The 121,896-nt window shown below is 38.5% G+C and overlaps 5 protein-coding genes and 1 long non-coding RNA gene across 7 annotated transcripts; 3 read left to right on the top strand and 3 right to left on the bottom strand.

Moving 5' to 3' along the window:
- Positions 1-21,523: 21,523 nt before the first annotated feature.
- On the bottom strand, positions 21,524-23,204 carry LOC5572448 (hsp70-binding protein 1). 2 transcript variants are annotated; one of them, XM_001660342.2, is made up of 4 exons: positions 22,973-23,204; positions 22,655-22,901; positions 21,800-22,383; positions 21,524-21,631 (listed from the first exon to the last, which is right to left on the bottom strand). In XM_001660342.2, the coding sequence occupies exons 1-4, from the start codon at positions 23,024-23,026 to the stop codon at positions 21,566-21,568; spliced, it is 951 nt and encodes a 316-aa protein (XP_001660392.2). In that variant the 5' UTR covers positions 23,027-23,204; the 3' UTR covers positions 21,524-21,565. The 2 variants fall into 2 exon arrangements, with proteins under 2 accessions (XP_001660392.2, XP_001660393.2); XM_001660343.2 differs by having other exon boundaries at positions 21,524-21,637; positions 22,973-23,203.
- Positions 23,205-30,689: 7,485 nt separating this feature from the next.
- LOC110676922 lies at positions 30,690-31,083 on the bottom strand. Its single transcript, XR_002500828.1, has 2 exons — positions 30,980-31,083; positions 30,690-30,726 (listed from the first exon to the last, which is right to left on the bottom strand). It is a non-coding gene; the product is annotated as an uncharacterized LOC110676922 (long non-coding RNA).
- A 2,311-nt stretch (positions 31,084-33,394) lies between these two features.
- Positions 33,395-34,169, top strand: LOC5572447 (DNA-directed RNA polymerase II subunit RPB9). The gene is made up of 3 exons (XM_001660341.2): positions 33,395-33,571; positions 33,637-33,765; positions 33,841-34,169. The coding sequence occupies exons 1-3, from the start codon at positions 33,504-33,506 to the stop codon at positions 34,028-34,030; spliced, it is 387 nt and encodes a 128-aa protein (XP_001660391.1). The 5' UTR covers positions 33,395-33,503; the 3' UTR covers positions 34,031-34,169.
- An 11,740-nt stretch (positions 34,170-45,909) lies between these two features.
- LOC5572446 (INO80 complex subunit C) lies at positions 45,910-46,702 on the bottom strand. The gene is made up of 2 exons (XM_001660340.2): positions 46,445-46,702; positions 45,910-46,384 (listed from the first exon to the last, which is right to left on the bottom strand). Exons 1-2 carry the CDS (start codon positions 46,590-46,592, stop codon positions 46,188-46,190), a joined length of 345 nt encoding a protein of 114 aa, XP_001660390.1. The 5' UTR covers positions 46,593-46,702; the 3' UTR covers positions 45,910-46,187.
- A 556-nt stretch (positions 46,703-47,258) lies between these two features.
- LOC5572444 (thioredoxin domain-containing protein 11) lies at positions 47,259-66,145 on the top strand. Its single transcript, XM_021846758.1, has 8 exons — positions 47,259-48,187; positions 58,289-58,730; positions 58,786-58,980; positions 63,033-63,962; positions 64,022-64,402; positions 64,468-64,661; positions 64,720-64,849; positions 65,099-66,145. Exons 1-8 carry the CDS (start codon positions 47,706-47,708, stop codon positions 65,348-65,350), a joined length of 3,006 nt encoding a protein of 1,001 aa, XP_021702450.1. The 5' UTR covers positions 47,259-47,705; the 3' UTR covers positions 65,351-66,145.
- Positions 66,146-92,801: 26,656 nt separating this feature from the next.
- LOC5572443 (DNA polymerase alpha subunit B) lies at positions 92,802-94,778 on the top strand. Its single transcript, XM_021839638.1, is given in 4 exon segments — positions 92,802-93,328; positions 93,552-94,001; positions 94,057-94,416; positions 94,419-94,778. Coding segments are annotated over 4 exon segments (1,554 nt in total). The 5' UTR covers positions 92,802-92,884; the 3' UTR covers positions 94,719-94,778.
- The last annotated feature ends 27,118 nt before the right edge of the window (positions 94,779-121,896 follow it).

Raw genomic sequence — 121,896 nt, 5'->3', positions numbered from 1 at the left:
CTTCAACTGTATGTTTAAAACTACAAATTGAACTTTAACACTTCATTTTTGCAAAAAAAAAAAAAAATAAAATACTAAAATCACTTTTGAGGCGAGCAAATACCTTTAATCTCTAATATGTGTTGCTTATCTTGACAGATAGGCCTATTTCGTCTGCGACTTACAGACTTCTTCAGTGTCGAGTGCTCGAAATGTTTCAAATTGGCATATTTTCCTAACAAATGGAAAAATGCTAAGGTTGTACCAATTTTGAAACCAGACAAAAATCCTGCAGAAGCTTTCTAACACAGAACACCTAAATATAAGAAATGAATGTAATGTTTGGAAAGATACTAATGAAGAATGTTAAAAAAAATAAGTTTGTTTGCATGTTCAGTGTTACAAGAAAAAAAAACTGATAGAATCGGTTTCAATACCATTCCCCAAGAACTTCGCTACCAAGCAGTGTAAGATCGCATCATCGAAATTCACGGCGGACAATAAACAACAAAAAGAAACGTTTTGATTCCCATCCGCGGGCGTGATTGCGTTTTCCACCATTATCTAGGCTTTTGCGCCGGAAGATGGTTCGTGTTTTCAGTTCGGGGTCCCTCTACGCCGCCGAGATCACGATCGATTGAGACCAGACTTCGACCCCATTTGGCCTGTGTTTATACCGTGTTTCTGTGTGTACCATCTATCGGGTATTTTCACACCTTCGTCGTGGCACTATTTTGTCTTGAACCGTGATTTTTTTTTCCCATTTCGCCATGCACATGTGTATTACACGGCCCAGATAGCCGTAGCGGTAAACGCGCAGCTATTCAGCAAGACCAAGCTGAGGGTCGTGGGTTCGAATCCCACCGGTCGAGGATCTTTTCGGGTTGGAAATTTTCTCGACTTCCCAGGGCATAGAGTATCTTCGTACCTGCCACACGATATACGCATGCAAAAAGGTCATTGGCACAGTAAGCTCTCAGTTAATAACTGTGGAAGTGCTCATAAGAACACTAAGCTGAGATGCAGGCTCTGTCCCAGTGGGGACGTAATGCCAGAAAGAAGAAGAAGACGTGTATTACACTCTCGTGCAGAAGTTTGGGGTCGCCCCCTAAAACATAAAGCTTTTTGTCCATATCTCAGGTAATACACGTCTAATTGAAACTCTGTATCGCTCATTCGACACCCATCGTGCACAATTTTGGGGTCACGTGGGATGCATGCAAATCATTTGTGTCAATATTTCAGTAATTTTTTGCGGTTGTAATGCCGTATTACTTTTCGAATAAGCTATAGAGAATTTGTGACTACAAAGATATCGACAAAACACTTTTGTATGTTTCTAGAGGGTGACCCCAAACTTTTGCTCGGGAGTGCATGTGTGCGGATCAACATCAGTCAGGGCAGCGCAACAGCTGACGACGACGCCGAATCAACATTTCGGAGCAAAATATTACTTCCGCTTTGTTGCTCGTCTACCCGCGTGTTGGATTGGGAGTCGATCGCGCAACCTCTTTGTGGGATGGAAAAGTTTGCTTTCGTCTCGATCATGCGGAAGTTCAAGGCCGTTTGAGGGGATCCAGATTTTTTTTATCTGGGAAACACGTTATCCCCACAGCTCATCAGATAAAGAATATTTGGTCTTGGATAGGTTCAGGGCATTGTTCGACAATAATGATGACCCCGCGTTTGGTGGAGAATACAATAGGCCACTATTGTATATTTCACTACAAAGAATGCCCACGAAGGCGCGTCATCTTACCCATTTTATGACCAGAAGTCTTCTGTTACGATATACCTAGGTAATAGAGACGCTTGATCATCTGATCGGTTCAATAGAACGATTAAATTCATGGATGCAATTGTAGCTTGTTTTCAAGTGTGTAAGTCTTTCTGACATTTTTTTTCTTGCTATACTTTTAACAAATCCAGCAATATTTTATAACAGCTACAGTAAATTTCCTATAGAATTTTATGAGTAGAGAGCTTTAATTCTACTATAATTGGGAGTGATTCCCAACTAACATTCACTCATTTAACAAACACCATTATGGCAGTTTTATCCAGCATCATGTTTTATAACATTTTAATAATTTCCATGGCCAACCTTTGTTAAAGCATTGTTCACACAAATTTGGAGAAACTTTAAAGCATGTCATTGAATACCACCTTTATTTTTCAGCTTTAAAAACGTTTTACAAGCATTTAGTTCAGCTTTTATACGGCTGGTCTAAAAATAATTAAAGACTAATAAAAACAAAAAAATATTTTTCTAGGCACTCTATAACCCCAGCAACACACATGTTATAATTGTGTATTATCAACTGATATATGACCAAAACTAGTCATATATCAGTTGATAATACACAATTATAACATGTGTGTTACTCGGGAAATGTAGTGTACACTATTATTATGATAGTACAACAATCTTATTTGAAAATCGCCTGTATACTGGATTCGAACTCAAGACCTTCCAATCGTCAGCGGTATGCCTTGCCATCTGCGCCATCCTAGAATTGATCGTTATACCGTCCAGTGCAAAATATAAACTTCGCATAGCTGAATATTGACCATGTTCGAGCTTCTATTCGACAACGTCTAACCAACACATGGTACGCTAATCTACAACTGAACAAGCATATTATTCAGCTGCTGTTTAGTGCTGATCCAAGCTGAGTTCAGTCGGCTATTTTTAGCGCACAGTGAGAAAATTTATGTCGATGTTGGTCAAAATAATGTTTACTTACACAAAGTAAAAACAGTCTGAAATGATTAATCTAATTTCATAATAAGTTTTAGTTTGTTCAAAAATGATTAATTAACTTAAAGAATTTTATCAATTATAATTTGATTATTTTTTTATGTATTTGTATTTTTCATAAGCCTATTTCATTGAAGTAAAAGTTCTCTGTATGAATATATTTGAATCATTTGAAGGGTTAGTCCTCAGAACCCACCTGAATAGAAAAATATTCGAATATATATGCGATTTTTATTTTCGGAAATGGCCAAGTAAATCATTTTTCTTAGAGCGCAGTATTTATTCAGTTGTGAAGAAAAGTCATTTCAAATGTAGCTGGCTATAGAAATTTATTTAATGAATTCTGTCAAAGAAATTTCCATTTTTCTTGTACGGAAAAACATCCCGAGCAGGCGAAAAAAGCTTAGCAATAGAAAATATAATGTGGATAGCTTAAAGTGATATTAACTTGATAGATATATGATATAAAATATCTTGAAATGATATCTAAAATAAACTACTAGAACAAAATTGGCATGTCATATTTAGATTCTGCAAGATTTTACCAATAACTGCGAGCTATTTATTAGATCTGCGTACATCAAATTTTTCATAGGTTTAGAAGTTCCAGGAACAACATTTTGATATTGTCTTCAGATATTTTATCTCTTATGTCAATCAAGTCAATATCACGCTTTGTTTGCAAGTACTTTGCTCCTTCTCGGAATACGTAGCTTAAATGTTTATTTTTGTTTTTCACAATAATTCTGCATTTCTGGAGACTGACTATGTTTATTTTCTGAACAGCTATTTCAAAAGTTTTAAGAAAGCATAATTTATGAGCTTTGAAATGCATTCGGAACTCAACATGAATTTCGGATATTTTGTCCATTCAATGAAATTTAGCCATAGTGTGATCGCTTTTACAAGGCTTATTTATTGCTGAACAATGTGTTTGTTAATCGTCATTTTGGCCTCTATTGGATCAACTGTTCTTATAATATACTGAAGCTGAATTGGGATTTTATAAGATACTTATTTAGCTCTTATTCATGCTTATGTTAAACATGTGGGAATAGCTGAAGTGCGACGCAAGTAAAACGTTAGTTCGTCTTCTGAATATCCTTTTATACATATACATTTGTTTAGTGGAATATTGGCTTTTTAATTGGGGGAAACATGTCTTGTTCAGCTCATTTGTAGAACAATCTTGACTAGTCGAATGAGAATCTTTGGAAACGTTTAAAAAGTGGCGATTCAACTTTTGTTCATTCTAATGCATAACGTTGAACATTGATCTAAGTTTGTGTTAAAAAAGCACCTTCTCAGCTCTTTATAGAGCAAATTTATTATTCAGCTGCCATTACCATTATTGAACAATAATTAAACATGCATGCTTGTTTGTGGCTCTGAATTGTTAGTTGGGTTATTCTGTTGGCAGAGCGCCATTTTTCTCTCTATCTTTATCAACGAGATTTTTGCCCTAGGTGCGTGAATCTCAGGGGCCTTCCTTAGCCTAGTGGTTAGCGTCCGCGGCTACAAAGCAAAGCCATGCTGAAGGTGTCTTGGTTCGATTTCTGGTCGGTCCAGGATCTTTTCGTAATAAGAATTACCTTAACTTCCCTGGACGTATCATCGTACCTGCCACACGATATACGAATGCGAAAATGGCAACTTGGGCAAAGAAAGCTCTCAGTTAATAACTGTGGAAGTGCTCATAAGAACACTAAGCTGAGAAGCAGGCTCTGTCCCAGTGAAGACGTAATGCCAAGTAGAGGAAGAAGAAGATCATGAGACAGCAATTGTATTTCTATCGCTCGTTATTTATGTTTAAGAAAGTCGGATATAATGCAGGATAAATCCTCGGAGGAATCATTTCTCGGAACGGAATACTTCATTGAAGTATTTAGAACTTTTCATATGTGGGTAGCCCGCACCCGCATTGTTTCTATTTAAAATTAACTTTACATTGACATTTCAAGGGATCTCCGTGCAGTTTCTTAAATTGAAAATTTTCAATCCACGTCTTCTTTTTACTCGTCTGTTCGAAGTAGGCACCGTTTAAATCTTCAGCAAGATCTGCTTTTTTATGATAATTGCGAACCTTACTACACAACCAATTTAGATAATCGAAGTCGGTACAATTTTACAGGGTTTTTAGACTACGGATTTCTACTGAGTTTTTAAGTTTTACGAACGGTATTCCGGACTGCGATAGCTGGTCATCTTCCCGTTACATGTGAACTGTATTTTAGTTTCAGATCCGCTTTGAGGCAGCTCTAGAGACAATCCACACTGGTTTTACATCACTTACCTTGAATAGTCATGGCCAAAAGTTATTTTAACAGAGATGCGAATTTCTTAGATAATGTTGCTTCATGTTCATGAAGCAATCATCTGCTGACTGTCGATAAGGAATCGGTTGAATGCGCTGTATCCAGCGTTTCCACGCATCCTGATTTGTCTGGAAAATTCCAGATTTTTTGAGTCTCTATTTTACAAAAATCTGGAAAACCCAGATAAAAATTTGCAGTGAATTTGTAAGGTTCACAATATATGATATGGGAGATCCAAATTTTCGGTAAACCTAAGGTATTACCGAAGTTCAATGTGGACAACTACCGTAAAGCAGTAAAAACAAAAAAAAATACTGAGCATCAGTAATTACAAACGAAAAAAAACGAATTCTCAGTACTTTTCGCGCTTTACAATTCGAGCCCAGTTAAAAAGTACCGAACTCTTTAATCCAAGTTGAATGTGTAACATATGGCTATTTAAAGAGTGACCACAAATTCAACCTCTAATAAGAAACTTTTTACTTATCCCACGTGATTAGAAAATGGATGGTGTTTCAATTTAGACTTTTTGATATCCACTTCGAAATAATTTTAAAAACGTTTAATTTTCGGAATTACCAAACGACGTACCTACGTAAGATTTCCATCTTTCGCAAAAAGTGACAACCACGAACACTACTCGAGTCAATCTAAAACTGGTACAAATACGTGGTGAGTGAGCAAAACGGTTTATCATTTTGCCATTTGTCATCAAGTTTTGTGGGAATATGATAGAAAATCAGAACTTTTGTGAGTGTGCTGGTTATATGTAAAGTTTTGAGGATACACGTGGAGAAAAAATGTCCAAATGTAGATTGATATGAAATTTGATTTGAACTAAGGTTGTATCTCTTCTCTTTTTTTTTCAAACCTTGTGAAAATTTCTTACGTCGATTCGAAAAAGTTAACGAGATTTTTTTTGTTATTTCTAGAACAAACAAAATTACCGTAAAATGGGGTGTTAAGGACTCGTGGGGTTTTAAGGGATTGAACTTCTCAATCAAGTTCGACAAATCACAGAAACCTAGAAAGTCGATATATAAGTCATCTGAAATGCTCGATTTGTTCAGAGGATTGTGAACCGCATTATGTAATAGAAGCCGTCTATTAATATTAAGTATTGTGGTTTCTAGAAATTGAAAACCTGTCAAAACATTTTTGTTTGAATTTTATGGTCTAAATACATTTATCTTCAAAACCATGGAATATATTTGAGAAAAATTCGCGAGTAAGGTAGAAGATAAGGAAATTTAATTGAGATCATAGTACAGACAAAAACTTCTTAAAATTATGTCTGGGTTTCGATTTTTAGAAACTTTTATGAAAAAAGTCCCGTTTTGAAAATAAGTGGGGTGTTAAGGAATTATCTATTCTAACTTTTCTAAGTAACTAAACTCATTAAATTTATGCCGTAATATATTTCAATATAGTTTTGAGTTCTTCCGTGAAGTTGAACTGCAATGTAAAGTTAAGGGATCTACTAAAAAAGTCAATAAAGTCAATGATTATCTTATTTGAGATGGTTTTGGAGCTATTAATTCTTTTAAGTATTTCCTAAGTCCTAGATAAACAATTATAATATAAGGTTATTTCCGAGCTCTTTTTGGAAAATATATAGTGTGCGGTATAGTGTGAGTGATTTCAACTCTATATTGGAAACTTTTCGTTAGGATTTTTCCCGATCATGCCACTGGGTGTTACATGCAAATCCGTTATTTGGTGCAGAGTTGCTCGCTGTCACTATCAACGCTCAACATTTTCTGATCTGTACAGGCCGACTGCGATACAATTCGGATCATTCCATATCACATCAACATCATGCTGTTTACTCCATCACCAGTGCATTGATGGCGATAGGATATCACTATGGATATCACTGATGGGCTAAGTTTGGCCTTAAATTAGTCAAATAAAATAGCAATTTATCAGTATGATTTTTTTTACACCACTCTGATTTGGTGTGGTGCTTTATTTCAAAGGCAAATTGTACACTTACCCTCAGGGTTGGGAAAAAATCTGAAATTCACTAGCCAAACAAAGCCAATCACAGTCAGCGCAGTCAGTGAAACACACGCCCATCGCTGCTGTAGACAATAGCTTTGAAAATTACAAAATACCCGTTGCTAAGGGCAACCTAAAATTACTGTAGAAATTTGTTCTATTTCCCGCTGCATTTCCCGCATTTAGAGCCTTCAATGATTAGATTAGAAGATTCATTCACCCAACATAGGCTACTTGATGAGATTCGCATTTTTGAACTACTGTACTGGGAAGAGCCACGTGATTTTCGCGAAATTCAAGCCTACTACTATTACCATTCCCAGCACTGCTTACCCTATTCACATTTAAAGCTTGTTGAAATTTTCCTTCTTTTGACAAGTCATGACAAGATTGCGCTGCACTGTTCTAGGTAACGAATACTGCATATAAGTATACAAATCTTTTCAAGACAATTGTGCGATGCACTGATAGCTTGCTTGAAAATAGAATCAATAGGTATGAGAGATTTAGCAGTTGAAATAAAACGGTTAGCATTTCAGGAGTTCCAACTTAAATTATATTGAAGTAATATCATTTTCAAATTGAATAAGACTTTTAGAGTTGAAGAGACACATCAACGATGTTGACCAAAATAATATTTTTTTTGCTGTTGGCAAAATATAGTTTTATATACAAAGCTCAAATTCCTTAACACCCCATTTTGCATTTTCGTCAAAAATCACACGTTTTTATGATTATCTCATATCTGGCTTTTGATATACACGCCGGGAGAATGGTAGGACTGTATTTTGTTCAATTATTGGCATACTAGAAGTTGCTCGAATTTTAAGTGGAATTTTTTTTCATCCCTCAACACCCCATTTTACGGTACCTATTTTTTGGTAATTTTTACCCAAAGTTTCTTTAGAAAACTTATCTTCAGTTATATCATTTTCATTTTAGCACCAAATGAAACAAATTTTGAATTCAAACATTTATCAAGAAGTAACTATTGGATCGATTTATACTGTTTTTATGTTACAATGTAGCCCAAAATGTATGGAACCAGCGGCAAATTAACCGCTCAACCGGCAGCTTCAATTTTTCACTACAATAAAATATTCAAATCGCAATAGCTTTTCTGTTTCTGGGAAGTGTCGGTCCCCCAAGGAATACCGGAAAATCTTCAAAACTAGATGACCACAAATACCTATACAGATTCCAAAAAGTAGAGGAGTTATTTTTTTTGAAAACTTGTGAAATAACGATGCAAAAATATTTTTATGTGGTGAAAAAATGAAGCTGCCGGTAGAGGGGTTAATGTGAATTTGAAAACTTCCAGAAAAAAAAAAATATTTTATTGCATTTATTCGTGCATCTAAGTGTTCCTATTGCCTTACCGTGAGTGGCAAAAACGATGGATTTTATGACGAAAAAGCTAAAAAATGCATTAATTTGACTAAAATAATACTGAACTCGAACAGTTTTTCAAATGTTGAACATATTTTGTATGAGCGGTACAGGTCGGACTCGATTATCCGGGGACTCGATTATCCGGGATTCGATTATCCGGAATTTTAGACTCGATTATCCGGAATTTGGTTTTTATGTTCTTGTTTTTATTTTTATTTTTTTTGCATAAATCTGAGATAACTTGGTATTGCAATATACAATATGAATGGTTTTGCAGTTTAGAACGTATTTAAGAAAAGGAGGGTTTGAAAAAGTGGGATTTATGTGTACGCTGGTCAAGCGTAAGGTATATGTTCAGGGAAGTCAAGGAAATTACCATTCCGAAAAGATCCTGGACCGATCGAGAATCGAACCCAGACAACTAAAGCATGGCTTTGCTTTATAGCCACGGTCCTTACCATTAGGCTGTAAAGCAAAGCCATGCTGATGGTGACCAATCGATTAAATATTTAGCTTGAACCTCTATCTGGTTTTCTAGATTTCTGCTCTTGAAAATTTGAGATTTGACTGCGATTTACCTTCACCTTATTGAAATTTGTCAAAACAATCCTGACCTTGAGCATATGCATGTTTGACCGCCCGCAGTTGCGACTCCATTATTGCAAGAACAACTATACTTGCACAAGGAACCAACGGAAGCTACTTGGGAATAATAGCACCCTCAGTATGCAAGTCTCAATATTAATGTAATCATGTATATAAAATCCTAGAGTTGTCTGTCTGTCAGTAACGCTCTGAAATGTTTCATCGAAAAGTTTCGTTGAGCATTACAACAGCAATTTAAGAGCACTACAACGGTACATTTCCAGATTAGAACATTACAATTGCAAATTGTGGAGTACTACAATAGCTCTTTGGCAGAATATACTGGAGTTTTCTGGAACTTAGTACATCCCATTCATATATTTAAAATCCCAGAGTTGTCTGTCTGTCAGTAAAGCTTTGAAATGTTTCATCGAAAAGTTTCGTTGAACACTACAACAGCAATTTGAGAGCACTACAACTGTCAATTTCAATATGAGAACATTACAATTGCTAATTGTGGAGCACTACAATAGCTCTTTGACAGAATATTTTGGAGTTCTGTGGAACATTGTTCATTCCAATTAATGTAATGTTCTCGAACCCTTCATCATTGTCGTCTGTTTAGAAATTTGGTGTCTGACAAAAACGTGAACAAATCAACTTTAAGCAAATTGTAATTCGGTCGAACTTGAATCGGATTGGAGTTGAAAATGTGAAGCGAGTTTCTCCAGCTCCAACTCAGGTTCAAAAACGAGTTCGACATATTTAAAAGCATTTAAACATGAATGAGATGAATGTGCGGCAAATATTCGAGTTTTATTAATTTACAGCGAAATCTCCATGATGTTTAATGACCCGATATCGACTCATAGATTCATACTGAAAACAGAATTGTATTGTTACTATGATGATCTCTTAAAACAGCTTTCCAAAACATTCCTGTTCCATGACTCGATATTTCCCTTGGTCGATGGTATTTTCACCACCACCCTCATTCTGGTTTACGGCGGATCCAACTTTCGATCGAATCCTATTCGTTCGAATCCATGGCCCATTTGATTTTGCTGGCGTAAACGAGAATGCAAAATGGTTTTCGATCGAAAGAGCATTCGAACGTAAACAAGAATAGGGGTGCTCAACTGTGATTTTGAATTATGACAATGAATCATACTACTTTGCAGCAGCTATTCGGGAGAATATGCTAGAAGATTCTACTCTCTAATTCATAGAATCTTCTGGAACTTTTGAAATATTTCACAACAGAAGACACTAAAACAGCATACAAAGCTATAATTATTTCAGATTAGAACACTACAACAGTATTAAGACCACGTGCTTGATGGAGCATGGCCGGAGCATAAATTTAGGCGATTTTGCGATCATCAATATCATGTGATTTGAAAGATTATACGTAGCTTTTTGCTTTAAAGTTTCGTTGGAACGTGGCTAGCCACGTCGGGTAAGCTAGTAAGAAAATAATGCAATAAATATTGCCGAATGCTTTCGTAAACATCTCCTGTTATTACTATTTTGCGTTACTCGTTAATTTTGATAATTATAAAAATGTAAAAAAATTGGGTCCTAAAATTTTCAATGAAATCTTGTTTTTATTCAATAACACGAAAGAGCACCTTACTGCAACTACTTTAGCAAATTTTTCCCGCCCAAATAACGGCTATATCATGTTAAAAACATTAATTTAAAAATTGGGTCCATAAATGAACCTTGACACTTAAGATCATGTTTGACGTTCGCTTAGTCGACAAAAAAAATCACAGGGGTTTTAGTTTTAACACTGGGGTTGTTTCTATATGACATTTCGGAAGGGACACGGAAAACAAAATACACCCAACATTTGAGTTAAAGCCAAGAGGTGTGACAAAATCTAAAATAAACATAGAAAATGTTTTTGTGTACTTAAACTACCGGAAAACATTAAAAAATTGAATAAACATGGGTTCTTGGCCTAAACTTAAGCGTTTGGCACTAAAATTGGGACAGGGCTTTAGGACCCTATTTTTGACAGTTGAACCCCGCTCAGGTTGGATCGCAAAAAATCGGCAGAGCGAACCTCGTTGTGTTAGGTTGAACCTGGGGCGGATCCGGGTTCGACCCGACCCAATAAAAAAAACGTTTTGGCAGCTGTTAGAGCGGATCCAGGGTGAAACTACGTTCGCCCCAGCAATAAACGAAAACGCCATAATAATGTTGTTAGATTCAATACTCAGAAATAAAAATAATCACAGAAGTTTATGCATTAATGACTATTTTCTATCTGCCTCTCTTTCATTCTGCTGTTAATTTCTACACTAAATGTCATTTCGCCTGGGTTGAAGCTTAGGGATGCTTCAACACAGGTGAATTGACAAATAGGAATAAAATTCCCTGCAGAATGAAAGAGAGGTAAATAGAAAATAGTCATATATTACTAAAATTTAGTAATTATGTGACTATTTGTGTTTCTGAGTGTACTTGTCGAAATATGAAAAACTCCAAAGCCTTTCGTGTGATGGACCAGTAGTGTAGCCAGGAGGAGCTCTGAAAGGGGCAATTTTGTACGTATATAATATTATTGAACTAATTGAAAATTTAATAAACAGTTTTTTCTCAGTATTTATTGTGATAGATTAGAACAGAGTTAACATTAATATAATTTTATGACATATGCGTAACTAGAATGAGTTCTTCCTTGCCATGCTATTCCAATAAAACCAAGTTTTATTTTGATGTCTGTATTCCATTCACTTCATAGTTTTCTAATATCTATCATAGAACCCGAGATAAACTTATTGTTTTATTTCAATAATGTAGTAAGAAAGGGCTTGAAGGGCTAGTTGAATAATGTATAAGATATGGAGATACAAATAGTATTGACATTAAATTTTACCAAGGAAAACATCCGAGTTTATAAATGGGCTGTTTTCCAGATTTCAAATACCTATATGTTGAATTGCAAAGCTTGTTGGAATACGAACCAGTAGTGTAGCCAGTAAGGGCATAAATATAAACAAATTTTAAAATACTTATTTAAGATTATTTGTATTGTTGTATATAGTATGTAAGCTTGAGTTATTTATAATTCTAATAAAATAATTATATTTCATCAATTTCATCACTTCTGTTATACTTTTTTGTATGTATTTTTTTTTTGCATCGTTACACTGACCTATGTCTCTCTATCCAGCATTCTTTACATTTTTCCAATCAGAATAAAATCATATATATAAAATCCCAGAGTTGTCTGTCTGTCAGTAACGCTTTGAAATGTTTCATCGAAAAGTTTCGTTGAGCACTACAATAGCAATTTAAGAGAACTACAACAGCAAATTTTAATATTGGAACATTACAATTGCAAATTGTGGAGCACTACAATAGCTCTTGAACAGAATATTCTGGAGTTTTCTGGAACTTTCCAATCCGTAGAATATTCTTGAACCCTTCATCATTGTCGTCTGTTTCGGAATTAGGTTGGTGACTATAACGTAAACAAATCAACTTCAAGCAAATTGTAATACGGTCGAACGTGAATCGAGTTGGATTTGAAAATGTGAAACGCGTTTCACAAGTTTCAACTCAGGCTCAAAAACGAGTTCGACATACCGTAAAACGGGGTAACTTTGATAGTTTTTTCGAAGGAAATTTGAATATTTTTGCATGCTGTTTCAAAGATTTACTATTTATATTTTCAAAACAAGTACAGGCATCCTGGCTATCGATTGCAGTCGATAAATTGGCAAAAGATTTAATTGAATGGATACCTAATTTTTCATATAATCGAAAGTTGGTTTTCTGTTTTGGGGTAACTTTGATAATGGAGTATGATTCGAACAAAATTTGAGACCGTATTCAAGTTCTATGATAACTAGGTTGTAAAAGATAAGTGGCCAACTATTCAAAACTACATCAAATAGTGATCGTAGAACAGATTGTAAGCGTTTCGGAAATGCTAAAATTGTGTATTTTTTTTAAATTCGTATAAAAAGCCTAAAATGTTCTTGATTCAAATGAAAACCGCTCTTACATGAAGTGTCATACCAATATTCTTTAGTTTTGCATTCGTTTTGCTTAACTGATTAACAGAAATTATGATATTTCGATTAGTATTGTGGTGGGTTACGCACTATCGAAGCTACCCGCATTATCAAAGTTTCCCCGTTTTACGGTATGTTAAAGTAGGATAAACATAAATGAGATGAATGTGCGCCAAATATTCGAGTTTTATTAATTTGCATTGAAACCTCCAAGAGTCGATGCTCAATGACTCGATATCGACTCATGGATGCCAACTTAATACAAATTTTAATGCTTACTATGATGATTACCTACTTAAACATTCCTGTGCCATGACATGGTATTTCTCTGAGTCGATGGTCTTTTCACAACTGTATTTTTGTAAAATGACAATGAATCATACTACACTGCAGCAGCTATTTGGGAGAATATGCTAGATTTTTTGGTACGATTCTACTCTCCAATTCATAGAATCTTCTGGAACTTTTGAAACATTTCACAACATTAGAAACACTACAACAGCATATAAGGCTATAATTATTTCAGATTAGAACACTACAACAGTATTGAGGCCACGTGCTCGATGGAGTATTGCCTGAGCATAAATTTAGGCGATTTTGAGGTCATCAGTATCATGCGATTTGAAAGATTATACACGGAGAAATATTTTTACCTAATTTTTGAGTTTATTATACCCAAAATTAAGTATATCGATTATAGTTTCAACCCAAAATCTCTCGGTTTTCTCTTTCTCCCACACGAATGTTGTCAAAAATAGAGAGAGCTGCATCTACCCATTGGGGGTACTTTGGCCCAATAAGCCAAATTTGGGTAAATGCAACTTTTCTTATGTTTGAGTGGAAAGAACTCAACTTTGCGTTAAATCAACCCAATATTGAGTATATTTTTCTAATGGAATTAAAGCCAAACTACCTAGTGGGGACCTTGGAAATTTAGCCAAAATTGAGTTATTGGGCTCAACTACGGAATTGCGTTGAAACAACCCAAAATTGAGTTGAATTCCGTCTCCGTGTAGGTAGCTTTTCGCTTAAGGCTGTGAACCGTTTCACCAATTCGTTTAACTAATTGTCAAAATTTGACATTTCGATAGTTATTTTCCCCTCAAATGGTTAAATTGAACTTCGCGGTCAACCCATTTGAGCTTTGAAGTCGAGTAGTTATTTCTGAACAAAGTTGACAGAGGATCAGTTATTCTCAAATTCTCGGGTTTAATCATGCTTCAGAGCAGGGTTACTTTCAACCGAGGAGGAAATAACTATCGAGCAGTCAAATTCAAAATAAAACTTAAACGAATCGGTGGAACGGCTCACACCCTTAAAATTTCGTTGGAACGTGGCTAGCCACGTCGGGTAAGCTAGTATCCTCATAATTTCGTCCTGAATCGCCTTAAATATATTCTTTCTCTTGATACATTTTTTCTGAGTAGGAAAGGTCACGAAGGTGTAATTTGTCTGTTTGTCAGAGTCGTATAATCAGAAAGGGCTTGTTTTCAGTCACTAGAAAATATTGCTAAACCAAATGTATAAAAACTTAACCCCAAAATGTTTCTACATTGGTGCCCTTACTGTCACTATTGCTCCATATTCCAGCAGTTTTGTCAATTCTCCATATATTTCCAATTGCAATCTTCAAAAACAGTCCCATAATTAACCTCGGAAGTTTTCTATGTAGCATGTCAGTACGATTAATATCTCCATATCTTCAACAGTTTTCAACTAGCCCCTTTACAATATCTTCCTGACTGAACTATTGACAAATTTGCTCGTCTTCTATGAATGAAATAAGAAAACCATAAGTGCACGGAATAATGACAACAAAACAAATTTGGTTTTATTGAAATAGTATGCCAAGAAGAACCCATCCTGGTTGCGCCTATAGCATGATAGAATACATTGTAAACATACATAAATGTCAATTGTGTTCTCTGCCATCGCTGAAAAAATATTGTTGTCAAATTTTAAATTAGCTCAAAAATATTATATACGTACAAAATTGCCCCTTTCAAAGCCCCTCCTGACTACACCACTGGTCCATCACCCGAAAGGCTGTAGGTTTTTCATAAAACCTGAAAATGAAAATACTGGTAGTTTGAAAAATGGGCAAGGATTAAATTACAGAATTCGTCTTGATAAACGATTTGCTTAGTTAGAAAGGTCCTAGTTACACATGAGATGCTTCGACACGAAATTGACCTCCTTACTGCCGTTCTACGCATATTTGTCCCGCGGTTCATAAGGTTTACATAGAATATGGGACAAGTAGGCGTAGAAAGGTAGAAAAACTATTATCGTGCCTTTTACCAGAAGGAAAAAGGTAAAGCTTAGACAGGCTTGTTTTGAATGGAGTTAAAATTCAATTTTCGGAAGAATTTAAACACCTTGGGGTTACTTTGGATAAGAAATTGACATGGAACTTTCATCTAAGCAAGCTCATAAGTAAGGGTACTAATGCCCTATGGGTCTTCAAAAAAGCCCTAGGAAAAACTTGAGGAGTGCGACTTAATATGGTAAACTGGATTTATTCAGCAATAGTCCGACCAAAAATTAGTTATGCTTCACTGGTATGGTGGCCCAAGACAAATGAGGTAACCGCTCAGAAGAAGCTGGCTAAGTTGCAAAGACTTGTTTGTATAGGGTAGAAGTACCAATTATGGCTATAGTACCAATTATGGCAATAGTGGGAACAAAAAGAGATTTTTCTTATTGTTTCACTAGACTATAATGACTTATATTCACAGGAATGATTAAACTATTTGTTTTTGATGGTAACTAAACCTTGAAAAGAACATTCGTGCAATAAGCTTCGAAAAATGAACATTTGAAAATTTTGCCTCACATATATGTCACCTTCTTAGCAGTTGGCTAAGGGACCTCCGTTACGAAATGTATGTTTTCATCCGGATGAACTGTTTCAACCGATGAATGTATGTTACCTAGTGAGCACAATTGAATAAATTTAGCTGGTATGCAATCAATTCTACTGTTTTAAGTTGGAAATCGTGTTATTTCCACTATGTCGATAACTGGTACAAAGAGTGTATGAGAGCCCAATTATGGCAATACTCTGGAGGCGGTTTGTTTACATTTTTTGATCAGTAAAATAAAAGAAGTAAAGCTATTTTACTGGTGACTTCCACGACGGGACGGTTCGGTAAGGCATTATCTTCATGTTTTGTACTCAATTACTAAGATTTTTCAATCACACGTTCGAAAACGTTCGCGAGCGGAAGATGCTAATTTCATGATAGAGAGGAGTTTTCAGCGACACTCGATTTTTGAATTTTCCCTCTTTTTTCGTTAAAAATTGGCACTGGAAAGGTAATGTGAGATCATTAATGCTGTTTTGTATCATAATTTGCATTTACACTACATTTTGACTTCTTTTTCGAAAATTAATTTTCTCCCATGAAACCAATTGCAAAAAATTGATTTAACATATATTTATATGGAAAATTTTATGAGCGATATCTTCATTACATATAAGCGTTGCATTATCATTCGCTCTTCATGGCGTTTGAGTTCATTTCGTGCAAATATTCGATAGTCCATAATTGGTACACTTTTATGTCGAATGCTAGGAACGCTTTTGCCATAATTGGTACAAAGACAACGCTTTTTAAAATCCATTTTTAAACGCTTAAAGTCAATTTAGTACTAAAACTGTTTAAATCAACAGATTCGCAAGGCTTTAAACTAGTAATTGACACCAACAAGTCATGCTTGCGTTTTAGAAACGCGGTTATAACTTGATTTTTATTACTACTGTTGACATATTGCATCCATAATTGGTACACCTACCCTATCAATGACAGGGGCAATGAAAAGTACACCAACGGTTGCTTTGAATGCCCCTCTTAATATACTACCTTTGCATCAATTCATTAAACTGCAAGCTGCAAAAAATGCCTTGCAGTTTATTCGTTATAATAAAATACTAGATGGTGATTTGATTGGTCACATGAAGATCACCAAGGAATTCAATTTGAATTCAGATATGGAAACAATAGAAGATTGGATGACAACGAAGACCAACTATGATGTTCCTTTTAAAATGTTTAAACCAAGCCGTCATACTTGGGATTCTTGTGGGCCAAGTTTACGTCCAGGTTCTATTGTATTTTATACCGACGGGTCAAAGATGGGAGACAATACTGGAGCTGGAGTTTTCGGCCCTGGTATCAGCAAGGTAATCGCTATGGGGCGCAGCCCCACTGTGTTCCAAGCTGAAATACAAGCCATTATTGACTGTACAAATGTTTGTCTCAAAAGAAACTATAGGTTTGCAAAGATCTGTGTTTTCTCGGACAGTCAAGCAGCTTTGAATGCTCTAAAAACATTCACGTGTAGATCAAAGTTAGTGTGGGAATGCATTCTTTCTCTGAAGCAATTGGCCACCAGGAACGAAGTTACATTGTACGGGGTGCCCGGCCATTGTGGAATTGAGGGGAATGAAATCGCCGACAATTTAGCAAGACAGGGTGCAGCTTCGAACTTTGTCGGCCCTCAACCGTTCTGTGGTGTTCCTGAGTACACTCTCAGGATGAAACTGAAAAATTGGGAAATGTCCATTGGATCGCCACGGATACATCCAAGCAAGCGAAAAGATTAATAAAACCCAGTCTGGCTAAAGCCCGGGTTATACTGAATCTTAATAAAGGAAATCTTAGGCTAATAACTGGTCTGATGACCGGTCACTGCCCAAGTAGGTATCATCTTAAAGAGATAGGAAAAATACAATCCTCTGAGTGTCGTTTTTGTCAAGCTGAAAACGACACTGCTGAGCATTTACTCTGCAACTGCGGAGCATTGCTTGATCAAAGAATGTTAGCATTTGAAAAAGGGTTATTAGAGCCCTTGGAAATTCGGCAAGGTAGTCCTAATAGGGTAATAGAATTTATAAAACGAGTTTTGTAAAAAATAATAAACAGGCGTAGAAGGGCAGCTTAGCCTAGTACAAAAAAAAAATGCCAAAATTTGACATCTTCTGCTTTCTAACGTCTTCAGGGACTTCGAATTTACGATGAGCAGTAACAAACTGGAGCCCCGGAAGCTGCCGGAAGTCTGCTTTTACATACGTTGCATCATCCATAACGATTAGGCGCTTAGGCGTCTTTTGGACTTCGCACGTCTGTAGTCCTTCACGTTTTTTCGCATCTTGTACGAAAGTTTTCGATAGTTTCAGTTATTCTTCACCACATCTCGAACTAAACTGTTGGGATTCCTCTTGATAGCTTGAACTACCCGTTTCTGATCATTAACACTACACGGAGCTCAATTTTTGCCACATTTTTCTTTCCAATCGATGGTCTAACGTTCGTGGTGCCGATTTAAAACACGAGACAACGTATAATGTACCATTTCCAGCTTTCTGCTGATGGCACGATGAGATAGATCCGGATTTAAGAGGTACATGCGCAAAATTTCTTTGCGCCGCTGCTGTTCTTCCGACTCCATCTTTACAAAGATTGCGAATCTGCTAGTGAAACTTACACAGCGTAAACAAATACACATTGAGCAAATTACACCCAAAACTTCAATAGAAGATACCCAACGGGTAAAAAGTTACAGACATTTAAAAGTGGTGCAATTTGATTCCGTACACCCTTTATGAGGGTATCACTTCCTCTCCATTTGTACGCAAAAGTACCGTTGCGTTGAGTGGATGGGCGGGTGTTCCACTATCCGTAAATGTGAAACAAAATGCAAACAATGAAACAAAACTTCCACTTTCGCGATGCGAAAACCGAGTGGGATTCTCGGAGCGCAATCACTGTGAAAAAGTGAATTCATGACCGATTTACCAAACAATCTGAAGTCTCGCAATATTTATCGACTCTCGCTTAAAAATCTCTGTATTAGATTGCCCTGTGTTACCCAAATCCTTACATTTGCCCATGGTGTGCGATTACGCACTTGTTGACCATCTTGGAAACCACTTGGCGAACTGGTAGTGCAGCGTGCGCAAGTTGTTCATGACTCTGCAGAGAACCCTTATGGCTAAACGCTCTCGGACATTGAGAACAGTAAACAATTTTACATGATTTTACATGATTTTACTTCATCCATGTTAGCAAACTGTGATTACATTTTGAACAGTTCTTCGAAAGCATTGAATTGAAATGTATCGAAACGTTCACTTTAGTCAAACTATTGTCCGACATTTCGGGGTAATCCATTCCGCGGTTCCCAACTAACAATTTTAGCGCTATAAGCCAATATTATTTGCTTTGTGCTGTATAACAGTTGAATTAAAGCAGCGAACGCAGCAAAAATTGAAAGCTGTCAAAAATAGAACTATTAGCGTTAATACAGCTGTATCGCAAACGATTTGCAGCTACAAATATTAGCTGAATAGACTTCATCAGTTATCGCTTTTGCTGCTTTCACTAAGCTATAACTCAACACCATAAAAAGTAGCAACCAAATGGTGTGAAATAAATGTTCCCATTATTATTCCGGCTGCTTCTATACAATATGATTTGTTATGCTACTCAATATATAATTAAGAAGCGCTTTATCGTTAGTTATACAGCGAATATACAGCTGTAAGCTGTAAAACAACAACTTGTGACGCATCTATTGCAATTCCATTAACCTCATACTTAATTTTCGAAGAATCAACACAGGAGGAGTGACCATCATTTAACAGAAAAACGAAATTTGCGCTATATTTTCACGTTTTATTTTTCGCAAATTATGTAATTTACTCTCCTATCAAGCAGATTTTCACTATATGCCAGCATCCGTCTGTCAATACATGCCGAATTGCTATCTTCCACAAGCCGGAACCACCCTCCAGATCCTGCCAAAATTATTCTCCGCGGATCGCACTTTCATACGCTTCTCGCTGCCCTGCTTCCAGGGGCCTTCGTATAGTGGTACTTGTAGTTCCTGCGCTGCTTCATTTTGGCATAGAATAACACCATTCCGCCGACGTTGACCTGGAAAAACGGGGCAATTCCCATCCGTTTGGGTTTTCAGTACTTGTGTTGCCATCTCCAAAAGACACGGCTCACGACTCCAGCAGCAGCCTTGGGTTCTTGTCACGGTGGCCAAACCAAGCACCCAATTCGATCAACTTCACCTGGCGTATCCGGCTTGCCTTAGTAACGGACAGGATCGTAAGGTCCGTGGATCTTCGGGTTGTACTCCGCCGGATAATCACCGAAAATCATCGCGCACTCTTATTTCAGAAGCAGTTTCACTCTATCACAAATGTACACAGCCTGTTGGATGTAAACATTGCGTTTGACATTTCACACCTTTTTACAGCCTGATGAAGTGGTGTAAGCGTGGCTATAACATCCTTTACCGTCATTATAGAATATTATATGAACCGTTTTCGATGTAGAACAAAACAGTGTGTTTTCTTTGCCTTCGATATATACTGTGGTGGCAGCAAGGACAACGTCGAGACTTGTGGATGCAGAGATCGTGAGTTCGATTCCAGGCGGTGGCAGATACTTTAATTGTGTAACGTTCAGATACTTATGATATAAATTCAGGAAGCTGTGAAACAGCTTGGAAATAATATTTAGTCGATAATACAGCGAAGCTGTATAAAAATTATTCAACAGTTGCGAAATAATTGAGAAAGCGCCTTCCGAAGATGTTTACACAGCTACATGTCGTAAAACTGTCGAGTTAGAGCAATGATCGGTATGAATAAGAGCTGCCTACACAGCTTTAAAATAGCTGAGTAGATTCGCCAGATTTGTTGGTAAAAGGATCGCATAGAAGCTTTCGTTCGTATGTACAGCGCCTTTACTCAGCATGAAGCCGTATAAAGAGGGCTTAGAGAATGTTTACATTTGCACTAAATGTTAGTTGGGTTAACCATTTCGCGGTTTATATCATTTTGCGGTTTACCTTTTGCGATTAGTACCATTTCGCGGTGTTTTTTCCTACGAGTTGCATTGAGAATTGTTAGCATTATTACAAATAACATTTTCATCGGTGGTTTACCATTCTTTTGAACACAGCCAGTTCTTCAAATTGCACTGATAGGATACATGAAACATCTCAGTACAAACTGAGAAACGGTACACCGCGAAGTAGATTACCTCAAAATGTTATACAATCATCACTCAAATCCGTCAAACCGATATTGCTTTCGAACTCTGGATTGGAAAAATTACTTAAAAAATATATGTTGAAACTCAAGTTATGTCTGAAGAACTGTTAAAATTTCAGTCAAATCGGTCCACAAATGACCAGAATCTTACCCTTCAAAGTTGACAATTTGGTGTGAAAAATTAAAAAATGTTACAAATGTATTGTCCAATTGTTATCACCTATATAATACCGTAAATATCATTTGGGTTAATTCTACAAGTGGCGTGAGTCGAGAATTGTCACCTCGCTATACGACACCGACAATTGTCACCTCACGCCACTCGTAGAATTAACCCAATTATGAGCCAATGCGTGTCATCAGCAATAGATTGTTTGCCAGTTGATTGAACTAGTATTAGGAACGAGAGAACACTCTATATTTTAATTTATCGATCAGTGCCACAATTATCATCGGAAAAACATCGTTTCAGTAAAGTATTTGCATATTCAATCTGTTCCTGGAAAACACGAAAATTATATTAAAATTATATCGAAAAATGAATATATTTCAGTTTAAGTATCATAAGGTTGAGCGATTAGTCTTCATTCATCGCTACAAATATGAAGGAAAACTAATCGTTTTCATGATATTCAATACAACATATATCCTAGAAACCTACCAAGCATTCTTCCTTCCCATTGTTCAAGTTGAGAATCAGCTCCAGCTTCTCCTTCAACTGCAGGCCAGGCTCCTGGCACCGGCGAATACCTTCGTCGCACTCCGTTAGCACATTCAACGTGGACAGCGCCGTCTCCAGCTTGGGTTCGAACTGTTTGGAAGGTCGAACCGCGGCCACCACTCGTTCGACGGCATTCAGTTTGATGAACTCGTCCCGCACCGCGGAAAACTCCGTACAAAGGTTGGACATGAGGAACGACGATTTGATGCGCAGTTTTTCGTTATCAGTTTGAATGCATCCCAGGATGCACTCGAGGCCTCCCATATCGATGAATGCCGCCAAGCATGGCTCGTGGTGCCGAACCATACAGGAGATGGCGTGCATGGCTTGGGTGGCCACCGGTGGTACATCCGACAGCAGTTCGATTATCTGGGGAAGAGTGTTGGCTTGAAGCAGGTGCTGCTGGCAGAATGGGTTGTTCTGAGATAGTTCCGCGATCAGACGAAGCGTTCCACTGCGAACATCTGTGTTTGGCGATGTGAGCCCGGGCTGGATGATGACGAATCCACCCACTTTGTAGAAGTCTAGAATTGAGAACAGGCAGGGCGTTAATTATTTAAGGCTTTCAACGATTGAATGAGTGATTCAAAGTAGCATTATTAAGGATTGTTTTTGAAGCCATGAATTATGATTATGATTAAGCTATTAAGGGTACGACGCGGTAAGTTGATACAGAAAAATCAATAGATGACTTTTATCTTGCTGTACTGCCAATGTGAATAATGTAAAGTGAACTTTTTCCAATGGTCCCTAAGCGTGAGAATTTTGAATGGTAAATTCTGAGAGTATCCCTACCATTGGCAGCATCAATATCCTGGACGAAATCGATGATTATCTCAATCGCATCCGCCTTGTCCTCCTCGGCCTTGTCCGGATCCATCAGGGTTTTCATTGCCTTCTCAATCTCTTCGACCACGTCCAATGTTAGCGATTTGAGGGCTTCCTCCAGGAACCGACGACGTTCCTCATCCATTGGCTCGAAGTGTGAATCGTGGGGAGCATCCTCCGACTTGGTTGCTTCCATGGCGAATTTCAGCAGGCCCTTTTTTGGGGAACATGAAGGTCATGTACTTGAATCACCTTGTAATGAAATCACATTCCGGTTCAGCTTACCTGTAAATTACGGGGCTGCCTTGGCTGATCGGGATGATCTCCTCCGCTGGCCATTGTCTCCTCGGTGGACGAAATGCGTTTTCAAGGTTTTCTCCAAATTTGGGCAGTCTGTAAGCGCTTATTTCGGTGAATCAACTCCACTTATATATTGAACCTCGTGTATCTTTCACTGCTGAGCGACGATTTGCGACTCAAAAATTTGTAAACACTGGCATAGCTATAGCTATATATGCGAAGTTGACGATGAGCATAAAAAGAACCCTCTCGAACCATCTAGATGCAAAGCATACACTGTAAACTCGTCATTACCCTTTAAAGTGTAAAAAATACCCATTATTTGGTGATATATGGAAACGTCAAAATAACGAGTAATTTATTGTTTCACATAATGGGTGTTTAGTACCCTATCACATGTTCGATTCATTTACTCTATAATGGGTGAAAAAATCCTTACAGTTTATAATATATAAATTCTCTGCCAGACTAGTGATTGGTTTAATTAAGTGTTTTGTCCAAAATGATCAGGGAAGTTTCTAGAAATGCATGTAGCTCTAAGGTAGGCTCATTGAATTACTTTTCCCGCCGTCTTCTGATTAGGTACATAAACAAATTTTACAGGATACTTTTGCTGCTGAGCTGTCCCTCCAGTTGCTTCATCCTTATTTTCCAGACCGGCAAATCAGCGTTTATATAATGGTTCTTCCGCATCTCACCAACGTTAAAATATTGTTGAATAAAATGTGTTTATAATAATAAGAGTCTAGTGTTCATTATTCTACGAAAATAAATATAAAAATAACTTAAATTTTCAAATATGAAAGAGAGTAAATTTTACTCTGTTTCTCGATTAATGAGTTTGTCATAGTGGGTAAAATTTACTCGTTGATCTGACGTACAAGCCGTTTACTCTTTAAAGAGTAAAGGCCCTTTACTCTTTTTATGAGTTAAACTAGTTTCTCTCAAAAAGGGTACTTTTTTACCCTTTAAAGGGTACTTTGGTCTTACAGTGTAAATCTGATTGGAAATTAAATACTGCCAGTGTAACTGTGCCTGAACAGAACCGTTTCGAGAAATTTGGCTCAACACACCCCAGTTTCGCGCTTAATAATTCAAAAGAGCCAATCAGTAAGGTCGTTCTGCTCAAACAAAATTTGTATCAAAATTATTGTATAATTATACAAAAGCCTTAAGGGCCTGTTCACAATTTTTTATAACGGTAAAGGGGGTGGGTGGATGTCATCGAAATGTTCCATCTCATACAAAAATCGTAGAATATTCTTAAGGCCCAAACGCAATGATAGCGGAACGGCAACGGAATGCGGAACCGGTTCGCCAGCATGAACTACAATCAGCTTGTCGACTCAGTGTTGATCCAATTTCATTCGTTGTTAGTTCAGTCAAGATGTTGTGATTCATGCTGGCGAATCGGTTCCGCACTCCGTTGCCGTTCCGCTATCATTGCGTTTGGGCCTTTACAAAGAGTGTTACATGGAGGTGGGTGGGTGTCAAAATTGGTCATATTCGGCGTTATGAAATTTGTGAATGAACCCGTTATCAGGAGGTGGGTGGGTGTCAAAAATTCACGCAGTGAACTGGACTATCGAAATTCATACATTTTGCCTTAGGGTTCATACACAAATTTCATAACGCCGAATATGACCATTTTTGACACCCACCCACCTCCATGTAACACTTTTTGTACGAATATTCTACGATTTTTGTATGAGATGTAACATTTCGATGACATCCACCCCCTTTACCGTTATAAAATTTATGAACAGGCCCTTAGCAATTTTTGCCGCTCAAATAACGGCTGTATCATATTTAAACTTTAGTTTAAAAATTTGGTCCATAAATAAACCTTGACACTTTTGATCATGTTTGACGTTCGCTTAGTCGACAAGGATGTGGGAGTATAAACGACTATTATGATTGATAAAAAAAAATATACTTGGCATCCATATATGACAATATTAAATAACCTCATATTGGCCTATTAGGAATAACAGTGTTATCGATTGACGAACTTCCGAGATGACCGGAAACTGGAATGAATCGAGAATGGAAAAACTTCCAAGACTAGCGTTGACAGTAGACATCATACGAAACCCGAATGTTTGAGAGAAGCCGATGTGAACGCGAGCATTATATGAAAAGAGCGAAGAGACACCTAAAATAAGAGAAAATTGAGCGCACGAACCTAAAGAAAATTTAGGGATAGAACGAAATTGAGAACAAGATTTGTAAAATAACTCCAGGTAGCGTAATCTCAGAATTGAAGGAGAGAGAGAAGTTGGCCTAGAGAGAGCGAGAAAGAGAAAATCCGAGATTGAGCTTGATGCCGAACGAAGTGAGATTCGTAGGTCATTCAGTGTTCTATTTCCGAAGCGAGCAGTTGGTTTAATCGGCAGCTCATAAAAAAAAAAAAACAAACAAGATGGCTAAGCGGTACGACAATGGCGTGGTTTCCGCTCCCAACAAGTAAGTTTAACTCGACCAGCAGATATTCATAAAGTTAATGTAAATTAATTGCGATGGCAACGGAAAAAATGTATATACTTAACGGAGCAAAAAAAAAAATGGCAAAAAAAGATGATAAGCCAAACTCAAAGGAACGGAAAATGGCAAAAAATGAATGGTAAGCCAATTTTAAATTTCGGGCTCGAAAATAAATAAGCCAGATATTTCGTTTGTGACAAATGTCATGAGAAAAGATCAAAGGCAAAAAAAGTAAGATGAGCCTCTGACGCAAAATGGCAAAAAAAAGAAGGTAAGCCATCAAGAATATCATGAAGAAAACGTGTGCCATCGCTGAAAAAAAATATATCATTAGTCCTAGAGTAACAAGCACGACCGAGCATATTACAAGTAGTTCACTATTACAGGAAAAAAAACTCGAAATTGGATACGGCGATTAGAGACTTATCGGCAGCTAATTCTAGCAATGCTCATCTAGCAGCAGAGCTGCTAAGAGCGCAGGAGACAATTCGTTCACTGCAGGCAAGCTTATCATCGGCTCGAAGTGAGTGTGGAGAAACAGCAAGAAGCGAAAGCGGCGATGCGAACAGTATCGAGTTTGAAGCCGATCTTGGTCCTTCCAGTACAAGACAACGATCACGACGCCAGAACGAATCCACTGTCGAAATGTCCCGATTCGTTTCCTCCATGAATCAAATGTCAGTTTCGTCGATCAGTGTGCCAGAGTGCAAACCGGGTACAGATGGCGAAGATATATCCAAGGTTGATTTTGAAGCGTGGCAAGACCTGATGTCCAACTCTCTAGCGTTGGCAGGCATAACTGAAGAAGCTACTAAGTTTGTAGTATTCAAAGTCAAGGCAGGTCAAAAGCTTCTAGAGATCTATCGAGCAACAGAAACCTCCGATGAGGCGCCCGATGAGAAGCTACTTCCTTTTTCTAATGCTATGTTCCGCCTAAGAATGTATTTCGCTTCCACTTCCGACATTATGCTTCAACGAAGAAAACTATCCCTTATGACACAACAAGCCAATGAATCGGATTTGGCATTTATCCGAAGAGTGGGACTTGCAGCAAGACAATGTGAGTATCCAGAGGGGAAACAGTTTGAGGAGATCTTGAGCACTGTCGCTGAACAGGCGAGGCATAAGGAAGTGAGAATCGCCGCTCTCAAGATGATGAGCCGCAGGGGGTCACTCGCTGACTTGATCAACAAGGTCCGTGAAATTGAAACAATACGTTTAAACGAGGAGTATGTCTCCAAAAGGCAAGGCGTCTCGGAACCATCAGTGGCATCCGTAAATGCGGTCCAGAGCATCGCCGGCCCCTCTCGTTATATTGCGAATCGCTCAACTCCAGCGTATGGTAGGACTCCGTTTCAAAGGTCGAATTTTCGCGGTGGACGAGGTCAACGGTCAACTCGAGGAGGGTTAGTCTGGCGAGGTTCGAGCTCGGTAGTTCCTGACCGATGTACTCGTTGCAACAGCGTGTATCATTCCGAGGAAAGATGTTTTGCCACCAAGATGACGTGCCATAACTGTGGTGGAATAGGGCATCTGCTGAGAGCTTGCACCCGACCGGTAGCAGCTCAAAACAGACGATATATCGACAACCGAACACCAGCTGAAGAGCCATTGAAAGTGGCAGTAATCGGAGCTAAACCGGAGGCAAACCGAGATGAGGAAGAAGCCAAACAGCCTGTAAGTGAAGTTTGAATTAACTCAAAATGAATATCATTTCCGGGCAAATTTGATGAAATAGATTCTGTACCTCTCATAACATTTTAAATTGAAATAAATCAAATGAATTCGTAACACAAAGTTTGCATTGATTTCAATGTGATTCGACTGACTACATATAGGGGAAGAGCACCAATTTTGACCAAGCATTCATTTTCGACAGATTCATACGATTTTAATTACTTGATTTGAAAGTCCGAATACTGGCATAGCATTCTTGCTCGAAAATTAGTGCTTTTACCCTATTACGCCCGTTCAAGTACTAGTATGCTCGTAGTTCAACATGTATTTTTTGCTTCGTTAGGTACTCGGAGCGAAAAATTCAAGCGAGACTGCAATATCCGTAGTATACGCGCCAACTGACAGTGGAGTAATTCATGCTACCGTTGCCGGTATGCCGTGTGAATTTCTAATCGACTCAGGAGCGCAAGTGAACACACTGACGGAATCGACGTTTGAGCTAATGGTCGGAAATGAGAAGTATAGCTCAGAGCTACATAACATACAGCCTGGTACAGATCGGCCTTTGAAAGCATACGCGACGTCGGATGGAATACAGGTCCTATGTACTTTTGAAGCCTTCCTGTACATATCGGACGACCGCCCGACGTTGCTCGAAAAGTTTTACGTAGTCAGAGAGTCTCGTTCACTGCTTAGTCGATCTACAGCGACCAGGTACAGTATTCTTCTCCTTGGATTAACAGTGCCGGTTGAACGTAGCAGAACGGATAACAGCAGCAATATTGCAGCCGTTAGCTCCGTAGAACCATTCCCGAAATTCAACATACCCGCTATAAAAATAAACTATGACGATGCAAAACCACCATGTAGGAACATTTACATGAATGTTCCAATTGCCATGAAACACATGGTAGGTCAAAGACTCGAAGAATTGATATCGGCAGATATAATCGAGCGGGTCACGGAAACCATGGATGCATCGTTTTGCTCGTCAATGCTCGTGGTCCCAAAAGGAGCAAAAGATTTCCGTCTCGTCGTCGACTTACGAGGCCCAAACCGGTACATCCTACGTAGTCCATATGCCATGCCTACATTGGATCAAATTCTTGCGAAATTGGATGGCGCGAAATGGTTCTCCACCATTGATTTGTGCAGTGCATTCTACCATATCGAGCTCGATGAAACATCCCGTCATTTAACTAATTTCATGACAGAGTTCGGTATGTTCCGCTATAGAAGACTTCCGTTTGGATTATGCAATTCTCCTGACATATTCCAGGAAGTAATGGAACGTAAGATTCTAGTCGGATGCAAGGGCGTGTGTAACTACCTTGATGATGTCCTCATATTCGGTGAGACAAAGGAGGAGCACGACAAGAATCTTGCCGATGTTCAGGAACGGTTGAAGGATCACAACGTAAAAATCAATTATGCGAAATGTGTCTTCGGCAGACAAAAAGTGTCGTTCGTTGGATTCGAGCTAACAGCTGAAGGATGGCGAATCGACCAAGAGAAGATGAATGCGATTAGAAACTTCAGACGTCCAACATCATGTGCTGAAGTTAAAAGCTTTCTCGGCTTGATCACATTTGTCGATAAGTTTCTCGTTCATCGTGCGACAAAAACTGAGCGCCTCAGGTCATTGGCAAATGCAACAGGTTTCTATTGGACAGATGCTGAAGAAGCAGAATTCAAGTCCCTACAAACTGAAGCAGTAGAAGCGATTAGAACACTTGGATACTACAGCAATACAGACAAAACGGAACTCTTCGTCGACGCGTCCGCTGTGGGATTAGGTGCTGTCCTGGTCCAATATGATGCGAAAGGTGCGCCAAGAATAATCGCTTGTGCTTCAAAAGCGCTAGCCGCCTCGGAGCAAAACTACCCACAGGCGCACAGAGAAGCATTAGCGGTAGTGTGGGGCGTCGAGCGTTTCACATTCTATCTTGTCGGTCGACCTTTCATTATACGTACGGATGCTTCAGCGAATGAGTTTATTTACCATTCCAACTATCGCATCGGCAAAAGGGCGTTCTCAAGAGCAGAAGGATACGCTTTGCGATTACAACCGTATGATTTTATAATGGAAAGAGTTAGAGGAGAAGACAACGTTGCGGACGCACTATCGCGGTTGATTCGAGATTCACAGGAACAGAAACCATTCGACGATGATAGTGACTACCACGTGTTGTACAGTCTAGATACAGGTAGCATGGACATCACGTTGAACGAAATCGAAACAAAATCCGAAAAAGATGAAGAAATGGAGAACCTAAGATTTGCTTTGAAGCATGACATATGGCCCAAAGACTTGCGCAAATTCGAAGCACACAAGAAAAACCTCCATGTTCTTGGAGCACTAATCAGCAAAGGAGACAGAATAGTATTACCTAAGGACCTTAGGACTAGAGCGTTGAAATCGGCTCACAGTGGCCACATTGGAGAGGTGGCTATGAAACGCATCATGCGAGATTTCTTTTGGTGGCCAAGGATGAGCACAGAAACTGAAGAATTCGTAAAAAACTGTGAGACGTGTGCGCTGCTGTCGCGAAAAAATCCACCAGTACCACTATCCACTCGTGAATTGCCAGAGAGGCCATGGGAGATTGTCCAAATCGATTTCCTGCAAGTGCCGGGGTACGGAACTGGTGAATTTCTTATGGTAGTCGACACGTACTCCAGGTTCCTGTTTGTAGTCGAAATGCATCGCACCAATGCTGAGGCTACCAACGCGGCTCTGCAAGAGATTTTTAAATTGTGGGGATTACCCCTCTTAATCCAAAGCGACAATGGACCTCCGTTCCAGAGCTCCGCATTTTGCAATTTCTGGACAGAAAGAGGAGTAAAGGTCCGTAAATCAATCCCACTTTGCCCACAGACAAATGGCCTGGTCGAACGGCAAAACCAGGCAGTAATTAAAACATTGTCTGCTGCAAAAATAGAAAATAAGAACTGGAGGAGAGAATTGAACGTTTTTGTGCACAACCACAACACGTTGATCCCACATTCCAGATTAAACGTAACACCCTTCGAGTTGCTCGCTGGGTGGAAATTCAGAGGAACATTTCCAAGCCTCTGGAATGATGGAAATATCGAAGAATTGGACCGGGAAAATGTTAGGGAGAGAGATGCGGAAGAAAAGCTGAAGAGTGCAAAACAGGCAGATCGCGCAAGACAAGCCAAACCATCAGATATTCGTATCGGAGATGTAGTATTCGTGAAGCACCAAAAGAAGTCCAAGACAGATTCAACATTCTCTTCAGAACACTTTACAGTGGTGGCACAGGAGGGCCCGAAGATGGTGATTGTAAGCGGCAATGGGGTGCAGTATGCAAGGAGTGTCAATGATTTGAAAAAGGTTCCATGTTCTGCTAAATCAGCTGTCTCAAGTGTCCTGAATTCTGACGAAGATTGCGAATCCGACGTCCAGCCGGGGGAAACAGAAGCTGACCAAGAAGAGGACTGCAGTCAAACTCGATCAGGACTACGTCGAAGAGAGATCAGAAAACCCGCGAGATTTAATGATGATTTCATTTACCGAATTTTCCAGTGAAGTTTCATTTTCAGTTGGCGAAAATCTATGGAAAATAAAGAAAATACGGATTTAATAATAATTAGAGAATAACAATTACCAGAATGTGTTTTCTTTGGGGCAGTTGATCTAATGGGACAGCATAACGCATACAAACTCCTCTGTACTGAACTAGATCGGAACATTTGGTCGTCATGATAACCGGATCAATAGAGGCTAATTATTCTTCATTAAAACCACAATCAGATACAATCATCGAGAGTTGATTCGATGGTCGACGTTTTCCAACTAGTACTTACTCAATAAGGAAACAATTATTGATAAAACTTTCCAACTAATTGGCAGTAATAATTTTCATCCTCCGCTAAATCTTATTTGTAAATAATTTTGACAGTTATCTACCGTGAACTGGTGACGCTATGTGTGACGTTTACCATTTTATGGGGCTATCAAAAATTGCGTCCATGACGTTGAGGAATACATTGTAAGAAGTGTTGCCAGAATTTAATATGTCATCATGTAAATTTTATTAGGTTAATTTTGAAATTGTAAAATATTAAAAAAAGGAAGGATTTTGAAAGAATTTTAAATTTAAAGAAAGTGATAAAATATCCTGGAAGAGTAGAGAAGGAGAATATTGTGGGAGTATAAACGACTATTATGATTGATAAAAAAAATATACTTGGCATCCATATATGACAATATTAAATAACCTCATATTGGCCTATTAGGAATAACAGTGTTATCGATTGACGAACTTCCGAGATGACCGGAAACTGGAATGAATCGAGAATGGAAAAACTTCCAAGACTAGCGTTGACAGTAGACATCATACGAAACCCGAATGTTTGAGAGAAGCCGATGTGAACGCGAGCATTATATGAAAAGAGCGAAGAGACACCTAAAATAAGAGAAAATTGAGCGCACGAACCTAAAGAAAATTTAGGGATAGAACGAAATTGAGAACAAGATTTGTAAAATAACTCCAGGTAGCGTAATCTCAGAATTAAAGGAGAGAGAGAAGTTGGCCTAGAGAGAGCGAGAAAGAGAAAATCCGAGATTGAGCTTGATGCCGAACGAAGTGAGATTCGTAGGATTCAGTGTTCTATTTCCGAAGCGAGCAGTTGGTTTAATCGGCAGCTCATAAAAAAAAAAACCAAACAAGATGGCTAAGCGGTACGACAAAGGACACCAGAGGGGTTTTAGTGTCAACACTGGGTTGTTCCTATCTGACATTCCGGAAGGCACACGGAAAACAAAATACCCGCAAAATTTGAGTTTAAGCCAAGATGTGTGACAAAATCTAAAAAAATGCTTTTTGAACTCAAACCAACGGAAAACATTAGAAAATTGAGTAAACATGTGTTATTGGCCTAAACATAAGCGTTTGGCACTAAAATTAGGACAGGGCTTTAGGACCCTATTGGCACAGACAAACAGACGTCACACTCTCATCATTGTCCATCGACCACCTTTTTAACGGTCGATTCAAAAATATGGTAAGTGGCCAATCCGCCACCCGCAGCGCTCGCATCGTTTTTGTTCGCGTTTGACGTTTACACACTACCGCCATCTGTTGGCCCGTCGGCCAAATACACTAATTTTAACATTGGGCGTACATGTCCTCGTGACTATGATTTGGATCGAGATTTGATCTAAGTGTTACGTCTGTTTGTCTGTGCTATTGGTGATCCAACGCAAAGCTAAAATGCGTAGCTGGCGCTTTTCTAGAATAGGGATAAATGCATCTTAATCAAAATGTTTAGTGATAACTTTGGAAGAAAAATCACCACAATCAATAAACTGACAAGATTTTTGCAATTTATGGCACAGAAAACCGTAAACATTCATTTCAATATGAAAAACTTTCGCGATCTAACCTCACTTTTGATCGCCAAAGCACGAGTTTACTAGTTGACGTTTTATTTATATGGCCTTGGCAACGAGTGAATGAATGTTTGTTTTCCTATGGACCAGTGCACAAGTTCACTAATTTGACGTTTTGGCGGTGCCGAATTCACTCGTTTCCATGGTCACCTAAATAACACCGCACCGCTCAAATGTCAACGAATGAACTCGTGCATTGGTCCATTCACTCGTTGCCATGGTCACGTAAATAACAGGACACCACTCAAACGTCAAATATGTTGTAATTTTGGACCAGTCTGTTTTATGTTGACGATGTTTTTCATCATTGCCTTGCGCCGACCTTGTGATCCGTATGTATGTTGTTTGTTGTTTATATGTTTGATTGTAATAAACCGACCGCCGCGACGAGCAAACGCAAATTTGTGCCTTTCGTGTTCTTTCCCGTATCGCGACCGAAATTCCCCCGGTGGTTTTATCGGTACCACTGTGTACCTGGTGGGTCTCCGTGTTCAAGCCTTCCCACAAAATAGTGAACTCGTGCATCGGTCCATTTAGTAGTTCGCTGTTGTAAATAGACGTCTTGTAAATATAGCCCGTGCATTTCACTTCTTCAATATCACAAGAAACCCGGGACGGGTTTATTGTCCGGTCACTGCGCTGGGATTCCATCAGTATTTTGTATGGAGTCTTATGTCTATGAACTTCAGGTTTTTCTAAGAATTTTGTAAAAAAATATTCGGTAATTATTTCAGCGTTACGTAGCTTGTGGACGGCATCTAATATTGGAAATGATATGCTACTAGTGTAGCTGTGCCTGAACAAAACCGTTTCGGGGACAGCATAATCTAGACGTCAAAAAGTGTAAACAGTACGCTTCGATTTCGATTGTATTCAAGTCGGTTCCGCAGAAAACAGCGAAATTTCCCATCAAATCCTTTCAATTCCACCTGAAAAATGACCTTTGATGCAGCCACTCACGATGACGGACCCGGATTTGTGGGCATCCGCTTCTGTCAGGAATGGTAAGTATCATTATTCAGTAGAAATTCGTGCTCATTTTCTATACTTTGCACTTCCCCCTCAAAAGCAACAACATGTTATACCCGAAAGAAGACAAAGAAAACAAGGTTCTGCTTTACGCCTGCCGGAACTGCGACTACAAACAGGAAGCCGACTCCAATTGCATTTACGTGAACAAAATTATGCACGAAATTGAGTAAGTTCCCTTGGTCATAGCGTAGTCCCGCCCGCGAAAACATAACCTCGAACAAATCCTTTCCCCTTTTTTTAGCGAATTGACCCACATCGTACCGGACGTGATATCGGACCCGACGCTGCCCCGGACGGAAGAACATGCCTGCCCCAAGTGCACCCACCGGGAAGCGGTATTTTTCCAGGCACAGACCCGACGAGCTGAAGAAGAAATGAGACTGTACTATGTGTGTACCAATCCCGGATGTTGCCACCGTTGGACTGAGTAAGGGAAGTGACTAAAGGCTAACGGGATGAATAGGCAGTTGATGACGATGGTGGTTAAAATGGTCCATCATTTCGATGTGACGGGTCCAGATGGAGAGCTACCAATAACAAGACCAAGGTGAGCTGATGGGAAATTCAAAAGCGCGTTCTTTGTAAATTTGAGAAAGCCCTAGGTAAGAAATTCGATTCATTCGCCTGACACTTTTTATTGGGGACTAATATGTCGGAGAATTCCGGTCGAATAACTTAGATTAGAGGGACCAACGTAGTAGTTGTTTTTCTCTTATAATTCTTCATAAAATCTTAAAAACAGAAAACCCCTGGGCTTAGAATTATGTTTTCCAGGGAGCGATGGTTTTAGATATTTGATCGCTGTATTTTGTAGTGCTGATTAGAGGCTGCATGATATTCGAAACAATGGCAAAGTTGTTGTTGCTATCAGATTTTTTTGTATTCTGATTTAGTGATCCTATTCAAACTACTTCATAATACGGTTATCATTCATCGAAACCATTTATACTCCAGGAAAATATAATCACAGACAAACAGACGTCACAATCTCACCATAGTCCATCGATCACCTTTTTAACGGTCGATTTAAAAATATGGTAGGTGGCCAATCAACCACCCGCAGCGCTCGCTTCGTTTTAGTTCGTGTTTGACGTTTACACACTACCGCCACCTGTAGGCCTGTCGGCCAAACACACCAATTTTAGCATTGGGCGTACATGATATTGATCGGGATGTGTTCTAAGTGTTACGTCTGTTGGTCTGTGATATAATTTCAAGCTGGTGAGAAGATAACAAACTGAGGGTGGGTTAGGAGCACAATCAGACCCTTGAATGTGCAATGTGGGTTAGTATGTGAAAAAGGCCAATGACGGATTGTAATCTTCTACGAGGTTCTCGCAACCCAACAGGGCGCGTGCACCAGGTTGCGGATAGGAGCAAAGGGCGATCAGTAGCATCCACTCAAATAATAAGACAAAATGCCGTTCTTTGACTAGGTGATGTTATGTGTTCTCCTATGGTGTTGTAGTACTATGAAGTATTTCACTCTCTGGGAATTCTGGCCTTGATATTAATTTTTCACTTGATAAACAGAATAAAATAATCATGCTCAATAAACACAAAGCACCTTCACTGCAGTAATGAATCTGATACCATAAATTTTCTATATTTGACAAGGAAAATCAATGAGTGAAAGAACTACTTTTTTAATGAGCCACATCAGCTAAGTCTATACATATACAAAAGTTACGTCATAGGGTCATGGCGAGCGTTTGGTATGTATGGTAATAGTTGATTCTTTTCTAATGGAGTTATTACAAGACCACGCGGACAATTTCGAAACAAATTATTTCTACACATAGGAGGGCCTGTAGCCTTGACAGGGTGTCTACTACCTAGAAAAACCTGGAAAACCTGGAATTCTCAGGGAATTTTATTCAACCTGGAAAAAACCTGGAATTCTCAGGGAATTTTGGCCAAACTCAGGGAAATAATTTTGAAACAGTAATTCATGGTTGAATATGTCCACGATTAACTATTTCGAAACTATTTTTGCACATTTTATTTAATATAAAAAATTTCGGCCGCGCCGCTTCAAATTCTACTTGTACGAGTCAGTTCATTAATAAACTTGAAAGTTTCCCGTGAAATGCTTTCAAATAATTCAGCATATAGGTATTTATCAGAAAGTACTAAAATCATCGATTATTCGTAGTTCCGGAAAAAATGTCTGTTTGTTGCAGGTTATGAATCTGCATTATTAAAATTTTCAAAGGTAACAGTAATATTACACAGCTTAACAAAGATAACATTTTTGCGTGTCTCAAAGATCAAATCATGTGCCTAGTCAATTTGGTCAATTTGAGGCTGATTTCAAAAATGTTCCAGAACATTACAATTTTGAGCTACGGGTCCTCAAAGTTGTATAAAATGCTGGTTTTTTAATGTTGAAAGTTACACTATGATTGGTATATAGTGATCTAATCCACCAACAATCATCAGAATAGGATTATGTAGGATTCAATTAGGTTTGAATGCACGAATAAATCGATAAATATGCCGCCTTCGTCACACAAAATTTCTCGTTCCTATTATAAGGCAGGATACCATACTTTTCTAAAACATCAACAAATAACTTTTGAGCTTTGAAAGTATTATGATTTTTTTTAATTGTATTCTCTAATACATTAAATTTAAATTCTGTAGTAAACTAAGCAAATAAATCTTCATATAAGCTGGTTCTTGCATGTAAGATGACTGTAGTCGTTCTACAATGCATTTCAACACCCAATATCTCAAAAAACTAGAAAATATTGGTTTCATTAACTCTATTTTAAGTGAATAGCAGTATTTTGATGCTTGAAACAAAGAAAATAATTCGCAGTGTAATTGATTAATGTAAAAGATTGAGGAAAAGCTTCAAGAAATATCCCAGTAATTCCAAGAGATTTGGAATACTTTCAAAGATGTTCTCTTATAGAGTTCTCTCTACCAATTATCCCAGAAATTCATCCAGCGACTTTTCGAAGGATGCTTAGAGGAATTTCTCCTGATTGTGCTCCCGTAATTTCTTCATTTATTTCTTTGATTTATTTTTTCGAAAACTATCCCAAGCTATGCATTAATTCTTCAATCGATTCCTCTAGTTTGTTGCTCTAAAAAATTTTCCAAAGATTCATACACAGAAATTTCATCAAGAAAACCCACAAAGATTTATTCCATAGTTTTGAAGAAATTTTACCAAGAAACCCCACAAGAATTCCTACGCTATTTCATGTGAATTCCTTAAGATTTCATCCATGGTTACTTCCAGGAATTGCACCTACAGTTTCTCGAGAGGTTATTCGATTCATATAGATTCATCATAATGCTCCTATAGATTTTTCTATGAGTTTCTTCAGCATTTCATCCAAACGTTTCCTAATGAATTTTTCGAATAGAATACCTTGGAATCTTCTTAAGTTTATTTAAGGTTCCACTCCACTCAACACCACTGCAAATTTTCCAGTGATTACTCCAATCGTTTTTACACAAACTTCTTTGGAAATTCCTTCCGATGTTATTCAAGGAATTAGAATTCAAAAAAACTATTCGATTGATTTTTGTTTTTGATTTTTGATTTCTGTTTTCTTCTTGTAAACCTTACACAAGCTTCATCAAAGTTTACTTTAGGTCTTCTTCTTAAATATTACTCGTCCAGATTTTTATCAAAGATTTATATAAAATTTCTGAAAAAATTTCATGAAAAAACAGTACTACACACAAATTAAACACACTAAGTGTAAATTATTCAATGGAATGTGTAGGATATTCGGACAGCACGTTTAAGGACACTATTTTAAATAATAATTTCAATTTGTTTTGGAGATATTTTTTTTTAAATGCCTGAAAAAATATTTGAAGACTTACTTGGGAAAAAAAAAATACTGGAGTAATTCCTTAAAAAATCTCTAGGGTACATCCAGAAAGTATCCATAGAGAAATTTCAAGTTTTTTTTGTCAGTAGCGATAGGGGTAGTACTGGGACTTTTAATCTGCCCTAAGCTCCTGCCCAACATTTGCTTTTATAAGCCTCTATTACATTCATCACACAGACGTTCCTAAGCAATGTTGTTCAAATGGTCACTGTGTACTCTAGCAGCAATCAACCCTTGCCGTAGTTTTGTAGTCTAGTATTCCAGAATAGTATAAAACTATGATAAGACTTGAAATGCTACTAAAGTGGTTGAAATGAAGAACGAAATAGTTTAACTGAAAGGTCCTCATTCCCCATTCCATTTCATCAGTCACTGTCACATAATTACCACACTTTTGCTGTCGTCGCTTTTGTTTATAACACTATCACTATTATCACTCATTAACTTTCGTAATACACATCCTATATGTATACTTTCCATTATATCACTTCACTTTCACAGCTACAATTTTTATCAAAATCACATCACACTACTTGCATTATAATTCATTTTTGTTACCATTTACCTTCTGTTATCATAACTAAATAATTAAAAAATTATCAAACTACGATTTAGCACTACGATCAAGAAAGTTACAGTAGAAAAATAAAATCACTTCGAAAAATTTTACTGCACTCGCTGTCATTATGAACTCTTTTATTATGAATGGCAATAGTTTATATATTCAGAGAAATGATTGCAGAATGTATTATAACCATCATTAAACTAGTAGCATAGATAAACGGACGTACCACTGAGGGTTCATATTAGTGTTATTATATATGAGTTTTTAACAAAACTATTTTAAAACCACGAGTGCAACGCACAATCCTACCAAACATCCATTTTTATGTTGCATTATAACACAATTGATCATACGTTAGCTTTGAAACTTAACCACCATTACTGATTAGTACAAAGGATGCTAAAGCTTGTGTAAACGAACTGAAACATCAAAAACCAGCACTGGTTTATAAGTAACTACTGAGCCCTGGCGGTCCCTCCGTTCGAAGAGGACCTGATAATATGCCGAAACATATTAACAGATCCTCCACCTGAATGCAGCCGTTCCATGAAAATCATGAACCGTTAGAGGTGTGCCAAAGTATTGGGAAGGTGATATGTCTCACAGACGGGTATTATTATGGTGCACCTTCTACTTTGGCACCGTCAAACCCTGGAGAAAATATCCATAGAGAAATTTCAAGTTGAAATGTAAAAGATATCCCGAAAAACAATATTGTAGGGAATTTTAAGAAAGACCCAGTGGTGCTTTCCGGAGAAAATACCTTTTTTTTTGTTCTAAACGGGTATTAAATAAAAGTCTGGAGGACTTAAGACTTCGTTGGGAAATTTTTGGAGGAATTTCTAATGAAATCTCTGAGGTGTTTTCTGTGGTTCTCCTTCGAAAAATGCACATTGTATTCTTGAGGTTTCTAAAATGAAATTCCTTGGGAAATAATCACTAAAGAACTAAAGAAATCTTTTTTTATTCAAGTGTTTTCAAGCCATTTAAGACCTTAGAAATGAATTCCAATTCATTCAAAATTCATAATTCAATAATCATTAGTATTTAAGAGTTTTTCTTGAGCCTGGAGTTATTTCTTATGACCTGGAAAAAACCTGGAAATATCAGGGAATTTCATTTCAGTAAACGAGTAGACACCCTGCTTGAGGTTACGCTTTCGCTTCATAAGCGGAAGGTCATGGGTTCGATTCCCAGCCCCTCCACAAAAAAACCCGTCCAGCCACCAGAAGACGCCTCACGGAGGACCGTGCTTTGGGGAGCACATCTATCCTCCGTCAGTATCAGATGGTGACTGAGACAAACTGACCCTCTTCACAGGCAGCTAGCCTCACTAACAACAGAGCTCTCTCCTACCTGCTCGGTGTGAGAGTAACAGAGTAGGGAGTGAAGAGAGTAGAGTAGAGTAGAGAGTAGAGAGTGAAAATAAGATGTAAATATAGATAAGTTGAAAATAGATCTGTATCGGTAAAGAAGAAGCTACAGATCAACTGATTCCGGCACAGTAGTGGCCACGAGCACAGAGTGTCTTAAAAAAAAATTCTACGCATTGGTTTTATTAACCGAAAGGCTCAGCTATGCTGTAAAACCATTCCTAAGCAAAATATGTTACGCAAGGGTGGGTGTGGTTGGGCTCTGCGTTACACTAATAATTATAACAATAATTATTATTGTTTGCTTTTGACAATGGGGGTATTAAGGAGGAGATGGATTGATGCCGGGCTTCAGTTCTGTGGTAGCACATATCTGGAGAGCTGGACAGCCGCTCAGGCTGAGGGCTTGATCGATTTGTCACTCGCTGATGACCAATCCGTCAGGGTTCCGGCGTTAGTGGTTGATTGGTTCTTTGGGTTTGTGTTTATGAAGGGTTGAGATTTGGCTTCGGTTCATCTTCTTCTTAAATTGACTTCAAAGACCTTAGGAGACAAAAAAAAAACATTTCTGGAGTTCAACAATTAGTTACACAGGTAGTTTACTTGATATTTTTGTAGGCAATTGGACGACAGGGTGGATTTTGATTTCTTTAGCGACAAATAACAATTAAGATATAAGCTGACAAGTAAAATTTTGTTTTACATAGTTAGAATTCAACAACTGCTTTACTACTTGTTTCGCTACATGGGTAGATGTTTTTAATTTAACATTTCTCATGTCGCCATTCTAAGTTTATTTCTCAAATTTCTTAGATTTTATCAGCGGATTTCATATTTTTTTTAAATATTGGTTTATCCTCACACTCCAAATACTATTTCAATAATAAATTACTTTGATCGTAGGCTTTAAAATAGTCAATAGGATTTTTTTGACCTACGGATTCATTGCATTTTGCAGCATTTTTAGCATTATTGTGTCAAGTCCATCCCACTTACCTAACACCCAAGCCAATCCAATTTTCCTTCTCCCATGGCGTTTGCGTGGTCAGTATAGACCCCTCCTATCATCGGCTTTAGATTGACTTGCGCTCTTATTGCCCCACCAAACGCTGCAAAATGAAAATGTAAAGTTTCCAAACTCGTTATCCATAGGAATATTCAAAAAATTCCAGAGGATTGGAAAATGTCTAATTTCGATGGAACTTTCACAATTTGTTTTTCACTAGGATATCTTTCAGAGTAAAATAAATATAAAGATAATCAAAACACGGTTAATTTTTGTGTTACACGGTGCGGAAATTTGTAGTGAGACTGATATGGGGTTACTTATCATTATGGGACAATTACACTTGCTGTTTTTCCTCATTTTTTCGATCAAATCATATTATCTCATTAGTGCAGCTGAAAAAGTATTGGAAGATATTTTGAAAACTGCACTCAATTTAATTTTGAAGAAAATGCAGATGGATCTGACTTGCGATTCACGGCAGTGTAGTGGTTAGAACACACGCATCTTACTTCGAGTATCTGCGATCGAATTCCATCCCCGAGAATAGCCACTTTGACTTAAAAGTTAAAAATGATATTTAATTACCAGAGATAAATCTTTGGCAATTTTCTGCAGGATACCACCTGAAAGGACTGCTGCAGTCATCTTTTGAAGAATAACTCGAGGAATTCCTTGTGTAATCTTTGGAATCTTTATGAAATCCCTGGAGGAACCCCTTGGCAAATTCCTTGTAAAGTTCTGGATGACTACTTGGAAGTTTACCTTGAGGCATTCCTACAATATCGACAGAAAAAAATGGTCGAAAAAAAACTGAAAATATCAAAAAACATATGTAAGAAAGGCTGAAAATGCCTGATAAGTCAATTACATCAATTTTAGATCCATTTTCTCATCAAACAATACATGTTGAACGAAATTCAGAAAAAACATTTTGCTTCGATACAACGTAACGAAAATAAATATCGAGTTACGGTATATCGAGGTGTTACTGTACCAACGCTAATTATTTCAACTTTTGATTTAATCTCATGCTAATATTTCAACTTGATTATTCTTTACTTTATCTTTTTAGGGACGATTCAAATATGACGTCCATCGTTTTTCGGAATTTCTCGAATTTCTAAACCCCCTTTTTCCTATTTTTGTCACGGTTTTCCCAATACCTAATGCATGATCTGTCACATTTTCATCCCTCTCCCAAATGATGGATGTCATTTTTGTATGACCCCTTATTTGAAGTTTAGACATCCGTTAGAACAATAGAAAGTAGTAGAACCAGTAGAACGCTAATGGCGCTGTTGTCACAAAAATGAATTATTTTATTAGTATTTTTAATTGATGTTTTTGATAGTTTATTTAGTGTCATGTTGTAGAGAATGTTTTATTTTGGTTAGAAACATTGATTTGACACTTATAGACCCGGTACTCAAGCTGTCAGCGATATTAACATTCTAAGGCTAATGCTTCTACTGTTAGAACTGTGTCTAACTTGCAACGACCCTTTCGAGGTTAAAAGACTAGCATATTTACATGATAAGCTTAGTTTTATTAGACTAACAAGAACTATTTCTCTTCTATGTTATTCATAAAACACAGTCTTACTGAATAATATATTGGATTTTCACTGAATTCTAGGCAAGCATTTTACATAATCTCGTTAGGAATTTGACCAGAATCTATCACAAAGTCTTGACAAGGATTCTCATAGGCAATATTTCACGTAATACTTGGGCTTGGACATGTTCGTAAGATCTTTAGCATGATTCCAACGAATCTTGGGTTAGACAATGAAATTATCGTAAAATCTGGGACAACATTTTCACTAGTTCCTTGACAAGGTTTTCGCATAATCTTGGCTGGGTTTCTAACAGAATTGCTGGGAGGATTCTTATAAAATCATGAACAGCATTCTTATAGAATCCGTTACAATCTTCTAAAACGAGTCATGTTAGATTCGGTTGAAAATCTAAGCAAAATTTGCACTTGTACTTAATTAAGACGATTCTTAGAAAATTCTGGACATCATGATCATTTTTTTTTTGGTTAGATTGTAACGTAAACCAGAAAATAATTGTCAAAGAATCCTCCCGAAGCATCGAGCGAGAGTAACCGAGAAACAGATCAGAGACTGGTTTGATTAAAAATTTCATAAGAGCAGATAAACATGAACAAATCCTCAAAGATCCGTCTAGGGTATTTAATATGGATGAGATAGCGGTGCGCACTGTACCCACCAAAGAAGTGATGTTGTCTGGATACGCGGGTTGGAAACTCGGACAAAGAGTCATATACAGCTCTCTTCGCAGCGAACGCATCTGGTGCACTAGCACCCACTATGATGCTGTTCCCATACAAGCAACGTATTCCAGGAGAAATCTATAGATAACCGCCGACAAATTGGGCTGCTGATAGAACTGATACCGGATGGATGAACCAAGATACATTTTACTTGTATCTTCGCGATTTTTGTAGATGGACATAAAAGCCATGTGTCACATCTATCAACCGAATTCTGCAAGAAATCGCTTATAATATTGATATGCTTGTCACCCAATACCAACTAAACCTAAATAACACAACCTCTAGATATCTCATTTTTTCGACCATTGAAGCTATTTCGGAATCAGCCGTTGACTGAATGGAGGATCGATAATGCCGGTGAAGTTCCGCCAAGGTATAAAATCGCACTGCTATTACAAAAGGCCATCGATTTAATGAGCAATATGTCACCGACTCTAACAAATAGTTTCCGGCGAGCTGGACTATACCCTTTCGATGTGGTTGCAGTACATTATATGTCGTTAGTATTGGTAAATAACGATGCTCAAACCACACATGAAGGGACAGTATGGCCCAGAATTTGATTCACGACTTGGAGCATGCAGAATGCAACCTACAACAATTTCCGGAGAAATTGGAATCGTACTCAACACACGGACAATTGGAGACATTTCGAGCAAATTTTATTGAAGAAAGATGGACAGGTCCTATTGAAGATCACAATTTATTTTTGGTTCGGAAGAAAGCTGCTAGTATGAATCAAGGCGGGTCCAGCTCCTCCAAAGGTGATACATTATGCTCTCTTCGTGGAGAAAACCAGGAAGGGTAGGTGAGCAAGGGCTGGCAGTTTTGTTTACAAACATCTGAGACATGTAGTCAGACAATTAACTTCTGATTGGTTGGAGAAACAGTGTTATCAAGATACTAATACGGTCACACCCGCACGGTCCATGTGTGCTCTATACTTCTTTCTCTCTTTTCTACAACTTCGTCCACACTTATGGCAGCACTGTTAGTTTTAGTTTCAGCATCTTGCGGGCCAGGCATCAGCACCAGAAAAAATGATGTCAGAAATTATTCTAATGCAGCCGCATCTGCGCGTAGCGTACTCTACTTTTATCTCTCTTTTTAACTATTTCGTTCGCACTATTGGCAGCACGGTTAGTTTCAGTTTGAGCGTTATCCAGGCCAGGCAGTAATGTTTGTAAACAAAACGGCCAGCAAAGTAAAGATGGCCTCCTAGCCTCTTTTGCCAAGTCAGATAACCTTACTCTGGCTACAGAGTACAATGAACCAGCCTTGGTAGGAATGGAGCCGAGGATGAAACAGCGGCAATTAACCCTCTAATACCTAAATTTTTATTTTCGATCTAAATATCATTTTTAGTTATCTAAAATCGTTCTAAACACGTTTTGGGCAATGCTTTATTTTTATTCGCAAATCTATGAATTTTGGTTTTTGATTTTTATATCTTTTAATTTTGAAAATCCCTATCCTTTTTCATATTTTTTGAAGCCTCTTCTAGTTACTGATTTTTGGCAATGATAAAAATTCAAGTTTTACAGTACTTTTAAAAATAAATTTTAAATATTTTTCTGAAAATATTTTTATTTTCCGTGTAATTAACGGAAAACAGGTTTGAAATTATTTTAATACCTCCAAGCTCTTCTTCTGTTATAGGTTAATAGTAGAAAAATATAAATGGTACGATTTTTTTTATACTACACGTAAAATAAACCCCAGGCATTTGTAAATTCTATAGGAATACAATTTTTCAAACAATTTTCAAAAATACAAAAAAATTTCAAAAGTCTTTAAAAACTTTTCTCATATGCGTGTTCTGAGACCAAGTTTAAGCCAAAAATAAAATCATTTTGATTTACGAACTACGAAAAAATACACAAAATTCCAAAGTGTACCCCGTCTAAAGGCAAGGTTGGGTATTAGAGGGTTAATCCTCAGGAGTTTAATGACAGCCTTGAAAGTGAACCTGCACGGAATAACCATTTTACCTAATATTTGAGTTGACTATACCCAAAATTAAGTATATCGATTATTCTCTCAACCCAAAATCTCTCGGTATTCTCTCTCTTCCCCACCAATGTTGTCAAAAATAGAGAGAGCTGCACCTACCCAATGGGGGTAGTTTGGCCCAATAAGCCAAATTTGGGTAAAATGCATTATTCTCAAGCTTGGGTTGAATGAACTCAATTTTGCGTTGAATCAAACCAAATTTAAGTAAATTTTGCTTATGGCTTTAAAGGCAAAAAACCTAATGGAGGCCTTGGAAATTTAGCCAAATTTGGGTTATTGGGCTCAACTACGGTTTTGCGTTGAAACAACTCAAATTTGAGTAGATCTGCGTTGCCGTGTGAGTTCAAAGGGTTTGAAAACGAAAGCGTAGGGTTTAGTTGTCCGTCTCAAGGCGTTCCAAATGCTTTAATAGGCCTTTTCATGTGACAGATCCGTCTATGCATTTGTTTACATCGGTGGAGGACCAGTGCTAACACGGGCCTGTCATTTTCATAGAAGAACTGTCAAAGTGCTTTCCGATCAGCTGATTTGAGACGTCATGTGAATAGGCCTATAGTAGTTGATACTTATTCGAAAGGTAAAATGAATGTATTTATGTTTCAATTAAAAATTATCACAATAATTTACTTTTTTCAGATGATATTCTGAACAGTTCTTCCCAAAGCGTTAACTACGTTTCGAAAGAAGTTGACGAGGTTCTCGAATCATCTTTCAAAAGGCCAACTCTCAAACGCTCCATACTCCACTGCACTGTGACGTCACGCATCAATTTTTACAGGTACTGGTCCTGTTGTTTACAGTTTGGACTTAGTACTTTTTTCGAATCATTCTTAATTTCGTGAAAGTTTGCTGCGAGGAGAGGTCAAATCCACTACAGATACCCACGGATCGTATTATTCTATCTTCCTACCGTGGAAAATCGTCACCATCTGCATGCTGGTGATAGAAATGCGAAGATGAAAAAATGATGGAAAAAACGACTAAGTCCGAACCGTAAACAACAGGACCAGTAGCTGTCAAATAAGTGAGGTTAGGCTCGTCATATGCAGCGCTCTATTCAAAACAGTGGCAAAGTTCACCCACCATCAATAATGCAACAAACAACAAACCGTTAAGAACAACGATGAAAATGAGCGACAAAAGAAAAAGTACGAAAGGACCTGTAAGAGAAAATTGGAGAAAATTGAAGGAATCAGAGGCACTATTTATATTGGATTGTATTATGGAAGGTGTGAGTTTTTAAACTTATGCTGGAGATGTGGTCCCTGACCCCCTTGTACATCAATAAAATAAAATTATAGGAATTGTAGGTACCTACAAAGTAATTTGTATGTTGTCCTTTTTGCTCGGCCACGCATGGCAGTCATCGATTTAGCAGAATCGAACATTTTCAAAAAAAAAAAAGAGATAATGCTTACATTAAATTCAAGTTCCTATGTAAAATACAACGCATCGAAAAAGTTGTCCGCCTCATACGATACTGCTGGCGCCTCGCAGCGCCAGATAGCCCGCCGTCAGATCCATCGGCAAACTCCGCACCGTTTGGAACTCCTCCGCGTTGTGGTAGTGCAGTTTGGTTTGCGGATCGGTATACGGCGCTATCAGCCCGGAAATGTCGGAATACTTCTTGGCCGGCACAAACGATGGCGGGGCATTGATGGAGGAATCTGAAATCGATTAGAAGGTTGATTGAATTGGGGAGGGGAACATTTTCCTTAGAAGCTTACATGTAACATCCGTTTCCTTCCAAGGCAGTGTGCGCTCGTAGGCTGTGATCTGCTTCAGGGATTTCCACGTTCGTTTCTTATTGCCCGCAATGGGATTCGTTTGGGCCAGATTCATTCGTTTGAAAACAGGCATCTGGGTTTCACTCATTTCTCCGATTGTTTTTCTGTTAAAAGTTGGTAACTGTTAGTTACTATCAGGCTGTGGTCTCCGGTGGTGAAATTTTATGATTTTATTTACAAACAGCAGGGTTGCTGCTGAGCATAAGCAGAAAAATCCAACTGGATTTGAACCGGTTCAATCAGCTGATTGTCATGTTGTCCACTAACACAACCTACACGAAGAAATCAGACTATCCAAAAAATACTGTGCATTGCGCGATTATTTATCACGACGGCGATCTTGAAAGCTTTTTAAAATGCTTGTAGATCACCGCAGCTACTTCAAATCGTTTTGGTTTCTTCTACACGATTATTTCTGGTTGTCCAAGAAATGAACGCGCAGAAGACACCAAAACGATTTGAAGTGCATGCGGCGATCTACAAACGTTTTTTGAGATCGTCGGCGCGAGAACTTTTCGCGCCACGCATAATGAGTTCTCAAATTTGGGTAAATTGCATTTAGTTTTTACCCACGGTAGGGTTGTTTCGCACCGACCCAACGTCGAAGCTCATTAGAATTTACCTAACTTTAAACTGTTTTAACACACCACGGAGACTTCGAAAGCTAACGCTGGGTAATTTTATTGTTTTTTGCGTTGAGTTTTTTTTTTGTCAATCGAAAACTACCTAATGATAATTCGTGACGGGAGATTTCGTTCAGTGTACGCCGTGAACTGTCTCTGCGAGAGAAACGTCAAAATTTTTATTTCCAAATCGCAATCCGTTCTTCGTTTTCAACACCGTGCAGAGATTAATAATTGAATTATAGCCGTGATTAGGTGGAAATTGTGTGCTTGTGCAGCGAATGCTACGAAATTCGGATGGACCGAAAGTGATAAGCGGTGATAAGAAAACCCAGTGTTTCGCAGAGCGACCGTAAAAGAATGCTGTTTTGATTGGCTTCCTCGCCCCCTTTCTCTGTCTGGGCCTTTGCTTTGGGTGGCCGTGTTTTGAAACGACGACCAAGACATCGAAACGAAACGAAGACGACGTCTAGAAGGGGCTCTGATGGTAATGACGTGTTGTTTCTCGGTTGTGGACTATCGAAAGCAGCAACAGCAAAAGCAGAGCCGAAGACGACGAATGAAAATAGCGGTTCCTTATGAATACACTAATACCAGCCTGGGAGCAGCAAACAGCAGAAGATTGCAGAAGCAGCTCTACAAAGAATCTGTCCAAAGCAGACGAAGTACTTCGCAGCTCAAGTCGTCGTCGGATCAGTTCCAGCCTTGCACCGTGGGAGAAACAGGTGGTGACCTCGGAGCAAACAGAGTTCCCGAGCAATGCAGGTGGAGCTGAAGAGCTGCCAAGTGGAACGTCGCTGTTGACCAGCACTAGACTTGCCGCCAGCACTGATGACGACAGCAAGATACAAAACCATGCGAAAGACGACGTGGAACACGAGCTAGAATCTACGGGGGATCTTGCGCTAAAGTATCACTACACGGGTAACGAAACCGGTGACGATCCTCAAAATAACCACGGCAGGAGGTATAGCCGTATAAGCATGATAATCATCTACGGACGGGAAGCGTTGTGCATCCTGGCATTGATATTGACCACCTATGCGTCCATTCAGAACAGGTAAGCTCATCTGTTTGCTATTGTTCAGGGAATTCTCAGCGTGGCCACACAAGCGCAGGGCCGGTAGCAGGTCTCTTTTTAGTGACTTAATCACTACTTTCCCTTCTCCTTGCAATGAATTCCAATACATTCGAAATACATAGCCAGGTATTTTAACAGGAATTACCCAGAAATTTTCCCAAAATGCTATCCGAGGGTATCTTAAAAAAAATCCATGCTGACCGATTTTTGCAGTAGTTACTCTAGCAGATCTTTCAAAGATTTCTACAGTAGTTCTTCCAAGAAAAATCCCAAGTATTGATTCCAGAGTTTTTGAAGAAATCCATTAAGGATTTTCTCAAGAAACTCCACAAAGCGATTCGCAAAGAGTTCCTGTGCCGTTTTTCAGTTATTTCTTCAGCTATTTTAGCTAATGCATTACTTCCTGAATTCATTTACGGTTTATCTCAGGAATTGCTCAAAGATTCTTCCAGGAATTATTCCAGAAAATCTATTGAGAACTCTTCCAGAAGTTCCACAATAAAATCGACCACGGTTTCATTATTAGATTCATCCAGAAATTTCATGAATATTACATTCACAAATTACTCATGCAGATTTTTCAAGAAAAAACTGTGGATTTTTAAAATTTAATTTGAAGTTTCACTTCAGCTAATACTACAGTATTTGTTTCGACCATTTCTACTCAAGTTTCTTCAGGAATTCTGTTCAATGTATTTCAAAAAATGCCTCCAGAAAATCCTGCAGAATTTTATCCAGGGATTCAATTTTTTTTTTTGTATGGTATTCAGTTGGAGCTGCCTGACAGCTTAACTTGTCAAGGCTGAACCCTCGGTCTGGCTTTTGCCAAGTTTCCCCTCTACCAGGACCAATACTCAGACGGACTAGGCAATGGCGCCCACATGAACACTGTTTTTTCATTAGTATTGTGACGTGGTAGTTTTTGAAAAGTACCCATATTCCCTTGCTTCTGAGAAAAGGAAGCATTATGAAAATCAGCAGCTCCATTAGAATTTGTTTGAAATAGTAGTGCATTACTAATACTGTCTAGTCGACATGTTGTTATAAGTATTTATTGGTCATTACGTTCATATATCCTTAAAGAAAAAAGTCGCTTTCCTTGTTTGTTCAACAATTTTTCGAAACTAGCAAGTGTACCCTAATGATCGATCTCAGCGTCTTACTTTCCATAGTCATTTTTATAGTGAATATTGAAGAGTAAAGTTACCTTGGCTTCTATTACAGTCTCCTACAAGATTCACTTTTCGGTGGCAAATGCAATGCTTCACAACGCCTACTTTCTACTTGTAAATTTTGCGAAAATGAAGCTGGAATTAGATTATTTATACCGCTGTTACAAAAGAGGTATTTCTTATTATGGCAATGTAAAAACCATATTAAAATAAGATTGTCGCCACTCATTTCTACTCAGTGAATCTACTAGTCATTTTCCTAAGAGTTCCTAAGTATTCCCTACGTCGTATATCATAACGATGTATCTAGCTAGCTAATAGTAAGAGTGGCTACGGATCATTCTGGTTAGCAAAAGGCAAACTGAACGTCACCAATAGTATTAATGTCCACTTCGAATAGATTAATTATTTGAAATGGGCATCAATTCTATCAATGACGCAGAATGTCCGTTGGATCACATCCGAGATATTATTGCGTCTATGCCATATGAATTATGACGCGGCTTTAAGCAAAAAATGCCAAAATGTGATACCACCACTACAGGTTACGCCTTTGGTTTCCATCATATGGGCTAATGGATTATGCCCTCCCATCGCGGCAAGGTCGCATAACCAAGGGGAGGGAATTTTATCCAGGGATTCAATTTATTATCAAAATGATATATCTAAGCAATTCACCTTAAGCACTTTCAAGACTTCCTCATAGGAAACTTCCACGTAAGAGTTTATCAGGAATTTCTAGAGAAGTTTCATCAGACAAGTACTATAGGATTTGCTTTACCTATACTTTCCGGATTTTTCCAGGGATTTCTTCAAATATTTCTTTAAATTTCCTGTATAATTCCCAAGAAACATCCCAGGATAGATTCTCAAAGAATTTTCATAGGATGAATCTCTAGAGTAATTTCTAAAGGTATTATTAGAGAAATTCTTAGTAGAAATCTTGGAAAACTGAACGACAATTTTGGTGGAAATTATAAGAAATCAGTAAAGGCACAGAAGAATCACTAGATAAACTCCAGGATTTTCTAAAAATTCGGTGAACGAATGTTTTTAAGATTTCTCGCGTAACTTTTCAAAACGTCCTAAGTAACAAATGTAAACAAATCGAGATTATCATTGTAAATCATTTGCGTTGCACCACTAAGCAGCACACTAGAACACTCGTTCTGATATATTAACAATAAATTAATCTATTAAAAGCTTAACAAAATGACCAATGTTCAAAACTGCATCGCTTTTAATCAATTGTTACATTGGACCTTTGATCAGAGAACCAACCACATGTCCTATGTAACATTTATGAATAAACACGATTCTAATGTTACATTGGACATTCCTGAATAAAGCTTTGGAATGGAGTTTAAAAGGTAGAATGATTTGTAGAAGCGTGTCTGAGACACTACTTAGATGTATAGAATGCCACAATAACTGCTTCTCAATCATTTCAGTCGATATTTTCAGAGTCGAACTGCCTCGCAAAATTGAAAACGCTCAAGTGACAAAAACAGAATGAGTTACACAAAACTGTATTTTGGTCTTCTTGCCAAACCATGTTTTACCGTTTCGCTGGATTGGATCAGCTGCAACTTCTCTTTTCATATTATTAGCGCATTGCGTGCATATAGGGGAATGATATTGAGCACAAGATTGAGCATCATGATGTCATTGTATCTATCTGATTCAGATGCATGATCGATCAAGCATATGAATATGCTTCCCGGCAGCAACACGAGCAACGTACATGCGCGACTTGCTCACACATATTTTCAGAGCGATCAATCCCCGACGGGAGGAGAAGCTGTATGTATTTGTTAGGCGTGGGCTCCTTTCTCAAGTTCCTACAACAAGATGGACGGCGTCGTCATCGTCATCATTCCCCACCGCAATTTCTTGTTTCAACCGACGGCTGGTGCTGATTGCAACACAGCCGTCACCACCACCACGTCATGCAGTGGGAAACTCACACATGATCATGTGGGCGAAACCGTCATAAAAACGGGGGGAAAATTGAGGGAGAATCAGTGAGAGAGCAAAATGTCCTACATACAGCTCAACGTTTCCCCTCCTTCTGTTGTTACATAGGACACATAGACGGAGGGAAGAAGTGATGTCGTGGGATTGAATGAATCAAAACAAAGCACAGCTGGTGTCTCCGATTAGCACACCGCAACAAAATGTCGATATTTTCAGAGTCGCTCTGCCTCGCAATATTGAATACGTTCAAATAAATAACAAAAAGAGAACGAGGTACACAAAACTGTATTTTGGCACGGCAGCAACACGAGCAACGTACATGCGCGACTTGCGCACATATATTTGCAGAGCAATCATTCACCGAAGAGCGGAGAAGCTATCATTGTATTTGTTAGGCGTGGGCTCCTTTCTCAAGTTCCTACAACAAGATGGACGGCGCCGTCATCATCATCATTTCCCACCGCTATTTCTTGTTTGCGCCGACGGCTGGTGCAGAATACAACACAGTCGTCACCACCCGTCGTGCAGTGGGTAACTCACACACGAACAAGTGTGGGCGAAACCAGCATTGAAACGGGGGGAAGATTGTGAGAGAAACAGCGAGAAAGCAAAAAGTCCCATGTACAGCTCAACGTTTCCCCTCCTTCTGTTGTTACATAGGACACATAGACGGAGGCGAAAAAGTGACGGCGTGGCATTGAATGAATCAAATTGTTGTTGTTTGTGAGGGACTTTAACCCGAAGGTCATTCGTCCCTTCTTCAAATGAATCAAAACAAAGCACAGCTGGTGCCTACGATTATTACACTGCAACAAAATGAACAGTTCAACTTGAATGTTGAAGCAGTTCAACGCACGTGGATACAAAATGAAATAAAACATGCTTGCTGTGTGCTCAAATCAAAATGTCCGATGTTACTATAACTGAAACAAAATGACCGAAGTGCATGTCCAATGTAACAATTGTTGAAACAGAACGACCTATGTGATTTATCCTATGTACATATTTTTGGTCAAAACGTCCTATCTGATGTTTTTTTAGATTTCAGTGTAATTTCCAAATAAATTGACAAAATTTCATTTCTTACGTTGAACTCTATTACACTGCTTCCCTCTACAAGCAACACAGTGGGGAAAAATTGTTTCATTTTGATACAGTTTCAAAATATATTTTCACAACCTTCAAGCTCGATTTACTCGAAATGTGTGAATTGTTAGATAGGCCGTTTTGAAAAGTTACGCGAGATTTCTTGAAGAATTGAATTGAATTCATGGGGGAATAGATGCGATTATTGTTAGATACATCCAGGTTGAATTCCTGAAGGTACTGTTTTTATTATTGCACGTATTTAGTTATGATAAAAATGTAGCGGCAAACCAAATCAATATCCAGTTGAAATTTACAATTATTCAAGTCATGCGCATTGATTTTTTTAACATTTAGAATATGGTGCCAGCGAAAAGCCGTAAAAAACACAAAGAATGAATTCTTAGTCGCTGCCAGCCATGCCGTCGGGAATTTAGAGGAAACCTGGAAAAACCTCGGAATTTGAAACCACCGTTGAAAACTCGGGAAAACTTCGAAAATGCCTACCTCAAATTTCTGCAACGAATTGTCAGCAATACCTCATGCTATTTATTGAAATCCTTCCAGAAAAGTTAAAATAAATGAAATAGTATCAATATTATTTTTTCTAGAGTTCTATTAAAGAACTTATTGAGAAGTTTATAGGGATCACTCCAAGTGTTTGCTTCTGATGGCTTTCTAGAAATTTATTAATAATTCTATAAACTCTTTCAAGGAAACATCAGAAAACCTTTTTCCTGACATTTTCTTTGAAAATCCTATATTAAATGCGACCTTAGTCTTAGTTAGGTAAAGCAAATCCTATAAGAACTCCTCCGAGAACTCTTTCACAAATTTTTACATACATTAATCCAATTTTTCTTTTGTATTTTTGAAAGAATCTACACCAAACTTTATTATCATTTTGAGAAAATTCATCATAAAATGCTGACATTATCAAAGGATTCCTCTTGGAATTGTTGTAGAAACTTTTAAAGGACGGGATCAAGAATTTTACTTAAAACTAGGTAGCATTACCTTAGGCAGGGATTCCCCAAGAAATTGCTCCAGAGATTTTTCAAAGTAATTTGCTTCAAAGAGGGTATGGATACTACAGATATGTTCCGTTTTTGTCACGTTCCGATTTTGTAACGCTCCGAATTTGTCACGTTCCGATTTCCTCAACAAACTATTCCGTTTTAACAACACACAAAATTTGAAATTTTGATTTTTTTTAAATGCATACATTTTGAACCAAGGACTTATTTTGAAGCAATCTACCTAAATGTTTTTCAATAGCCTCAGAGTTGACCTCTCGACATTATGTTAATGATGAGCACATGGTTCGTAGGTGTCAAGTCTTATAGGCCTTTTCACATGATGTTTCAAATCAGCTGATCCGGAAGCTCTTTGACAGTTTTTCTATGAAAATGACAGGCCCGTGTTAGCACCGGTCCTCCACCGATGTAAACAAATGCATAGACGGATCTGTCTGATAAAAATTTTTAAGGCCTATACCATTCAAAAAGGTTTGACTTCTTCATGCCTGCTAAACAATTACAGGTTTGAAACTTAGCATGGACTGTTGGACAAGATCGACACATCCTTCAACATTCGATTGTTCCTCGGGCCACGTCCTAGCAACACCTGAAAATTGTGAATAACTACGTACTTAAGAGAGACGCAGAGTCCTCCTTTTTTTCTAATATAACTTGCATAGTAGAATTTTCGATGTGAATGTAAAATATATGTCTATCGTTCAGTCAATGTTCTGTTATAAGGGATGGATCTGGGAATGAACTCATGACTTCTGTTACGTAAGTAGAAGCGGTAACCTTGAGCCAAAAATAAAATAAAAATGTGTAGTGTTTTTTTTTTTTTTTTATTATACTGCCCATAAATGCATAACAGTCCCACGTGAATTTTCGAAAAATTTTAGTTAATTACAGGAAACTTCATTAAATTGCATGCACTTTCATAATATTATGAGAAAATAATACGTTTGTTCTAGAAATGTTAAAAACAACATCGAACTTGGTCTGTCCCACGTTACTAATAAACGCATGTCAGTCTCGCGACTCAAGATATATATTTAATACAAGGAAAAAAAAGAATTGCTACTAGATTAATGTCGCAGTTCACATGCAAATAAATTTAATGGAAGTTTTATTGATTTACAACGATTTCATTATATAAAGGTTCGAAGAATTTCTAGATTGTATCAGATTTGTTCATTATCATCATCATCAGAGTCATTCAAAATCGCCTTCTCTGCTAAGGTGCACCAAAATTCCTTCTTTTCGTCGTCAATTACTGGGAGAATTACTTTCAGAAGAGCTGTTTTCCGTTCTGGCTCAATTCCTCGGGGTTCTTGCTTAAATTTTAGACCAGCAACCAGATCGAAATTGGGCAATGTTACCATTTTAAGCTGTTTTTTCGAGAACAGCATTGCACTTTGCAATACTGCATCCGAGTCCAACGATTCAGCGTAGTTCAACACGAAGCTTCCTTTGCGAATCACAACCTGTTTAATATTTTCCATGTATGGCCGGGGATTCAGGTTGTTGAGTGTATATTGCGAGATTTGCAGTTGTGACTCAAAAAAATCCTGCGGTTGCATTTCAAGTACCTCTACCTTCTTCTCGGCAGAAAGCAACACATCCTTGAAGTCGTGGAAAGTTACCGGTGGCTTACTTTTCATTTTTTTCTCAACAGCTGCATGGTAGCTATCCGCCGCCATGAATGTATGTCCCGACTCAAAAAACTTTAGGGTAAGCTCCTGCACTTGAGTATATTTGGAGTTGACCAAAAGTATCAGATGTAGGAACAAACTCCAATTTTTATTTTGGGAGGCACAATTGTCAAGCCAAAGGATGATCTGCTTTTTGTAGCATCGCAGGATTACTTTATGAAAAGTGCTTGCTATATCGTTCGCCGACCGTCCAGCCGTAGACTCGTCCCATGTACACGCCATAACTGGAAACGATTTTGCATATTTCGCTACGGGAGCGAATGTTTGATTAAATGCCAGTAGCCGTTGAGAAAACATAATGGATTTGAGACCATCGAGTCTGGGCAGCTGAATGACCTAGGAGATGAAATTTTTTTAAAAATAGATTTATTTAATACTACTGGCTTATGTTTTTATTTAACGTTACCTTTTGGAGATCCACTGCCAAGACCAAGGTATCCTCAATTACTGCTTCGCCGTCCGATCGGTAGGCATCACGGGAGATTTTAGCAATTTGCAAATGTTTGTCGTAGCGTGTACATGTGGAACAAGGGTCTGTGCTGATCGTTTCAGGGTGGGATGAGGTTTTGCGATGCTGAAGTGCAGAAACACAAACTTCACATTCTTCCTTTCCCAGTTTTACTAACGAGATTTTCATTTCTCGCATTTTTCTGCAGTAAAGAGCGTACGTTGCTGTAATGTTGTAAGTGTCCAGGAAGTTTTGATGCATACTTTTTTCGGATAGATCAGATGGCAGGTACAATCGGTTGGGCGCGTGCGCTCTGCGGTAATGGGAAACCGTTGGACCGTACGACATTATGTGCTTTTGGATTGCATCACGCTTCTCCGTGCTTCGCTTATACTTTCCGCGCTGTGATGTTTTTGGGGGATCTTGTTCAACACACCGATAAATTATGTTGCTAAACAAGAAAAAAAAACTTAAATTGTGTTTTTAAGCCAAGTAAGGGAAATATACTTACCCACAATTGTTGCCGTAACCCAGAGTGTTCAGAAAAAATCTCCGACACACTTTGACCGAAGAACCGTTCGATTCAGCCAGATGAAACACAAAGCTATTGAATTTCTTTGGATCGTCTTCCTCGTACTTGTAGCGACGCCGTCTTTGAACATCCACTCGTTGCACGCTCTGGCGAATATAGCTGGTTTGCTCTCGTGAATCCAATGCCCAGAACATCGTGTTATGACGAATACAGTCTTCCTTCGAGATTTTAAGCCCGCAGTTCAATTTACACCTACAATCGACCAGCTTTACTTGGTGCAATAAACGGCGCTTCTTGGCGTTGTATCCAGGCTTCTTCCTTGCTCTTGACTTTTCCTCTTTCTCCCCCTTTTAATGATCAACTACAAAAGAGAAGCGATTTTACCCACACACAAAGTGAGCGTACGAGCTCTGCGGGATGAAGAGTTCACACGTTTGTGTTTTGTTATTTTCATTCCCACAGTGGGGAAGAGCTTGTTTTGACAACCTCAGTGCTTAAAAGAGAAGGAGATTATTTTTTCCCTTTCTCAGTTAGGGGGAGAGCATGTTTTCCCATTTCTCAGTTCGGGGAAGAGCATTTCCAGACAGCTCTTCGTTGTCTCTTTGTAGCTCTTTGCCCAAAAGGGCAAAGAGGACAGCGAAATCATGCTCTTGTGTTGACGGAGAAACCAACCTCAGTTCATCCCAAAAGCAATGATGATGTGTTTGCAGAGCCTCGCAGTAAGCTAGAGCTGTCAAATGGAAGATGTGCGTTTGGATAGAGCCAACGTTTCTCTCCACTCTCTCAGCCACAGATTATTCAACCAACAGCGAATGCTGGTTCATAATTGTTGTGAGCGTACGAGATCGCTTCATCTATCAGATCAAGATGAGCAGAATAAAGCCTGGTTGTATCTCGCTTTCATTTCTTTTTTCGTTCTATTGCGTTTTTTGGCGAATTCATCCGCGGCAGTATAATTTCCGTCTGAGTCCATTTCTTCAGTCCCCGTCGCATATTCAGTGTCCTCCAGCGATTTCAAATAACTTACCCAATGCTCAGGGTACGTCTTCGGTGGAAACAGAAAGCTGCCGTCGCCGCCATCATTGCCGTCACAGCCGTCCTTATCATCGAAGCCAGCGAAGTTGTCTTCAGATGCCGTGTCATTGTCCAACGGCTCGCCATCGGCCAAATTCCTGCACTCATCCTCGGAACTATCAGAAGTACCATAACTCTTCAAATAATCGAGAGCAGACATTTTCGCGACTTTGCATGCGGACACCAAACTTTCAAAACAACAATAATTCACATGTGAAGACCGATGCATCATAGTAGGCACGGATACTGTTATGCGTTTATTCTCGTACATTCAAGAGCAAATAAACGCATATCAGTCACGCGTACATTTTCCGTATAATAACTAATAATTTGAGAAAATTAATAAACAAAATGTATGTAATACTGTAATTAATAGTTTATTGCACCATTGGAGTGCAAATTCGGGTGCGAAAACATCGCATTTTCAATTTAATTGGAGTGAATAAAGCATGAAAGTGTTCACGACTTCCATCGCGTTTTTCTTAGGTGCGCTGTTTTGCTAGTGAGACTATTATGCATTTATGGGCAGTATAGTGGTGTATCAAAAAAGTTTCAAAAACCTGGCCTGTTAATTATTGGCATCCCCCCGAATTCCACTAGATGCGACTTCGTCGGGGGGGGTATTGACGTTTTCCCGCTCTGTGCTCTTGCACTCTGCGCAGTCTGCCGGCGGCTATCGCAGGGGAGATCTTCGTCTTCTTTCTTCGTCAGACTGACTCGATTGCCGAGGTCGGTCAAACGATTCCGGTTGGGGGTTGACTTCCGGTTCATTAGCGCCTCGACGACCTGATGCCAGGCACTGCTCTTTGCCTCTCGCTTCGATCATAGTTTAACGTTTCGTGCAAAAGTTTGTAGAGGTTATGTATAACGATCGTTTTGCTTGAAACTCGTTAATGAACTTTTTAGGTCCCGATGCCAATATTTATAAGGTTTTTCCGACTTTTTCCCGGTATCATCAAAATCTAGGCTTTTCCCAATATTCCTGACTGAGTGGCCACCCTAATCATGCAATTCTTGATGAAGTTATTACAAATTCCTCACGTAAAACCCTCGATTTCAGTCCACCTAGAATATCGAAAGCACCTCCACCGGCGCCATTCTTCTCGAAAGGTTCCTTAGTAAACGATTGGCCTTCGGGAGCTTTAGGACCCACTCAGACTCGAGTCTCGCAATCGGAGCTGTCGTTTGTGTTCTACTACGCACCGTGGTGCGCGGAAAGTCAGCATGCCCGGTCCGTTTACGAGCACGTGGCCAGGTTGTACTATCGGGAGGCCCACTTTGCGGCCATCAACTGTTGGCAACCGGGCGGAGAGTGCCGACTGCAGTACTCCAAGGTGCAATCGTGGCCGGTGCTCATGGCCTATCAACCGAACGGGATGGCCGTGCAATTCCATCAGGTTTGGACCAATGCGGCGCTGTCCAGGTTCGTGCAATCGCTGATCAATCCCATCCAGAGGATGGTCGGACCTGGGGATCTGATGAGCTTTATGACCGGAAAAGATGTAAGAATTCATCTCATTATCATTTGCTTATTCTAATCGATTCGTATTTTTTCAGGCTGTAGTCGTTGCGTTTCTCGACGTGAACGTCAATCGAAAGCAATATAATCGGTTTTATCAAACGTCCCTCAAGTGGCTGGAGAAGGACCCATTCCAGGAGGTGGCATTCGGCGTTGTCACGGGCGAGTCTTCCAGTGCTTTCGGGGTGGAAGAGATTCCAGCCATTCGGCTTTATCTGTGGAACGAAACCATCGTAAGTTGAATTTTATTATTATTATTTATTTAGTTAACATCTACACAGATAACACTGAATCAACAATTTCACGCCACAATACTCGGTTCGTGGCCGCATCTCTCCATCCTCGGTTCTGCCCCACGCTCGCCAAATCGATACGCACTTGATCCGCCCACCTAGCTCGCTGCGCTCCACGCCTTCTTGTACCAACCGGATCCGAAGCGAACACCATCTTTGCAGGGTTGCTGTCCGGCATTCTTGCAACATGCCCTGCCCATCGTATCCTTCCAGCTTTGGCCACCTTATAGATACTGGGTTCGCCGTAGAGTTGGGCGAGCTCGTGGTTCATCCTTCACCGCCACACACCGTTTTCCTGCACACCGCCGAAGATCGTCATAAGCACCCGACGTTCGAAGACTCCAAGTGCTTGCAGGTCCTCCTCGAGCATCGTCCACGTTTCATGCCCGTAGAGGACTACCGGCCTTATGAGCGTTTTGTACATGGTACATTTGGTGCGGGCGTGAATATTTTTTGACGATCTCGTCGACCACCTCGAAAGTATCCCCGTCTATCGTAACACTGCTACCTAGGCGAGCACTGTCGCGCTCGGCCCCACCAGCTAGCATGTACTTTGTCTTGGCCGCATTCACCACCAGTCCAACTTTTGCTGCCTCGCGTTTCAGGCGGGTGTACAGTTCTGCCACCTTTTCAAATGTTCGGCCGACGATGTCCATATCATCCGCGAAGCAAACAAATTGACTTGATCTCGTAAAAATCGTACCTCGGCTGTTAAGCCCGGCCCTCCGCATAACGTCTTCTAGCGCAATATTGAACAAAAGGCACGAAAGTCCATCACCTTGTCGTAGTCCCCGGTGGGATCCAAACGAACTGGAGTGTTCGCCTGAAACCTTCACACAATTTTGCACACCTTCCATCGTCGCTCTTATCAGTCTCGTGAGCTTCCCGGGAAAGCTGTTCTCGTCCATGATTTCCATAGCTCTACGTGGTCGATACTGTCGTATGCCGCCTTAAAATCGATGAAGAGGTGATGCGTTGGGACCTGGTATTCACGGCATTTTTGGAGGATTTGCCGTACAGTAAAGATCTGGTCCGTTGTCGATCGGCCGTCATCTGGGATAATACTTTGTAGGCCGCATTTAGAATGGTGATCGCTCGCAATCTAATTTGTCGCCTTTCTTGTAGATGGGGCATATTACCCCTTGCTTCCACTCCTCCGGTAGCTGTTCTGTTTCCCAGATTGTGCCTATCAGCCGGTGCAGACAAATGGCCAGCCTCTCCGGACCCATCTTTATGAGTTCAGCTCCGATACCATCCTTACCAGCAGCTTTATTGTTCTTGAGCTGGTGAATGGCATCCTCAACCTCCCTCAAAGTGGGGGCTGGTTGGTTTCCATCTTCCGCAGTACTGACGAAGGCATTTCCTCCGTTGTCCCGTCCTTCATTGCCTATGCTCTCAGCGCCATTCAGGTGCTCGTCGAATTGCTGCTTCCACCTTTCGATCACCTCACGCTCGTCCATCAGAATGCGGACGAAGCCGTTGCGGGATGCGTTGAGCTTCTGATAGAACTTACGCTTTTCTTGAGACCGGCACAGCTGTTCCATCTCCTCGCACTCCGTCACTGCTGTTGCCGTTTCCGTTTATAGCGTTCCACGTTCTGCCGGGTCCCTTGCTGCAGCATGACCGCCCGCGCTGCATTCTTCTCCTCCAAAACCTCCTGGCACTCCTCGTCGAACCAATCGTTCCGTCGACTCCGTCCCACGTACCCGACGTTGCTTTCAGCTGCATCGTTGATGGCTGCTTTTACTGTTCTCCAGCAGTCCTCAAGAGGGGCTTCGTCCAGCTCACCCTCTAACGACGGAGAGTTTTGGGCACAGTTTGACCATCACCAGATAGTGGTCAGAGTCGATGTTAGCGCCACGATAGGTCCTGACGTCGATAATGTCGGAGAAGTGCCGACCATCAATCAGAACGTGGTCGATTTGCGATTCTGTCTGCTGTGGTGATCTCCAGGTGTATCGGTATAGAAGGCTGTGCTGGAAGTAGGTGCTACGAATGGCCATATTCTTGGAGGCGGCGAAATCGATTAGTCGTAGGCCGTTTTCCTTTGTCAGCCGGTGGGCGCTGAACTTTCCAATCGTCGGTCTGAATTCCTCCTCCTGGCCAAACTGAGTGTTTAGATCTCCTATGATGATTTTGACGTCGTGGCTTAGGCAGCGGTCGTACTCGCGTTCGAGCTGCGCGTAAAAAGCGTCTTAATCATCATCAGTGCTTCCGGAGTGAGGGCTGTGCACGTTTATTATGTTGATTATGTTTAGTTGAATTTTAAAAAGTTCGTAAAAGACGCGGGACATTTGGCATGAAGCAAATACACTTATATAATAAGCTTTTTTCAGTTCAATTGGAGTTGTCATCTAGAAAGTTGTTATCAATGCTTGGAATAAGTCTTGGATAAATCTCCATTAGAACAAAATTTGAGTTTACCTTTATTTTTTCTGCAGGATTAACTGAGTAGTTTTTGATCCGTTGAATCTGTTGCATGCTCCTTTGAGGGCGAGCGACGGAATTCGTATCGTGTTCGGTTCGCTTAGTAACCGCACAATCGGTATCGATCATCCGTGTGTATGTTCACGTATTCATTTAAAATTATATCTTTATCGTTTACCAAAACGAATCCTTTCCCATATCCAAACTCCCAGTGTTTTCTTGTGGAAATGCAGGGGACTCCTCGGCTTCCATAAAGCAAGTAACACGTCAACATTTCCCTCCCGTTCCCAAATTGACCTGCAATCGGCGCCGGTATTGTTTGTTATAATAATGAGAGCACCAATACTTACACATTGAAGATGCTATTGATCCTGATTAGCGAAAAAAATAATAATAATAAGACGCATAGAATATTTTTTTGTGAATTCAAAGCAATATCTTTGATGGACCAATTTCTGAAATGTATGGAAGAAAATCTAGAAGAGTCCCTAGGAACCAACGCCTGAAAAAAAATCTGGTCTTCATAGAAATGTTCTATGGATTCTTGGAATTTTTCAATAATCTACTTATCTGTTTGGCAGAACGGCAATAATTCTGTAAAACCATTGAAATCGATCAAATTCCTTCCAGTAAGCAACTTATGAAATAATGAACTGCTCGCGACTGTACAGTACATCCCATTTTCAGTTATGGATAGGGCATTAAAGTCGTTCAAGATACCTACACCGCTCAATCGATTTTAGATCAAATTCCTAGTGTACTTCAAAAATTGGATTAAACTGAGACACAAGCCCCTCAAAGTTTGCATAGGAATTACTATGAGACTAGCAAAAAAATCATTTATTCGGACGTAGTGTTTGTCCATGTGTTCATGAGAGCTAGAACACAACTGCTACTGTTACATACATTCGTCAGTTACATTGATTTCCTTAGCAATTCCCATACAAACGTTGAAGGGCTTGTACGGTCTCAGTTTTCAACCATATGGGATTTAACTTTAGGAGGACACTCAGAATTTGATCTAGATAGAATCGAATGAGCAATGTGGAGCAAATACGATAATTCTAACCAACCTATTAGGGCATATGTACTACTAAACTTAATTAATCAATAAAACAATATTAAATAAAGGTCTATTCTGTATGGAACTGCATCATGTATAACTGCCGGGGCCATGATCTTCAGAATATCTTATTTTTCACAAACTTGTTTCCAACAGCTAAGAATTTCGTGACCTCTAAAAAAGCACATGTGATTTTATGACGCACCTTATGGTCTTGGACACACTTCAGTAGCTTCATTTTCAAATTACGACCATTATGCCAATATACTATGATGCCGAACGGGGTAGACCCGATGTGATGTGTTTTTTTGTGTTTTGAAACTATGCCAAATGTACGTTATGTCAAATGACGCTTACTTTTATTAAAACATATTCTATCAAATGTCCGGTATGCCAAATGGCTCTTGTTTTCGACATAGCTCCAAATTATGCCAAATGGCATTATGTGAAGTTACTAAGACCCATATAAAACGCTATTGAAATGACTGTCTTTCTTTCGCAGGAATTCCACGGTAACGATTCGTGGACGATGCCGGAGCTGAGCACCTGGATCAACAAGCAAATCCAGGTTGTTTCGATGTGGATCGCACCGCCAGGTGCTACAAAGTCCGCTTCGCTTGCGCCGTACTTCAACCAGGGTCCTGTGTTGTTCTTCTTCACACCCCGATCGCTGTACGGATCGTCTTCCGATGCGTACATGATGCTACGCCAGCTCGGGATGCAGTACTACAACTGCAGGAACGACATCTGGGTACAGGAAATGGCCAAGAAGTACATTGCAGAGCAGAGACGAGTGAGCGCCGATTCTTACGGTCAGCTGAGACGTGAATGTGAATTGCTGCTGAAGCGACATCCTTCGCAGGAGCAGGATGATTCGGAGGATGATAGTTGCAGTAGGGCTTCCAGCAAATCCGCTGTGGCCGTATCGTTTGTTAATGTGTTGAATTCGTCGAAGTTTGGCGAAGCACGAAAAGTGGGGGATGGCTTTTGTGACATTGATCAGGTCAAGTGTGATGAGAGATTCTACGAATGTGTAGACGTTGAGATGGGTGAGCCAAGCTGTGGCAAAAGAAAACGAAGCCAGCTTTATGGTTCGATGAAACACGATGGCCGGGAAGGGAAACCGGTGACCTCCATGTTGAATTCGGATCAGGACTATCGGGGACCCAAGCTACTGAAGAGGCTTAGCATGAGAAGGCAGTGTGAGCTGCTTCGGTTGAGTGAATCCGACGGCAGTGAAGTGTTCTTTCAAGAAATGGCTGGCCCTGAAAATGTTTATGTAGATTTGATAAAAGGAATGTCCTGTAAATATAACAAGACGCTTACATTCCTTGGCATGGACAGCGACTTGTATCACGCATTTGCTGAACGATTGGGAGTGGATGTGTTGCATACGACCAACAAAACTATTGCTGTAATAGTAGATCCTGAGGTAGACTTCTACGATCTTTCTTTTTCCAAATAAATCATTCGATTTTATCTTTCTTTCAGGATGAATCCACGTTTCTACTTAGGAAAGAAGTGAACCTTTCAAGCCTAGCAAAGCTTGTACATGACTTCTACAATAGAACGTATCCGCGGTTCCTAAGATCGAATAACGTTTCGTTCAAAAATACTCATTCGTTCAACATGAGTGAATTCCGTAAGGAACACCGTCGAATGATTGAGGTTAAACGATCAGAAATGGCAGCCAAACTTCAACAGCAGAAAGAAACTGGCAGAAGCCAGAACACTTCCGGGAATGAGAACAAGCTGAATCAGAGGAACACGGAGGACGCATCCACGGATCATCTGGTAGTGCACCACAAGCACCACTTTGTGAGGGAGATTAATTCTCATAACTTCAATCACGTGGTGATTAATTCCAATAAGGTAGGGTATACTAACCGTCATTTGTATTAACAATGATAATCTTCCTAATTTACTGAATCTTTCAGACTGTCGTCGTTCACTTCTACTCAGCGCAATGTGCCTTCTGCAGTTTGCTTTCGCAGCATCTGCTCACAATCTCGAGAATGTTGCGGCACCAACCGCTGCTCGAATTCGTCCGCATCGACGGTGACAAGAACGATCTACCCTGGGAGTACACCATGGATGCATTTCCAACGCTGATCATATTTCCTAATCAAAGGTAAATTCTACCTTCAAACTTTAATTTTCAATGTATTTACCTTCCCTAATATCTTTAGGAAAGTGGAGAGTCGAGTTTTCTCGCGCAACCTGCCGATGACCGTCCCCAACGTGCTCGGGTTCATCCTTTCCAATTTGAACCTACCCGAGAGGCTATACGCCACCGTTCTCATTTGCAATGACATCAAAGTAAGTAATCCGTTGGCATGATGCTTCCCAGACCATTATTATCGAAAAAAAAATTCCATCAAATCTGAGGTCATCAGTCATACACTGCAATACATGCAGTTTAGCCATTGAAATCAACTAGTGAGCACATATTTGATATATTATTTTTTCTGTCAACAACGGTCTTGGAACAATCTGGGGAGCATTGTATCGACAAACGATCTCCGTTTGAAATGTTATGATCTAACACTCCAACCCTCAAATCTACAGCCAAACTCAGCATCGCGAGACGATTGCCTGGGGGCGATGAAGCGCGAACTAAGCGACAGTATCTCGCTCAACCTGCGCCTCTACCGGCTGTCCACGAAGCGTCCCACGCGGGCAGCCCGAATCCTACACCGGCTGCAGGCCCTGCAGGAACTCTACATGGCGACGCTTCGATGTCTAAGTCATTTCTGTGATTTTACCCAGCTGAAGAGCAGTGCTAAAGCAATCCTCACCATGTGGCAAATCGCGACGTGAAAATGAGATAGATGTGCATTTAGTAGGCATTTCTGTTTTTCCACTTTGTTCAACCAACCACTCATATTACCTGCTTTTCACGTGGATATTAGTTGTTTCCTTCTTTTTTAATTACCTTTAAGCCCAAGGCATTGAATTCGTTTTACACCTTAGAATTGTGTTGATCTGCTATTTGACGTTTTCTTGTTAATGTATATTTTGGGATAGACTCCCCTTTCCTTGTTTTAGAGAGAATATTCTGAAAACTATCAATCGAACTGCTTTGAAATTCTCAGCTCAGAGAGAAAGCATTACACTGCAAGTACATGTATTAGCCAAATCAAAAAAATCAACACGTAATACAATTATCAACGGTATCGAGATCTCGTTGTAGATATTTTTAACTCGCCTGTGAGCTAATGATTGCTAACAACAAAAAAGAAAACCGATATAGATTTTAGTACGCAAATACTATAATTAAAGTGAAAGTTAAAAACTCTTAGATAAAATATGAACTAATTATTCCTTAAAGCTTAGGGAAATAGAAGAGTGAAAATCAAGAAAGCCAGGAAGCTATCGACATTTTTTTTAGAATCAAGCACTACAAAAACAAGTTGTAAATAGTACTACCCGTAGATGCGGATTGAGGGCACCCTATCCAAGTTGTGATGAGACGATGCCGAAAAGATTGAATTGACCTGTTGCAGCGTAGAGAATTCCGTTTATTTAAGAATAACTAAATTATTGAAGTTTTGTAATTCGCAAAGTGAATGAATCGATGAAATATCACACTAATATATTTTGTTCATAATCAGTGATGGTTTAGTATTTCTTACGAAAGAAATTTAAAAATAGGGAAAAAGCACTAATTGTTGACCTGTTTACGACCTAATTACAGAAATCTATGCCAAATTTTGGATTTTCATACAAAGTAGGCCAAAATAATATTGGGGGTGACTCCCCATTTCGCATAAAGACGTTTGGCATAATGAACGTTTTGCATAAAGCAGTTTCACATAAGAACAGGTAGCATTTTATAGAAGGCATATAATTCTCTTTGTGCCAAATGTCCATAATGCGAAACGTCCACCCATAAAATTATGCGAAACGTCCTTATGCGAATCGTCTTTATGAGCAACGACTATAAATTTGAATTAAGTTTTTTGACGTGAATTACCATAGACCTCTTTGGTATATTGTTCGTAATACACTCAACTCTCCATAACTCGACATTTAAGGGACCTTCTAGTTAAAGAACACAAAAGCATGCAAATGTGATCTAAGAAAGCATCGAGTTAATTTTTTTTTATTTAATTTCTTTATTAGTATCATTCCAAACATTACATTCATTATTTCTTATATCTAGGTGTTCTGTGTTATTAGACAACACTATCATCCTAATTTGGTAAAACAAATCTAAGATTTTATTAACATTTTGTTAACAACATATTACATTTCATTTGCCGTAGCAGTTCAGATTTTTTACAGGTGAGTTGGTTTCACCTGCTTATAAGAGAAAAAAAAAGTTTTTAATATACTTAACCTAACTTAACCTAAACATATAACGCATTAATCGTGGCAATAGAAGATTGTAACGATTTTTGCCTGAAATTATTGATTATTTTATTTGACATTTGTTCCAATGTTTCAACATTGGACATCCTATGTAATTCATTGGTACTATACCAGGGAGGAAGCCTCAAAATCATTTTCAAAATTTTATTTTGAATTCTCTGCAGAGCTTTCTTCCTGGTATTACAACAGCTAGTCCATATTGGTACAGCATACAACATGGCTGGCCTGAAAATTTGTTTGAATATCAAAAGCTTGTTCTTAAGACAAAGTTTTGATTTTCTATTAATAAGGGGATAGAGACATTTTACATATTTGTTACATTTGGCTTGAATGCCCTCAATGTGATTTTTGAAAGTTAAATTCTTATCTAGCATGAGTCCTAGATACTTAACTTCATCTGACCAATTTATTGGAACCCCTCTCATCGTGACAACATGTCTACTTGAAGGTTTCAAATAAAGAGCTTTTGGTTTATGTGGGAATATTATTAGTTGAGTTTTGGAAGCATTAGGAGAAATCTTCCATTTTTGCAAGTATGAAGAAAAAATATCCAAACTTTTTTGCAATCGACTACAGATGACACGCAGGCTTCGTCCTTTGGCGGAGAGGCCTGTGTCATCCGCAAACAAAGATTTTTGACATCCCTGAGGTAACTCAGGTAAGTCAGATGTGAAAATATTGTATAATATTGGTCCCAAAATGCTGCCTTGGGGAACACCAGCTCTTACAGGAAGTCTTTCAGATCTGGAGTTCTGATAATTAACCTGAAGTGTACGATTTGACAGATAACTTTGAATTATTCTAACAATGTATGTTGGAAAATTAAAATTTTTCAATTTTACAATCAAACCTTCATGCCAAACACTGTCGAATGCTTTTTCTATGTCTAGAAGAGCAAGACCAGTAGAGTAGCCTTCAGATTTGTTGGAACGAATCAAATTTGTTACACGTAAAAGTTGATGAGTGGTCGAATGTCCATGGCGGAATCCGAACTGTTCATTGGCAAAAATTGAATTTTCGTTGATGTGGGCCATCATTCTGTTCAAAATAACCTTTTCAAAAAGTTTACTGATGGAGGAAAGCAAACTGATTGGACGATAGCTAGAAGCTTCTGCAGGATTTTTGTCTGGTTTTAAAATTGGAACAACCTTAGCATTTTTCCATTTGTCAGGAAAATATGCTAATTGAAAACATTTGTTAAATATATCAACTAAAAATGATAAGCTACTTTCTGGAAGTTTCTTGATGAGGATGTAGAAAATTCCATCATCGCCAGGAGCTTTCATATTTTTGAATTTTTTAATAATAGTTCTCACTTCTTCCAAATCAGTCTCCCAGGCATTTTCGAAAACGTTCTCTTGATTGAGAATATTTTCGAACTCCTGAGTAACTTCATTTTCAATTGGACTAGTAAGTCCTAAATTAAAATTGTGCGCACTTTCAAACTGCATAGCAAGTTTTTGAGCTTTTTCGCAATTAGTTAGTAATAATTTGTTTTCCTCTTTCAATGCCGGTATTGGCTTCTGAGGTTTTTTCAAGATTTTCGATAATTTCCAAAAGGGCTTGGAGCCAGGGTCCAATTGAGAAATTTTATTTTCAAAATTTTTGTTTCTTAATTGAGCAAAACGTTTCTTGATTTCTTTCTGCAAATCCTGCCATATAATTTTCATAGCAGGATCGCGAGTGCGTTGAAATTGCCTTCTCCTCACGTTTTTAAGACGGATCAAGAGTTTAAGATCATCGTCTATAATCACGGATTCAAATTTTACTTCACATTTTGGAATTGCAATGTTCCTGGCTTCAACAATGGAATTTGTTAAAGTTTCAAGAGCATTGTCAATATCAATTTTAGTTTCTAAAGAAATGTTAACATCAAGATTAGAGTCAACATACGTTTCATATATATTCCAGTCGGCTCGTAAATAATTGAAAGTGGAGCTGATAGGATTGAGAATCGCTTCATGCGATATTTGAAATGTAACAGGGACATGATCAGAATCAAAATCAGCATGAGTAACTAATTGGCTACAAAGATGACTAGAGTCGGTTAAGACCAAGTCAATCGTAGATGGATTTCTAGAAGAGGAAAAACATGTAGGGCTATCAGGGTATTGAATTGAGAAATATCCTGAAGAGCACTCATCAAATAAAATTCTGCCGTTGGAATTACTTTGAGAATTATTCCATGACCGATGTTTGGCATTAAAGTCACCAATGACAAAAAATTTTGACTTATTGCGAGTCAATTTTCGCAAGTCAGTTTGAAGCCAATTAACTTGCTGTCCAGAGCATTGAAAAGGCAAATAGGCAGCTATGAAAGTATATTTACCAAACTGTGTTTCAACAGAAACACCTAAAGTTTCAAAAACTTTAGTTTCAAATGACGAAAACAGTTGATGTTTTATACGCCTATGAATGATGATTGCAACTCCCCCACATGCCCCATCAAGTCGATCATTACGATAAACAAAAAAGTTAGGATCTTTTTTAAGTTTGGATCCAGGTTTTAAATAAGTTTCGGTAATAACTGCTATATGCACGTTATTAGCTGTAAGAAAATTAAACAGCTCGTCCTCTTTACCATTCAGAGAACGAGCATTCCAATTTAAAATATTTAAATTATTATTTGGATCCATTAGAAAAACGTAATCCAATAACAATTTGATTTGTAAATTTTACACCTACTTGGACTGCTTCAGTCATAGTGGTGGCTTTGAACATTGCATCAATCATTAGATTCAATTGTTCAGTTAGAAAGTTAAAATCAGAGGCAGACATATCATCTGATGATTTCCCATTGGAATTTTCGGTAAACGAAGAAGCGGGGTAGGAGTTACCTGTGGCGGTAGGGTTTTTTCCATTTGATTTGAAACAAGTAGAACGGGTACTCATGGAACGAACAGGGGAAGAGTTCAAATTACCTGCTACGATATCGGCAAAGGATTTACCGTGGGTAGATACATTCGAAATTGAAAGATTCGAACGGCTACCCGACGGATTAAAATTTGTTTGTGAATGAGCATGATTATGATCTTCCTGATGGGTATGATTCCTAATCAAGCGATCATTAACTGAAAAATGAGCATTGTTCGATGCTCTACCAGGCAAATTCCGGAAACGACCGTTATCGTAACGGATATTATCCTTCATCTGCTTGGCACGAGCCTCAACGACTCTTTTGCGTGAAATGCATTCCCAAAAGTTAGCTTTGTGAGGGCCCTTGCAATTGGCGCATTGAAACTTTCTGGTATCTTCTTCACAGGACAGTCGTCCTTAGCGTGAGAAGAACCTCCGCAAATCATGCATTTAGCATCCATGCGACAATTTTTTGTACCATGACCCCACTTTTGGCACCGACGGCACTGAGTGGGGTTCTGGTAATTTCCTCCAGGTTTCTGGAAATGTTCCCACGTCACACGGACATCGAACATAAGTTTAGCTTTTTCTAAAGCTTTAATATTATTTAGTTCTTTTTTGTTAAAGTGAACTAAATAATATTCTTGAGAAAGCCCTTTCCGAACAATGCCAGATTGGGTTCTCTTTTTCATAATGATTACTTGGACTGGGGAAAATCCAAGTAAATCATTTATTCCATTTTTGATCTCTTCAGGTGACTTATAGTCACTTGAGAGACCTTTCAAGACGACTTTGAACAAACGTTCAGTTTTGTCGTCATAAGTAAAAAATTTGTGCTTCTTCTCTTCAAGATATCTGAGAAGAAGTTCGCGATCTTTAAGAGTTTCCGGCAAAACGCGACAGTCTCCTTTCTTTGCGATTTGGAAGGAAACCTTGATTCCCCTAATGGAGTTCAAGATCTCCTGCCTAAATCCCCCAAATTCGGAACAACTGACCACGATAGGCGGCACTCTTTGCTTCCTCATTTGAATCAAAGAGCCTGGGCTAGAGGCTGCTTCGATTTGGTGTTCGGAAAATTTGTCTAGAGCATCGAACTGATTGCTCATTTCAATACAATTATTCATTTCACCCTTGGAAGAAACTTCGCATTCCGGGGAAGCGTCCTTTCTTCCATTCTTGCCACGTGTAGTGACAGTTTTAAAACCCACTTTTTTGGAAGGAAGTAGTGAATTCAGAGATTCACCCTTCCTTTTGTTAGTTGTTGATACCATGTTTAGTTAATAAATGAGAAAGACGTGACCTTCGAAAGGTTTTTTCCCTAGACGGTGTCCAAGAAGGATTACCACCGCTAGCTTTCGCCAACGGGTCCAACGAAAAATCGAAGGCACGGGTCCAAACAAGGATCGTAAAGGGATCAATAGTAGAGAAAATAGTACTGAAAAGTACTGTTTAAGTAGCACTGAAAAGTACCGTTTTTAATTTTAGCACTGAAAAGTACTGTTTGTGTAGCACTGAAAAGTACTGTTTTATTGCTTTAGGTAGTTTTTAAGAAAACTTCCAAGAGCAGAGAGAATTCGTGTACGCACAGCACGAAGGTACGATGCGCACTGCATCGAGTTAATTATGAACACCAACTTTTACTATTGTTTCTCTAACTCGATATCGAGAAACAAAATACCGAGTAAGAGAGAGTTGACTTTACTTCATCACCCTGTCGGCGAATATTAGGTTGGTTTTCGTGAGGACCACTCTACAACAAACCTTGCGTAAGATCTTAGATAAATTCCGAAAGTATAACTTGCAGGGGGCCCAGATAGCCGTAGCGGTAAACGCGCAGCTATTCAGCAAGATCAAGCTGAGGGTCGTGGGTTCGAATCCCACCGGTCGAGGATCTTTTCGGGTTGGAAATTTTCTCGACTTCCCAGGGCATAGAGTATCTTCGTACCTGACACACGATATACGCATGCAAAAATGGTCATTGGCACAGTAAGCTCTCAGTTAAAAACTGTGGAAGTGCTCATAAGAACACTAAGCTGAGAAGCAGGCTCTGTCCCAGTAGAGACGTAATGCCAGAAAGAAGAATAACTTGCAAACTCATACTCTGTTTGTTGATTTCAAGGCAGCGTACGATTTAGTGAAAAGAAATGAGCCGTGGCAGTTGTCTGAACATAGTTTTTCGGGTAAAACAAATTAGGCTGATATGTTCATCTCTGGATGGCTCTAAATTAAGTGTTCGTATTGCAGACGAGGTGTCAAGCTCGTTTATGACGTTAGATGGATTGAATCAACGAGATGCACTTCCGAATTTACACCGAATTGATCAACATTGCTTTCGAGGGTACTATTAGAATATCTGTCGTGCTGAGAAGAAGCACTATCATGGGCTTTGGCCTTGCGGACGATATCGACCGCATTGGAATCGATCCCAGGTCAATAGAGGAGGTCTTCGTGCCTCTGCAGAGGGAGACTTTAAAGACAGGCTTGACTATCAATTCTACCAACACCGAGGTACATGGTTGTAGATAGAGATAGAGGTAGGCCTAGCGATGTTGTTGCTGTGGAAGTGTTTGATAGAGATGTGGAACACTTAGGACATGTGCTAATAACGTTTCTCGTGAAATTAAAAGACGTATTACGGCAGCGAATAGGTGCTATTACTGATATAACTAGCTAAGGTTCCACAACTTGCAAATCTAAACAAAAATATAACATTTGATTTGGTTAGAAGCAAACGACTGTAAGTGACAAAACCTAGTTTCGAGAAAATCCACTTTGGGATGGTACACAAATTATGTCACGCAAAATATCAACATTAAGACCCCCCCCTTGTCACACTTTTTGTATGAGTCCTCTGATTTTTTTTTTTCTGTTGGATGAAACAATCATAACATTGTTTGATTTATGTAAGTTGAAACAGACCAAAACGTCACTTACACCACTCTGCGTTTAGACAAATGCAGAGATTTGTCGAGAAAGCATCGGTAGTCGTGGACGTTGAAAGAGGCAGACCTGAAAGCCTTCGGTGTCGTGTCTTTTTGCGTAAAGGCCTGCGGAAAATAAATGCACAGACAAACAGGCGTTACCCTTAGAACTCATTTATTTAAACAGCGAGACCTGCAGATGGCGATAGTGTAAAACGTCAAATACGAAGAAAACCGATGCGCGCGCCTCTGGTTGTGAGATTTGTAACACAGCGAATTTGAAATGATCTTTATATGAGTGGTCTAAGGAAATTTCACCAGTGTTACGTATGTTTTGTTTATACTTTTATAGAGAACAACTAGTGCAAGTTGAATCGAAGTCAATAGTGTATCAGAATAACGCCCTAACTGACAAATGTAACACACTGAGTTTTATTCATCTAATGCGCAGCTGTTTCCTTATAATAACGTTTTTCACGAAATAAGTGAGAAAAACATAAAGGCACTTTGATATTCTCGTTCGATACGAACTCTAATGTCAATTTCGCCCATCTTCCCTCCTACGGTAACCGGGCGCATTTGAGATTGAGTGTGACTGCAGGGCGCATTTGAAACTAAGTGTTCAGAAGGGCAATAGTGGCAAAGGTTCGTGTGAAAGAGTGTAGCAAAGCGACGAAGCTGATGATAGTCAAACCAGAAGGACGAGGTTAGAAGGCGCAATCGCTGCTGTCAAACTGAAGGAGACGAAAAAATGAGGGGCGCAACAGTTCTAAATTTTTATGACTGTTCATAATATGAAAATAAATTAAATGTTTTGCTACTAAAGTAATATTGTAATGGATCGTATAAAAATGCATCATGTGATTAAATCAATCGCAAACATAATATAACATTGAAATTATATCCGCTAAACTTCACTCCGATTTTACTGGGTTTTCACATTCGCCCTAATTCTGACTCTGTATTGAAGTTTTCGATCGCGTTCAGAAAAAAACGTCAAATGGAACTCGAAAGAATAAAAAAATAAGCATTAACACAATGAAAATCCTATTCTAAGCTGGCTAAAGTAAGATACAAAAAATCAGTGGGGGTTGTGTACAAGACACGACCACATGACGTTAACTACCATGACCCCACAGTTATGGATCAAATAGTGTGGAGTCCAACCTATAAAATTCAATAAAACGACATGGAAAACGTAAAATTGTAATATAAAAGCACGAATCGAATCGTTTCAAATTGGAACTTCGGTTAGTAAACTGTTTTGAGTGTAATATTTACATAGGATTGCATAAAAATTAAAAATTGTATCGGTTCCTGAAAACCATATTATGGATCAATTTTCATATTATGGATCAAAATGTGACATATTACGGATCAGTGCGCAAAATCTAGAGATTTTCAACTCAATGCATCTGTATTGCATGGTATAGCAACAATGTGTCATATATTACTGCAAAAAAATAGCAGTGTTAGAGCTGGAAACAAGGGTAAAATGACCTTTTTTGTGATACTGCATTGTAGTAACTGAGACATGAACTGTTTTCGCTATACCACCGTTTACCACCCATTTTTGTCTGAAAAAAAATGAAATTTACAAACCTTGATGTTTTATTAGTTTTATCCTTAGTGCTATTGTCTGAAAATGTCGAATCCAATGCACAAAATAGCAGAAATCTACATTTTTTGGAAGTGATCCATAACCGTGGTAAACGATCATTTCCTGGTCCATATTATGGATCACTAGTTAGAAGTGCTAATATTCGATATTTAGAATCAACAATCAAGAAAAATGTTTTCCAAAGATGAATTCATACTAAATCGAAGCGAACGAGCATAAAATATGTTATAACATTTGAATTTTACCACCTGTGGGAGCTTATGAATGCTGACGGCACTTCTTACAGAAAACGACCATATAATGATAGCTGTGTGGTACCAACTAAACATTTGTCAAATATACACCGTTATTTAGCGGTCGAATGTTGTGCTTAACATTACAAATGGTAGAAGACAAATAGTATAACATGGGAAAAATATGTTTTACGTCAACGTTTATGTTTTGAGCGAGTTATCCGATGTTGAACGCCAAAGTGATCCGTCACTGTGGGTGATCCGTAACTGTGTGGGTATGGTACGCCATGTGATTTGCTGCATTTGAATTTAAGTCAAATGTCATATTAGCAACCTTCCAGAATGTAACGGTTTGTGAATTTAAGAACAGTGAGAAGCTCTTCGTTCGGAAAAGTGCTCCAGTCATCGATATCGTCATCGCCAACGTAAATTTCAATTTGTCGTATTGTCAATTATTCTTCTTCTTGGCATAACGTCCCCACTGTGACAGAGCCTACATCTCAGCTTAGTGTTCAATGAGCACTTATACCCTTAGAATAGCAGGTGATGCTCCTCCTATCAAATTCTTCGTTTTCTTATCTGGGAAATAGGCTATATGAAACTGATGTCTGGGTAAGAGATGTACAAGATTAGCATTATGCTGTTATTGCATCCCGACGGCACTGCAGCAGCGTCCTCGGAAACATCCTCAAATTGCCGTATTGTCAATTATTCGTAATAAATCAATTATTGTATGCTGCTATGAGATGAATTAAGAAATTATAGCAAGTATGTGGTAAACACATTAGGGAATATTACACAATTAACTCTTTAAAACACATTTGTTGGCTCTGGAAAGGGCCGATTGAATTGTTGAATTTGCGTAACACGGACACATTTTGACGGCGCACTGGGTGCAATCCTACTCGCCCGATGAGATTTGCGGTGCGGATGACGATGTGCGCTTCAACAAGCGGCTTTGGTCGATTTTCTTCAGCCGCCTCGTACAAACTTACCTTTGCGCCCCGATTCCTGCAGCGCCAATTCTGGAAGCGCGAGTCCATTGAGAAATCTTGAGCGATATCACAATCCGGACGCTGGTGTTTTGCCGCCGCTTGATGATCAAGAGCTTGCCTCTGGTAGCGAGGTGCTGACGGCGCACTGGTAGAAATCCTCCTCGCCCGATGAGGTTTGCGGTGGCGATGACGATGGGCGCTTTAACAAGCGGCTTCAGTCGCTGCGGCGTGTTGTTGTTCCATTCGCGTTCCATTGAAAACTGAGCTGAGAATGCGAAAGGCACTCGAGACTTGCTCGCCGTCCATGTTCACAGTCTGACAACAAAAAGAAGAATGAGCGAAGAAGCAGGAATCGGTCTGCTTGTATAGTGCGAAGCGGAACGCAAAAGAAGCGTGGAAAACCGCTTGCACGTGATTGGTTGCGTAAGAAAGGGGTCGACATTTTCCCAATTTTCAATAGTTTATTGTCGATATTCAACAGTTTTCTCCATTCGAGGAAATTGTTGTATACATTTCCGACCGATTGGTGGGAAAATATTGAAAATCTATCGGTAAATGATTGAGTTACTAGCGTTCAAAATCTTACATAATTTCGTGACGGTCGTATAATTTTAGATTTTCAATTGACACCCAGTATATTGCCGTAAGACGTAGTTAACGTCAAAACAACAATTTACCGAGTGCTGAAAACCTAGCAAGGCGTTAAGCGACTTCGACGAAACAATTGTATATATATATATATATATATATATATATATATATATATATATATATATATATATATATATATATATATATCAAAATGAGACTAGACTGTGTGATAGAATCGTGGGACTAGCAGGCCAAAGTGCGTTAATGCGAGATTGTCAAAAAATTTGGGAACACGAATTCGTGATCAGTCTAGTGCAGTGGTTACCAAAATGCGGCCCGCGGGCCGCAAGCGGCCCTCAAAGAGTTTTTGTGCGGCCCGCGAACTGATTTTAAAAGTTAGTGCAATGTGGCCCGCAGAATGTGATTTTATGATAACATAGTGCTTTGAGTAGTATGTCACTAGAATCATGGCATAATATTATTAAAAACTAGTGGTCCTGGCAAACTTCGTCTTGCCATCGAGTAGACTGTTGTAAAACGTCATGTAATTCTTCATACAAAATGACACATTAGTCTTCTCCTGTTTTTCCAATTATTTCGGAGACTTTCCCAAACTTTTGCCTCACACGATCACGTCGCATCCCTTGTCGAGCGCATCTGTGAAAAACTTACGTCAATCTGTTCATCCGTTCTCAAGCCATTTATATAGATAGAAGATTCTACATGTCAAACAATTGAACCATTATCAGGACTCTATATAAAACCTTCTGAATTTTTTACACTATCAAGTTTATCTGAATAACGATTCCCTTAGTCTCAGAGCTCAAAAGAATAGAAATCATTATATAGGAATGTTCATAGGTTTCTAAAAATCCTAATGTTTGAAAAGTCTGGACCGGCAATGAAAACCCCTTTTTGATGATTTAGGTCCGTTGTTTCACAGTTATTTCTTTAGATGTAAATATGTTGGTTGATTGACAGCAAGGAAGTTATATTGAAAATAGCATTTTTGATATTAGGTTGATTTTAATTATTAGGTCTTCTTTGAATTTTTTGCTTGAACAAACGTTTTTAATACGGCCCACATCAAGCTCATTCGAGAAAACTGGGGTTCGGAATTTTAGAAAAACATTCAAATCACACCGTCTTAATAACTCTGAGATCACTCTGAATTTTGTGTCGTCGATTTTCCTAACATTTAAATTTTTATACTGCAATTTAAGATATAACTTTCCGTTCTACGGTTGAACAGAATAACATTATTTATTTATTTATTTAACGAAAAATTTTGAAAGAGGTAAAAGCCCCTTTGAGTGATATCATTTCGAAATCGTTCTCAAAAGGGCACAAAACCTCTTTATCTTTTCTAATATCGTTACAAAAAGAATCTTAAAACTATAGGCTTAACCGGAAATGATCCATATCAGAGCCGATTTCTTGAAAAGGAAATTCCAATAATCAAAAATGAGGAATAGTTGAAGTGAACAAGAGTAGGTTATTTCTTGATTTCTGAAACGAGAGAAAAAAAAGCAAAACAGTATCAAATATTATAACAAATATCTTTGAAAAAATTATATAAAATTTGTATCATTGAAAGTGATCTGGAATAGAATAACATTACTGATTTGTGCAAAGCATTATCGATCGGCTGCGATGATACCTTGGAAATCACAGAACATGAGCCTTCAAAATGCATCTCTGCAGTCAAGGAAATCCATATAATAAGCGGGCTAAATGCAAGAAATGTGCTGAATCTGTTTCAATTCATCAAAAGGAAGGTTCCAAATTTCGTTCGAACAGGAGAAATGTAATCATCTTATGCTGTAACTATGAAGTTTTAATGAAAGTACTGGCTGTGGATCTTGATTATTGTAAAATTGTAATTTATCTGATTAGTTAACCAATCACGCGCTGCTGCATATTGCTCATCATCATGAAACTGTGAAAAGCTCTCATGTAGGGCAGAAGCTCCGGTTTTGGCCATACGGCACATTATTGGACGTTGCACGAACAAATTCTAATGAAATTGTTCAAAAGTAAGATACAATTTGCACACCCACTAACATCAGCAGGCGTATGCTTTGCTGTTTATGACGTTTCAAAATAATTTAAAGCAGTCAAACAGATTGCATCCAAACTTATTTATTGTTATGTTTATTTGAAAACGACCAGCATTTGAGTAATAAATTATCCACCGTATTGCCAGCTACTACCCGCTAAGACTTCTTTTCCTGACGAATGCTCCTTGAAATCGTGAATGGCAACCAATAGCCAGCAGCCGTTAAGCTCATCGAGAAGTTTTTCCTTTGAGAAGCTATTGTTTGTTGGATCCAGAATGTTCATCATCAAAATCGTCTTCAAAGTCAGATCCGTTTCCCGGCAGATTCAGGGCGTAATCGATTAGCGATTTGGTATTCCTCCTAACGGAAGATCTTTGGGCCGATTCATAAATTTCATAACGCTGAAGGGGGTGCGCAAGTGTCCCAAAATGATGCAGTTATTATGAGAAATACAAAAAGTGGAGGTGGGTGGGTGTCAAAAATGGCCAATATTGGCGTTATGAAAATTGAGAATTAACCCTTACATCAACTTGACCTTAGTCACTGTCTATTGGTTCACCCAAGTACTCCACGTTGAGGGACGAACTGAAACCTTCATCGTTATGTATAATTTATGTACTGGGCACGGGAGCATTCTTCCGATGGCGTTTCTGGCAATGTGCGAATTGCATCCCTTGACCGAGTGAATTTAGTTAATCGGTGGATAAGTCAATTCTAGAAAGATTCGCGAATCAGGCGAAACTGACAAAATGTACACAATTTAAGAAAATATAGCGTTGAAATTGTAGCTCGATTGTCTATTCACTGCACTTGAATTGTTCCCCTATCGATATTTAACTATTCAAAAAACGCAAATTTGTAGAAGACGAAACTTCACCTCATGCCAAACAACACACTTTATTGATTACGCCTGTGTTTTTGTTTATCAAAGTGATGGGCGCATCTGAAATCGAAATCAAAACACAGCGAGAGTAAACGGCGACACTGCAAACAAAAAATAAACAAAGCGTACATGGCGGGCTTAATTGAAACCAGAATGTAAACACGGCGCAAAAGTAATAGGCGACACTGAAAATAATATCGATTACAGGCTCATAACATTGGGCGATACTGGCATCCTTGAGTGCGTTTAAGGTGAAACCTTAATTTTTTTTTAAGTACGAAATAGCTACGGAAATTGTAGGAGATGTGTGTGGTATTGATGAGGATTTTAAAACTAGGTTTATGAAATGTGTATTAAAGTGGAAAGGTTAAAGTTTGAGTATATTTTCTCCAAATGGTATTAAAAATTGCACTTGAGAATTTCATTGGTTATTTTCTCATTGTTATTGATTTGTCAGATAGGCCCTTATCGCGAATCCCTCTCGAATTATGATATTGTCGCGCGCCCACCAAATCGGAACGCGCGTGTGGGACACGCGACGTGTGACTCGTTCCCGACATAACTGTCATAATGACATGTGTGGCGCTGCATTCTTACGATGTTTATGAACACAGCGTACTATTCGAATACTAGTCGCGACGCTTGGAGATTGAGAAAAAATATATTAAAAAAAAAGTTTGTCATTATTTCTGTCGGATCCATAATATGCTAACCATTTGCGCAAAATCAAAACAAAGATAGAAAAGTTATTATCCAAGCACGTTGCCAAACGGTAATGTGAGTGTACACGGTAAAAAATCAGCACGTTCGATTGAATAGATTGATCACTTGACTCAATTCAAAACACTAATCACCATGATTTAAAGAGTTTCAACTTTGGATTTGCTCTACTGTCTCTAGAACTAGACTCTGAAGTGAAAAGTTGTTGATTTTGATCATCATGTCTTTTGTATGGAAGCAATCATTGACAGCTCGTTGTAGAAAGTAATTGAGATCAATTCGATCCCTTTCAACAGATACGAGTTGGTGTCGAGGTAAGACACTAGACCTGCACTCCGAAGGTTGGTGGTTCAAATCTGGGTCAGGCGGAAATGTTTATTTTAACTTTTTTTTATTTCAAATCAAAACATGCAACGTTGAATTCAAGTGCTGTTACCTTGATTTTATCAAGATTCAACAGTAGTGCAAATCCAAGTGCAGAACTATTGATAGCATGGTGCTTATTTTTTACCGTGTATGTGTGAGGTGTGCAAATGTACACTGTGCAAAAATTTTCTGCACAGTAGTGTAATAAGGTGCAAAATGCTCAATATAGGGATGCATTCATTTGGTCGGGGTTCTGCTAAACCGCACCAAGTGCCATTTTTCCCATTTTTTGAGTTTTTTACACCAGAGGATTCAAATCATTATAACCTTCCTACCACACAAATATCGAGTAATTTCAACAGTCCCTTGTAATCTTAGATCACAAATTTTCTCTGGAAGGACATGTAAAAGTGTTATTTTGTTCATCCAGAGTGAACCATAAACCAACGCACGTCGTCAGAGGGAATTCGTTTTTCTGATATAAAGCATTTTTTTTCTAATTTCCTTCTATATCTGTACAATTTATCCATGCCAAGCATCTCATAGAAACAAAGGTCAGTGAAATTGGGCAGCAATTGACTTATTAAAATTAAATTTAAAATCAATCAATGTTAAACATCAGCAGGTGTAAGTACAGCTGAAATGATGGTCATTCCTGGTGCACACTGCAGGCATTGAACTGTGAACTTGTTCGACAATGGACCAATGCACGAGTTCACTAATTTGACGTATAAGCGGTGCCGAATCCACTCGTTGCCATGGTCACGTAAATAACACGGCACCACTCAAAAGTCAAATAATGCCCAAGCAACCAAAAGTTCAGATATTACTTAATAATCGAACTCAGAAGTTCACATTTAGTTTAGATTTGGTTCCGTGGAACTTTATCGCTGATCAACAAGTACGTGTGTACGTCAAGGGTACTTAATTCTCCAAGAAGTACCAATTATAATTAATGGAACCAGAAAGTTCAAATAGATTTAAACAGAACTTCAATCGAACCTCTAACACAAAGTTCGTTTAAAGAACAAACCGAACTTGTCGTGAACTTCTTTCAAAAGTGATAACTTGTTTATAACTCTACCTAAAACATTCGCTAGTCTTCCATACTTTTGTTATGGATTTAATTGAAGTTTGTCAGAAAAATCTCATCATTTTCTGACTTCTTGTCCGTAACCGTAAAAAAACATTGTGTGAGTAGCAACAACCGTACCTTTTCTGCTTTGAAGTGCCAGAAATAGTGGCTTGTTGTTGAACCAGTGGCGCGGGAAGTGGGTAGGACAGGTAGGACATGTCCTACGCACAAAAACGCCTGGGTAGGACAGCCAAAGGGTTGTCCTACCCATGATTCAACAAACAAAAAATTAAGTTAATTAATCCTCTTTCATTTTTCCAAATTTTCTAGAATTTCATCCAGATATTTTTTACTAACCATTCAATCGAATTTACCAGTAGTTACTCTAGGAGATGTTCCAATGATTTCTACAGTATATTTTGCGAGAAGGTTTATTCAAGAGTGTTAGAAAATATAGCCTAAGGATTTTTTTTCAAGAAGCCCTGCGAGAATATTTCCGCCTGTTCATGTCGATTACTTCAGAAATTCATCTCATCCTCCCAGATTTCCAAAATTCCTTGATGGGTCTTTTGAACAAATCTATTTTTTTTCTTCTAGGAATTTTCCAGCATTTCATCCAAATACTCATGCCATTTTACCAAAAAATTGAAAAAAAAATCCATGCAGTTTCAAAAAGATTATTCGAATTTTCTCGCCAGTTTGCACTACAGCAAATTTTCCCAATAATAGAGTCCTAAAGCCCTGTCTCAATTTTAGTACCAAACGCTTAAGTTTAGGGCAGAAACACATGTTTACTCAATTTTTAATTGATTTTCATTGGTTTAAGTACAAAAAATATTTTTTTATGATTTTGTCACACCTTTTGGTTTAAACTCAAATGTTGGGTATATTTTGTTTTCCGTGTCCCTTCCTAAATGTCAGATAGGAACAACCCCAGTGTTCAAACTATATGCCCTGTGGCATTTTTGTCGAAAAAGTGAATGTCAAACAAGATCACAAGTGTCAAGGTTCATATTCGAAACCATTTTTAAAATTGAAGTTTGAAAATGTTATAGCCGTTATTTGAGCTGGAAAACTTGCTAAAGTAGTTGCAATAACATGCTCTTTCGTATTATTAAATAAAAACAAGAATTCATTAAACATTTTAGGACCCAATTCCACCGATAATTCCTGAACAAATTTTAATGAAGATTTTGTCCAACATTTTTCGTAAAAAATCTAGATAAAACCTGTAAAATACTTGTTAAGAAAAACTTACACAAGTCTTATCAAAGGTTATTCAAGTATTTTCCTCAGACATACCTCTCGGATTTATTTTCCAGAAAAAAAAATCCTAGGCATTTCCTTGGAAACATTCCTTCAAGAAATCTTTAAAAAAATGTAAAACCCTGGGAGGGAGGCACCGATATTACACACGAAATATGACACAAAGCTGCAGTCGAATTGCAAGAAAACTCCAGCTTGCCAACGACAATCAAGGCAGACTTGATGAAAATCGCTAGTTTTCTTTTGTTGTGTTCCTTCGATCGTTCTGGACAAACATGGAAAACGGGCCAAAGTTTTCTGTGCATTTAATTTTCGTCTTTGTTGGAAAAAAATAAAATAATGCGTATTTGAACACTTTATATTCAATCAGAATAAAAGGTGCTATTGTGGCATTACTTTTGAATGTACATGAATAGCTTTTCAATCGATTTTTTATCACATTTGAAAAAAATGCAAAAATACGTTTTAATCAATTACGCGCTTTTATCATGTTTGTCCATTGTTTTAGATCTGGGCTCACAGTGACAGTTTGTGACAGCAGAATCTCGGCTCACCTTGACGTACATAAATTTCGTATTGGTTTCTCCCTCCCAGGTAAAACCTACTTGAGAAAATCTGAAAGAATCACTGGAGGAATTTTTGTAGAAAATCTTTGACGGAATCTCTGGAGCAATTGATGAGGGTATATGAATCCTAGTATACAATATTAAGGGGTCTATTTTGTAAATCGAGCAGATTCATGTGACTCGTCTGTATTCATTGTCGATCAAAGCAAGCATGCATATTTCAGATGTCACCCGTCGATTCCCATAGTAATCCAGTCACATAGAGTGACAACTGTCGAAAAACTCGAGTGACAGACCCGTGTCGAGCAAAGTTTTTGGTCGACAGTGACTTCAGTCGAATCATTTTGATCGACTCGACTTATAAAATAGACCCCTAAAGAAAATGCTTACAAATGGATCATTAAAATAACCAAAACGGCCACTATGGAAAGCATAGTGAGCGCCACCGTAGCCTTGTGTGTTTGACAGAACAGCAATGCTGTCACAATGTTAAATCCCATATACAGTGGCGCCTTTGTTTTGATGCGGTGAGCACTGACAAAAACTACCTTCAATGGTCCATTTCTGGAGAAGTAATTTATTGAACTTTAGAAGATGTTTTGATCGGGAATCTTGGAGCATGTCCCAAGGAAATCGATGAATGAATCACCGGATAAAGTTTTGAAGAGTTAGGATTTCTTGAAAAATGTCTCAAATGTTGAGACTCAGATGATTTATGAAATAATCTTTGGAGAAATTCCATTTCTGTGGTACTCCTTTGGAAAATTGCCATTCTTGAGGTATACTTGAAGTATCCTGTTATTGAAGAAATTCCATAGGAAAATTCGTGGAATTCCATGGGAAATAATAATTAAATGAACTCTTTTAAACATTTCAGGAGTATTATCTGATCATATGGGGAAATACATGAATATGTTTCTCATGAAATTCCAAGCGAAAATCATGAAAAAAAACACATACAGTAATACTTCTCGTAATGTCACGAGGAATTCTTGAAAAAAGTATTTGATCTTAGAGTAATGTATGTTCTGATGCTATGAACGGCCTCTTTTTAATACCTTTTAGGTTTCTTTTTTCTAGCAAGAGGTCTATAATTTCCTATTTTAAGGCACTCAGTCGCTACCAGCCCTGTAACCAGCCCTTATAAGATGAACGGCCAGAGTCTCCAACGCGTCAACAATATTCGTGATCTTGGAATCTCACTGGATGCCCGCTTAACGTTTAACCAACACTACTCGGATATGATTGCTAAAGCAAACAGACAACTTGGTTTTATATTCAAGATTGCCGACGAATTCCACGATCCTCTGTGCCTCAAAGCGTTATACTGTGCGCTTGTACGTTCGATTTTAGAATTCGGATCAGTCATTTGGTGTCCATATCACGCAACCTGGATAGCGAGGATTGAGGCCATCCAAAGAAGATTTGTTCGCTATGCCCTTCGGTATCTACCATGGAACGATCCATCGAACCTTCCGCCCTACGAAGAACGTTTCCAATTATTGGGTATAGAAACCCTCGAACATAGGCGTACGACCGCACAGGCGGTTTTTGTAGCAAAACTGTTTACCGGAGAAATTGACAGCCCCGAAATAATAGGCCAAATTGGCATTTATGTTCCCAAACGGAATCTTCGCTCAAGAAAAGCCAATCATCAAACTATGGCATGCATGACCCGATACGTTTCATGTCCACGCGGTTCAACGAATTTTACTCGATCTTCGACTTTCACGACACCTTAACAACATTTTGTCGGCGAATACAACGTGAATTGATCGATCGACAGCGTAATATTCCAATATAATCATATGAACATCTACTAATTTGAACAGGTGAGTCTCTGTCCAAGTCCTGTACTCAGTAGTTTTGTGCTATACCCTTGTCTTTATTTCATGGATTCCAACCGACCCGCTACAAACATCGAGTATCAACTGGATCAATGAACCCCGACTTCCCGAAAATGTTTTTAAGTTCATCTATTTTAGAGATAAGTTTTAAATTGTTTTCGTTTGTTTTCTGCTGTTTACTATTCATAAGCTTAAGTTCTCTGTTATTTTTTTTGAAAAGATATGGGGTTTTTACGCTTTCTTGTTTCCGGCATAATGTGACTGACTCAAGGAAGCTTTTCCCCATCCAACCTTTTTCATTAAGACTAAAAGGGTCAGATGAAATAAATAAATAAATACAAATACAAATACAAATACAAATACAAATACAAATACAAAAAGCATGAACTTAAGGTTGTATTTTTTTCTGTTGAGCGGAAAAATGAACTGAAAATGTCGCTAGAACGCAATTTTCCCAGTCAACTCAAAACCGAGCAAAAAGTCAGTTACACTCCTTTGCGGTTGAGCCTCTTCGAATATAGTGAACTTCAATTTCAAGCGTACAATTTTTTCTTAACTTCACTGTGCACAAAATATTTGCCAACGTTTGTCCTACCCATGGTTTCGAACGTGGACGCGCCTCTGTGTTGAACACAATCCAGCTCTAAATGCATTTTCATTTTTACTAAATAATTTAATCAAACGTACCTGTTTAGTATTTCTCAATTCAGATATTTCGATATGAATGCCTTTTCGTTCGTCTGAGGGTGTCGTACAGCTCCACCGCCATAAGCGCGATTTATTCACCAAAAAAAACAACTTCTTCACCGATATCCACTTTCTTACATATATCAACCAATGTGTAGTTAGCCTCTGAATATACATCAGGCCCTCTTTACAGCATTTCTATAAGATATTTCACTAGTTTCGGCTAGTTTTATTTCTAATCTAATTAGTACAGAGATTTATAACATCACTGAGAATCAAAACAAACTGAGAAATGTCAAACTATGAAGTTCACAATCAGTCCCTCGTGAACTTTTTCAAACTTTTAAGTTCGGTTTAAGTTTAAAGTGAACTCTTAGGAGAACTTCAAGTTCATAATAAGTTTCGAGGGGAATAGATTGAGCCTTGATTCATGAAATCACCATATTGAGTAAAATAATGTATTATTCCACTACATACCCATGCAGCAGTGGTATGCGCTCTGGTTTCAACGCAAGGAACTCGAGTTCGAATCTCGACGTAAGTATCAATACAAATATATATATATATATATATATATATATATATATATATATATATATATATATATATATATATATATATATATATATATAGATATATATATATATATATAATCTTAAAAAAAAAACTAATGTGCCTACAGTTCATAATCCTGTACCCACACAGTACCAAAAAATAATGTGATTTACGTCTTTTGGGATGCACATAAAAGAAGCGAGCCGAATGACGTAAATTTGTGTCGAATTTCAAATACGTTAGTGTCTGATTCGGGAAATGACGATCACAATTCCATCGTTTTCGTGTCCCTTAACATGTAAAATTACATTTTTTGTTCAATTCATCTTCATAGACGCGTTTTTGTGTCATTTCATCAATTACATCATGTGTCATTCAGTCATAACCAGAATTACGTCCAGAGTAATTTTCATTATTTTTAAGAGTGCAACCAGTAATGAGCTGCCACAAAAGTTGGTCATCTATTATTTTCTTTACTTTTGTCAGATTTTCGCAGTTTGTTTTTTGGCTTAACAACGTTCTTTTCAGCGGCATATGCGAACCTAAAGTGAACTAAAGTTCGGTTAATTACTTAAAAAGTTAGCTGCATAGAAGGCTTTTCATAGTCTTCCAACTAGCTGATTAAGCGAAAACATACCATTTCATCCGTACTTTTGGTTGCTTGGGTGAACTCGTGAATTGGTCCATGGATCAATGCACGAGTTCACTAATTTGACGTTTGAGCGGTGCCGAATTCACTTGTTTCCATGGTCACGTAAATAACACGGCACCGCTAAAACGTCAAATAGTGAACTCGTGCATCGGTCCATAGTGCACCAAATGGGCGCAACTTGGTGCACTTTGGCAGAGCAAATTCATGGTTTTCCTCGGTCATCACAATTTTGAAACACCTCACTGTTCATTAGAATCGTGGGGCCCTTGAATCAATACATATTTATAAGTTCTGTGAAAATGGATAACTCGAATAATCAAAAATATATGAAAAGCGTAGGAGAGTTAATGCACCGGGTAACTGCACACATAAATTTATAACACAACAGCATTTTCAGAAATTTGAATAACGACGAATCCTTCACAAACATTTGTGACATGGATTCCAACATGCATGGTGATGATAAACATCATTTTTGTCAAATTTTACTTGTTTTGTTGAAAACTACGAAACACATCCAACCATACCGAACCAAAAACCATATTTTTCGATATTTGTTTGAACTGATTGCTTCTTATTTTTCAATAAAATCCAATTATATCGATATTTTATGATGATTTACTTGTATACTTAATGTGTTGAAAAAAGTTAAAATTTAGCGTGACATAATTTGTGTACCATCCCTTATTTGACTAGGGTACTCCTAATTTCGCCCCTCTCATAAGAAATCAACGCGATTAGCCAATTTAGGAAGCGAAACTAAATTTCTGGTCGAAACTGGTTGTGCTGGCCTTTATTGACCAACGAGATTTTCAAAGTGAAAAACAATGGTTTTACCTCAGTTACGATATTTTACATGATTCTACCATTACCTCGAATGTCATTAACCAGAATGCCATTACCCCGAATTCCAAAACCCCGAACGATCCATAGCCCCGAATGACATCATGTCAAGATAATTGTAAATTCGAGGAAATAGCATTCGGGGTAATGGAATTCGGGGTAATGGTACTTTCGGGGCAATGGCATTCTGGAATATGGCATTCGGGGTAATGGGGTAGAATCATTTTACATACATAATATAGATTAAAAGCTTGCATTTGACATATTCATAGTATAAACATGGCTTCCCATACACTTTTTATTAACATTTTCTCTTAGACTGTCCAAAACCTGTGCTTTTACCGTATGTGAATTACCGCAGCTCTGGTGTATTGTACGATTATTTTTGCAATTCATCATCGTAATAGGCTGTTTGTCATCATGTCAATCTGTCATGAAACGGCCTACTTCCCTGCACTGAAGTATGCAATGCGGGAATAGTCATTACGCAACTGAAACTAGATGATGAAATGATTCATTACGTAACGCTTTCTCATTACGCAACTGTTTTAAGTTACAGTAGGTACTCAATATTACGGTACTTAAGCATGTTTGATTCCTTGGATATTATGAGTTTGGAATTATCCTACCAGATTCTTCCGCAATCTGCATAACTCGATACATCGTATTAGGAAGCAAACTATTTCACCCTTCCATCAAGTGTGAAAAGTCATAGTAGATGATGGCAAGGGTGCGGTAATGAATCGTTCAATTTTTCCCACGCATAATGCAACACTTTCACGTTGCAACTGCAAATCGGCAACCGTAGAGGTACGGCGACGCCACGATGGTCGTCAAGAAAGAAAGGGGTACCGTAATCCGAGGTATCATTGATCAGCTAACATTGATCGGAATGACTCATCTCGTAATAAGTTGGTATCATCATTTCCAAAGCATGAATGTTGCTTCTCTTTCTTATATTTATGAGCTATTAAAAATTAGGATTTTTGCAAAAAATACGTGAACTTTATGCGTAAATTTGTCAAGTTTGCGAAACAATGATTTCAATGGTTCTTACTAAAAATGGCATCGCCAAAAACGATTTCGCTGTCAAAACTTTTATAAGTATGTTTAATTAGGCAACATTAACGAATTACTATTAAGAATGTAGAATTCCCTTAGGAAATTGCCTACATTTAGGCATATTCCGCTGTTTGAGGTGTTTTTAATGTTAAAATAACTCGAAAAGTAAATGAGATGTAAGCGTTTGGACATCATATTCGGCTTCAGGGGCCATGATTTAAGTAAGTAACGACATTTTCAATATTACCGAACGTTGTTTACATGGATGATCAATATTAACCCATATCAACAAAATGAAAAAAATCACATAAAACATTTTTGTAAACATGCTTAAATCTTTCAAAAAAGAAAATACAGTATATAGTCCCTAGCCTGTATATAGTGGGGCCATCCTTAGCCGAGTAGTTAGAGTCCGCGGCTACAAAGCAAAGCCATGCTGAAGGTGTCTGGGTTAAATTCCCGGTCGGTCCAGGATCTTTTCGTAATGGAAATTTCCTTGACTTCCCTGGGCATAGAGTATAATCGTACCTGCCACACGATATACGAATGCGAAAATGGCAACTTAGGCAAAGAAAGCTATCAGTTAATAACTGTGGAAGTGCTCATAAGAACACTACGCTGAGTAGCCGGCTCTGTCCCAGTGGGGACGTTAATGCCAAGAAGAAGAACAAGTCACGAGCTATGGGTGGCAATACTTGTTTTAAAAGTATAAAACTCAGAACATTTGCATATTTGAATAAAATATTTAAAAAATATCCTAAAAACAGATCAATGTTACCCCGGATTACGGTACCTAAGCTGTTACTCCCCGGCGCAAAATCCGATCGTATGGCGCGTGATAGGAATGAACGCCTGATGGTCGCGAAAGTTGCGGTTTGCATTCGATTGCATATCGCGTTTCCCCCCTCCCCTCTGGTTACTTTTCCTTTACTCCCGCAAAAACGCAACAGCTTACTACACAGGCAGGGGTCACAAACGAGAGTGAGTGAGTGTACAAAACTGCAACGGCAAAAGTGCACTGATTGCTTCCTATCGCACGCGGTTTGCAGCTGGTGGCTTTCAGTCTCCCATACGCGCGGAGAAAGGTTCCGATGATGGTGAAAGTTTTTAAGCGGAAGTCGGATGAAAGATTGGGATGCGCTTGGATGATGTCTTTCGGGGCTGATACAACGGGATTACTTAGGGATTTGTGACCGTTACAATAGTGTTGTTTATTTATTCTTCCTTTAATGTTTTAGCATAATTTCAAACATTACATTCATTTCTCATATCAAGATGCTCTGTGTTCAGCAACACTATCATCCTAATTTGAAGAAACTAAATCAAGTTATTTATTTATATCTTGTTTCGTTTGCCGTACCAGTTCGGATTTTTTGCAGGAGATATAAATTCACCTGCTTATAAGAAAATATCTTGATCTAACTTAATTTTAAAAATAAATGACTGTAACCAGAGGCTTTCTAGAAATTTATTGATGTAAAAAATTGCATCCACACCAGGGTTTTTTAGAATTTTGATTTTTAAATATTATCGTTCTCAATTCTTCATAATCAGTCTTCCATGAAAGCGTTTATTTTTTGTTCCAGAGTTTCGAAGTCTTGAGTAACTTCGACATGTTTCATTGATCCATGTATTGCGTCGACTATTTCCTAGAAAAAATGAACGCACATCCCCAGACGAAGTTTGCGACAGAGCTCCCGCAGTTTCAGTGTAATTAATTGGAACACGTGATGCATGTGTTCCTTGGGCGCAAATACTTTGTTATGCAGCCGGATTAAGGCGATAAATAAATGCGGCAAACAGTTCGCCCGAACAACAAACCCCGAGAAATAGCGTCTGCTGTCGACGACGACTATTACACCAGGGATGGTAGCGATATCGAGTCTGAAAAATGTGAACTTAGCAGACAACATTTCTACATAAACAAAGACCATAGACAAACCATAATGAGTCCAAAAACAAGCCAAAGCAAACCAACCAAAAAAGTATTTTGAATTATCTTTGCAAGATTTTCATCAGCAATTAAGTCAGGTATTTACTCAAATTGCCTTCATGTGTTACTCCTTGGATTTATCAGGAAATCATCCAGTGATTCTTTCAAAATTGTTGTTAAGGATACCGTCAATTTTTCCAGGTTTTTTTTCCAATCCAGATTTTCGTAATGGAAATTTTCTTGACTTCCCTGGGTATAGAGAATTATCGTATCTGCCACACGATAAACTGCCGTGAATCGCAAGTCAGTCCCATTTGCATTTTCGTCAAAATTGAGTTGAGCTCAGTTTTCAACATATCTTCCAATGCTCTTTCAGCTGAACTAATGAGATTATATTACTTGTTCGGAAAAAATAGGAAAAAAACAGCAAGTCCAACTGTCCCATAATGAAAAGTAACCGCATGTCAGTCCCATTACAGATTTCCGCACCGTGTAACACAAAAATGAACCGTGTTTCGATCATGTTTATATTTTTCTAGAAAAGATATCATAGTATAAAGCAAGTTGTGAAAGTTTCATTAAGATTGGAACATGTTCCAATCCTCAGGAATTTTTTGAATATTCGTATGAAAAACGAGTTTGGAAACTTCTCTGCCCATTTTCTCAATGCCTATTTTTTACAGATGGGCAGTAAACGGATGCGAAAATGGCAACTTTGGCAAAAAAGTTCCTTGTTAATAACTATGAATGTGGTCATTGAACACTAAGCTCAGAAGCAGGCTCTGTCCCAGTGAGGACGTTATGCCAAGAAGAAGTAAAGTTACTTGGAAGACCGTTTTGCTTGGTCTCTAACCGTCCATTTAAAATAAAAACTTTTTAGAGATTTTCATAAAAATAGTGACTAAGTCTGTAATACGAGATCTGCAACCAGCCCTATTACATTGCATCGGCATCCAGGTAAGTACTGACATCTACTTAAATTTTAAACTTTTTTTGCGCTTTGAATATCCAATCCTCATTCTCCCCTCTCGGCTCCTGTTGGCAGTTAATGTTGAGCAACAAACGTTCTGAAACGGGGGTGCTGCTGACGCTGGCTGGAGCGAAGGATCAAAACCGTCGCCTGCCAAGGTACAGTCGTCAGCTATCTACAGCTGTGGGGCATTCGTTTCACCCCGGGAAAGTAGGTCAAGCAGTTGGTGGCTGTCGTGTTTTTTTTTCTCTTCTGTAACTGTAAGTCCACGTTTCGTTCTTGATGGGTGGTTCCCGCGTCCTTTGTCGTAGCACCAAACCCGCGATAAACCTTGCAAGAAATGGAATAAGCAAATTAGCGAGGAAAATAAAAGTACTTCCGCCTTCGGATTCATTCCTTGGCAGAAGACTGTAAAAATGGATGGTGGGCTCAAATTTATAATTATAAGATGTTACTTCACTTGTAGACAAGCGCCTCATTAGCACAAACGCGTCATATATGTATGACATGTGCAAAAAATGCAGTCCGGGACATTTGTCGTAAATTAAATTATTGTGTTAACGTTTATGTTGCGTTTATTGTTGTGAAAATATGATCATGTCTTAGGAGAAGGATATCCATCACTATTTTCTCCAGAAACAGACAAAAAATAATTTGAAACGAGCAATAAATTATCAATAAAAAAAATGAAAAGCTTACAAGAACATAATTTTTGGCGAAAAAGTCGTGAAGAGAAGCAATAAAAAAACTACAACTACCGAAAAACTAAACATTACATATACTTTGCAATTGGATTAAATGGACAAATCTATGTGAAGTTTTGCGAAAAACTTTTTCGCAAAACTTCACATCAATTTGTCTATTTAATCCAGTTGCAAAGTATATGTAATGTTTAGTTTTTCGGTAGTTGTCAAACTTCCACTCGGCTGGTTAGCCGTAAACCACGAATCATAATTAATTTGAAACAAGTGAATAAAAAAACGATAATCACCATTTAGAAATTCAATATTTTCCAAGAGAAACTAGAAAATATGCACTACAATATTACAAAATGATCATGCTCCATACGCATTTCGACTGTATGATTATTGCTAACTCCTTATCCACTTTATTTGCAAAATTCGTGTGCAGCAGTCGAACGGTGGTGCATTGTTTTAGTAACGAATTTCGGAATTAATGTTCGTTTTGTGCTAATGTTAGTCTTATATTTTGTTGGAACCGTAAAATCAATGTATTCTGGTACGGACAAGTAGATTCTAGTTTCCATTCTCGTGAAAAATGGTTTCGATTGATACTTTCCGCGAGCAGTTCGACGAGCTGGGGATCGATCCTTCGGCATAGGTCGTCGACAAATGCATTGAAATCTGTACCCGTTGCGACATCGAAGACGCGACGGAATGCATAGAAACCTGGATGGCCTTCAGTGTTTCGAATTTGGGTGGCGCAGGACCCACAGTGGAAAACCTTCGGGACATGGAATCGCACGAGTTAGCAAATGAGGCGTGCAAAACAACGGTCTCCCCGGTGGTAACAACTCCAACCGCATCGAGCCGTGCCAGGCCAAGAGAAGATCTGGGTTCACCGAGACCTACTGGTGAGAGTTCTCCAGCTGGCCTGGTGAACTACAGCAACACGGACTTGGACGCGGAGGAAAGCGAAGTGCTCGTGTCGTACGGATGCGTAACACCTAAGGCACAGAGATCGGCATCCAGCTTGGGGATGGTACACAAATTATGTCACGCTAAATTTCAACTTTTTCGACCCCCTCCCCACCCCCCCTTTGTCACACTTTTTGTATGAGTCCTCCGAAAATTTTGTAAGGCTTGTCACGCTTGGCTCGACCCCCTCCCCCCCTTGGAGCGTGACGTAATTTGTGCATGACCCTTTGCACGGATCAACTCCTGACCGAAATAAAGTTGTATTGTCCCCTGCCAGCTACTCTCAGATCTTTACCAAACGATCACAGGACCAGGATGAATCGAATAACTCCGGAAATGTGGTTTACACCTTCGGCAACGGTCAGCTGCTCAAGCAAATCAATTGGTCGTCGACGGACGTTGACCAACGCGTTCCGTTATCCATCAAAGTTCCTACCTTCGCCGGTGATAACCTGGAAGAAGGTGCATTCGAAGCTGGCGTGGGGGAGCTCATGAACGACGACTGCCAGTACATGTTCGACTCCAGCTACCTGCGAACTCTCATCCTCAGAGATCGGATTCACGAAGGCTGCAAGCGAATTTGCCGCAGGTTGGCCTCTCTTCGACAGGAAGAAGAGAGTGGTCTGCCTCAGCAGCTTGATGAGGCTGCAGGCGAAGAGCTCCCGGTTCCTAAGCATGATGGAGGCGCAATCCTTGAAAAGATTGCAATTCATCATGTTGATTATCGCGTGTCCATCGTGGATTTCGATGAGCTTACTTTGCAGCGTAAAGCTAAAGCTGGACTTTAGCTAGATGAAGGCCTGGTCCGTATTTCCGGGGGAAACCGTTGTCGTGAAGGTGGTCAATCCTTGCGGAAATGCATTTGAAGTTCAAAAAGCTCACTACGAGATAAACCTAGAGCTTCCCAAAGCGCCGATGAAACTCGGAAAGGAACTAAGCATGGTGATCGCGTCAGGTCCTTACACTGCAAAGGATGATCTCTTGTATGAAAAGCTATGTGATTTGCTGACATACTGTAAGAACAATTGTCCCGATGTATTGATCCTGACCGGTCCGTTCGGTGATATCAGTAATCCCTTGTTTAGCACCATCGCCGAAACCTACGATGAGTATTTCGAAAAACTGATCATCAACATCATGAGTTCCAGACCAACCAACAGACCAACACCAAGATGTTGATCGTGTCGCATCTTGATGACCTTATGTCCATGTCCGTTTACCCTTCCTTCCCGTACCAGCTTCACTCAGCAACCTTCCCCAACCTGCGATTCTTGCCGGATCCCTGCATTGTTTCGATCATCGGGCTGGAAATCGGCATCACAACCACTGACATCATCAAGGATTTGTCCGAGGATGAAGAGAGCGGTGGGCCGAAGGGCGATCAAATCAAGCGTGCGTTTCCACCACAAGACGTTTTATCCGTTGCATCCTCCGTCGGTAAACCTGCCGCTTGATATAGACCTGTTGAGCGCATTCGGCAATATTCCGCGGGTACCCAATATGATGATATGCCCGGGCGATCTGAAGTGTTACATTATAGATGTGCACCGATGTGTATGTATCAGTGAATCAAATTGTCATCAAAATAGATGAAAAACAAACAACAAAGCAAGCTCGCTCACAACCGTTTGTTGCATCTGTTGCGGATAAGGACATAATCCAAAGCAAAATTGTCATGGCAATCACAGGGCGCAACATTGTTGCAACCATTTCAACTCGCGAATTATCAGTTATTTTAAACACAAAACCAAATGTCTTTTATGGATGCTGTTCGATAGTGTGTCAATGTTTACCAACACGAAGAAAATTCTTGAAAATTGCAATGCGAAGCCCAGAAAATCGCTGCGCACGTGGTGATCGATCTTTGTCATATTCTGTTCAAGTGCTGATAAACTGATGTTGCGGAATAAAATTGTTGCAACAAGAATAGGAGATGACAATGTCTTTGTTGCCGCGTGCTGGGTGACAATTGATTCACTGGTATGTATCAATCCGGGACACCTATTGGATCAGACCAGCGGGGAAGGCATCTTTGCGCGGGTGGTGATTAAACCACCAGAATCAGAAAAGGCCTTGCTGGCCGAATATGTTGTTTGTCAGGTGGTCAAATCCTGAATCTCGGGTTCACCCAGGACGAAAGTACAAAAGAAGCGCAAAGTTGAATTTTTAGCACATTTTTGTTATTTTTATTTATTTTTATACTTTTATTTTTTCGGATAAACTTCCTTCGATAAGAAGCCAATACACGACCAATAAAGTGATTCTTCTTTAACTTTGAACCGAGTAGTTTTTGGTCCTTTGATTGCGTTGCTCTTCAGGGGCGAGTGGTATAATTGTTGTCACACTTGTTCTAACTAACATTCCTTCCATCCCTCGATTCCACATTGAGAATGGTTAGCTAATCCCAAGCTCCATTCATTGAATCTATGTGCAACTTCTGTTCTGGTCAATCCCGGAGTAGCAACTACAAGTCGTATATGCTCATGATCATATCATGGAACTCTAAACCTTCTCTTCCTACCACGAGGATCAACAACAGTAGTGTAACACTTTTACTCGGTTACTCTGATTTGATGATAGGATTACGGTATTCTGTTAATTTTTTTATGCAATAGGGCAAAAGTCAAAACTAAAATGAAATCAGATGGCCCTTTAACGGTGTTAGTAAGACCGCACTATACTTGATTTCAAAATTTATTCATTACACACCAGAAAATACTACAACAACCGTTATAACACAAATTTCTCCAGAAGTTCCGTTCGATGTTTGTCAATGAATTACAGAAAATCCTACATAATATTATTCAGAGATTCAATCGTTTATTTTGTTCAATGATTATCTCGGCACTTTATCTAGAAAATCTGTCAGGCTTCCTCAAGAGTTAGGGAGTTCTCTCAAAAATCCATGTAAGCGTTAATAAGAAAAGTCTATAAACTATTAACAATAGAATACTATTGAATTTGTGTTCAGGGGTTTCTCCAATAATTTCTCAAATAATATCATTGGCAATGCCCTGGAGTGGTCATCATGTAAAGAACAAACAAACAATCATGTAAGGACAACGATTGGAAAGTTGGATCTTGGAACGTGAAAACTTTGAATGAACCCGCGCGTGTTGGGCTCCTGGCTCGTGAACTGCGGAATGTTGGCGTGAACGTGGCAGCAATCCAGGAAATACGCTGGCCGAGAACCGGAGAACGTAAATTCCGAGCGTTGGACCCCATCGCCAAGACTTCATTCAAGTACCACATCTACTACAGCGGTGGCGACAGAGCAGAACGTGGAGTTGGCTTCATAATGATTGGGAAGTAGATGAAGCGAATTATTCGGTGGAAACCGGTAAGCGACCGAATCGGTGTGTTGAGAATGAAGGACAAGTTTCAACTACAGCCTGATCAGCATATATGGGCCAACGAACGATAAACCCGATGACATGAAGGATGAGTTCTATGAAAGCCTGGATAAGGCCTACGGAGAGTGCCCAAAACATTTCTCAGATGTCATGAATGCCAGGACCTTCCGAGGCCCCAATATCGACTCGGATCATTATCTCGGATCATTCGGGCGCGATTATCCAGCGTCACGAGTTCTACAACAAACAGAGCGCTGCGCTTCAATATACAACGCTTCTCGACTGATGGGGTAGCTGCACAGTACCGTCAGAGTGACAGGCATGAAGAATGTCGCCAGAAGCCGTATGCTTGTGACCGGTACCCGACAGAACAGAGAGTGGTACACGGCAGCGAGAGCCGAAGAAAAGCGAATTCACCGCAGAAAAAGGCAGCATGAAGAAAGTGTAATAGCTGAAGCTCAAGAAAACATGAACCGGACACGTCTTGGGGAAATGATAAAAATTCCGCTGGTGCTGATGATAACTGACGTAATTTGAGGTTAGTTGCTCAGAACTAATAAGCACAGACAAACAGACGTCACACTCTCATCATTGTCCATCGACCACCTTTTTAACGGTCGATTCAAAAATATGGTAGGTGGCCAATCCGCCACCCGCAGCGCTCGCATCGTTTTTGTTCGCGTTTGACGTTTACACACTACCGCCATCTGTTGGCTCGTCGGCCAAATACACTAATTCTAGCATTGGGCGTACATGTCCTCGTGACTATGATTTGAATCGAGATTTGTTCTAAGTGTTACGTCTGTTTGTCTGTGTAATAAGCTTTTCCTTGAAAAAAAAATGTTTTCTGACCCTGGAAAGAGCATTTTTTAGAACATGGTGTCTACTGGTAAACTATAGGCTAATCTTTGAGTGAATCCACGAATTTGAAGTCCGAGAAAGAACTGTTAGGAGCTATATTGGAGGGGTTATGTCGGCCAGCTATTAAACTTCTTAGAGGTGATAATATTGTAAGCTTGTTTATCAAACGTATTACGGACATTTGACTGTCTCCTACCAGAAGACACTTGAAACAGTTAGTGTACCAGTGGAGAATTTCCCGTTTTATGAACAATTTGCCATTGCAGAAGCGAACCTTCACTTTCCCGCACTCAAATATACCTAAATTGTCGACAAGCAAAAGATTATTTTTCTCCAAATCCATGATTAAGACCATGAGTGGTTAAGCACAATGCGCTGTATTGTAGACTCGCTATGCTACATAGCGCATCATGTTCGTCTTAATCCTATCACAAGAATTTGGACAAATATAGATTTTCAAGTGTCGAACAGAGAACAGCAACAAATCTTTCATTCTAAGGATGTAAGGCATAAAATAAAAAATGTGGCAAATACAATAGTAATCTTTTTATTTATTTTTGTTTATTAGACTAATTCATTGTCAGTAGTGTTCCGCGTAACCTTCTATATAAAACTAATTTGGTTATCCATTTAAAACGCATTGTTGTTTGGAATATTTCGGCGACTATGGCTCTGCACAAAAATCATTCGCTCTCTTTCACCCCTTCATGAAATTAGTAAACGTAAGGCCAGTAAACGTCAAAATCGCATACAAAATCAAAACAGTGCAGAGCCCTATTGTCCTAGAACACTCGAATTCCACCTTTGAGGAACGTGGTATTTGAGATTCTCAAAATGCGGCTAGATTCTATTGTACGTGGACCTTAGTACGTTTTATGCAGTGATAAAATTAGTCTTGAATGCATTACAGTGAAATGCTGCAAAGAAGCATAAAGAAAGAATATTAAAATGAAAATTTGTTTAATTTCAAACATGTCAGTTTACTTACTTTCGTTAAATGTGCGAATCTTTCACAAATTTTGAATACCTCTCTCAAACACTGTCACCGTAACTATAAATCGCGGATTTCTGAGTCAAAAAGATTTTATCGAGCATCAATAGAGCCAAAGATCTTCATGAAAAGATGATCAAAGAGCCCTAGATGATAACTTCTTATTTGATCCATATCTTGCTCAGATGATCGAAAGATGAGATGAAATGCAATGCCTGGAATTTGCTGACCGATAAAACGGTGGTGGAAGGAGCACTTTCAGCAACTGTTGAACGATGAAAATGGAAATGTAGCGAAGAACAGGATGCAAATAGATGATGATGATCAAGTAGTGGGCCCACTGACCATAGGAGAGGTTAAATAGGCTATCAGTGAGCTGAAGAACTGTAAGGCTGCTGGGAAGGACGAGATCCCGGTCGAGCTTCTCAAGCACGGAAGTAAGCAGCTTTACCAGTCGATCCACCGAGTACTTCTGAAGGTATGGGAGGACGAAGAATTGCCCACCGGCTGGTTGGATGGCCTCAACCGCCCTGTCTACAAGAAAGGGCACAGACTGGAGTGTGCCAATTACAGAGGAATTACCTTGCTGAATTCGGCGTACACAATTCTGTCGCGCATCCTGTTTAACAGACTTCCGTTCGTTGTGCTCGAGGAGTCATTCGTCGGCGAATACCAAGCTGGTTTTCGTGAGGGCCGTTCGACAACGGACCAGATGTTTAGCTTGCGAATGATCCTAGATAAATTCCGGGAGTATAACTTGCAGACTCACCATCTGTTTATTGATTTCAAAACGGCGTACGACTTATTGAAAAGAAATGAGCTTTGGCATATAATGTCTGAACATGGTTTTCCGGCGAAACTAATTAGACTGATACGTGCTACGCTGGATGGATCGAAATCAAGTGTTCGGATCGCAGACGAAGTGTCAACCTCGTTCGTGATGTTAGAAGGGTTGAAGCAGGGAGACGCACTTTCGAATTACCTGTTCAACATTGCACTCGAGGGTGCTATTAGGAGATCTGGCGTGCAGAGAAATGGCACTATTATCATAAGGTCGCACATGCTCCTTGACTTTGCGGACGATATAGACCTAATTGGAATCGATCACAGGTCAGTAGAAGAGGCCTTCGTGCCTCTGAAGAAGGAGATAGCGAGGAAAGGCGTACCAAAACAAAGTACATGGTTGCAGGTAGAGATAGAGTCAGGCATGGTGGTGTAGGTGCTGAGGTAGTGTTTGCTGGGGATGTGTTTGAAGTTGTTGAAGAATTTGTTTACCTTGGAACACACACTGGACAACGACGTTTCCCGCGAAGTGAAAAGACGTGTTGTGGCTGCGAATAGGGCCTTTTACGGACTACGTAACCAGCTTAGGTCCCGCAGCTTGTAAACGGAACTTGGACATTGAAAGAGTCAGACCGGGGAAGCTCTCGGTGTTTTCGAGCATAAAGTACTGCGGACAATACTCGGTGGGAAACTCGAAAATGGTGCGTGGTGCAGACGCATGTATCACGAGTTGTATCAAGTGTGCAAAGATGCGAATATTATGAAGCGTGTAAAATACGGCAGACTTCAGTGGGCTGGTCACTTAGTGCGAATGTCAGAAGAAAGAATTGCGAAAATAATATTCAGCAGGGCACCATGTAGAGGTTAGCGGCTTCGGGGAACACCACGAATACGCTGGCTGTACGCAGTGGAAGAGGACCTGGCGACCCTAAACGTTCGGGGCAACTGGAGAAGTTTCGCCCAAGACCGTCGAAGATGGAGCTCTACAATACGCCCGGCAATGGCGTTACGCTACGCTGTAGCCATCAAAGTATAAAGGTAGGTAATTACTATTGGTAGTGATGTATACTTTCTGTATTGTTTGTTACTACTTTCTTTGAGACATTCCTTACTGTTACAATTACATAGCTCCAACAAAACGCCACTAACTGACCCAACAAGGTTGTTCATGTCCACTCAGATCTGTTCTTATGAATGTCGTCTTCTGTTGGAAGCACCAGAAAAGGCAAACTGAGCTCCATCAACGAGCCAAAGTGCGAACCAAGATAAGCACTGAAATATATTAAAGGTTCAATGTGATTACTATCATTATTTATATAGAAAATAATAATTACAGCCAGACATCAACGCGAAAACAACGCGCACCTTCCGTACCATCGCCGTCGCGCCGTTGGTGCATTGTACAGTTGTGCTTAGTGAAGTACATCTCTCGGATAAATGGAATTCAACTGAGTCAGACAAATTTCATGAATGAGATCACCCCGAGTTGAATAACACGAAAGTATATATTAGCCCTACGAGTCTTTGATTCTTTAAGGTATCATCGCCTACAAATTTTATGAAAATATGTTTTTACTCAAAATTGAAGTTCATAACAATCACTCATAACAATCTATTGCATATATTCATGTGGATTTTTTTAAATGATTTCTTTAAATTTAAACAAAAGAACTGGTTTTTAATTTTTATTGCTTGCTGATAATTGAATGATGAATCCTTGAGAATTTTTTAAAATGACCAAATTTTCAAGTGAGGAAATCACGTTTTCACTCACATTTGTTGACCAATTTTTGAAAATATTTTTAAACCGAAACTTGCGAACATTTGTCAATACGGCATATTTCAAAGTTGCATTTGCCGAGCGAATACTGTAGTCATACCGCTGTCTGGGCCACCGAGAATAGGAAGGAGACGGGTGGTAATAATTTTAATAATAAAATGTTGTTGGTACCAACTGTATAGGCAGACACGCTGTACCCCATAGTCCGATATCGGGACGCAATGCAAAAATAGCCTTCGATCGAGTCTTTGCACGGGTCCGTTGTCAGAAGAACCTGATGAGCGCAACGAACGGAAAGGAGTTGCTCCATAGAGCGCACTGCTGGAAGGTAAAATATAGAGCCTTGGCAATTTATGGGGATTATCCGCAGACATGGAACTATGAGAGGATGGCCCTTCTCGAGAAGATTAAGTCCGATGATGTTACTTCTATCCAGTAATGGTGGTATCAGATTGATACCCAGCATTACGGGATGCAATTGGTGACTAGGTATATTCACAAAAATCATCATCAAGCCGGTCAACGAACGCCTATGCTGAGTCCAAGCACATCAAATTATCGTGAAAAGTACAGCATGGGTGTAGCCAAGATTTTCAGGGCAGGGCAAACGACCTTAAAAGCGTGGTTCATCAATTTTTTGTGAAATGAGATTTCCAGAATATTTTTCAGGTGCTTGAGACTCTTCTAGTATTGAAAACACCTAGGTTTTAAAAGTTCAAGTGATTAGTCTTCGGATTTCCTCAGGAATTTTCTAAAGATTGCAATAAGTATTCTTCTAAAGATTTAACTATCCATTCCTGCTGGAGTTACACTTCACACTGAGTAATTACACTTAAGATTGTTCTAGGGACACTAATTTTTAAGATATTTTTGAAGAATGTCTTTCAAGTTTTAATCGAGATATCCTCAAAACATACCAGCAGATAGAGCCTGCTTATCAGCTTAGTGATCTATGAGCACTTCCACAGTTATTCACTGAGAGTTTCTTAGCCAAAGTTGCCATTTTTCGCAATCGTATATCGTGTAGCAGATACGATGATACTATATGCCCAGGTGATTTCCATTCCGAAAAGATTCTAGACCGACCGGGCATCCAACCCAGGCTCCTTCAGTATGGCTTTGCTTTATAGCCGCGGACTGTAACCCTTAGCCTAAGGAAGGCCCCAGATTTTAATATCTTAAATTACAAATTTGTGACTGTAAATATTTTCAAGAGACATCAATTTAGGAATCCTGAAAAGAATGCCAGATGTAATCCCCGGAAAAAAAAAAATCCGATTTTTTTTCCGTCTTCTAGGGGAAGTAGGTTCAACGCCCTCCCATGCCCTCCTCTGGTTATGACTATACAGGTAAGTACAAACAGTATGAAACAATTGCTCGGCCGTACTGTACCTTGCTACTTCACGGTTCAATGATGAGTCCGACACATATTGTATCGAGCACATTGTAGGGCAGACCGAAATAAACAGCAACCACCCCGGCGATAGTGTTGTACCTTATGGCTTCAATTTGGTGTGCGCTTTTACGAATACCTACTCTTCACTGTTCCAGGGAACTGTATTATACTTACACGTAGAATGAGGGGCAAGGTACAGGGAACAGAACGGAGATGTGCGTGTACATGCGATTAAAATGTGTAATTGCAATTTGTAATTGGAGTTGTTTTGTCCTGTGTACAACAACAACAGCCAATAGTTCCTGGTTGAGGTCCCCAGAAGTGTACCGGTGTGCTCATCTGTTTCTTGGGCGTTCTCAATTTTTCATTTGCTTCGGATCCACTTTAATGAGTTTTAAAATATAAGAATTAAGTTTTTCAGTGATAAAAAGTAACTGTATAGTTTGTTTGAATAAGCTCATTTTTTATGTATAAATTATAAGCCGGTAATTTCCTAATATTGCTATTATATGATATAAAGTTTCAATATTAATGATTATTTAAATTATTATTTAAATTCATAAAACGACAGCTTGTCCCGTAGTAACATTTGGCCCTATATAATTATCCTACAGTTCAGACAAGTTTCAAAAAGAAACCCACGAGTTTATTTAAGTGGTTTGCAAACCATAGTTTGAGAAAAGCTGATCTAGAGCACTGTCTCGTCTCGCATCGTCTCATTTCACCTAGTCTCGTCTCGTCTCGACAAGAACAGACAAGGAAGGTGCTATTTTACCGGTAATGTAATAAAATTAATTACACCTTTGTTATGCACTGCGTGAACACCAATTTCATGAAAATATGTTGTGCTGTCAGTATTATTGTAATATCAATGTCAGAGAAAAGTTTAGGATGACGTAATTAAACCATTTTGTTACGTGGAGCTTTGTAAGTCTACTTTCTTCTAGCGAATAGAATGAAGGGGATTGAGTAACACAGTGCCCCTTATGACCACGTGGTTTCTCATGAACGAACTATGAAGTTGAAAATTTTAAAACATAAACCAAAACTCACCTATTTGACTACCAGTACCACCACCAGATAGCACTACTCCAATTTTCTCATGCATCAGGTCTCGCCTACCCATCAGACTATTGTATTCTTCCATATTTTTTGACAAATAGCTAATTTACTTTTAAATTTAACACTTCAGTCGTCGCGCTGTTGTATTTTGTACAACACTGTTGAAAAAACCTCGCTTTTCGTTCACAACAGCAGCGTTGTGGTTCTGAAGGTGGCAAACCACGCGACGACTGGAAGGTTAACATCAGAGATTTCCTGAGGGTTTCTCGAGGAATTCCTTTATGAATTCGTTTTGAAATACTTTAAGCAATTCTTCCGGACCATTTTTGAAGATTGTATTCAAGATTTATTCAATTGATTCCATGTTTAGGCGTTGATTGGGACTTCCGAGAGGAATATTATGAAACTCTGAGATGCTTTAAAAATAAAAAAGTCTTATATTATTTTTGAATTGTTGGTGAAAGCTCATCACTTCAAAAAGACATTGAATCAAAATGAGGCTAGTGGAAGATTGCCAAACATTAAAAATTAGTTTCAGAACTGTGTAAATGTCAATCACTTTTAAAATACGTCTGAACACTTTTAAGATTTACTGAACTAAAACTAAAAAATACTACTGAAATATGATGATAAAATCATAAGATATATGATTTTAGCGTATCAAACGCTGGATTTCAAACCCTTCTATCATTCAAATGTTTAAAAATCACGATTCATTTGAAATTTCCCTGTAAAAAGCCTTGCACCAATAATAGGAACACTGTTACATTAGTGGATATATGTTTTGTGAATGGTTCCTTTAGTGGCGCAAACCATTGATATCTTATTGAACCCTTCACTATGAGTACTGATGCACCACTAAAAGTACAAAGGGTGAAACATTTTATGCTTAATAATTGTTTTAAATATTTTTTTTTGGTTAAATTTCATAAATATTATTCGATTATTAGAATCATTCTCGTAACGTTCATCATAGAAAAATATCACATAATCACTTATTAGTGCGAAACATGCCAAAACACACTACCTCCACTAAGGGAACGTTTGCCTTGATAATTTTAAGATCATTTCTGAGTAAATGAGGTGTGTTCAAATTTTCCCTATGGGTCGTACACAAATCATGTCACTCTCCAAGGGGGGAGGAGGGGTTCAGGCATAGTCTTACAGAATTTTTAGAGGCCTCATACCAAAAGCGTGACAAGAAGGGGGGGGGGGGGGGGATGATCGATAAATTAGAAATTTAGCGGCATTTTCTTACATAAGTGTAGTGCACATTTTAGAGCAGGAACATACATTTTTGATTACACTGACAAGAACTAAGACATACTTTGTTTACTTAAGGTGATTATAGAACAAAGCCACTCCTTAAATTTTCAAGAGCACAAGACTTGAGAACCAAACAGCGCTCCGCGTACAAAATCTATCCCATTAGTCACCACCAGCAAGCAAGCAATTTGATTGGTTTTCAACGCGAACTGTTGTCAGATACTTTCGTCTTGTGCACTTGAAAATTCAAAGTTTGGCTTCGTTTTATAATCACCTTAACTGTTTGCCTTTGAACTAAAATTTAAAGCAATGGCATGTTTTATTTTTTATATTATTTTGATTGCAGCAGTGCAGAGAACATTTTTGAGTAGTAATACAAATTAGGGATTACACTTTAAATTTTAAATTAAAAAAAAGAAACCTTAGTTTTTCAAGTTTCAGTGCTTCGGAAAGCCCAAGCATGACGGTTAGTTTTCGGGACGCCGAGAGTTTGTTTTTGTTTTTCGGTTCACGTGTTTTTCCGGACAGTGCTTCGCAATCAAGAAGCAAGACGGTTCGTTCTCGGGACACCAAAAAGTTTTCGCAGTTCGCGTTTGAGTGCGAAAAGATATTCGTGTTCAGTTGAGGATACCAACTGGTGAGTTCGTTTCATGCTTTTAATAACATATTTTTTATGACAGCGTTACTTTTATGCACTATTCAAACAAACTTTGTATGGTTCGGCACTACAAGTGTCGGCAGTATGCCTGTTTTATACAATTTCAATATACATATATTCTTCTCTCTTTGAAAATTCCTAAAAACATCTTTTGAATGGTTCGACACTATGGAAGTTGACGTATTTTTGAAAACATCTACCAAAACCTTTTCATCTCGAGACAAAAGTTCACAGCGTTTTAAGTCTTCTACCCAAAACTTCTCGAGACAAAAATGCAGAACAAGCTTTAATTATAAGTCGTATTTTTCATCCTTATCCATGGATCGCATCACCGACCAAAAGTGTCTTCCAGATCTTCTCCTCCCTCACTTATAAACACCTTTCCCATGGTGATTGTGGAGGTGCAGAGGTATTTTCGGTCCCTAGAAGCAACAATCGTTACACCCTAACATTCCTTGCCCATCCTAACTGACTGTTGAGCCTTGGCCGGTGCCGTTATGGATCAATAATATGAGATCTGCTAAAACTACACTTCGAGTGTGAGCGGAAACTCCCATCCCTTATTCGTTCGGATCGTAGTGTAATGGATTACCTGCTTTGCTCTTGCTCACAGTTGATCAGCAGAACTTTTCTCGTTTCATTTTATATGGGGAAAGGCTTCAAATTTCTCGTAGATGAAAGCAATAATCGAAAAAAATATTTGGTCATTACCATTACGTACAACCGGTACCAAATATTTTTTCGAAAAATATTAAAAAAAAATCATAACTTTTGAACAGCTAAATCGATTTCCATTTTTTTTAATGGAATGGAAGCTTAATATTTCAACTTTTCAGAAAAAATATGATATTTTATCATTTTTCATGTAATTTTTATTTTCAGATTTTTCAATTTTGCAAAATTGAAATCTTAAGCTTTCATTCCATAGAAAAAGATTGGAAATTGGTTAAGCTGTTCAAAAGTTTTGATTTTTTTTTAAATAAAAGATCTAATGCGCTGAGATTTGAAGCGTGTGCCGATGAAAAATGACTGATTTTTTATTTTCAAAAAAAAAAAAAATATCTCAAAAATTTTCTGAATTTTCATGAAAAAATGAGAACAGCAATAGCCCCTTTGGTCCCGAGGCCTTCAAAACACGAAAAAACGGATATTATTGATTTTTTTTTTCATGTAAAAATACAATTTTTGTGAAATTTTATATTCTTCCTGAAAAGTCATAATCTTTAGCTTTTATTTCGTTCAAATATATATATGTTTGAGAACAAATTTTAAAGTTACAACATGCATGTATTTTTTCGGCATAAACTGAATTGTACGAGTTTAGTAAGCAGAAATATAAATTTTGGATTACACTCAAAACTTCTTTTATTGGAAACTGTATAAGAAACCCTGAATTTCCATTAAAAATGGACAGGATGGTCAAATTTCGTGAACGAATCGTAGGCGACTCACTCACAAAAATGAAATGACTTTTTGAATCAATCCGGTGACTCATCTAAAAAATATATATCAGAAACGAAAAGTATAAGTTTTTTAAATTGAACAAATTTCTCTGAACTTTACTAAAAGACCTTTGTAACAATAAGAGATTCTCTCCTCTCTCGTTCGCTATTTTCTTCTCTTCTTCTATGATCTTTGTTTTCTCAGAAATCTGATGCACATCGATGAAAATTGAATAAGAGAGCTAATGAAGCCTCTGCTTCAGGAGGTGCTAATATTATCGTTCAATAATCATTCTTGGCAACACTGTTCAGCAGACCAATCAAAGGCCGATTTGGCATCAAATTCAGATACGAATGTCTGTCACAGCTTAAACTATTGTAATTGAATAAAAATATGTCCAACTCAAAATTATTATACCAGATAAATGTCGAAGTTGACTTTCAAAAAATGGCAGTGCTTGAGAATCGTAACTCTTAAAAAGAACCGTGATTCGTTCACTCATTCTCGGTACTTGATATTTTTGAATGATTCGTGAGTGAGCCGTCCCTTCTGTTCAAACAATGTTCAAAGCAATGACATGTAGGGCATTTTTGTGGCATGAAATTATTTGGAGAAATCTAGTGTATATAGCAGGATATACTCAAAATTTATGTTACTAAAGAACTATAAAAATATATTTGTTTCAAATGTGTACCTTAAAAACGATTATCAAAGATGATATCTCGCATACTCTGAGATAACGCCCTAAAAGCCATTGGTAGCCACGTGTGTAGCTCGTTGTTTCTATGCAAAATAAAGAATAAGCATCCAAACCAACATCACGAGCAGGTAGATAATGATCCTTTCTTTCCCATAGCGTTGATAAATAACATGAAAATCCATTCGAATGCTCAGAAACAACGAGCTACACACATAGTTACCAATGGCTTTTAGGGCGAGATCAGAAGTTATGCGAGATATGTAGTTTTTCGATGTACATTTTATTGAACAAGAACAGTATCTATGTTTGAGTAGAAAGAGGAACTCTTGATCAGACTGAAAACTTCTTTTACTTAATAAATCGCAAAAACCTGTAGTTTTAGAACCTGTTTATCTGTAAATCTGAATTGGAATTGACGAAATAAAGTTTTTTCACCATTCTAGTTGCAATCCAGTGAACATGTTTGAGATATAATAGACATTTTTGATTCCACTTACAATTTAAACAACTTAAAAGAACTAAGAAATCCTACTCGATAAAAACAATCAGAAGCAAATCTAAATTAAAACTATTATAATTCGCTTTCGACTTTGAGCGACATCCTTCAAGAATTCTAGTAAAAACTCACAAGGAATGTCCTTCGTGATTCTTTTATGAACTTTTCAGGTATCCAACCATATGCTTTGAAGAGATGTCTCTGAGAGTTCCTACGGAAATTTACTCATAAATTATTTTAATACTTTTCAGTGCTTTCTCCAAGAACCCCTTTACCAGTTTCCTGGGATTCCCATCATCCCATCATTCCCAGACTTTCTGATGTCACCAGAAAGTTCCTCGAAGAATCTTTATCAAATTGCCTAAAAAATCTCTTGTAGAAACATTAAAAATTCTATCAATCATTTCTCCTGGAAAGTCCTCTAAGTAATTATTACATATTAATTCCAATTGTTGGTTTCAAGTATCCTCCAGTTGTTCAAGAATAACTTGTTAATGGTTTCCAGGAAGTACTGAGGATTTTTTTTCCAAAAAATAGTACAAAAAAATCTAACAGTCTCACCAATAATGTCTTATATATCACCAAGCAAGGATTAATTCCAAGAATTTTTCATAGAGTTTGCCAACAGCTTTGACAACTTTACTTTTGATGTTCTTCCTAAAGTTTCTATACAGGATTGTTTATAAGTCAATACCTCAAAAATTATACGTGCTATGATATTTGTGAAAATGTGAAAACGGCAATGGATTCAGCAATTCTTAGTTAAGTTAATAGCATTATTTTGGTGGTTGCGACACAAACATGTTCCGCAGTGTTACAAATGGGAAAGAAACTGTAATAACATATTATTTATTTTTTATTTTTATATATATATATATATATATATATATTTATTTATCTGTTTGTGATACAATCTACTCTACATAACACTTTCTACTCTATATAACAATATCGAGTTATATAATACAGTCACCTCTCCACATCTCGATATCGAAGGGATCATCGAAATTGGAAGAGATGGAGACATAGAACAAATTTTTAACTAATACTAGATTGCAAATCACTCCGTTACTAGGAAAATAGAAAAAACAAACAGACGTCATTTCATCTTTGCAAATTGTTTTGAATCCGTAAAATATAGTCTAGTAACCTTTCATAATGGGCATATTGACATACGGAGTGAATATCGGGAATGAAAATAACATCGAGATAGGGAGATATGGAGATAAGGAGGATAACGAGATATGGAGAGTCATCAGGTCAGATCAGATATGAATAAATCATCGACATAGGGAGAGATATCGAGATGTAGAACATCGAGATGTTGAGAGTGGACTGTACTTTATAGAGAATACCGAAACAGTGAAACTGAGCGAAAATTTCAGCAAGCCATGCGCACGGGCGGCTGCGTTTTGAATTTTCTGTCACGTTTACCTAGGTTCCGCGTTTTCGGATAGTGAAAAATAGATTCGGCTGATGGTGCTATGCCACCAGAAAATTTTTTGTGTTCCCGTTGTTCGCGATTCCACCGATATTAGCAGGTGCAATGTTATTCGGGTTGTAGTGCTTTGTGCAACGCTAAATAGCTGCAATATAATTGGCTGATTGTGCTGTACTCAAAGTATATTTTTTGTGCGAAGATTTTGAAGATGGCTTGTGGCGTGCTAGATGTTGACATGATCCCATTGGTGCTACGCCATCCGTATAGCTTTTGTTTCGTTTGAAAAAAAGTGTGATTCTGACAAATTAAGAAGAAAAATCATATAGTTCTATGCCGTTAAGTTCTATTCAAATACGAAACCATTCAGATGATGTCGATTCCAATTCCCTAAAGAATCGTTTAAGTTGTTTGAGGAACGGTTTTCTACTCGGCGTTTAGACATATGAATGTATTTGGTGAGTTTGTTCCGATTAGACCACATATATTAATGCAATCTGGACTTTTTCTGTATCATGGGGACAGGCCAATTTATTTTCTCGTTTCAGAGAGCGAGTGATGGCGCTCAAACCAAAGCTTGTTAGCTAGGGCACTAGGTGGAAATACCTGTGTCCCATCCCTGGAAGACGAACGCGCATGGAGTAACATTAACTTTCTTAGCTGCGTCACTCCCAACGATGATGGAACCATTACATTCACACTTACACCCAATTACAAAAAGTATACTTAACTACACCTACACTAAATTTCAACCCGGTCCCATCTCTCGCTTATAGTGAATCCCAGTCCATCACCCTTCCCTTCATCCAACTCCTTGACATCTATAAGGGCGTCGGTAAGTCGCTGTCCTCTCTTTAAGACGCAAGAGAAAATGGCACAAAAGTAAGAACTGAAAAAGCAGTTTTCTCCTTTTAAAACAAAAATAAATTCATGAAACTAAAAACACACAGCCTTTTTATTTCGCAAATAAAAGAGCTGTGTGTTTTTATTTTCTTCGATTCTTTTTCAATTTTGACTTTTTCACCATTTTTACTTGGGCCTTAAGTAGGTGTCATATCATCATTTTCCTTTTCTTTCCTCGTAACGGAGAAGATGGGCGTGGCCGGCAATGGACATTGTCATGTCTGTTCAATTCTGATTTCCGATTGGATAGCTATTCCATCCAAAATAGTTCTCCATGAGCAATTGGAATAAGAGTGAATAAGAATAAGAAACTAGTTGAATAAGTGTTTGAATAATCCAGAGCAATTAGAGAAGAAACGTGCGGTAAGACTTATTCAATAGTTAACGACCCCAAAAAATAGTGCTGAAAAGTGCTTAACAGTACTGAAAAGTAGCACTTTTCAGCACTGCTTCGTTTAGTAGGAAAAGTAGGTCATTCCTAACTAACAATTTTAGCGCTATAAGCCAAGATTATTTGCTTTGTGCTGTATAACAGTTGAATTGAAGCAGCGAACGCAGCAAAAAATAAAAGCTGTCAAAAATAGAACGATTAGCGTTAATACAGCTGTTTTGCAGCTACAAATCTTAGATGAATAAATTTCGTCAGTTATCGCTTTTGCTGCTTTCACTAAGCTGTAACTCAACACCGTAAAAGATAGCAACCTAATGATGTGGAATAAAACTCGCCATCATCAATCCGGCTGCTTCTATACAATATGATTTGTTATGCTGCTAAATATATACTTAAGAAGCGCTTTGTCGTTAATCATACAGCGAGCATACAGCAGTATGCTGTAAAACAACAACTTGTGGCGCATCTACTCAGCTTGTTGGATGCAAACATTGCGTTTGACGTTTCGTACCCTTTTACAGCCTGATGAAGTGGTGTAAGCGCGGCATCTTTTACGATCATTATAAAATATTGTGGGAACTGTTTTCGATGTAGAACAAAACGGTGTGTTTTCTTTGCCTTTCGATATAGACTGTGGTGGCAACAAGGACAGCGTCGAGACTTGTGGATGCAGAGATCGTGAGTTCGATTCCAAGCGGTGGCAGGTAACGTTGGGAACATTATATTCAGATACTTATGATATGAATTCCGGAAGCTGTGAAACAGCTTGAAATAATATTTAATCGATAATACAGCGAAGCTGTATAATAATTATTCAATAGTTGCGAAATGGTTGAGAAAGCGCCTTCCGAAGATGTTACACAGCTACTTGTCGTATAACTGTCGAGATCGGTATGAATAAGAGCTGCCAACACAGCTTAAAAGTAGCTGAATAGATTCGCCAGATTTGTTGGTAAAAGGATCGCATAGAAGCTTTCGTTCGTATGTACAGCGCCTTTACTCAGCATAAAGCCGTATAAAGAGGGCCTAGAGAATGTTTACATTTGCACTAAATGTTAGTTGGGTTATATCGTTCATCTCCTAGATGAAAAGTAGGCTCATATATAACGGAATTGCAAAAACAAATTTTTGCAATTTCTCATCGTGATAGGCTGTTTTTCATCACGACAATCTGTCATGAAATGGCCTACTTTTCTGCACTGAATTAAACAGTACGGTAATAGTCATTACGCAACAAAAACTAGTGGTGTAATGATTCATTACGCAACGCTTTCTTATTACGCAACTGTTTTTAGTTGCCTTATGAATCATTACACAACAATTTTTCAGAAATTTTAAAATAATGGTGAATGCATTCCGATATGATTTCTGATACACTCAAGTGGTCTTCTACGAAATTGCAAAAAATGTTGTACTCGTTGCAGAACTAGATTTTTACAGCACTTGTCATAATTAGCGGGATTTGGGGCAAGTGTGCCACCTTAAGCAAATTGTTCTCTAACTTTGTCTAAAGCTTAAAAACCCATCAATTCAGCCTTACACGGAGAAAAAAGTATTGTCCAGTCAATCATATTTTCTAGTAGATCAATCATATTTGACATTGGATTTCAGTCAACCATACATTAAAATTGATTCAACAATATCTATGGTAGGTTTAACTATTTGGTATGATTGGTTCAACTACACAAAATGATTGAATCAACCATAGATATGATTGACTCAATGTTAATATACAATCATGACAATGGTATTATTGTTGATGTTGTGTTGTCAAAACCGGCACGAATCTTCTTTATTGACATTGCAAAAATGCGACAAAATGTAAATAAAAATGGGAGCAGGAATTCTTACCACTATCTTGAGAGTGAGAGCGCATTAACTTACATCTACTCCAACATCGCTTGTTGGTAAACAGCGGTTTTTCGCGGTACAGCTCATAACGTTTCAAGGTAAAAATGTGCGGAAAGCTAATTCAACAATAATATAATTGAAATAATCATGTAATGGAAGACAGAAACAAACGCAAAAGCGATTGGGCAAACCATACTGTCAGTTTAGAAGCACCGAAAATATGCTTGTAACAATTGTATCCTGGCATGTTGAAGCAACTATCGGAAAAGTTATGTCAATCATGCAAGAATTTTCTGCGTGTATGCTGTTAGTTTCACATCTTTTCATAAGTACTGTGCCATTCTAAAAAAATATAAAAAAAGTATTAGTTTTGGAGCTCCTTAATATCATCCAAAATAACCTGATTTCCAACACTATGGGGCAAGACGGCCACTGAATGAACATTCATATGATTCTACTTGTAATGAAATTTTCTTTATTTTTTGTTAATATTGCTAACAAAACAGAGCCTAATTGATAATTTTAAAAATATTTTTAAGTTTACCGTCATGAAGGGATGCTTTATAACAAGGTTCATCACATGCGGAACTCTCTACTAGTCAATTCGAATAACTAAAATCGTTATTTAGTCTCCATTCAATACGATATATGAAATACTTTTTTCATTACGGGGGATCTGTATTATATTACACTAGATCTGCACTAAATAACGGTAAAATATTGATAAAAATAAGTAAAATAGTTCTTAAAACGCCTAAAACCATGCTATTAACTAATATTTGGAGAAAAAATCACTGTGGGAGCAAAAATGTTCGCTATTCCCCTTCTACACTTCAGAAACCACTACTGGTGCCTCATTTTGGTTCATTATTATGATTTTGTTGATGATGTTTACATTTTTATGAATTTCACTCCAACCATTTTTGTTTACCAAACAGGTAGCACACTTGCCCAAAAAAGTATAGATTTCAACAAAAATAGATTTCACATGTAAAACTAAATATTTTTTTCGTACAAATGCCTCAATTACTTACACATTTGTATAGCTTCATGATGTACAGTACGTTTGAAAAATTCGTTATTAATTTACCTCTCATCATGCTATTTAGAAACAACGAAATCTTATAAAAAATCACTGAAATTTGATGATTTTCACAAAAGTCGATATAAATACGTGAAAAATAGAGCAAATTTCGTAATATTTTAACCATTGTATTATGAACTATAAGGGAACATATTGTTGAGCTCAAATAAAAAATATAGTTTGAAGTTTTTATAAAAATCAGGGGTGGCACACTTGCCCCTATGGCACATTTGCCCCAAATTTCGCTATCTAACTCGGCAAGCCTCGTTGGACAAATGTACGATTCATACTGTAAAAATCATCATTCTGCAACTTGTTGCGTAAACTACTATTTTCCTTCTGGTTCTATAACCATTCTTGATTACGGCTTTTATCTGATTCGACGCTCCCTAGCGTTATAATTAGATGCAACTGTATCTGTTTCGGCCTGTCCTAGGGCAGAACTAAGCAACAGAAAATGTTGGGGTACCCTAAGCAACTTGCTCATCGGCCGATTCCATCCCAAATGATGAAGGATCTCGGTGGCTGATTCCTTCCTTCCATTTTTTCATCTTTCGGTTCCACCTTTCAAATGCACATAGTTTTTACAAATACCGACAACGGACGAACGCGAATTGCATTCTTTGTGCACTTTTTTCACAGATTGTGCTGAGATCGCCTCTAACTTCTATTACAGCAGCTCGTCCCTTTTCCAAAGTGCAAACACTTTTCTTGTTTTACATTTGCTTTGGGCTGCTTTTCCACATTCGTTTCAACTGGCGAAATCTTGTTATTTTTTCTCTCCCGCTTTTCCAGGTTTGCGTTCTTCTGCATACCGTATACATGTAAGAGGATATTCGTTTTGACGGATTTCGCGAGATTATGCTCCGTCGTCCCTTTATTCCTCGCGAAACGATATGTCCGTCTTTGAGACCGGGATGCATGCATTAGAAAACAAGTTTATTCATGCAACTTTTTGATGCATTAGAAGCGATATGCACACGGAGATGAAAGGCTCTCGGTCAGTGAGGGTTCTAAAATATGAGTTCGCGTTAGGGATAATGGATTCGATATTTGGTGGGTAAAAATTAGCTTGGCAGTCTGGTTTTAGGACAAATTGGGGTTCTTAGACAAACCGGATGAAATATTACACTTTTTTTTAATTTTTATCATTGCAAGTTTACCAGTTAATTAATTGTTTGCGACAGCTATTGGTTAAGTAAAATTCCATAAAAATTGTTTGGTTTGGTATCATCTCGAAATTTTCTGCCAAACTATCTGAAAGGAACCTCAGACGACTTTTCACTAGGTAGGACTTAAAATCGACGAAAGTTTCGACCACCTTCATCCCACCTATCGTCCATCCGTGAAGGCAATCTCTTCGCCACGTTCCAAAGCATCCCCCGACTCGGACCGATTCATTTTCGTTAGCCCACTACTCCTGATTCATCTTTATTTATGTACCTTTCACCACCGCAACTCCTCCGCCCAACCAACACTGCCATCGATGATCGTAGTCTCTTTGCTCCAATGCACTTTTCTCTGATACCCATACATAAATAAAATGCATTTCAGTCGAACTGTGTCCGCGCGAACAAAAGCCCCCCTTACACCGAACCCCCCAGAGAGAGGAGAAGAGTGCGCGCGCGAATCTCGTTTTGTGCATTTCTTTTCTTATTTTATTATTTTTTCAGACTCTTCTGGTCGATGGTGGTATTATTGCTATTATTACTGCCAGTGCTTCTGCTGCAGTTTTGCTATTTTTCTTCTTGTGCACTTCTTCCGCATGGATGTTATATTTTTCCCGCTGATTTTTTCTTCCACGGATTTCGTTACGTTCTCGTTTATACTTTTAGCCTCTTCCGCGCAGTTCAGCGTTTCGTGAAAGTTCATTAAACTCATTCTGGCAGCGTCATTTTTATTACGTGCTGCACTATATCTCAGGTTCCCATTTTTCCGTTTCTGTTGATGGTATGGCTTTTTCCCTTAGATTCTTATGTTTAGTGCTTCGTTAAAACGTATGTAGTTTGTATGATATATAAATGAACTCTGTGCAAATTAACATAGCTGGTAGATCAATGAGATAGTGTAGCCTGTTTTAGAAATCTTTACTTCAATTGGGTTTCACATATTTTAAACCGTATAGGTTTTAACAACGGTTCACAATTTAACTATCAGTCTAATTTGATGAACCTAATTTAGACTATTAGGTGAATTGAGTTACCTAGTTATAAGATACAAAAATCCGAACCTTATTCATTCTTAATACATACCGCACTTATCATGTCAATAGACGATTGCAATTCTTTTTGCCTGAAGATATTAATAATTTTGTTTGAAATTTTCTTCAATGTTTGAACTTTGGATAGGTATATAATTCATTAACACTGTACCGGGAGGTAGTTTAATAATAATTTTTTAAATGTTATTTTGAGTATTCTGCCTAGCTTAATAGCTTTTAGGTTTGTTGGAACTAATCAAATTTGTGACACGCAAAACTTGATAAGAGATAAATAAATCCATGTTGAAATCTGAGCTGTTCATTGGTAAAACAAAAAAATTTCGTCGATGTCAATCGTCACGATAACGGTACTTTCTGGATGTAAAAATTGCGTAATCACCACAGGCTTTTTTTAAATAATAGCTCTTATTGCTTCCAAATCAGTCACCCAAGAACAGACACGGCACTGTTATGATTTTGTATGGGATTTTGACGTTTGTTGTTGTTTCATTTTGTTGTTTGACGTTGACCTTGTTGTTTACTAGATTCATGGAAAAGTGGAAGAGTGTTGAGAATGCTTATCCTGAGTACCTTGAATTTCAATTGGACTAGTTAGTTTTTGGGATTTTTCGATATTGGTTATTTATATTTAGCTTGCCTCTTTCAACACCCGAATAGACCAGAACCAAAAACAGGGTTTCAAAACTGGCCTAAAAATAGTCACCTGTATTCAGAATGACCAGAAAAGTTTACTATGGCCATCATATGGTGAATAAACATGATTTTATTTGACACAGTATGGAAATCAACATTTGATTTGGATCTTTTAGCTGTCCATTAGCGTTCAAATTCCGTTCAAATTTTCAAAGTAGCTTTTGGGGCTTCATTTTTCTGTATAAAATTGGGCCACCTTGTCGCTCTTACGTAAAATTAACTCCAATGATAATAAATTTTATTGATAATTGACCTCCCTAACGCTTTAGACATTTTTTAATAACCCTAGCGTTGCACACATTAATAGTCAATAGGTAAGAAAGAGGAGACAGCTCCCTGACAGTTGGCATGTTTCCTTTCCTTCTTTTGTTATTTAATTCTTGGGTTGTGCACAACGGTCAGATGAATTTATTTGAGTCAAAATCATATTTACTTTTGTTGTTCACTATGAAAAAGGATATGAATATTAAAAAAATCACAACATAACTATTCACCTTTTTAAAATGTGAGACCATCGAAAAACATCTGAAAATTTTTATTACGTTTTCTTGAATTTTGACGGTTTTTCACGCTGTGCCTTTTGAATGTGCAGTTTTCCAGTGACAGTTGGTGACAGGTTCCCTTGACTTTTGGGAGCTCGCAATCTAAGCCAGCTATCTCCTCTCTCTCTCAGGTCAAGAGCTTCAACATTCTTTGATTACTTTGAAGTATTTATATCGGACCTCCAAAATGTTGACACATAACAGTTGACAAATAAACATAGGGGAAGTGGTGGTAAAATGAACACCGTGGCTTTTACCCAGAAAAAAAAAACAAATATCAATGAATATTTATAACGCTCCGACAATTTAGAGCATAAATCGGAGTGTTCGGGTTGATGCGGAGGTCAATTACAGTAAAAATATCAAAGAAATCGAAGGTGCAGGTAAAATGAACATTTGTATCCTTTTTTGCTAGCGATAAAAATATATGATAATTTGACTACTTTAGTCATGTCTCTTTTATAGATAACATCCCTATTTTTGATGTTGTGTGAAAGAACTATACAAATTCCTCGTTTTTCTAGCAGAAACAAAATGATATCCTTAAGGTGTTCATTTTACCACCGCTTCCCCTACTGTTATACAGCAAAACGTCCATGGGTCAATGTCTCAAGGGACAATTGACACATGGAAATATCGAGTCGTGGAAACTAATCCCATGGAAAGCTGTTTGAGGAGAGCATCATAGTAAGCATGCAAATTTGTTTTAAGTATGGTTCCATAAGTCGATATCGAGATATGGAACATCGACTTATGAAGGTTTCACTGTATCATTATAATTATAATGACAAGTCACTTCTCTCGATTACTTTTTCAAATCGACGTAAGTAACTTCCATACGGTTTTGAGAAAATTAATTCAGAAGAATCACAACCTGTCTTCCAAAACAGTTTTAAAATGAATCACCTTTTTAACATTTTTTCGACGTGTACATTGCTCAAATTTTGCATACAATGCGCTCGCGTACAAAAACTATGGAGTTCCTATTATTTTATCTACCAGTGTTAATTCGACTCAAGTAGTGTTTTGTTTTGATTCGAGGTTGAGTCGCTTTGTCTCTCCGTACAGCGGGGCGGCGAAAGTAGTGGTTAGGTTGCGAAAGTTGAAAATCTTACTTTCGTCGTTTTGTAAATACGGAAATTAAACGTTCTAAAAGTGAAAAATCGAGTTGGTTCAGAGCGAAACGTGTAGAATTTCGTCTGCGAAACACGTAGGATCGATAAAGCAAATTTGTATACTTTTTTGACTTGAGTCTATATGAATAAGTTTTCGAGATTTCGTTTTGTACAATGATTATCAACATCCCTCCTGAATTTCAAATGGCCCTTTCATTTTGTGCTTTTAATTTCAATAACCATTCAGCAAATGGTTCCATTATAAGTATTCCTACCAGTAGCGCAACCATGGTTTGGTTCTGGGAGGGTTTTGATGTCTTGAAAGAAATATTTTTTGGGACGGTATGTTTGAATAAGAAAAAAGTAGATTGAATATCTCAAGTTTATTTTGTTTTTTACATGAATAGTAATGATAAATTGAACAAGATTCAAAAACATTTGCGTAGTATCGTTCAATCGTCCTTCATCTGTTTTGTACTTTAAACGCCATAACAATTATTGCATATGGAAACATAATTGTCTTATGTTACAGAATTGGCAATTGAGAAAATAAAGCTTCCTACGTAATCCTACGTTATATATTTTAATGGTTGACTAAGTTCTTACACAAATGCTTTTGTTTAGTTTTCAGAAAAATCAAAACAATTCTGTTATTCATTAACTTTACAGCACAGGCCACAATGAATTTGGTGGTTTGGTGTATCACGTTAGTTTTGCGATCGAGTCATATCGCGAGTCCAGTTGGTGTGAATATATCATGGATCGCGTCTTTAGCCATAGGTCCCACTAACCCAATATTTATCCCCTGATAACTGTGTAAATGCAGTGGTACAAATAACAATTCTGAAAGTTTCTGATTTCATACAGTTTAATTTTGGCTTTACATCAACTAGGTACGGGCTGACCATTTTATTTTTATTATGTTTTCTTGCCGAGCTCAATTGTTTTAAGCTATGAAAACGTCCAATTTTTTTTTTGAAAGTTATTGCAAAACTATGACACAAGAAAAACCATTTGATTTGAAATGTGTAGCCAGCCGATTTGCTTTGAGCTGGTTTTTATTGTGACCAAGATGTTCTTCGAGTAACTTTGGATGTTGGAAACACTTCAGTGGGATTCCGTTTTTGGCATGCTTCATTTTTGGCACTTCCGATTTTGGCAACAAAATGGATCCCTTTTTGGCAACATTTTTGAATATCAATATTTTGTATTTTTTGTAAATGTCATTGTTTCGTGTTTTGTGTCATCAGAGCGATTTTTTGCTTGAAAAGAACATTTTTCCAAAACACCACTTTTGCTTTACCTTTATTTTTGTAATTAAAAAAACTTTTGGTTTTTGGTTGACCATCAATTTGACACTATAAGTGTAGACATGCAAAAGATTCACTATATTCAACAAACTTGGAATGGTTCGCCACAGTAAGTGTCGGTATAAGAGTGTTCTGTGATGGTCCAGCCAATAGAGTTTTCTTTTCATGTAAGTAAAATATGATAACACATGCTTTCGTCCTGACAGTTGTAGGAATGTTGTGTTTAGTTATTTGTTCAACAAACTTTGAATGGTTCGTCACATCAAGGGTCGACATTATTTTCTTCTACTTGATTTTTTTCATATGTATATGTATAAGTACCATTTTGATTCATATTACGGACAGCTTTTGACACTCTTCACTGTATGGGAAACATTTCACACGAAATGTTTCAATTTTTGCCGTTCAAAAGTTCGCACTTTCGAAGCTTGTTTTAATGAGCACACAATGCCCAACTGCCTTAGACGTCTGTTTAGTGGTTTGGCGATTTCAATCGATCATTTTACTTCTCGCTTTATGATTTTCATGAGCTGTCCGGATGTAAAATCAAAGTGTCCGAAAATCAAGGCAAAAGTAAGGAAGCGTCCGGATAAGAATCATGGGAAGTCCACACATTTTCATTTATTTAAAAACATTCATGTTGCGGAATCAAAATCTTCACCCACCTTTCGAAAGCTAAGGGTTTTCAAGGCTCGATGACGTGGAGGAATCATACGAACTGATTTATTACATATACTTTTCGAAGATTAAACTTCACTGAGGCCTTAAGGGTCCGTAATATGAAACAAAACGGTATGCTTAAATCTCACAAATAATGTTTAATCATGGTCTAATCGCTTATCTAAGTGAATCCTGTGACCCAACGATCCTCCCCATTAACAAACATTCCTCCAAGTGACCTTTGTGGAGCTGCAGAGGTCTCCAAATAGCAAAGATTACACACTAATATTCCTTCACACAATCCCACCTGACTACAAGGACGTGACAGGTGCCGTTATTCTCCCTGTATATATAGAAACACTGTATTATGCACGCTGACGGAGATTATGGCCAATCCTAGCCGATCACTGACATCGATCAATCACGGATTAGCAACCATCGATATGTGTAGTCAGTCTAACTCTATGTTATTTTTTCCCAGATAGCCGTAGCGGTAAACGCGCAGCTATTCAGCATGACCATGCTGAGGGTCGTGGGTTCGAATCCCGCTAGTCGAGGATCTTTTCGTAAAGGAAATTTTCTCGATTCCCAGGGCATATAGTAGCTTCGTACCTGCCACACGCTATTATTGATAATGTTTTTGAAGAACAAGCCCTTTTTGAGAATTAAATTAAAAATAATAATTCACAGAGTAGCAATAACAAAGCGGTCGACTGTGCTCTTGCTAATGCTCTGATATCATTTAATTTAAAATCCAATATTGAGAATCTACCTAAGGTTAAGGAAGTTACATCCTGAAGTCAAAAGCGTTTAACTGTTGCTCTGTTTCGGTTTTCTGATTTCAAATGAAATAACTAATTAATTAATTAATCAATTATTATTAAATAATCAATTTTACTAATTATAATCAATCTCTATTTAACTTTTACTACGCATATTCTACTCATCCATATTAGTTGTTAAAACTGAGAAAAAATTCGTTGCATTTGAGATCCAATAAAACGTCATTGAATTTCGACCAAACGAAACAACGAAAAGTTCAACATCGACGAAGGAAGAAAGCAGAGCGAAAAGACGAGCCTTGATTTGGGATTTTGTTTTTTTTTATGCATTTTATTAATAGTCAGTGAATGACCCACGTCGCGCGGCACACTGACTGCAAGTCGATTGCCAAAACGGAGAGAAGCAACGCGCGCACGACTTTTGCGACTGCCCTGTCTGCTCTCTTCATCCTCGAAGCAACATTTTGCGCGCGCTCCAATATCATGATGATGCGCTTTTGGGCGGTGAGGTATGTATGTATGTATGTAGGTAGCCACCAATCCTTGCTTGAGTCTTGCTCTGCATGCGGCTCCACTCAACAGTAAGGTCAAATTCTATTACCAATCTGCATTCAACATATCGCTGTATGAAGGGCCAAAAGGGGGGTGGCGGACCCGTAAGTAGAAACACTTACGCGAAACCCGCGGGAAATAGAGAATCTCCTTCCAGCCATATGATCCAACAGATTGAGTATTAGAATTTGCAATACTTGTCGAGCTTTCCACGGAAAGGTTTGTTAGAAGAAGGGCGCGTCAAATCTTTTACAACTGTTGGAGAGAAAAGTACTAGACGCGAACGACTAACACTTTTTCT

Source organism: Aedes aegypti, chromosome 2 (assembly GCF_002204515.2).
Source record: "Aedes aegypti strain LVP_AGWG chromosome 2, AaegL5.0 Primary Assembly, whole genome shotgun sequence".
In the NCBI taxonomy this organism is placed as follows: domain Eukaryota; kingdom Metazoa; phylum Arthropoda; class Insecta; order Diptera; family Culicidae; genus Aedes; species Aedes aegypti.
This window is presented reverse-complemented; position numbering and strand designations above follow the sequence as displayed.

What these genes read in the sequence shown, in the direction of transcription:
- LOC5572448 (XM_001660343.2), bottom strand. Translation starts at nt 23,026, where the DNA reads ATGGCCAGCGGAGGAGATCATCCCGATCAGCCAAGGCAGCCCCGTAAT. An exon ending in GGCAGCCCCGTAATTTACAG is followed by an intron (nt 22,902 to 22,972) that starts GTAAGCTGAACC and finishes TCCCCAAAAAAG; the next exon opens with GGCCTGCTGAAATTCGCCAT. An exon ending in GGATATTGATGCTGCCAATG is followed by an intron (nt 22,384 to 22,654) that starts GTAGGGATACTC and finishes TCTCAATTCTAG; the next exon opens with ACTTCTACAAAGTGGGTGGA.
- LOC5572447 (XM_001660341.2), top strand. Translation starts at nt 33,504, where the DNA reads ATGACCTTTGATGCAGCCACTCACGATGACGGACCCGGATTTGTGGGC. An exon ending in ATCCGCTTCTGTCAGGAATG is followed by an intron (nt 33,572 to 33,636) that starts GTAAGTATCATT and finishes CCCCCTCAAAAG; the next exon opens with CAACAACATGTTATACCCGA. An exon ending in AAAATTATGCACGAAATTGA is followed by an intron (nt 33,766 to 33,840) that starts GTAAGTTCCCTT and finishes CCCTTTTTTTAG; the next exon opens with CGAATTGACCCACATCGTAC.
- LOC5572446 (XM_001660340.2), bottom strand. Translation starts at nt 46,592, where the DNA reads ATGAGTGAAACCCAGATGCCTGTTTTCAAACGAATGAATCTGGCCCAA. An exon ending in GAAGGAAACGGATGTTACAT is followed by an intron (nt 46,385 to 46,444) that starts GTAAGCTTCTAA and finishes AATCGATTTCAG; the next exon opens with ATTCCTCCATCAATGCCCCG.
- LOC5572444 (XM_021846758.1), top strand. Translation starts at nt 47,706, where the DNA reads ATGAATACACTAATACCAGCCTGGGAGCAGCAAACAGCAGAAGATTGC. An exon ending in TATGCGTCCATTCAGAACAG is followed by an intron (nt 48,188 to 58,288) that starts GTAAGCTCATCT and finishes CCTCGATTTCAG; the next exon opens with TCCACCTAGAATATCGAAAG. An exon ending in CTGTAATAGTAGATCCTGAG is followed by an intron (nt 63,963 to 64,021) that starts GTAGACTTCTAC and finishes TCTTTCTTTCAG; the next exon opens with GATGAATCCACGTTTCTACT.